Below are 144,179 nucleotides of genomic sequence, written 5' to 3'. Positions count from 1 at the left end.
CAACGGTCCCGATTAGAGATGCATTTATAAAAAATAAATATTCTGATTTACTTTAAATAAAAATGCTTTAAACGTTAAAGATTTATTTAGTTCCGTAAATGATATAGCGGTGATGCATAGACTGACAAATGGCAATTTGCAGAGCAATCACCACTTGCTAGTAATGGAAAGAAATAGAAAACGAACTACTTCAGCTTTTAAGCAAAGCAATGGATTTGACTGCAGGATATTTACAGAACTGCATGCACGTGCGTAAATGAGTACTCGAGTGTACATTTACAGGTATAACACAAAGTAATCTTGATGAATCCATGCATACACCCCTTACCGCAGATGCTACAGAAATGCGCCAACTACCTGTGATTGATAGGGAAATTACGCCTACGTTTGAAATTCTTTAAAAAGCTATTAGAGTACTAAGAATGTGTGTGCACATGGAAGTTTTGTGTTCGGGACAGGTAATTATAAGTGCATACGTATGGGCGCCTTCATATTCTTTACAGGGCATACCCTACAGTGAGTACCGCAACAAAAGTCGAAACTTTGCGATTCTAAACAAAGTACAGAAGTAGAGATTGCAAGTCATAAGGAACCTGTTCATCGCACTGTGACGAATACCCATCGTTAAGTGCTCATCTTTCAAAACATATTAGCCGTATCATCTTGACTTAATCCAAATATCGTTTAATTTGCCAATCAATGAGGCATAGAACCGTCATTTTCGGTTATTTCTTCTTTGATTGCTTCTTGAGCGCTTCATTCGTGTGGAATTTCGTACATTTAAAAAAATGATGCCACTATGAGACCTCCAACTCTTAATAGAGCAGGTTGACCTTAATCATCTAGCAGACAAACCCGGACATTTACAGAGAAAGTACTCAATAGTCTCCTGCTCTGAAAGGTGACCACAGCTTCTGCAATGGCGATTAAATGGTAAACCTGACTTTGTTCCGCGTGTGTGTCAATCACCCAATAACAGCTACGAATTTTGGAAATTGAATGGCTTAGTGTCCCCAGGGCTTTCTGAGTCCTCTATCTATTGTACTGGAGCCAAAGGGTTTTCAAACAGCCACATGCAGAAATGGAATTCCAGCTTTTTTGTACTCCCCTGAGAAATAAGTTGTACAATTCCTCTTTAACAGCAATCAGGGGGATAACTATGACCGGATATGAGGTCTCTGAGACCAATTCGGTCCCCCTCCAGGCAAGCTCAACCACACTTTTATATGTTTCTATGTTTCGGGACCCAGATCAGAGAAATGCACACCTAAGAGATTTGATCTCCTCCTTACAGGAGTTGACCAATTTGGATCAGCACGGTGGCGTCGTCAGACTCTTGATCGCAGATTGACTATCGGAAAAAAAGTTTATATCTCCCTCGCTCCCACGTTCCCTAAGCATTCTGTATGCCTGCAGGATCACACAGACTACTGCCTGAAACATCAAATTGGTATTCTTTTGCAAATCGGTGCAATCAACTATTTGAAGCAAAAATTGCCCAAGCTTAGGGAGTCAAAAATCAAAGCGGGTATTTTCATTAAAAAGCTAACTGAAGACTCAACTTTTCCATATATTCTTAAAGATGCTGTAAAACAAACATGAAACGCTTTTATTGACGTCACAAAATATTTCCCAAGTAGGAAGAATTTAATGAAAGAGTCAATACAGTCAAATCTCTAGAAAAATATTGATTCTGTAGGCCTCTTAACTTATTGAATTTTGGTAAAATAGAGTGCAAGTTTTCGTTTTCCTTGGGGGAGGGGAGTGCAGAATCAGATACCCAGAATCGAAGCCTGCAAATTGTAATCTGCTTAGACCATTAGGAGAAGAATCGTCCCAGCCGCTCTAAAGTGAATCACGAAGAGGGACTTTCCCCACTTGCATTGCATGGACTACCATAACGAAACCATCCTGAAAGAGCGCAAAACGAAGTACCTCTTGCAGACGATTTTTAGACCTTTGCAACGTTGGTCCGACGAGTATCGCAGGCGATGGAACGATGAGCTGTTTGAGATTTACGACGACATAGACATAGCGCAGCGAATGAAGATCAAGAGGCTACGTTGGCTGGGTCATGTCGTCCGATACAAGAAGAAAAGGAGGGTCTACTCTAAATTGGAAAAATCAGGTGAAATATGCAACTGGCGTCGGTCAGCACGAGAAAGAAACGACTGGAGCACCTTTGGTGGTCAATATACTAAATTTCGAGCACTCATTACATTGAAGAAAATGTATAACACCCTTAACAAAAAAAATGGTAGAAAATCACTCGTTGATCTTTGCTATTGCCTGGCTAGAAGCAAGCAAGACGATTTCTCCTATCATTTGATATTTAATCTCCTGACTGGGCAGTTAATCGCAGTTAATCCGGGGACAACCAATATGTAGTCACTCATAAGTCCACTGGTGTATTAGGGCTATCATAATGATAATTTTTTTAAATAAGTCAAACAGTTTCTTTTTTTTCTCGTAACCCTTACAGCTAAAATAACAGATATATGTATTTTTAATAATCCCCATTACAGAACGAAACACTCTGTCTCCTCATATAGCCGTGCTTCTAACTAAATTCTTCACACAAAACAACTTATTTAAATAAATAGCACTTATAGAAATCATAATTGAGGCCATCGAACTTTTTTTGGTGGGAAATTTGGTGGTGTAATAAGGAAAGAAGATGAAAAATATTTTGTGGATAAAAGCTGTCTGCTCGTAATCTTTAAATGCACTTACTGCGTCGGCTGTCCTCAACGAGGGATTACTGTACATAGCCTTGACATCCAAACAAGCCAATTTGACTACACTTTTGTAAATAGCTATTTGTCTCAATTCAGCTTTCGATAATGGAACATAAAATTAATGAACACCCATTTCTTTGAATTAAATTCCCCTACGAGCCGGAGGGTACCATTTATGTGCTATGCATCCATGTACGAGTGTGAACGAGTAGATACGTACGCAAGTTCATAACTATCAAATGCTGTACAAGGTAAGTTAAAAAATAGCCAAGGAAAAATTTAATGACGTCGTAAAACGTTTAAATTTATTTAAGAACTATTTAATGATACCGCACACTGCATATTAATCGTACGTCGTATGTAAATAGACACCATTGCGTATACGTAATAATTTGCATAATGTGCTGGAAAGCAGGCGTCCAGGTATAAGCAAAGCAAATAATAAAAATTTAAGGCACTCAATTTACTCTCAAATTTAAACGAAATTACCGCAAATGAATATTTTTCCAAAGACTTGTGTGAACTTAAGCACTTCTTCGGACAGGCAACCCTGCAAGGAAAGCTGAAACCAGTGAAAAAAATGGATCGCCAAGGATATGCACAACTGAGGTGAGAAGCCTTAATTTTAATTTTTTTTTCTTTTTGTTTTACAGAAATATATTTTAATTTTAATTACTAAACAATTGCAAAAATGTGTCTGACAAGTTTGTGGTCTATTGTTCATATGTACTTTGCAATGACTCATTGTTCCTTTCTGGTTATACTAAAAACAAAAGTCAGCTTGCTTATTACTACAAAGGCTAATGAGGCTACAGAGGACGCTTGCTAAGCCAAGCTGAATGCGATACTTTCTAGGAGCATAAGGAGATATTATTAAAGGCATGGTAAAGCAATTTTTAAAGGTGTGGCTAATATCAGAACGTTAACCGGCTCTTAGCAAATTTGACAGAATCAGCTGACGGGCTGACGTAACAGGGGATGTGCTTACAAAAATGGAATCTACAAGGAGCCTAAGGGAGCTACAATTAGTGGTCAATATTTTGAATAATTGAGTCTTCCAGATACGTAAAATGGGCGTGCAGAAAATGGAGAATTAGAGAGAAAGAAAGAAGGATAAAGAGAAATATAAAATTCAAATACGTAAAGTGGTCGTACAGAAGAGGAGAGGTAGCGAGAAAGAAAGAGAGATAAAGAGAAATAAAACAGAGCAGAGAGAAACAGGGAGAAAGTAATAGAGGGAGAGAGCGAGTGTGCGAAATTGGCACGCTGTAATATTTTATTTGTTTTTAGATGATGCGCCTATTCGTACCGCGAACATAAAGCAAAACTTAACGGACATGAAATTTTCTGAAATTATTTTCTTTTTTTAATAATCGAAGATTTTTCAGCGGCAGTGAGATAAAAGCGTATGTATATAGTGATTATGAGGGGGGAAACACAGCATTTTTTTTAACTTCTTAAAAATATTATATAACTTATGAATAAAAAAGAAAAAAATAACAAACGGAACTTTAAGAAATTACTCGTATAAATTGCCACCTTTTTAGTTTAGTTAAAAACTTTCCAACTTAGCTGAAAAGTTAATAAAAGTAACAAATTGGAGGCAATTCTCTAGCTTTGACCTATAAATATTTTTTAATAAGGTTGACACCTGATTTAAAAATAATTTTTTTTTTTCAATTTTGATATTATCTGTGTTGACAATAAGTGAAAGATGTTGAAATAAATTTATTAATTATTATTATTATTAAAATTTATAAATAGCAATATTTGCACAATTTTGCCACCATTCTTAAATTAATTAAAAATAATTAAAATACATATCAGAATATGGATAACAAGTGAAGAGTAATTTTACAGCTTTGAATCAGAAACACATTTGACTGGGCATCATCATCATCAAGTAGTGATTACAGCTCAGGGTGAGCTTTAGCTTCATCCACAGTTACCTTCCAACCTGCGCGATTCATAGCAATAGATCTCCAGCTCCTAACTTGTATCTTTTTTAGGTCAACTATGACTTGGTCAGGCCAGGTTAACCTTGGACGTCCTCGGGCTCGGGTTGTTAGATAATTCGTTGTTAAAACACATTTTTGGGGACGGCTGTCTTCCATGCGCACAGTGTGCTCTAACCAGCTAAGCCTTTGGGACTTAATGTGTTTCACGACATCTTCTCCCTGGCGTAAGTTTAGCAAGTCATCGTTGAAGCGTATTCGGTACGCTCCATCGTTTTAGAGTATGGAGCCAAACACCCTTCGGAGCACTTTTCGTTTGAAAACTCTTAAGCTCCTTTCGTCTTTGCTTGTAAATGCCTAGCACTCGCAGCCGTAGGACAGCACCGATACAATTTTTGACTGGTAAAGGCGGAATTTATATTCACGCGTTTGGCTGATGTTGCCACTTAATTGCAATATGATGTGTTTTTAATTATTGGCTAATTATAAGAGAAAAATAAAAATAAGATTTTAATCTAGATAGGCGTTTGCCCTTAGAAATTTCGGTAAAGTTGCCACCTATTTTAAATTATTTAAAAAATGGTGTGGTCAATTTTTATAGGTGTTGCCACTTAGTTAACAATATAATGTGTTTTTAATTATTGCTTAATTATAAGAGAAACAATAAAAATCAAAACTTAATATGGACAGGTGTTTACCACGAGAAATTTCATGCAAAGCTGCCACCTATTTCAAATTATTTAAAAATTATTGAAATTTGGGTATAAAATAAGAGGTGTTTAGAGAGCTTTCTTCCATAAAAAATGTTTGAATAGATTTGCCACCTAATTTTTAATATGAAATCTGTACTTTTTTGTTTTGTGGCGAGGAGGTAGGATTTTACATGCATTCGCCCTTACAGCGACCATCGTCTGCTGCGCCAAAAGGTGTGCCACTTTAAGAACACCCATACTTCCTCTCTGAATGTTACCCCTGCCCCAGAACTACGACAGCATTTCATCGAAGGCAGAGAATATCTAATTAGGCTTTCTGATAAAGACTGTCTCTTCTACTCTCCCTGCATCCAGGGTTGGAGTTTTTGAGTCAGCATCAAGCTAACGGCTCATCTTCTAGTTTAATAGGTAGATTAAGGTTAGCATGTCGGTTAAGCCTCTCTGTTCATATCAAGCTTTTGGTGCGTAGGGTTCGCTCTATGCACGTGCCAATAAGTTGCCAACTTTCTGCGCTTTCTACAATTTTCTCGATGATGATATCTGCTTTTACGGAATCTAGACTGATTTCGACAGCTTTGCGATCTAATTTCCATCTCTCACATTTTAAGAATGTTTGTTTAGATATTTGCTAAAAATACCCATGCCCAGATAACATCTGACTAATATCAGTATCACCTCTCCGAACTGGCTGTCACACCATGTATCTATGTTTTGTATAAGTCTCGTAGTCCGTCTGCCTTTCGTCTCTGACTCCCATCGCTCTTGCGATATTTGTAGTGTGTGTGCCCTAATTTGTTGTTTTGCGCTATTTGTATAGACACATGTGTGGCCCTCTACGGCGTTTGTCGTGCCCGTTTTTAAAGATCTACAGTTCTCTTCATTCTCTCGCTAGAAGATCTATAGGTGTCGTGCCACTAATGAAGAGTACTGCAGCTTCTGATACCGTGCGGTACGCTGAAGCTACACGGAGGGCACCAGTTCCTTGGGCTTTGGCAAGAATCTTGCGGTGAGACTCATCTTTAAGTATGTCCGCCCATATTATACAGCCGTATAGTAAAATAGATACCATCGAGTCCATCAGCAGCTTCCGCCTTCCTGCTTACAGTGGAACCTCCGATGGTGGCCGGAGTAGCAGAGTATTGGATTTCTGCACAATAAGTCAGCGTATTATCGAGTCTGATACCCAACACTGAAGATATTGTATTCTCTGTGTAAACCGGCATTGTTACTTCTAGAGGTATGCGCGCCCTCGTAAGTAGGATGAGTTCTGTTTTTTCGGCATCCAAGCTAAGGTTGTGCGAATCGAGTCATGTCTTGCTTTTTCTTTCACAATTAACATCTTTTGGCTCTACAGCTCTTTGTGAGCTTTGGCCTGCTGCACGTGGGACCTCCATACATCTCGAACGCTTGCGACTTTTTTCCAGTTCGTTATACTAAGTTTCTTGATGTCGTCCTCTAGTTCGTCGGTCCATCTTGTTCTCGGCCTTCCTCTTGCTCTAGTGTTGAACGTTCTGGCTTCTACGATTTTCTTCTGCGCCCTCGTATCGTTCATTCTTGTAATATGACTCAGCCATCTTAACCGCTGCGCTTTGATGAAATGTATAACATTTTCGCCCTTTATCAGTTGATCTAGCTCGTCGTTCCATTTTATCCGCCACTCGCCGTGATCTTTGATTGCTCCGAAAATTCTTCTGAGTACTTTTCGCTCGAAGGCTTGCGGTTTTGTTTTATCTGCTTCAATTAGCACAATTATCAATTATACAAAGTATTATATTTTAAGACTTCTGCCAAAATATTTCGGAAAAGTATTAAAACTTGCATGAGTTGGTCCAACTTGGAAATACCTCCACAAACATTTTTAGAAATAAAATTAGTTTTAAAAATATTTTTTCCCAAATAATTGCCTCAGATGATAAAGAAATTTTATGCTTAAAAGGTTTACATAAAAATTTTGAAAAATTGTATCCGCAAAGTCAAAGTAGTAAAATTTTGGACGCTATTTCCAACTTTTTTTGGTCCAAGAAAATGTTGAATGCTTTTAAAAATTTTCAGCAGAATCTTAACCGATTTAGTTCAACAGTGGAAATGGAATCTGTGGAGCTATTGTTTCTATAAAAAGCAGCAGCAATGAGAACTAGTTAAGGTTCCAAATGCACTAGTTCCATACCATTCCGGTACTAATCGATTTCCCTGCCGGTAAGCCTTTGTATTTGTCGGTCATCCATAAATGCAAATATCGGTCACTTGAAATTCCCACAACTTGAAAACGGTGAGCCCACTCATGCTTCGTAGTTGGTATTATAATATTATGGTTGTAAGTAAATTTTATTAGCCGCACGAGCAAGCGATTAAATTGCTAAGAAGGACCTACTTTGCCGTACTTACACCGAACATTCAGACGCACATGTCAAGGAAAATAGCAGAGAACAATAGTGAGTATAGTAGAAATTATTATAATGCATGTTCATATGCATTATTAATACCAATTTTTGCATACAAATTTTCTTATAAATATATTCGCAGACATGAACATGTACCTGAACACAAGCATACATACATACGTACTCATGTGTGAGAATGTACGTAGCTGGTGACCTCAAATACTTAACCGCACTTGTTTTATGTAAGTGGCTAAGTGGCACCAAGTGTAAACAAATATACAGTTATGGACATAAAAATGCGGGTGGGAAAGAATTTTTGAAGTGAAAACTTCTTTAGAATCGTTGGGAGTGATTTGAGAAAAAGTGAAACGGAAATAGCGACCCTCTTGGCTACGAAGCGTTATATTATATGTTGATATAAACGTAGCGACGAACTAAATAACTTTTATTTTTTCTTGTGATTCGAACCAAGGATTTTGGATCGGAAGCTCACATTGCTAGCCGCTCGGCTACCGCGCCATGCTGTCGGCGCTGGCCTAAAAGTTATTTAGCTACGAAGCGTTATATTATATGTTGATATAAACGTAGCGACGAACTAAATAACTTTTAGGCCAGCGCCGACAGCATGGCGCGGTAGCCGAGCGACTAGCAATGTGAGCTTCCGATCCAAAATCCTTGGTTCGAATCACAAGAAAAAAAATTTTTTTATACAGTTATTTTTTTTTTTTATGATATGTTTATGAGGAGCTTTTTTTCATGGCAGAAATACACTCGGTGTTTTGCCATTGCCTGCTGAGGGGTGAGCGCTATTAGAAAAATGTTTTTCTTAATTTTGGTGTTTTCACCGAGATTCGAACTGACGTTCTCTCTGTGAATTCTGAATAGTAGTCACGCACCAACCCATTCGGCTACGGCGTTTGTTTAATTTTACTGATGCAAAAATGAGGGAAAATATTTGAATAAAGTTTGCTTACTGTTTACACATTTTCCAAAGGTAACGGAGAACCAAAATCAATAAATAGCATCACGGAATTCATTCACGAAAATTTAATAAAGTATACACCAGAAGTATCGCGGATACGATAAAGTTCCAATGATTTTAAGAGGTGATTTCAACGTAAATTTTGCATTGGACACAGCGGTTCCTTCAATTGACTTTCTCAATACAACATTCAATTTAAAAATGTGTAACAATCGCACTGAATCGACAACACGATCAAAAACAACAATTGACGCGGTATTTCAAAGATATGTTGACAACATCGAAACCAAAGCATTTGTATCATATTTTAGCTATCATAAGCCACTCGTATCATTTGTTGAAATTGAAAACATTGAGGATGAATAATAATAAAATGAAGAAAATAAAATATGAACTTTATATCAATATTATAATGAACCTATAATTATCCCGCCCCTAATGCTGTTTTCGTCTCATTCTCTCTCAGTTTGTTTTACGGAAGGTTTCACTTCTATCGCGTCTAACCGTTAGACTGGTATTTTTTTTTTTTTGTTTTAGTAAATATGCCTTTTAAATCTTATTTTGTTGATGATTTGTGGAAAGGGGTTGCATAATTCCAGTGCTTGTTAAAGTTTCCCACTTCTTAAGAAATTTGCAGAAAGTGACAAGAGTTAAATTTTGGTCCTACCAGGAATAAGAGAAATTCCACCATTTAGCAAACTACGAGTGTCTATGGTTTGAAGAACTTTTTGGTGCAGTGCGAGAGGAAGAGCTATTAGAAGAGGGACAGCAGGTCAAGAAGTGTCAGAAAGCTACTTTGAGGGATTAACGATGTCTGGTTCACGTGACTTTTCAAAATAAACCGTAAGCCGCATAAATATCATAAGGAGAGAGTTCATAAAATAAGGAGAGAGTTCAAGCAATACGACGGTGTCGAAATTTGCGCGATAATGGGTTGTCAAAAACATTTATACATTGGCTTCGTTGCCCGGAATTTTTGTTTCCTTGTTCATGCCGCTCGAGAGCATAGGGTCACGACTATATGCTCTCATCGTAACGGTTATGGACTACTGATTTTGCGCCCTCCCATGTGATGTCTCATGTGATGTCGGCAACTGCTAGCTCATGCAATATCGACCTTTTTCAAGTATTCTTTGGCCGACCGCGACCTCTGCTTCTCTGTGGGTTCCACTTCAATGCCCAACCTAGGCTAGTCCAGCCGTGGAAGCTCATGGAATGCCTGCAATCCACATGCTTGTCTCTTCTCGCGTGGCGCCTAATAAAGTAACTCGAGGCTTCTTCTTGACTGGCACAATAACCGCTTATGTGATTTTGGTGGAGTTTAACAAAGCGCGCCAGTCGTTTCTTTCTCATGCTAACCGGCGCCAGTTGGAAACACCAAGTGAAGTCAAGTCCTTCTACCTCATCTTTCCAAAGTAGAGGAGGCTTCCTCTTTCTCTGCTACCATCAGCTGGTACCGCATCGAATACTTTCAGAGTCGGAGCGTTTGTATTCATTCGAACGACATGACTCACCCAACGAAGCCGCTGGATCTTTATTCGCTGCGTTATGTCTACGTCGTCGTAAAGCTCATATAGCTCATCGATCCATTGCCTGCGATATTCGCCGCTGCCAACGTCCAAAGGTCCAAAAATCTTGCGCAGAATTTTCTTCTCAAACACTCCCAGGGACACCTCATCGGATGTTGTCATCGCCCACTCTTCTGCGCCATACCTCACAAACTCGAGGTTTACCTATCCAATAAAACTAAACAAATAAAAAAATTAAAATGCAATAACCCAATTTTCTCGTTGTCCACACTTTTATGTCAGCAGCTGTATGTGTATACCCATGTAGCTTGAGCACTCTACGCTCGGATGAGTCGCCCCTACGAACTCAGTACGACCCCTTGTCATTGTATGATATTTGTATGTAAATGATGTGCCACTCGTAAGGAGATGCTTAGATGCTTATGAATTTGTACGTGTACGTACATAAATGTGAGTATACACTGGTGTGCTTGTACTTACCTACTTGTGCATATATAAATTGTCGATAACATCGCCATTTGACGGCCATGAACGCGGTGATTTGCTCGCTCACAAGTTAATTTAGTCACACTGAGTGTTCGCTTGGCTTTGAAATTTAATTGACTAACGAGAAATACTACGCTCGATATTCTTGCTTAATATACTTTTCTGGAAGGAATACTATAATAATATTGGGCACTGTAGAGCACATAAATTTGTACAAGTATATAATGACAGCTCCGGTGGATAGGTAAAGAAAGCAAGCGAAGAAAGATTAAGGAAGATTAAGTTTTGAAAAACTAATGCAACTTCGCGAAGCAGAGAAGTTATTGGAAAAGATTTTCTTAAGTAGATTCAAAGCGACAAGCCACTTTAGAGATACATAAGGAAAAGAATTTCCTGAAATAAATATTTGGAGTAAAACTAAAAATTGTTCTCTCTACTAAATTTTAACCGCAAATGTGTTTTTCTCAAAACTATGTTTTTTGAACTGGTGATTACTGTAACATCAAAACCGCTTGGTAGCTTTCAATGAAATGTATACTGCTTTTGAAAAACATAAGAAACTCATACCTATTCGAAGAACTTTTTTTCAAAAATTTCGGTTTTTTTAACAATTAATTGTCGGTTTTTTTCTCGAAAATCTGAAAAATATTTTCTGAGGCCACCATATTGTTAATTTTGAAAAAAAGCCTCGATCAGGCACACGATTTTCTATTAATAAAACTAATTTCGCTTATCCGATTGACTTTAATTGAATCTCCAAGGACTTCTGGAGAAACGGGCTCCAAACAAACAGCGATAACTTTTACAATTATTATTATTTTTTTTTTTTTTGAAATTTTGCTAAAGTCAAGTCGAAAAATTATAAATAAAATAAAAAACAATAAATTCCGACTTTTTCAAAATTCAACACTGGAATACCAAATCAAAACGAAATTTTGAGATATTGAGAGAAATTGGAAAGCCGATGAGCTAGCCAGAAAAGGTACTGCTCTACAACTGCTCAGTGATAAAAGTACCATTGGGATACCTATGACCATGAGTAAACTAATAATCAAAAACAACGTTATCCAAGAGGCCAATAGGTCATGGAGAGATGAAGATACATATGTAAAGGGTGGTTAAGATTCAAGGGCCGGTGTTAATTTTGAATAAAATACAATTTTTTTAAGAAATTATTACCATTTCTCCTTATTATGATAATATTGGTATAACTCAATTAGATATGGTACAAAATATTGGCCAAATAGCCGCCGCGGCCTCGACGGCACACCTCCATCGGATGGTCCAAATTTTCGATGACGCTGAGACATATGAGGTTCTATACCGTTAATGTGCCGAATTATCTCATCCTTTAGCTCTTGAGTTGTTGCTGGCTTATCGACGTACACCTTTTCTTTCAAATAACCCCAAAGAAAGAAGTCCAACGGTGTTAAATCACATGATCTTGGCAGCCAATTGACATCGCCGCGACGTAAGATAATTCAGCCATCAAATTTTTCGCGCAAAAGAGCCATTGTTTCGTTATCTGTGTGACATGTGGCACCGTCCTGTTGAAACCACATATCGTCCACATCCATATCTTCCAATTCGGGCCATAAAAAGTTCGTTATCATCTCACGATAGCGAACACTATTCACAGTAGCTGCCTGACCGGCCTCATTTTGGAAAAAATACGGCCCAATGATGATGCTGGCCCATAAACCGCACCAAACAATCACTCTTTGTGGGTGCATTGGTTTTTCGGCAATCACTCTTGGATTATCATTCGCCCAAATGCGGCAATTCCGCTTATTGACGAATCCACTGAGATGACCGAAAAAATCATGAAGTGCGCGATATGCATTTCGATTTGAACGCCCGGTTTCATAATAAGCCTGAATAACTTTAGCGCGTTGCTCGATTGTGCATCTTTCCATGGTTCAAATTGAGTTAGTCTGAAATTGGAAAATGTCAATTGAAATTCAGAAAAAAACTTGACGTTTAAGTGTGGTTCACAGTCAACATCGGTCCTTGAAATTTAACCACCCTTTATAACAGGTCATTCCTTGGGACCTGGAGTTTTCTCCCATGAATATTGCAGAAGTAGTAGAGATGAGAAAGAAGAAGAAACAGTTGAGCACTTTGCAATTAGCTATTATTATTAGCAATATTAGCTGAAATCAGAGCAGGTTGACTAGGTAAATAATTTTTAATTCTCTTACAGAGTTGTCTGGCCTGGGGATGGGATCAATGCTACATTTCATAAGAGCCACAAAATAGTGCCACGAAGGAAAGTAAATTAGGTTCCCGTGCAACACAGTGGTATTACGACGGACCTGTAAGATCTAAGTAAGTTGGTCACACAGACCGACTACCACCATAACCTAACCTAACCGAATACTACATAACTTTGAAAAACTCATTTTTTGGCTATACGAGGGTTGCTATTTATATCTATTCCTGGTATTGAGCTCTCCCAGGGTTGTTAAGCGCCATCTGATGTTTGTATTGGAAAGTTAGGCATATTTCATCATAAACGCACTCAGCACGATTTGAAGTGTGAGCCATATTCGTGTTGTTTACAGTGGCTAGGTTTTTTTTAATAATTTTTTTTAATTTGCACACAGTCGGAAACGTGGATTTATGTGATTTTTGTAGGAGCTTGAACAATGGTTTCATACAAAAAATTATTAAAATTAAAGAAGGAATAAATAAATTGTCAAAACATGTCAATAAGTTTCCGTGCCATAGTTATTGCACGGACTGTATATGAAGTTTAAGTGCATATCTTAAGGCTTAAAAGCATTTTTGGAGCATATTTTTAGAACCTAATGGCATATCTTAAGCACTTAAAATAAGTTTTTAAGAACATACTTTAGAGTGCCCTAGTAATTACAAATAAAAATTCGATAGAAAAATCCGCAAGCATCATCACTTTGTAATGGACTTCATAGATATGCAAAATATATATATCTATATGCAGATGTATGCTTGAATGTACATTAGTATTAAAAACAAATTCCTTAACAATAAAGCGAGAACGTAATCGGAAAACTTTTCGCAATTAAAATACTACGCCATGCTCCACTTTGCATGCTTAGAGAGGAGTTTGATACAAAACGAAAGTTGCTGCATAAATTGTCGGCAATAATACATACATGCATACATATATATATACATACATATGTATGTGCATACATATATACATGTATACATACATACACACACATACATACATACATACATATATACATTTATAAGTAGTATCTACGCCATCAGTTTATGGCACGGCCAATGAACCGAAATCGATTTTCAACCAAAGCTACAACACAAAGGCCGTACGCCGTCGACTGAAGAATACCTAATGTAGGTGCACACATACGAGGGTAGATAAATAAGTCTATGAATTTATGGATGAAAGAATGCTTTTACGGCTTAAAAACTTTTTATTTCGCAACACAGTTTCCTGTAATCTTCAGAGTCCAAATTTCACTTCTTCAACGTTTCTTGAGAGCCTCCAAATTAGGCGTTTTTTTAGAGAAAATTTCGTTGAAGCCAAATATTTTTTGTCAGAGCCATTGTTATAATTTATATTATTATATTATATATACTTGAATATCCAAGTAGGCAGGGTCGGAACGAGGGGTAAATCTTTATCGAAGCTGGTACTTCAGTCTACACTGACGGAATGGAATCGGGAGTCGGAGCAGGGGTTTTCTCTAAATCAGCTGATTCATCTATTTCCCTAAAACTGCCGAATACTGCTAGTGTTTTTCAGGCAGAAGTCTTTGCGATCCTGCAGGTATGCAGAATGCTTAGGGAACGTGGGAGCGATAGTCAAGCTGCGATGGTGACTCTGATGATGCCACGGGGCTGATCCAAATTGGTCAACTCTTGTAAGGAAACGATCAAATCTCTTAGGCCTGTAAGTAACATTTCTCTGATCTTGGTTCCAGGACATAGGAACATATGGGAAAAAGAAATCGCTGATCAGCTTTCCAGGAAGAGGACTGAATTAGTTTTAGAGACATCCTACTCGGTCATCGGCATCCCCCTGACTGTTTTTATAGGAGATTTCGACTACTTATTTCTCAGGAAAGCGCCGAAAAAATTGAGCTGTATTTCTTCTGTTTCGACAACCCTGCGGCTCCAGTTCAATAGACGGAGGACTCAAAAAGCGCTGGGGACTTCACACCATTCAATTCCCAAACTCGTATTTTTATTTACCGGTCATTGGACGATCGACTGACACGCGGGAAAGCTAGTTTTACTATTTAACGCCCATTGCAGAAACTGTGGGGACCTTTCAGAGCAGAAGACTGTTGAGCACTTTCTCTGTGAATATCCGGGTTTGCCAGCTAGACAATCTGAGAAAGTGCGCCACCTTAAATCCCATCAATCTTCTCCATTGCATCAACAGCTGTGGCTGGCTGTTGGAGATCTCGTAAAGATATCACAACGGCGCATTAGTGCTACTTGTGGAGTGCCAGAGTAGCACTTTAACCATTTCACCTAGCTACCTACCTTTACGTATATATAATTGGCGCTTACACCCGGTTTCTTTAGGTGTTTGGCCAAGTTTCTTTTCCTGTTTGTGGTGTGCGTCTTGATAGTTTCCACAAATGGAGGGATCTATGGTTTTAGACCTCATCCGAACAGCAGATGGATTTCAATGACGAGCTTTTTCATAAGAGTGTCATTAAACCAGTCCTGAATGTTGGCATAATACTATTCGCTATAGATTGCATTTCCCTATTCAAAGTAATCTGTGTTGATTGTGCCAAAAAGTCACTCGGAAAATTCCAATATTTTTATTGCTGTTTGGCCTTCGACGTATACCAGTGCATTCATATTGAGTCCACGGCTATAAAATGCCGCAAAAGCTCGTACGGATTTCAGTTAAACAGAGCCAACCAGTCTTTCGGTAGCGAGCAAATGTCGAATCCAACTTGCCGATAACTTTCTCTTAACCAAATGCTGAAATCACCTAAAAGCCAAATCACTGAGTCTTGCGATATGCCCGTCGTAGGTATTTCCACAATCGTACGCACTTCTAAATTCCGTTCAGTCAACATCACATCATTGATTTTTTCAATTGCTTCGGATGTAGTCTCGTCGTGGACGTAATGAACATTCAGCGTCTTCCGTGCTCTTGCGACCACAATGAAATTCAGTAAATCACTTCTTGACGATGAATTAAAGAAGTCTGCTTGGATTCAACGGATCACTACCAGCGTCCTCACAAGTGTTATAACGAGTCACTGCACTATTGGCACCCTAGCCAGTAGAATGGGTGTACCCCACAATGGCTTCTACAGAAGCTGAGGAGATGAACAAGAAATTATGTCGGTACAACAACAATTCTGTGAATGTCCAGCACTTCAAAGAAGCCGTGCCAAATATCTTGGCGAAAATGTCTCACTCGGGGGACTAGTTACCTTCGTAAAACAATCCAAGTGGTTTAAGCAACTCAGTTAGGGGAAGGAAAACAAATGCAGGTATCGCAATGGGCCTTAGGGCCACGGAGTGTCTTGTGTTAAACAAGCAACCTGACTAACCTAACCTAACCTAATTAATCGAAGCAGAGGGCGCTTAGCATTACTTAATCTTATCCCTGATTTCAGGTATCTCATCTTACGCAAAAAAGAAAGCTTTATGTGCAAGCGGAATTCAATTAACGCAGCTGGCTCAATACAACGCCGAAGCCTACCAACAGATAACAGTCAATCTCTGCCGTATTACCATAAAAAGTTAAAACGCGACACATTCCAACAGTCACAAACTTCGTGATCTACCCTCGTACATTTGCATATATTGCGCAATGTATTTTTGAAAGCATATTTGCACACAAATTTCTCCCAATTGGGGCTCTTTCATGGAATACCCGTTGCATGTGTCACGTCACAGTGGCTACCTAACAACAGCGAAAGTAAACTGACGTTTGGCATAAAATTAAAATTAAACTGTCAAAATGGCAGAAATGCCAAAGAAAATCAACCAGCCGCAGCAGACGGTTGTGTGCTCGCATGTGGCCCCCAGCGGCCCAGTCAGTAGTCACACAGGATATTGACGCAAGGTGCTGGGGCGCTGCTGTCATGTGCGAAATTTCAACAAGAAGCAAACACAGCTACACACATACGTATGTAGGTATGGTATTTATTGTAAGTACGTTCGAGTTGCCTGTGAGTGTCATGCCATTTATTTGTAGGTGCATATCTTTGTGTTTGTGGCTCATAGTATCCTTAAAGGGACCAATAAAATATGCTGCTTATACGCGACTTTAGGAAATCGCGTGCATAATACACAAATAAATTTGTATGCCACTTTTGTTTGTCCCACTTTGGCAAGCGGCAAAACACAGAGCAAATAGTTGTCGAAATGGTGGCGTGAAAATATGGCAGCTGACATCAACTGCAGCAGCGGAAAACAAAGAGCAAAAAAATTAAATACCAAGAAATACGAGTATTAATACGATAAAATAGTTGGAATGAGTTAAAATTAAAAATATTTGTCGATTTTAATTTAAGGCAACACGAAAGTGCCCTCATTGCAAATAAATGGATTTTTGCTGGTATTTTTCTATTATATCAATAAAAAGTCTAAATAAAAAAGTGACTTTTCATGAGCGGTTAAGTTAGGTTATACTGGCTGGCCGAAGCCATGCAGAAACTATTTTGGTCCATAGCGATACCAGATCAGCGTTCATTGCTTTTTTTTTTTTTTTTTTTTTTTGTTATTGCGAAAAAATGCATCCCTCAAGATGCGCGCGTACTGTTCGAGGAGCCGCTCAAGTTCCAGTTCAAGGATAGATTCTATGTAGCGTTTCAAAATTGAGAGCACCCAGGTGCTACCTGTTTAGTCTAGTTTTCGAGAGAGCCGGATAGTAGCATAGAAGATGCTCCAGGGTTTCTCTTGCACCGAGCTCATTACTTTTTCTTGCAAGCATCGTTAAGAGTTATGTAGATTTAGCCTGTAAGTATGCGCCTTAACTAGGCAGTGCACTGTTAGTACACCCACCAAAGTTCTACAGTTCCTTATATCGAGTTATCATGCTATGAGTACGACATTTGATGATCCCTTAATGTCATTCTGAACTTGCAACCTCCAGATCTTCAAATTCGAAAGGAAGCGATGAAGGCGGTATACAGGCTCAAGTTAAACCTAGTCTGGGGAAACGAAGAAAATACTGGCCACTGTCAGATATACCAGCAGTTGTCGGAGCGGTGCACACTGTTCTCAATGCCAGTGGGCAATCGGGTGCCTTCGTTAGCTTCGGTAGGAAGTATGATGTTTTGATCCCAAATAAATATCAATGGTTATCTCCAGAGAACCTTTTAACGGGATATCAGCACATTTTCTACACCGACGGATCCAAAACCAGTGATGGTAGCGGATCTGGATGGTACTTAGACGAAGACACTAAGTACTCCTATGCCACAGGACAGATGGTCAGGGTATTATTTACGGAAGTCTATGTCCGCCTGAACGTGGCATACTGGATAATTGAGAAAAAGTGGCGGGGTAGCAGTATTGGAATCTCTTGCTTACCCACGCTTAATCGGTGAATGTGAGACAAAACTGAAAAGTGTTGCACACAACAACACAACAACGTTAGTCTTATTTGGGTGCCTGGACATTGTGGGATTACAGCGAACGAGTTAGTTGATAAACTGGCTAATGAAGGCTCTGCAAGCATGCCACTGCATCAATTCAACTATGGATTGACGACTTCATGAGGTCTACCCATAGAAGACGTTGGTCTGGGTTGATCTCGTGCAGAGTAGCCAAGTGCTTTGTGAAAGAACCAAACAGGAAAATAGCGACCTTTCTCCTAAAACACAGCAAAAAGGGCTTAAGAGTACTGGAGGGTACAATCACAAATATGCCTATCCTGTCTTAAGGATGACGAAATTGCGTTTTCTCTGTAGCTGTCCGGCGTTTTTCAGAATCAGATTTAGGATATTGGGTTGCGATATACTGAGTATGCGATATACTGAGTTCAAGAGATTTGTGGAAGAGTGACCTCAAACTAATTTATCCGTCTTACCACACATATTTTATCTCTCCTATTTCTATTCTTTCTACTGAATTCTATACGGGTGTAGTACAATGATCTCCTCACCCCCCACAAATCTAATCTAATATAATCTAACCCTTCTATAGAACGATATAACCGATTCGGTTTACTTGTCATCATATGCGCCTTTACGTGATCCTGGCAACTTTACAATTGATTAAACTAAGCCAACTGCTTTAGCCTTCCTTAACATAATCTCTTTTTTATTTTTTGTTTGAATTGTGGGCAATGGTTTAAGTACCTGACTTATTTGGTCCCCTGCAAGTCAACGCGCCTTCTTTAGCTATTTTGCCCACTATCTCATTTCCCTCTATGCCTTTATGCCCCGGAACCCATTTTCGTGTATACGAACGAGCTTCTTAATTGCTGCCTTGTATTCATGGACATTTTTGGATGATAGCCAGATAGACCGCTTGGCGATTAGCTGTGCATATAAGCTCTGCTGCTTTCTTTACAGCAAAGACCTCTTCTTCAAATACAGTGCAATACGAGTAGTTAGGGAGTTTAAATGACTTGTTGATGCTTAGTTCCGAGCAAGATATATCAGCGCCAACCCCCTCTTCTATTTTTGATCCATCGGTAAGTACAATGATGGCGCTACTTCTCGGAACTAAGCCTTTGAGCCATCCATCGTCTTCCATAATGCTCTTTAGCGGTTTTCCAAAACTCGTAACTGGAACCATGCCGAATTGTCCGTGGCATTTTCAGAAATAAAGCTATGTGCGAAGGTTCCAGAGGTAAGCTGATCGGTTATTTGTAGCCTCACAGCCAAGTTTTCAACCTGAACTTCCGCATCGAGATGAATCGGTGTCAGATTGAGGATAGCCTCGAGAGCTGGTGTTACAGTTGCTTCATCATCCCGTAAGTATTGTCAATATGGTACAGTCGCGAAAAAACGATAGCAAGTCAACATTTTGTGCAATTTTATTATTCTATTCTATCATATTTTTATTTTCTTTTATTTTCTTTTATTTTTTTGTATAAAAGTAAGATTCACTGCTTAAAAAAAAATCCATATAAATCATATTCTACATTTTTAATTAGTATTTTTAGAAAACAATTTTTATATTCAGTTTTATAGCTTATTAAATTTTATTAAAATAAATTGTAGATTTGAAGCTGCTGGAAAATCTTGTTGATTTTTTATAAGTTTTTTCCTTGGCGGTATAGCGTATTTTCCCCACATAAAAAACTGTTCGACATTCGTTTTGAAAAGCAAAAACGTCATTTTAAATTATTAATATGTATTTTTACTTTTCTACCTGAAAACTTAAGTAGCCATTCTTACATCTGGTAAATAGCCATCCTTCCGTCCAGGTTGAAAAGTCGTGCGCGTCAAACTTGGGATCAAAAAGTGTAGAGAAGTCAACGGGGTAAGCATACACGCACGGTCAACGAAAGCGAGGGGTTTTTTCACATTTCGCTTTCATCGTATCCACATTTTCGTATTTTTATACAAATGCAACAAAATTAAAATGAATGACCATTGACCATTGTCCGCTTAAACGGCAAAGACACGCAGGCAAAGCCGCAAAGAAAAAGTCATCGTGTAACTGCACGAAGATTTTCGGAGAATTTTTTAAAAGGGTGAAAAGTCCTCGTGTAAATTGGCTCTAAGAAATTAATTAATAAATATATATATACATACAAGGTGGCGCAAAATTAATCACCCTATCGGAAGATGTATACTTTTGCAAATGACGCGTACGTCAATCATATTTGACACTTGTGAACTAGGCAGCTGAAGTATAGAAACAGGCAAGCAATAGAACGCGTAAAAGTCTAAATAAAGATTTCAATCATCTTTTTTTATTCAGTAAAAAAGTGATTCAAAAACAAAACTGGATGACTAATTTTGTGCCACCTCATATGATATATAATTGAGACCTACATCCTTCATTAGGTCTTCGACGCCTCATCCTCCTATATACATACATAAAATTTCAGCTGAGCCAAATGGTCCTGAAGTGACGGAAGCCTACCAGAAAAAAAATACTCTAGTTTTGATTGATTTGATTGAGATGCAGATATCTTATTATAACTCGAGTTTTAATTAACTTTTATTTTTAGAGATTTAAGTGGTTTAGTTTATTTTGACGGACTAAATTTAAAAAAATTGCTGATTTAATTCTTTATATCGATGCCCGTAAAAGTTTAATTTCTATTTTTTTATGTATGTAGTTTTTTGTTATTGTAACAAAAATAAAAAATTCATAGTATATTTATAATGATTTTTCTATTGAACTTAATGCGATGAAATGTTTTACTTATAATTTGATATTTTATTGTAATTTTAAAATATGGCATCTTCCATGCACCAAAGTGGAGCATTTTTTTGTCATTGCTTGTGTACATATAATCACACATAAAAGTTTATGTACGTATTCAAGCGTTTTATTATTTTATTATTAATGGCCTGAATATAATTGCAAGCAAAACTAATTACCGTCCCATTCAAACTTGCGCAAATATTTATGCATTGGAAATGAATTAGTGGTTCCATTATTATTTGTTTGCTTAAGCAAATCAGCAGTCAAACACACTCGCCAAATTTGCATATATAAGTATAAAGAGTGATCAAAATGGACGGCAAAATTTAAGGAGTCTAAATTTATAAATCAGTTAACTAGCAGGTAATTGCTGAAAAGGTCGTACGTTTGCAGTGAGTGAAAGCTTGTAGCAGATCTCCCACTAAAATATCAGCTCCACTTACTTATAAGCAGTGCTAATAGATGAGGTCATCGGCGCTACAAAACATTATGGAATAGTGCTGGCGAAGAATTCAAATTGTGCAATTTACCATTGTATTTCTACACCAACTATTAGCGATGCACCAGCACGAAGTATTAAATACAATGGGCTTTTTAGCTGGAGTGTTTTAGGAGCCATCGAAACTCTTGGTGCTTCTTGGCTCGACCTATTACTTTCGCTACTCACAATGGCTTTTACTGCCATTGTCATAGAAGGGTTGGATTCTAAAACATTTTTCCCAATAATACCACGAGTTTTGGCAATAATCATGTACTGAATTTAAAAAAAAATGCCTACTGTTAATAGTGATGGCCTTGTAGGAGCTTTTGAGGCAGCTCAGATGGAATTAAACCTATGCAATATGAAGTCCGAGTAACAGTCAAAACAGTTTTAAAAGGCATTGAGCTGTATATTTCTGCATATCACATATAATTTATTAACTACAATTACAATTTGCGAAAATCACAAATCAGCATTTTTTCCCCATTTAGCGAATCCCCCAAAAAAAAAAATCCCAACACAGTCAGCAAAAAAAATGGTCAAAAATCAACACGATTTCTGAGTCACTTGAAACTTGCACTTTATTATGCCAAAATCCAAAGGGCTATGAAACTGCATACGTGAAATTTTTCTAAAAATTCTTATTAAAAATTAAGAAATTTTGTTTAAAATTTGTTGAATTTTTACAATTTAAATTTTGGATGTATATGATTTTTGTAGGAGAGATATGAAAATGTTCATGCAAAAACTGTTCAAATTAAATTTAAAACAAAATAAAATATATACAGTAAAAATTATATTTAAAATAAATAAAAACAAATTAATACACTGTACTCTTTCTTAAGCAGGCATCTAAGAGACTGAAAAATTTGTCCGCTTAAGAAGATGTCCGCTTATGAGAAAAGTGTAAAAAAGGTAATAATATGTTATGGTAGGGTTAACGTATTATAGGAGAGTTATCCGTTTAAAAAGCTCGCGTTTTTTCCTGGAATGTTGGTACAACTGTCCTCTATAGTGTCCTTTTACCCCGATCTGCTCGCTCATCAATGTCTTCAACGGAATTAAAACGTCGACAAAGTCAAGAAAATGGGGCTGAAAAACCATCATTTAAGTTTGAAGGATGTAGCTTGTGACCTTAGCCTGTCTCACGAATCAATTCGCAAAATTTTACATGAGACATGTTTCTGCTCGACTCGTTCCTTGGGAGTTGAATTTCTTTCAAAACATTCATCGGAAAAAGGTGGCTGAAGACATGCTTGAGCAAGTGAACTCGGACCCAATGTTTATGCAGCGCATCATAACAGGTGATGAAAAATGGGTATATAAGTTTGACATGCAAACCAGTCGACAGACGGCTAAAAGGGGCTATCCACATGAGCCGAAACTCAAAAAACAAAAAACCACGTCAAAGTCGGTCAAAATGAAAGTCATGCTACCCGTTGTCTTTGATTATCATGGTGATGTGCACTCGAAATTCGTTCCAAATGGTTCTACGGTAAATAAAGGATATTATTTGGAAGTTATGGCCCGTTTGAGAGAGAATGTGCATAGGAAACGGCTCAATGTGTGGAAAGAAAACTCATGGATCTTGCACCATGATAACGCTCCGTCTCACACATAGGCTCATATTGCGAACACTTTTTTGACCAAAAACTCGACAAATATCATCGAACAACCACCGCATTCATTGGATTTAGCCCCCTGTGACTTTTTCCTTTTCCCAAAACTTGAATTGCCACTCCGCGGATGACGCTTTGAATCGATAGAGGCCATTAAGGATAATTCGCTAAAGGAGATGCAGAAGATCTCTTCAAACGCGTTTCATAGGTGCTTTGATGACTGAACTAAATAAATAAATTTTGATGTTTAAACAATTATATTGTGTTATATTGAACAATTCCCGGTACTTTTTCGACAGAATGTCATGAACAAATCGTGAGAGAAAGTGAATCCACAGGCAATACAAAATTGTTTCATTAAAGCTGGATTTGGGAAAACAGATATGCCCAATAACGATAGCGGTTAGACCGCAGAAGATGAGCTGCCGCTTTCAGCAGTTGCTCAGTTCTCCAACGTTATTACGCGAGTTCAGAGCGAAATTCAAGTTGACATGGAAGACTATCTTAATTTAGATAATGAAATATTCATTAAAAACGAAGATATGGAAAATATCAATACTGAAGAGTGAACTGTTTCCCAAGAATCGTAAGCCATCTTGGCTGACGTGATATACAACAGAAAATGAGATTGACGGCAAGTTAACTTACTATAAAAAGGCTTATTTATCTATAAGAAAACTAAAAGCTTTTTCACTAAACCACAACGACCTTAAGGGTGTTAAACTGCTTACTGATCTTCAAATACATCTTCAAGATATTGAAATTGAAGGAAAAACTCGCCAAGCTAAAATTTCTGTCTTTTTTAAATCAATTTGAATATCTTGGTTAATAAATTTTGCTTTATTAAATTTTGATGAAAATCCTTTCTTTGTCTGCTTAAACATTCATTTATTACACATTTTTATGAACTATTTTTATATTTTTCCCATAAGCGGACAAATTTATCAGTCCTTTAGGTGTCCGCTTGAGGGAGAGTACACTGTACAACAGAGCTCTTGACTGCAGTTAAGTTTTTGGAGGGAACTCGCGAAGCATTAATTTTTAATTTCCTCACTAATTTACTTTGACGCTGACACACATACACTTTTAAATTGCTCGTACATATAAAGTAGTGAACCAAAAATTTATTTCAGTAGTCAGATTATCAAATTTTTCAGTAGTTCAAGTTTTTCCTGCTGGGCTGCAGTACCTGTTTTTTGTTTGCGTCGAGATTTGTGTGGGGCGCTGAATCAAGTCAGAGACTGTAGTTATTTGGTACTGCCAACTGGCCTTCCCTTTCATGTGTACATACATTCATACGTACATACATAGATGATGTGTGTATTTAAATATTTTTATTTACATTTGCATAAAATTACAATTCCATACAAATAAATAAAATATTAATTTATTCTTAGTTTTGGCAAGACTTAGCAGTAAAATAAATACATTTTTGTTTGTTATAATAAAAATTCATCATTTATTTAATTAGCAAAGTTAACAACATTCTTTTATATTCATTTATTAAAAGTTAACAGCTCGCACTTTTTGCTCACATCTCGCATTAAATGGCAGTTTACAATTTGTTTTGATGATTCAATTTTACAAAATCCGCAACAGAAGTTTTCTTTACAACAGCTGGCACAAATTTAATCGCACTATTAGAAGATTTATATTTTGCAAATGTCGGCATACTTTTAAGCATATCTGACACTTTTGAACTGGACAGCTGCAGTATACAAACAGACAAGCAAAGGAATGTATTTGACCTCTCTAATAATAATGTTTAGCTGCATGAAAACCACCGACGACTGAAGAGAAGCCAGCTAAAAAGACAAAAAATCCTTTGGCTTGGCAAGCCATCATGAATCGTTTAACGCCAAAACAACGCTTCCTAATTGTGGAAATTTACTTTGAAAAAAAAAACTTTGCTAACGAAGTCTTGAAGAAGACGCCGAAATGTCGTCGTTCTCAACTTGTTGGCTTTTGTCCTTCAACTTACGTAAAGATCTTGGCTGTGAAATGTCGATCGTGCAAGAGTTGAAGCCAAATAGCCAAATGATTGGGCTCATTCAGATTTATTATTCAGATTTATTGAAAAAATTAGGAAAAAGCTGGACTGATCGAATGTAGCATGTAGCTCATAGCCGCGGCGAATATATACCGGAAATCATTCCAATAATATTTCTGTTTTATACTATATTATAATTTTTAATTATCAAGCTCTTAAAAAAACACCCGATATTAAGGACCAGTTTTATTCTGAAAAGCTCAATTTTTCCTACTTTCTGCCTTTTGTGACATCTAAGTGTGCATATATCGAAGCGTAGCCATGTAACAATACATCATTTGAACAATATTTTACAAAATCTTCAATGCAATATTGGTATTTAAGCGAGTTGCAGTGAATCTCCGAGGTACCTCGAAAAAAAATATTTTTTCGGTGCGCAACAAAACTCGGAACAAAATCATCTGAAACAAAAAATTAAAATTAGTTCGGTTAATGATATGCTTCTCGAAGTATGTCTGTATATTTTTGGTTTCCATTTTGAAAATTTTCTAGGCACTTGGAAGCTAAAAATCGCCTTTCCTTAGAAAGTGTCTGCTACTTTATTATTGTAAAGTTAATAATTATTAAGAGAACAATGGAAAAAGAGCTTCCATAAGAGTTATTTGGCTAAGAAGTACTGTACACGCCTTCCTTTTTGTGGTACCGTGTCGTAAATTCGCCTTGCTGGAGCGTCTTCTTTCATACGGGTGACATGGCCAAGCCAGCGTAGCCGATGTGATTTTACACACTTAACTATAACCATGTCCGTATATAGCTCATACAACTCGCTATTCCATCGTACGCGGTACTCCTCACTAACGCCGAGCGGGACAAAGATCTTACGCAGAATTTTTCTCTCAGAGGCTCCCAAAACATTTTCATCCGCTGCTGACATCGTCCATGCTTTTGCCCTATATATTAGGACGGGAATGATGAGCGTTTTGTGGAGTACCAGTTTAGTCCTTCGAGAGAGAGAGTCTACTCAATTGCCTACTGAGACCAAAGTATCACCTGTCGGTAAGAGTTATTCTCGGTTTGATCTCTAGACTGACGTCATTTGTCCAAAGTCCTTCACAACTTCGAATTGTTGGTTGTCAACACTGACATATTGTCCAAGACGCGAAGACTCCCTGTGTGTTGACAGTAGGTACTCTGTTTTACCCTCATTCGCGCAAGACCCACTAGCGTATGCTAGTAGCATGGTACTCTTATTAAAAATAATACCAGTGCGGTTCAGCTCGGCAGCGCTAAAGATTTTTTCCAGCAAGAGGTTGAAAAAGTCGCTTGGTATCGAACGGCTCGGATAGGTTACTTCCAATTCTGTCGGCGCTTGTGGTAGCGCGCAACGTTAACTTACACAGCCATATTAGTTTTGCGGGGATTATTATTATTAGAAGGCCATTACGCACTGTGACCAGAGCTGATCTTTTGTGAAAGGCCTATTTTGTAACCCTAGAGTTTTAGGCTTTTTAGAAATTTTAGCACAGTTTTGGGTTTGTTATTCCAAAGATTGCATGGAGATACTACGATACCACCAAGGTGGTGAAGTCTTTGTCTGCCCAACGCAGGACATTCACAAAGCACATGTTCTGAGCTTTCTATATTGTTTAGATGGTACCTCAGGCTACAGTGACCTGTAAGGTATCCGATTAAAAGACGCAGATCTACTCTGTTTAGTGAGAGAAGTTTGTCAGATATTCCTTTGTTTGGAATAGTTTGGCTTGACGCTGACCGGCACAGTTTAGCCAGTGTGCGGCAAGTTTTCTTTCCTCCCATTTCCTAAGGAATTCATTAATGTGGCCTTTTGTCAGTCCACAGAAAGGCTCAGGACCAGTAAGTTGCATATTTGCTCCTTGTTTTGCAAGGTCGTCAGCGATTTCATTTCCCTCATGTCCTTCATGTCCCGGAATCCAACATAGTGTTACTGTGTTGAGGTTTCCTAACGTGTTTAGGAGGTTTAGGCAATCATTTACCAATTTAGAGGTGATAGTTGTTGATAGAAGGGCTTTTAGAGCCGCTTGGCTATCTGAAAGTATGTAGATGTGAGTATCTCTCATTTTCCTTCTAAGGCATTCTCTCACACATATTTCAATGGCATGTATTTCTGCCTGGAATATTGTTGGGTAGGATCCCATCGGAATCGATTTTTTGAATTTGGGCCCATTGATTCCTGTCCCTGTTCTACCATTTTCCAATTTGGACCCATCAGTAAACCATAGCTGGGAGCCAGGTTTGAAAGTGATAGAGTTAGTTCTTCAGTCTGTTCGTTCATTGATTATAACTTGGAAGTTCCTGAAGAGTATTGGTTTGGGTGATAGTATATCATCCCTATGAAGAATGGGACTATGTAGGAAGTCTTCTAAGATCTTTAAATGTCCTTTCATATCCCCACTTTTAAGTTCAGATATACCTTTTAGTCTTAACGCACTCGAGCGAGCTTCCCTTTCAATTAGAATTGGAAGCGGTTGTATGTTCAGGAGCACACCCAATGCATCCGTGGGACATGTTTTCATAGCCCCTGTAATACCAACACATACCAGGCGATGCAGTTTGCTTAATTCGTTTGCCGCCTTTCTTTGCTTGACCTTGGGCCACCATGCTAAGGATGCATAAGTGACTATGGGTTTTACAACTGTGGTGAATGGCCAGAAGGTCATTCTAGGGCTTAGTCCCCATGTCTTACCAAAAAGCCTTGAACAGGCAAAGAATGCCCTTGTGGCTTTTGAAGTAACTCTCTCAATATGGGAATTCCACGTAAGCATTTTGTCAAGACTATCGCCAAGATAGTTCGCTTCTGTCGAGAGTTCAAGTGTTGTTCCATTAAGGGTCGGACATTTGAGATTTATGTTCCTTCTCCTAGTAAACGGTACAAGTGTTGTTTTGGATGGGTTGATGAAGAGCCCTTTTTCCGTGCACCATTTGTTTATTATTGTAAGGGCTTGCAAGCGATCCGAAATGGTTTCCTCATGCCAGCCTAATACATAAACTACTAGGTCATCAGCGTAGCTTGTGTGCGATGTAAAGCAGGCTTATCCCGCGGTAATTTGCACAGATTGCAGGATCATCTTTCTTATGTATTGGACACACCTCCAGCTTTGTATCGCTCGGCGAAAAGTCCGTCTGCTCCAACATCTTTGTTGTCTTTGAGTCGCCTAATGGATGCTCGCACTTCATCTAGGACGGGTGGGGCACCATGATTCCATCGTCAGCGACTGGGGTATCGGTATCTACTTCCCCCTCTTCGCTGCTACATCCACTATTAAGCAGCTGGGAGATGTGATTCCACCATAACCTAAGAGTGGCTTGGTAATCCGTCACCAGATGGTTGTTTACGTTTTTGTAAGAGCTGGCCCGGTCATAAAACCTTAAACATTTTGATAAAATTTTCGGGCCATGTTCCTGTCGCCTAGCATCTCAAGCTCTTCGAGCTCACGTCCTTCCACATTCCGTTTCTTGCACCTGAAAATACGCCTCTGTTCCCTTCTCAGCTCGTGATATTGCTTCATCATGGCACGAGTTACGGTCGATCGCAGTGTGGCTCTGTATGCTGCGTCTTCTACTACAGTGGCGTAGCGGCACTCGGTGCCGTACCAGGTGTTGCGCTACTGTTGGTGTAATCCAACCACTGCTTCAGTAGCGGTATGCATGCAGCGGGCGATTATTGTCTACTGCTCATTTATGTCGTTGGGTTGGTGAGTACTCTGATTGAGTTGGGTTGAGAGTTGAGCTGCGTTCAAACACTAATAAAAGTAATTTTCTTTATGAAAATTATTGCACACAAAATTTACTAATGAACGGTCTTTTGAACGTTCCAATCATGCCCCGACTTAGCTTGAAAGTAGATTATGAACAATCTTTTCATTTGTAACAAGGCTCCCATGGTTAACATAACAATTTCCGCTGAGCCAAAAAAAAACAGCAATTATTTGGAAATTTGGGCATTTTCATTGTGAATTTTAACTGTAACATAGTTAACAAATTCTAAATGGAAATCAGTTAAAATCTTTAAGAGCACTGAGTAATAGACATTTCGGAAAAAATACGAAAAATTAAAAAAATGTTCTTTCTTATTTCTAATTTGTGGGCCTAGACTCTCCAGACGCCTTTTTCAAACCGCTAACTATACAATCATTTGTAGAATTGAAAACCTGTAACTTTTGAAGAAGACGTGAATAGCGTGAACTACATCTTGTCAACCTGTCAAATTTAGTACATAAAGGGTGAGCAGATTGGAGACTTTTTCCAATAGGGTTTTCTTAAAAGATCACGCATGACTGCTGTCAAACTAAGTACATCATTTTTTTCAGTATTCATTGACATTTCATTATGGAAAGACTTACGCCCCAACGACACTCTGTGAAAAGTGTTCATGGCGCGCTCAGGCCAACTTTGTGTGTCCAGCGATAAGGCCCATTTTTGTCTTAATGGCTACGTCCATAAATAAAATTGCCATGTTTGAGCTGAAAAGCAACCCGAAGCCATTCAAGAACACCCATTACAGTCACTTAAACAAAACAACTGTTTGGTGTGGCCTTTGGGCTGGAGGAATCATCGGCCCATATTTCTTCAGTGCGAGGTTGGCGCCAATTTGAATGACGAACGCTATCGCGCCATGACGCTATCCGAATTTTTGATACCGGAAATTGAAGCCCGTGATTTCCACAACATTTGCTAACAACAAAATGACACTACTTGCCACACAGTCCGTTTCGGTGAGCAATTTATCTCTTTCGTTCTCGTCTCGGACCAGTGGATTGGCCACCCATATCGTGTCATATCACATCTTTGGACTTTTATTTGTGGGGGTATGTAAACTCTAAATGCTTTGTGGATAAGTCAGCTTCGATTGAGGCATTGGCAGCCAACATAACTAAAGTTATTCACGAGATTGGCGGCCGCCGTAGCCGAATGAGTTAGTGCGTGACTACCATTTGGAATTTAGAGAGAACGTAGGTCCGAATCTCGGTGAAAGACCAAAACGAAGAAAACGTTTTTTTCAAATAGCAATAGGCAATGGCAAACCTCCGAGTGTATTTCTGCCATGAAAAAGGTCCTCATAAAAGATATCTGCTGTTCGGATTCGGCTTGAAACTGTAGATCCCTCCATTTGTGGAACAACATCAACAAATAGGAGGAGGAGCTCGGCCAAACACCCAAAAAGGGTGTACGCGCCAATTGTATTGTTTTCACGAGATACCGACCGAAGTCCTCCTGTGAGTCATTCAAAATTGGTGTTAACAGATATCCGAATTACGGCACAATTGCGGCTAACATTTGTTCACCCTTTACATACTAGTTCCGAACTACCGACAAAGTGATACATCACAATGGGCACTTGCTAAAACATTTGAAAAGAGAAAACACCCTAATTCACCACAATTTCAAACTCTCTAGAGCCTCACAAGCTCTAAAAATTGTGGTGTTCCCTGTTGGGGAAACCCCGGCTCAACTAATAAATGAAACATCAGCAACATAAGAATAACATAACATAATTTAAAAACTTCAAACGCAACCATACATACATTAATTCTCTATGTTATTCACACTTCCTTGTGTGTTCGCGTAAACAAGTGTGTTTGTGTATATTCCCAGTTATAGCTGTAGCTTTTATGATTTTATCTTGCGCAAATTCGCATCTGTTTATTGTTGGGGTGCGATTTGGTTGGCAACTGTATCAATTTGAGTTTATCGAAATCCGCACAAGCGATACAGCAGTAACAATAATAATTCGAACATTTATCTCTGCCAAGGGAGAGGAGGTCACTTATAATTTACAACCTTCATAAGTCGGAATCCACAGCCACTGCAAGCCGTAATAAAAATCGATTTGGGTGAGACAATTAACTATTCACGGTGAAATTGTATGCCATCTTACTGGTGTATTACACTTCAGGAGCTTACAATGATAATTTATAGTGAAAAATATATGCTTACATATGTATGTCTATAAGTATGTAGATACATTGGAAACTAAATACTGAAAGCTTATCAAAAACAGCAATTTTAAATTTATTTCTTTTCATTAGCAGGTGGGTTTACCCTCACAGAAGGGAGAATGATGGTGAAGAAAGTGTGTAAAATTTGTGAGGCACCAATACGTAAAAATGTATGTATGTATTACACAAATGTGGGCTACAGTGGAAGTATTTCAATTTAATATTATTTTACTTTCACTGAATTCTTTAAAAAGCACAGCAGTGAGAAAATGGAGGTAACCAACCAACCGTCATGGTTATGTCAAATAACTGGAAGGTTAGTTAAGGTAGTGCTGGCTGATTTGTAAAACGATCTCACTTAGCCCTCTGAGTTACCAGTGCTATGTATTTGGAGTCAAAGATATTAATAAGCCATTTGAGGCAGATCTATATGTGTCTGCAGAGTCAGCCAAACTGCGCTCATGGCCCCCCCACCCCAACCACATCAGGGGTACTCGAGTCCTGTAAATCCAGGCTGAACTATGTCGGTAGACATAATAGCCTGATGCTAACATGGGTCCTGGGACACGTGGGTAGACCTTTAACTCCTTAACTAGGATGGGCTCTGAGGCCAACTTCTTTGGCCCAGAACCCGTTCTGCCACTCCCTTCTGCAGTCATCAAACCCAAGGTTAGCAAAGGAGTTACTTTAACTCACAACCGAGGTTGGCAGGCTGAGAGAGGCTGCAGATGGACTAATCTGATGTTATCTGTCATGTCCGACCGACTGTGGCAAATCCTTCAGTCATTAAGCAGAAGGCACTGCAGAAGCCTGGTTGGACTTATGACGGACCACTTTCTGTGAGTGAAGCTCATGGAAAATGTAGGTACTCTGCCCAGTTTGAGAAGAGGAGGATGAGACGGTGGACCACTTTCTCGGCGTCTGCTACGCCTTCGCTCGAATCAAGTTTGAGGTTTTTGGCACCGATGTGTTAAGAAGCGACCAACTTGGCTCCTTAGCAGAACAAGATCTACTCAAATTTGTTCGGAGATCGGGTAGATTAAGAGAAAATTAAAAGGGAATCCGAGTGCAATATAATGGACTTATTTGTGTCTGAGTGCTGTACTTGCTAATTGTCCCGACCAAAAACAAAAAAACAAAAACCATTTGTCTTTTAAGGGGTCAGTCTACTTTGGAGACTCGAAAAAAAGGCTATATTCGTGATTTTTTTTTTGAGAAAACTATAAATGATAGTAATATAAAATTTGTTTGATTTATTAAATAAAGTCTTAAAATTCAGAAATAAATTTTTTTTTATTCAATTTTATAGTATTTTTAGTAAAAAAATAGCAGTGAAGCGTAACGTCTCAAACATGGGTTGGTGAGGCAGCTCCATCAGAACTCAAGAACGGCTTGTCTGAAACAAAAAAATCAAAATGTTTCAGATTCAGTAAGATACTGGCTACAAAATGACCCTCGGATATTAGGTTTTAATGAAGACAAAAAAAATGGCTGATAAAAATGGAAAATTTTTGATAGAACGGTTTTTTTTTCGCATATTTAAAAAAAATATATAGTAAAAATTTAAAATTTCAAAACCCCCGAGCGTCAATTTGGTGCAAATTATGTCTAGAATAGGTGATCCAAATTTTATGAAAATCGGTTGAGTAGCTTTTGAGATACAGTGGAGCTAGATTTTGAAAACGTTGTTTTGAGAAAAACGCGTTTAAAGTTTTTAATGCACGCTATACGCGCAGGTAGACGAAATGATGTTCAGGTAAAAAAAAAATAGTTAGAGTGCTCGGATTTTCTTAAAATTTTTACACAATATTTCTGGATATATATACTTTCAAATTATGCAAAAAAAAAAAATTGAAAAATTTTAAAGTGACAAAGTAGACTAACCCCTTAAGAACGGAAAATATTTTGATCCTAGGCACATTTGCCTAGTCCTAAACAGAACAGGGCAGTGTCAAAGTGAGTGTTCCAAAGTACCCTTAGCATACGCTTCGTTGCTTGTGTTACACGATTCGGACTGATCCTATTTTCGTTGCGGGATGTGGGGTGAGGCAGGGTCCCGTCAGTACTCCAATCAATATTTTTCAGTATTTTCTAAGTTTGTATTTCTCATATTCCAATTCCTTAGCATAAATATGGCAGTTTTGTACAAGGTTGATTGTTCCCATATAGTCTGCGTTTTCAAAGCTATTTCCTTATTCAGCTCCATTTTCCGATGGTGAAAAGTGATAGGTATACGTCTAACGTGTTCAATATCGGCAAGCGAATGCCTGTCTAAGCGAGCTCAACGGCTCTCTCATTTCCTTCTATTCCTTTGTGTCCTGGTATCCGGTAAATAGTGACCTACCCATTTCCGCAGAGTTCAACCATTTTGGATGTACATTGTTGAACACATTCCGAGTTGGTCCAAGGAACCAAAATTGCTTTCATAGCCGCTTGGCTATCAGTGAAAATGGTTATCCGAGTACTAAGAGGAGTTAGTTCCAAAGCCAATTCAGCTTCTTCTGTCGTGGCTTGAAATATACAACAGTAAATAGGAAGGGCACATTGGCGGTGGCTAATACTGCAGGCGATGGAACGATGAGGTTTACGACGACATAGACATAGTGCAGCGAATAAAGATTCGGCGACTACATTGGCTGGCTCGTGTTGTTTGAATGGATACAAATGCTCCGGTTCTGAAGTATTCGATGCTGTAGGTGGTAGCAGAAGAAGAGGAAGGCCTCCACTGCGTTGGAAAGATCAAGTGGAGAAGGACTTGGCTTCACTTGGTGTATCCAACTGGCGCCGGTTAGCACGAGAGAGAAACGATTGGCGCGCTTTCTTAAACTCGACCAAAATCGCGTAAGCAGTTATCGCGTCAATTAAGAAGAAGAAGAATCGGAAGTCGCAAAAGAATTTAGAAGATAAAATTGCAGACAAAAGACAGCCGCTCCTACTCCTTCCGCTATTTTGGACCCACCTGTAAATAAATTATGTGAATGGTATGTGGATTCTTTCTGCCATGTATTTTGCTCTATAGGCGTCTTTAGTTCTAGGCTTGTTCCCTAATTTAACTTGTGGAATTACGTAGTCTGACCTTTCGTTTGAATCCACAACATTGCTGTGGCCAGAAAGTTTCTGTGAAAATTGTCCTGGCATCTTTAGTTTTACAGCAGACCTTTATCTGAGTTTCTTACTATCTAGATTTACTTCTAGTCGGATCGATTCCGTCCACTTGTAGATCTCTCTAAAGGTCCTTGTGAGTGTTTCACTCAGCGTTTGTGGACATCTACCTAAGACGATAACAGCCAAGTCGTCAGCACATGTCGTCTGAACAATCTTCAACGCAGATCGTTGGTATCAGGGCAAGCAACTACCCATCCTGTCTGAGATTAAACTTAGAAAGTGGAAATGGTTTAGGCATACTTTATGAAAGAACCCAACTAAGTCTACAGACAGGTGCTAGAATGGAACCCGCAAGTTAGCAGACGGCAAGGTCGGCCTAGGTGGATATAGAAGAGAACGCTTGAAAAGAGATAAGTGCTACCAAAAAGTCCGAAAGGAAATTAAAGTCATTGCGAAGGACCGTACGTAAGTAACTTTGTTCTCACTCATGGATCCGAGATGGAATCAGGAGTTGGAGCGGCGGTTCTCCCTAAACCAGCTAATATTTCAGTCATCTTTCAAGCAGAGGTCTTTGCGATCCTACCGGCGTGCAAAATGCTTAGGGATCGCTGTTCGGAGCGTGACATATATATATTTTCCGATAGTAAAGCTGCGATCTGTCATTGCAGCTCTCTTCTGGTCAACTCCTGATGAAATTAAATTGCCGATGAGCTTGCCAGGAATTGGGTCGACAGAACCGGTTTCCGTTGTCTCCATCTCAGACACTGGTGTCCCCTGGCCCGTTATTAAATAGAAACTGCACAATTTATTTCTTAAAAAGCGCAAGCCGGAGTTGTCGTGTGCCAACTCAAAAACACTTTGGCCTCAGTACGAAAGAAGCAGGACGTTTTAAGTGCTGGTGCCCCCACGTCGCTTAATTTCCAAACTCATAGCGTTGGTCACCGGTCTCTGAGTGATCGGAACTCATTCGGAGAAGCCTGGGCTTCCGTACAACCCCAATTGCAGAAGCTGTGGGGATCCTGGAGAGAAAGCGACTGTTGAACACTTCCTTGGCAAATGTCCGGGTCTGGCGGCAAGGCGCTTGAGGTTCCTTAGTGTGGCTTTTGGGGATAGTCGGAGGCAGTTCTCCAGCCCCGTTACAGCCTTTGTCCCCTCCACTACATCAAAAGCACTGGATGTCTGTAAATGGTTTGTCTACCTTTAAGTTTTGTAATTTTTTGCATTTTTTTTTAAACTCAAGTATTTAGTGTTGCAGATCTAAGGTAACATTAAATGAAAGAAATCACTGACTAAGCAACACTTACCGGCACAACTGTTGACTGTAAGGTTCATTTACAAGTACAAACAGACAGCGAACCGAATTTTTTCAATGAAAGCCACACAGTCTGTGCGCTCAAAATTTATTTATTTGCCATTTTTCCATCATTAACTATGCAGGGCTTTCACGGCACTAATGATAGGTTGCATACTTCTAGGCGTATGCTCGTGTAAAGGGTTTTGCCTTTGTATGAGTAAGTACAGTTATACTCCCCGCTGGGGTTTTTCATTAGTTCAGCATAAATAAATGGAATTCATTAGTTGAACAGGTTTTATATATCTTTTTTATTTATTCATTTCTTTTATTTTTATTTAAATGAAATACATTGAACTTTCTCGAAATACTCGGCGCTCACACTTTCCACTGTGGGGCGCAACCACAGGCCCATGGAGCAGAAGGTGCGCGTGACCCAAAAGAGCAGCCCTTGCTGAGCGCCTTGACTTGCGGTCCAGTAGTAGTTTGTATATGTGTGAGTGTGTGTGTGTGTGTGTTCGAGCGCCAAGCGTCACGCGTATTCGCAAACAGCAAAGCGGCTGTCGCTTTATATGATTTATAAGCACGCAAAAGCACAGTTCATTTTTATTACACTTCAAACAAGAGGTTTTTTGTATTTAATCAACACCAATTTCATTTTCTAAGTCGCATGAGAACTTTGCGCTTGTATGGCGGCGTCCCACATATTAACCACAGCGCGGGAGAGCACAAGGACTAGCACACAACGCAATATCAAATTACACGCTTCTTGCTCGCATGAAAAGCATACATTCGATAACTCTTTGCCTTGGCGAGAACGTTCGTGTATATCGTATGTATGTACACTTATACATATCTAAGTTTTCGCAAATCCTTTCGTTATAGTCTCGCCATCACGAACTCACCTACTAAACAAATTCAGACAGCATTGGGGAAATTCTGAAAAGAAATTAGAGCAAAGCAAAAGAAAAAAATACTATTTTGCTTTCAACTTTTTGTTGCATGCATATTGAAATTGTACAACTGTGGCAGACGGCGCGCCACTAAAACTTCGACAACAAACGCAAAAAAATTATTTAAATGCATTTATTTGTATGTTTATTCATCTGGCTGGTGTAAGCAGTAAAAACTGCTGAAAGGCAAGCAAATTTGACAAACTGACTAACGAATAAAAAATGTTTTCTTTGCTTGAAATTTGCTCTCCCTTCGAATGGCGAGCGAACTGCTAGCGAGTTTCAAATACTTGCTGAAATCCAACTTGGATTTTGTATTGATTTATTTTGTGCTTTTGGTTTTGCATGCGAATCTTTTCACGCTACATTTGCTTCAGTCAAAATATAAAAACTTTACCACTTTCACTTTTTTGGCGAAAAGTCTTGCATACACTCGCGTACGAAAAGCCTGGTACCCGAAAGAAGCAGGTACGACTGGTACCCATTACAGTTGATAGGGTGAATAGGCAAATGAGCATTTCATCACATTTTGTATTTAAAAAGATCATTGAATTTTTGCCTATTTGTGGCCACACTTTGTGAGTAGAGAAGGGCAACGCAAGTAAATATCAGCTTTCAAATACGAGTGCTGGTCTAAGGAATGCTATTTGTTACAATTCACAGTACAAATCTAGGGACTGAGCAGAAACAGTTTTCGACACTTTTAAATTTTCAACTTATTTTACAAAATAAAGGGTTGTCCAATAAAAGCTGTTATTTTCATATTCAAAGAAAAATGCTATTTTTTACTATAAATGATCGGTTGTTTCAGGCAAATGATCACAACGTCCACGCTTACAGGACAATATCCTTTTCATGAAAATTTCCATAACCGAATTGCAAAGTGGCTGCTCTATGTCCTCGATAGCCTCACGAATTCCATCTTTGAGGTCAGGAATCGACCATGGGCTGTTGGCGTAGACCTTACCTTTCACGTTGCCCCGAAGAAAAAAGTCACAAGCTGTTAAATCACAAGATCTCGGTGGACAATTGTGCTCACCTCTTCGAGAGATAACACAGTTCGGAAACTTTTCCCGTAAAAGATCAATGGTTTCGTTGGTTGTGTGGCACGTAGCGCCGTCTTGTTGAAAATAAACCTTGTCCAAATCAATACCATCCAATTCCGGCCACAAAAAATCGTTAATCATCTCTCGATAGCGCAATCCATTCGAAAATAACACCTGTTATTGGAAAACCCTTTACAACTGCCGTAAGTACTTTTCAATCGATTCTTTTTGAATCAATATTAAGTTTTTCTACGGCTTTGGAAAGAAGATAGTTTATATTATTACTAAGTAATAAAGTCTTAGAACTCAACTACACTCAATAAGGCGTGATCCGCTTCGAGACAAAGTCAAGTTAGTAAAAGCTCCTTTAAATGTTCTTGGTAGCCTCATATTTAGGAAACGATAAAGAAATTGTAATAGCCTTATACTGTTGCAGTGGTCAATTACATACAATGGGATAGTTCATAGACCATAATGAAACAAGTTGAACACACCAAGTGAAGCCACCTGATCTTTCCAACCCTCCGAGTATAATTCTGTCATGAACAAAGCTCTTCTTAAAAAACACTCTTCCGCTCGCAGGCGCCATAAAACTTCTCGCTTTGTGGAAAACATCAAGGGGTGTAAGTGCAATTTATATATATATATATGTATATGTTTAAAAGCCTAAATCTATCCAAAAGCCGAAAAACTTAAACTCCTATTTTTCATCTTTTTACCTAATATTTATTCGCTCCGTCAATGGTTCAAAATTCACCACCGAATTCCCGTAAATTTGGTACAAAATTCCCGCGGATCGATACTTTTATTATTATTATTATTGGGCCATAATGCATTGCGACCCCCGAAGCGATATATTTGGGTTTAGAGTCCCACCACCAAAGTGTACAAGTCTTCGTCTTAAGAATGCTGCTCATTCACAGCGAAAGTGCGCTGAAGTTTCATCGTTCAGTTCGTAAAAATGGGTGATGTTCATTTCTATTAATTCTAGTTTCCTGAATTAATTCTATTCCTATTAATTCTAGTTTCCTACAATGTCCCATGTAATATTCAGAAGGAGCTCGTAAGCCCTCTCTATCCAAGTTTAGGCACCTATTTGGTGATCTACTGGAAGCTAACACAAATTGTTTGTATGTATTCTCCATTCAGCGTTGTGTGAACTCCCTGTATTCCCAGTCTTTCATAAATTCTTTTCTGTAGGCCTAGATGAGCCTGCATGCCCTCGTATACAGCCCACGATGTTCTTTGATCGCAGGGTATAGAGTACAGTGAAGCACTCCCCAGTGCGCACATAAGACTACCTCACTATCTTACAAAATGCACATCTGCTTCGAATTGTGACTGTTCGAGGGCATTATCTGCCTCAGATTTGTATGACATGGATTTACGCTTGAAATGCTGGTGATTTACACTTGACGATGCCACGTCGAGAAAAATACCTCTGGGCGGTTTCAAGTTTCCCGAAGTTGAATTATTAATGTCACAGGAGCTGAGTCACAAAAGCGGTATGAGTCGGTTGATCCCACTTTAAGTATATGTAAATGTCTTCGAAAGAATTTAAGTTACCCATGAGGATACCTAAAAACTTTCTCAGTTTACTTATGTATCTATCCATTACGTGTTGTTTTTGTTTTTACAACACTTTCCTAAGCTTTTCTCTACGTTAAACTCTCCTACGGCGAAGACATACTCCGATGCTTTTTGTGTAGCTGCTTTGGAGGCACGAAATCCGATGAAGCTTATTCTACTAATCTCACGACCAGTTCAAATGGGTTTCATGTTAGCCGCAACTCTTAACAATAATTGGCTTGTTAACCACGTACTATCGCAACGGATTAGATGGATTGCCCACATCATAAGAATACCCAACGAAAGAATAAAAGGGTGTTTACTTTGCATCCGATTGGAGGAAGAAAGAGAGGTCGACCAAGAAGGAGATGGCTTGATGACGTTGAAGCAGACTTAAAAGCGATGATCGTTCGTAATTGGTGAAATGAGGCAAGAGAGAGACTGAATTGGAGGAGGATTGTTGATGAAGCTATGGTCCACCACAGACTGTGAAGCTAAGAGAGAGAGAACAACGTATTATCCAATAGAAGCCGACACAGAGAAACTGAACGTTATATACGGTATCTATTACGTAGGGTACCGAAAAAAGCTGCTCAAAAAAATAATCTGCCATTCGGAGGCGGCGTCAAACTGTAGGTGCCTTCATTTGTAAAACAACATCAAGACGCACACCTCAAATTGGAGGAGAAGCTCGGCCAAAATCCCAAAAAGGGTGTAAGTTCTATACTATGTATACAAAACAACATAACCAGGTTCCGCCATTGGGTGTTCGCGAATCAGCAATTTGAAACTTAGTGTCTAAATTTGTGTTGGGGGTGGTCAAAATTCCCATTTCTAGCACATTCTTAAGGGGGGGTAAGGGATAAAAATCGATTTTTTTTTTTTTGCATGTTATTGTAGTAAAACATTTCAAAAATACCGTGTTAAAATTTTAAGTCAATCCGAGCAAAACTTTTTAAGTTATAGAGCATAAAGCCGAGCCGCCTCAAACATCTGCCGAGACGCAGCAGTTGCGCGCGTAGTCCGTTACAAACTTTAAACGCGGTTTTCTCGAACCTTTTTTTTTAAAGTGCGTAGTCATTGGCATTTGAAAACTACTCAACCGATCCTTTTGAAATTTTGCACACATATTTTACATATAAAAAACCTCCTCCCAACGTTTTTTTCGCCATTTTTTTTATACTAAGGTTGTTTTACACCTACAAAATGGCGGCATTTTTTCGTCAAAAATCACTTTTTACTTCAAACGATTACCAAATGGCTGAAAATGAAAATAAATCGTCAAAATAAACGTTTGGGGGAAGTTTAACTCATACTTTAACTAAATTATTCGATTTTTTTGATTTCAGATGATTCTACGCTGAGATATGCTGACTACTGCAAAATGTATTTTTGAAAAGACGTCTACGTAAATGTGCTCTCATTCGCTCATTTTGCAATATTTTTACATGAAAATTTTATCAAATATTCTTGAAATGTTACTTTATAATATGCAACAACTTTTAATAAACTGACTTGAACCGTTTCGCTACAATAAATTCATGAAGAAAGTGTTTTTTTTAGCGTTTATATAAAAATAAATAACTGGCGCGTTGTTAAACTCGGCCAAAATCGCGTAAGCGATTATCGCGCCAATCAAGAAGATCTGGATATTAGCCACGTATTTATATTTCGCTCCTTTTTACCTTTAATTCGTTATTGTTCACTCGCTCTTAAATTTACCTTTTTTACGCCCTTTTATCTAGTAACATCTCTTTGGGACATCCACCTTATGCCAACACAACTTAAAGATCGAGAGAACTGGTTCCAAGCGCATACAAAAATTCTTTATGCGTTACACAGCATAATTTGAAAAATATTCACACCATATTTTGATGAATCATTGTTCTTGTTTCGTATACTAAAAACATGAGCATCAAAAGCAACGCCCTCGTGTACTTATTGCAGAGAGGATATCCTGTGAAATGAAGCAAATATGTTCTTTAATGAAATTCAGCAACGCAGCCACATTTGTAGTAATTACAGTTAGTTAGTAGCGTAAAAAGTTAAATTAGTTTTAATTAATAATGCTTGAAATGTAAACAAGAGAACAGATTTCAACTGAGGGTACCATTAATCATGTTCATTACATGCCATTTGTGCAAGTGAATGCACGAGTACGAGTTGTTTGGTTTTTCAAGTGCATAAAACTGGCAAAGAAAAGGCAGGGCTGTGGTGGAACAATACTAAAATCAACTGAGTTACTGTACACTTGCGCATCATCACATGGAGCATTGCACACCCACACACAACGGCCGCACCCGTACATACCAAATCGCACAATGCATTCTATACACACTGTAACAGCGGGGAAGAGGTTGTGGGCACCACCGTGCGAAGAACATAAAGCATATACGAGATACTGGCGGTTTTCATAAAATTTTGCTTTTACGACAACACGACGCGCAGGAAGAGAAGGCGTGTAAGGATACATAGTAGACATGGTGCTTGGAGACTTGGAGCCTGTGGAGTCTTGAACGGAGACAGTGACATCAACGTCAACAAACGGCCAGCGTATTATATTGTGCAATACATCATAGGGAATTTTCTCTTTACGAGGCGTTGACGGGTTCGCTTCGCTTGTTTATTATTTCGAAAACGATGGCGCGGGCGTTGATAATGCCGTTCGCCATTCATGGCTGTCAAATTGACGCGACTTCTTTGCCAAAAAGCATGTAACCGAGCAGGGGCATAGCTAAATTTGACTTCTACTGCTGCTGTTTCTTTTATTTATTTATTTTTTTTTTTTTTGTTGATATTTCATGGTAAAAAGGCAAAAGCGAAAGCAGAAAGAAAATACTGAAGAAAGTAAGATATTTTGATCAACAAAAGTGAAAGCCACACTTTTGCGCTTCTTCAAATTGATAGCCACAAACCACGTGAATAATTAAAAAAAAGTTTGGTCTTAGCTTCACAAAAAGGCCAAGAAGATTAAAATTTGCTCTCACAAAGTTTGTTTGAGCTTACCCTGCAAGAAAAACCTGACCACTGAAATAAATTAATGACTCACAAGCTCTTTTTTGTTTTCAACGAATCTCAGTGGCAGCGGCCGCCTTAGCCGAATGGTTGGTGTGTGACTACTATTCGAAATTCAGAGAGAACGTAGGTTCGAATCTGGGTGAAAACCCAAAATTAAGAAAAAATTGTTTCTTATAGCGGTCTCCCCTCGGCAGGTAATGGCAAACCTCCAAGTGTATTTCTGCCACGAAAAAACTCCTCATAAAAAAATATCTGCCACTCGGAGTTGGCTTGAACTGTAGGTCCCTTCATTTGTGGAACAACATTAACACGCACGCCACAAATAGGAGGAGGAGCTCTTCCAAACACCCAAAAACAGGGTGTACGCGCCAGTTATAACAGGTGGCGCTAAAGTAATCCTCCTATCAGAAAATGCTATAAATTTTGCGATTGGCCCCTAATGTCAGTTCTGTTTTGACATTTGTGTAGTAAACACATGCAAAATACACGTTAATAAACAATGTTACGCTACACTGCTCCAGAACGCGGAATATTGCTGATTATTTATTTGACCAATAATTGGTCGGTGACTTTGGCACAACGTGAATTTCGTCGCAGATTTCCTTGCCGTCCAACGCCTACTCGTGAAACACTGCGACGTTTAACCGCTCGCCTCGAAGAGACTGGCATAACACGAGATGCTGCCATTCGTGGCAGACCCCGGAGTAGCCATTCTGCAGAGAATATTGCTGCTGTAGCCGAGGATGTCATGGAAGCGCCGTCGACATCGACCAGACGACGTGCCACGCAAATGGGTATCAGTCGACGGTCTTTGCAGCGAATTTTGGTACAAAATTTGAAGATGTTTCCGTACAAAGTCCAGACGGTGCATCAGCTGTTAGCTGCTGACCGCCAATCGCGTCTAACACCACAAAGAGGAAGATGATTTTTCATCAAAAATAATCATGAGTGATGAGGCCCATTTCGATTTGCACTGGCCAGCAAGATCGCTTGATTTTACCGCTCCAGACTTCTTTTTGTGGGGCTTTTTGAAGTGGCGGGTTTATGTCAACAAGCCTCAGACTCTTGCAGCTCTTAAACACAATATCCGTCAAGAATGTGAGGACCTATCGCCGGAAGTTTTGGCCAAAGTGATGGAAAATGCCATAAAAAGGGCTCAAATGGCAATCAACTGCGGCAGCGGCCATTTACATGACATCATATTCTCGACTTGATGTAAAAAAAATTAAAAGACAAAATAAAAATAATCCATAAGAAGAATCAAAGTTTTTCATTTTTTTTTAATTACAGCCAAAAAACATCGCAAGGTTACTTTTGCGCCACCTTGTATATATATATATATATATAATCTTAGTGACTAGGTGCTGGCTAGTGAATAGGTGCTCCCGTATTACAAGGTAATCGAGATGGAATTGAATAAAAATAAAACCAGCTTTTTCTTCTTGATTAGGCGAGTTAAACAAAGCGCGGTAGTCGATTCTTTCTTGTGCTAACCGCTGCCAATTGGACACACCAAGTGAAGTCAAGTCATTCTCCACTTGAGTTTTCCAACGCAAAGGAAGCTTTCTCATCCTCTGCTACCACATCGAATACTTTCAGAGTCAGAACGTTTGTATCCATTCGGACGACATGACCCAGCCAGTCTGTGTCGTCGTAAAGCTTATACAGCTCGTTGTTCCATCGCCTGCGATACTAGCCGTCGCCGACGTGCAAAGGTCCAAAAGTGTTCCGCAGAATCTTTCTCTCAAACACTCCAAGGAACGTCTCATACTCGTAGAATGTTATCCTCTTCCAAGCTTCTGCACCATAAGATAGGACGGACGTGATGAGAGCCTTATACCTAGAGTGTTAGTTTTGTTCGTCGAGAGTGGACTTTACAACTCAATTGCCTACTTAGTCCAAAGTAGCACTTTTGTTGGATTTTAAGGCTGGCATTGTTATCGATCGGATCACGGAGATTAATTTCAGCGTTCGCTTCGCCAAACAGTGTGTGATGCGTGACTAGCATTCGGTAGTGCACAGATACAAAACTTCGGGCACGAAACACCAATTAATACGAACAGTTTTTTCTAATGGCGGTCACAATACCAAACCTCCGAGTGTATTTCTGTCATGAAAAAATTCTCGCAACTGTCACTGAGAGAAGCTTACAGACTTCCTGATACTGCAGAGTATTTCATAGAGCTTTTGATATTGCGGTAAAGCTGTCAAACTTGATGGAGCTCGCACCTTTGAAGCTCGCCTTCTTTTTAGGTAGTCAAACTGCAATTGAATTTGGCGTTTAGCGCAGTTGCGATTAACTCGAAATGTGTTCACGACAAAATAGCATCAATGTGCACAGGGTCTCAACACATAATGGTCATAACAGACTACATATTGTACGAGGAAGGAATCTGAGAGAAGACCTGTTATATGGAATCCAAGCACACAAGCTTTTCTGGGCTTCCCGCTTTCATAATTTGATCAGATGGCAAGAGCTGCTACCAACGACTGATGGGCTACCCACCAGCAGAGTATTCCGCAGAACACGGAATTTAAATAGGCACTCCAAGGGTAGAAGTAAGTCTACTCACGGTAGTACTAATAGCGTACTCAACTATCGTCCAAATAGCCACCAGATTTGAAGATCCACACAACGATTTCTGTTGGAATTGGAATTATAAAGAAAAATCATTTTTGGCGTGAAGTGTAAACGGCTCGCTCGCTCTTTGTAAAAGTGGTTTGATATTTCTTGAGGACTAGTCAATTTAGGTGCCGTATTGCTGAAGTGGTTGATTGGATTCCGAAAAACATCATAATTGCTAGAGAACAAAGAGGACATAGGGTATGTTCCTCGGTGGAACTCTATGAATTTATGATAATGATGATGATAGAGGAAAAAGCCAAGGAAAGTTTATCCTGATGATTACAATGGGCTTCTTTGGTCACCAAGTAAATTCTTTCCAAGAGCTCATCTAACCTAACTTAAGTGTCTGGCCAACAAAGCCGCTTTATCTTAATCAGCTATACCTACTTCGCCCGTGGTTTCGATGCCCTCTACACTTAAGTATCCATTGCTGTTCCAGGGTATCTTTCTCTCAATTTCTCCTTCAAATATTATCATTGCCGTCCAGAGATGACTTTACTTCTCAGTTACTAGCTTGGCAGTTGTTGGCAAAAATGCTATGCAAGTCTGGCGTTATTATGGATCGGATCAATACGTCAGGTGCGTTTCAATACGGCCTACCTTCAAGGTGTTGTACTTTCTCACGCATCCTATTGAAAGAAAATTAATTCCATTTCTTTATCTCTAATAACTTAAATATCTATGCCCAGGTTAGATTACGTTGAAATGGTTGTCCATAGAGAGGGCACACTTGGACGAAAATCAAAAAAACAAGCTTTGTGATACCATTTCAAAGCAGTAGATAGGAAGAAAGGAAGGTAGAAAGGGGAATGGGGGAGGTGGGACGGTTGTGTATTTATTGACGAGAACCGAAAGAGGACTGTGAGTTAGGGGTGATGTTTAGCCGCTTCGGGCTGCTGATGAAGTTTATCAGGTTTTTAATATCAAGGACTGCTGTATCAGCAGTTGTACCAGGGCAGCTAAGGACGAGGTACTGACATGATTGCACCTCATCTTTCATATATCTGACACAAAAGGGTCTCACAGCATGAATACCTCGCGGCCATTGTTCTGTAAGGCACCCACGAAATTTGAGAGCTGCAATTTTGTTCAGCTCAGAAGATCCCTTGCGCGTCTCCGATCCACTCTGCGCCTCAGAAGACTCCACTCTAATTGGAGAATACATTATGGTTAGCCTAGTTGGCATTAAACCACGCATAGACCTCTGTGAATACTGAAAGTAGGTATCATGTAGAATAGGGCGAGTCGATTTAAAAATCGCTCATTGCTCTGTGAAAATCGTATTCTAGGGATCAAAATACGAAACTTTGCCGAAGGAACCATACCTCTAAAACGAATTCTGATGTAGCCCAATTCGGGTCGAACGAAAAATCCCACTTTGACCCATTTAGAGTGTTCCAATCGAGTCCAAATGTATGACCGACCCCCACTAACTTTGGACGGCCGATCCACCCATGCTAGTGGCACACCCCCTGGAACTCCCCTAGGGTGTTCCCCATACAATCATTTCAAAATATCACCATTTTTGGCCTTTACATGAGAAAAGAAAATAAAAAGTTCGACCCAAATTGGGGGACATCAGAATTCGTTTTAGAGGTATGGTTCCTTCGGCAAAGTTTCTCATTTTGATCCCTAGAATATGATTTTCACAGAGCAATGGGCGATTTTTTTGCCTCCCCACAAATCGACCCGGCCTAATGTAGAATGTCTACGCTTTTGGTGAATCTAATCAGAGCTGGGAGATCCGCTTTTAAGACGTCCTCCAGACCCCAAACAGTGGGACTCCCAGGCATTATAAGGTAATATTGAACATCTTTTGGGAGTACCAAACTGCGCCAAGGCATTGATTAACCCAATAACTCCGGCGTTGGTTGGTCAACTTGAAAGACTTGTCCTACTCTGAGTGAGTGAGCTCACGCTGGATCTGGTAAAGTGAAATTATATTGTACAAGAGGAGGATTTGGCTAGGTCTTGTTGCTTAAATAAGGCTGACCGATAACGAGGAGCTTAGCACAACTCCTGATTCTGCATTCTAAAAAAATCTATATTCCTGGAAGGCTGTCGGAAGACAATTTTTCAGAGGCCGTATTCGATATCTAATGCACGAAAACATCTTTTGTCCTGTCTGCCTTGAGAAATAGGTATAAGAGGGCGGAGTACATTTTGTGCGTGCGCTACTTAAGCAATATAAGTCATGGGACGCTTGAGGAGAGGACGAGTGGCTAGGCGCTCTAAGAGCTGGCAATCTACACAGAATGACTCGCAAATTGGGTGATTTTGAAGTGGATTTAAGAAAAATGAAAGCAATAGAACGGGCGGGACAGAATGATAGAAAATTGGATGCGGGGTAAAACTGAAGCTTTCCTGTTATTCATAAGGAAAGAAGAGAAATGCAGAAACGGATATGGATCCAGTGAGTTGCCTTGTAAGATGTGCTTGTCTCACATATATATGTACATGAATATTTGTATGGCATATGCGGTGACACAGGCTGCGCAAGAAAATGAAAATAACCGAAAGCAAATAAATACGCAAATAAGTAAATGAAAATTCGTATGCAAAAAGCATTTCTTTTATGTAAGTGCGTACGCGTACCGCTAGATATTTGTTTTTATTGCTCCCAGAGGATTAACCCAACTGTGGCAGCTGACGGTCAATCAACTACAGTAGCTCAGTAGTTGTTTCAAATGAACTTTGTCTCCATTATCCGCTCGCGGCTGTGCGTCCTTCGAACGGTGCAGATATGAGCCATCTTAGCGATTCGAATGCAAATGCGATATAGCAAGAGTTTATAAATATGTGTAATATAAATATGTATATATTTACAGTGTGTGTCAGAGCAAATCGTACAGCTGTTCTCTTTCAAAGTTTGCAATGTTTTCAAAGTTACTTCTTCTAATTCATTTATTACAAAACCTAGCAGCAAGCGCTGCTCTGCCGTTAAAAGAAAGTACATACGAAAGAGTAGAGAGCAACACAATAATAAATAAGCAGATATAGAAATGTGCTTTCTTATTGTCGCTTATCCCGCTTAGAGGGCATTGACACACTTCTTTTGTTCTCAAAGTTTTAATAGTAATCCGAAATATTGTCCTAATGGTATCGGGACCATTTCCCTCAGTCCTGGCTGAGATTTTGGAAAGGTTGGCTGTACTGAGTCGCTTGGCTGCCTTAGGATCAACTCTGACAGAACGGAGCTGGTGCTATTTACCTGAAAATATAAACCTCCACACTTTAGACTTCCGAATTTAATAAAGTTAGTTAAGAAAGTTGGGTATCTTGGAGTGATACTTGACCCCAAACTTGAAGCCACACATTGAAAATCAGGTAAAGAAGGTCAGTATAGCTTTCTACATCTACAAATCTATGTTCGGCAAAAAATGGGGACTCAAGCTAAAGGTCGTGCTTTCGATTTACAACGTGGTGGTTCTGTCAATTTTAACGCGCTTAATGGGACTATAATATCACTAAACTGGGGAGTGTGCAAAGAACGGCATGTATTGGCATCCCCGGAGCATGTAGAACTTGCGCCAACGCTGCCCTGATTGTTGTTTCGCACTTTTTCGCATCGACTTTTACGTTACTTCCATTGCTGTTCAAAGTACAAACAGGTTTAAGGGGGTTGGTCCCTGAAGGCAACGTCTCAAGGAACATGAGTGTACCATTTAGGCAGTTAACACCGTATTTCTTTGAAGTTCAGGCAGATCCCTCCATCCGCAAAGAGGAGTTTCAGGGTTGTGCCAGAGCAATCTTTTCAAATACGCAGGATCGGAACGAGAAGAAATATTTGTATCGAAGCTGGTACCTCTGGCTTCACTGATGGCTCCAAGATGTAATCTGGAGTCGGAGCAGGGGAATTCTCTAAATCAGCCAATTTATCTATTTCCTTAAAATTGCCGAATGCTGCTAGTGTTTTCCAGGCAGAAGTCTTTGTGATCCTACAGGCATGCAAAATGCTTAAAGAACGTGGGAGTGAGAGAAATATTAACAACTTTTCCGATAGTCAAGCCACTATCAATGCTTTGACAACACCATAGATCCAAACTAGACAACACCTGTAAGAAAGAGATCAAATCTCCTAGGTTTGCAGGTAACATTTCTCTAAGCTGGGTTCCACTACATAGGAACATAGAGGGAAAAGGAATTGCTGATCAAGAAGAGGACTGAATGGATCTCAGAGATCTCCTCCTGGTCATCGGCATCCACCTGACTGTTGTTAAAGGGAAATTGCATAGCTTATTTCTCAGAAAAGCGCAGAAAAGATGGAGCTCTATTTCTTCGTGTGGTTTTTCGAAAACCCTGTAATCCCAGTACAAAAGGCGGAGGACTCAAAAAGCCCTGGAGACTCCACGCCATTCAATTTCCAAACTCGTAGCTCTGTTTACCTTCCATTGGACGATCGACACACACGCGGAAAAGTTAGGTTTATCATTCAACCCCCATCGCAGAAGGAGTGGGGGGACCTTTCATAGAGCACTTTGTCCGGATTTGGCAGGCAGACGACTAAGGTCACTGGGTGCTTCTTTCTTCGGCAGCTTTGGGCAGTGTGCCAACCAAAATTCCATCAATTTTCTCCATTACATCAACAGTTCTGGCTGGCTGTAGATATCTGCCTGGCCTCATAAGCTGTTCGAGGTATCAAAACGGCGCTTTAGCGCTACTTTTGGAGTGCCAGAGTGGTATTTGAAGCATTTCACCTACCTTCCTAGGAAATAATTAATACATTTGATTGAGTGTGATAACAAAAAACAGTACTCAAATCGATTGGGTCATTTGTATAATAATTTATTGCAGTTTACGACTTTTCAACACATTTTGACTTATAGATATGCTTTTTTTTGTATGTCTTAAAAATGTATAACGAAAAAAACCTTGCAGAAGGGATTAGCTTAAAAATGCAAAAATCCCAGTGCAAATCGGAGGACTCTGGCATAGTTATTAGCATACATACATACATACGTTGGGACTTTGTTTTATAGGAGAGCTGTAAGATGTGGCTGCTCCTTTTACGCATGTGCCGCTTTCATTGCAAAATAAGAGTTTATTGTTGTTTTTTTAATTAAAAAAAAAAAGTTTACAGAAATCCAATAAATTTGCGTAGAGAATTCAAAAATTGTAACCAGCTGTTTTAGAATTTTCTGTGCAATTTTATACCTATTCGAGAGTGCAGATTCGAAGCTCTTTATGGTCATAAAACGTCAACTTATAGAAAAGCTTTTTTTAAAATGCAAAATTTCAGAGAGCATTTCTCCTTCTTCATACAAAACTGTGTGACAGACAAAATTCTCAAAAATCTGAAAAAAAAAATTCTTAAATCCTAAAATTTCTCTAAAGAAAACAGATGTTTATGAATGGCATGAAAGCTTCAGAAGAGACAATGAATGCATCGAGGATGACGAACGTAGTAGCAGGCCGTAGACACCGAAAACTACTAATGAAAACAGCAATAAAGTGAAAGAAAAGTTGATCAAAAACCACAAATGAACCATCAGAGAGCTGGCAGAGGGCTTGAGCATTGCTTATAGATCTGTTTGGGACTTTGTAGTTAATGATTTGCTACTTGTTGCTGCAAAGTTGATCCCAAAGGACCTAAATTTCATGCGTTGACATCGCCAAAGATATAATTTTCGAAGCTGATTCTGAGCCAACGTTCATCACGCAACATTCATTTATCCTTCTCATTCCCTCATCCTGGAAGCGAGACGTGGGTTTATGTGTACCACACGCAATCCAGACATTAGGCAAGTGAGTGTAGAGCTCGGAATGAACCAATACCAAAAAATCCATGTCGTTTTCGGTCAAAAAAGAATGTGATGCTCACGGTGTTTGTGGATGACAACGATTTTGTACACCATGATTTTTTTTCAGAAGGTCATATAGTTAATAAGGACTATAACTTGAGTGTTATGAGATGTTTACATGAAGCAGTTCGCGAAAAAATAAAGAATTTGTGGAATAATAACTCGTGGATTTTGTGCCATGATAACGCACCGTCGCGCAATGCCATCATTAAAAATAAAATAAATAAATAATTGGCGCATACACTTTGGCCGAGCTTCTCCTCCTATTTGTGGGCTTCATTATCCGTGAATTTTTCACCAAGTACGAAACGAATACCATCCAACAGCCATCGAACTCAACTGCTATGATGCCAAGAAATTTTTTTTTGTTTGATCGAGTCAAAAACCCACTACAGGGAATGCGTTTTAACAGCTAAATGAAAGTAATGGAAAAATGGAAGAAAAGAGAGTTCCAGATATGTTTGAAGAGCTGGATCAAACGTTGGCATAAGTGCATTGCAGTTTGTGGAGAGGGAGTACTTTGAAATCGATAACACCACTTTTGAGGAATACACTTCTTGAATTTTGAGTTTTCTGAATATATTCCGGGAACTTATTGATCCAGGTGGTATAACCCAATTTTTATGATAAATTTGCAAAAAAGTAAGCTTTCTAAAGTGACCAAAAAACTAGTTGTACGACTTTCAGTGATACCCACTATACATAGATATGTGTAACGAATATACTTCAGCACCTATTCCCTTATGCTCGCCTATCAGTATTTGTATTTTATGCATCTTAATATTTTTTGGCACTAAAAGCTAACGAACACTTAACTGCGACTATCTCGTCGAAAGCCAAGCAATTTCATACTTAGTTATTTATGCAAAACATGGAGCGGACAAAGTGCATAAACTATTTTTCATTTATCATCTTTAGCCTCCCAACACAGAAATATTCATATGGACATGGCGTTGCGATATCCTTGAGCGAGTAGATATTTTTCATGGCAATGCAGTTCAACTCAACACATTTCAATGAACTCCATGGAACAAAAGAATTCTGTAGAATCATAAATAATTCAAAATGTAAAATATTGCTTTGGTTAAGCATCAATTGCTTTTTGTTTCTTTTACGTATAAATAAATACGCGTCTGCAATAACCATTCGATATACAGGATATTTCAATGAGTGCGCTCGAGCGTTGACAGCGTAAAGCGGTCACATTGTTAAAGCTATGGACAACAGTTTTGACATTTAAACACGAAATTCACGCAATTCAACAATGCATAGAAATTTTTTAAATTTATTACCAAATTCGAGCTCTGCTCGCCAAAGTTTTTGTGTGCTTCTTTAATTGTATGGACTTCGGAGTCTTCCTGCAGAGCCCACAATGAATTTTTTATTGACCTTAATTTTTTGGAATATGCGGAAGGAGATGCGATTATGAAGGTATAGATCCCACAAACATGTAACTTTGACGGAATGGCGCCGCTTGCTGCCTTATTGCTAGAGAGACATTGCATTTATTAGATGAACAGTGTCAAGGCTTCTCACCATGTCGCCACTCGGAACGCGTGGCTTAGGTATGTAGTAGAAGTGGCAATCGGTCGCTAAACCACTTAGACCGTTGCCGATCCATTGTGATATCACAATAACAGTTTATCTCCAAATCCTGAGGGGCATAAGTATCATTCAAGACCGATGAGCTAAAGTATCTAAACCCAGTGGCATGCCACGCAGGACAGTGACGGAGAAGATGTCTGACAGATTCTTCCTCCTCCTCATTCTTGCAGCTTCTGCAATAGTCGAAATGAGGTTCCATCTTTGAGCATGTCGAGTCCTAGAAAACCTGAGCTGTGAGCAGAGCAACTAACATCCAAACGTTTTTCCGTGACCGATTAAGTAGCGCCTTTGAGCGCCTGATGTTCCATATTGGCCAAATTCTCTTTGTAGCTTCACATGTCAGATAATCAAACCATCTCGTGTTGGCTGAAGTGATAAAGCTACTTATGCCACGCATTTTATACGTTGAGACGGGTATATCTACTATCTCCATACCAAGAGGGCGGTGAGTGGTAGTGCCCTCTCCCACTGATTTGTCTGCCTTACAATTTCCTTGTGTGTCACTTTGCTCTGACACCCATATCAAATGGTGCCGAAATTATTCTGTCATCTCATTAAGAGATGCCTGGCATTTGCGAATATATATAGATTTCTCTAAAGGTAGTCACATTATTGCTTAAACAAACAGTAACCTAATTAATGGCTGGAATTTCGGCCTGAAATGCGCCAACGCGTGATTTAACACCGGGCGACTATTTTCTGTGCGGCTACGTGGAATCTTTGGTGTATGCAGATAAGTAACAGATCAAAATAAATCGAGTTCATTATGCCAATGAATGCTAATTTAAGCGAAAATGGCATCCAAAAGTAATCCACTAACATGCGCCACCTACAGCAGAGTTCGGACGCGCATTTGCCTGTAATTATATTCTAAACATACGACAGCAAATGCATTTGAAAAAGGTGGCAATATCACTTATACTGCTTGTTTTATTCCTGTGTTTTATTTCAAAGTTTCAACGCCTTTTATGACATCTTTTCAGGATCGACGCAATTTTTCATTATAGAGTTTATTCGTAAAAGGAAGTAAAATCACTCATACGCCACGTGGCACAGCCGATGTTAGTATACGGGTAAAAACAAGATTATAAAAAAACCACAAAATTATTAAAGTACACAAGTTTTAACTATTTTTTTCTAACTTCAATCACTTTTTTTCATAAAAATACATCTTCTTCTATAAAAAAAAGACCTTATTAATCCAAATTTCCAACTGTCTACAAAATTAATAAACATTCGGCGAATTTTCAAACTTTTTAATCAGAATTAAAAAGCAAAAAATTGGGAACGGTGTTTTATAGCTCCTTGAATAACAGTTTAAAGTAGTTCAAAATTCTCGTTGATTTTTACCTGGTTTTCCGCGACAGAGTGGCGTATTTTCTCTATAAAAAGAATGGAGTTTTTTAATGAAATTTTTTAATAGAAAAAATGCGCAGCACCGTCAATGCAATAAATTGCCAAACATAAGGCAAATGAGCTGCTTCGAACTTGTATATTATTGTATTAGAATTAAATACGCTGTAAAACAGTACAAAGCGGCGCAAAATTAATCATCCAAATTATTTAGAACATTTGTGGAACTACATCAGAAATATTAAGAGAAGCTCAGCCAAACACCTGCCATAACTGAATGCGCCAATTATCTATTTGTTTTAATTTTGGTTTTAAATACATAAAAAAACGATTTTTTACTAAATAAAAAAAAAAAACGATTTTCAGCGATGAATAAAGATTTTGACCTTTACTTGTCTGTTTGCATACTGCAGCTGTAGAGTTCACAAGTGCAATAAATCTTGAACTCTTTGCAAGTATATAAATTTTTCGATAGGGGGTTTAATTTAGCGCCACCTGTATATCCAAACATTTTCGAAAATTTTGAATAAAATTGTGAAATTTTAATGGAATGGAATGCGCAACGTTTGAAACCTGGATTTATGTGGGTTTTGTTATAGAATAAAATATATTTTTATTAAAAACAAAATAATTAAAATTAATTTGAAAAAAATTATAATCAAAACCTATTAATACCTCATCATAGCATATATCATAGTATGAGAAGGCACGAGCTTTAATAATTTTATAAAATTAAATATTATTTTATCTCATAACAAACATAATTTTGCCTGTTTTTCCAAGTTATCAAACGAGGTGTCTTTAATTTTTTTGAAAATTCTGTTTAGAGTGGCGCTTCCAGCAGCTTAAATAGCTTCAATAGATTCATGACGTTATTCTTTGAATCCAAAGGCGTTAGATGACTCGAAAAGATGAGAGCGAAACTTTCAGAAATAGATCTCGCGATATTAAAAGTGAAATACAGACTGCAGTTAAAACTTGAGAGGATTTCATTATTCATTTAACTCCAAACATACACTTAGCTCTTGACGATCTATGAAAAAAATAGTTAAAATGAACATACACACCCCTTGATTGCTGGTTATAGGGACAAAGGCGAATAGTGTATGCAAATGGGCTCCCAGATATGAATAGACTCGAAAAGTGCTCAATAATACACCGCAATCCGGACCTTATGCCATACGACTTCTAACTGTATCTTAGAATAAAATCTGCTGAGGATTCGTAGTAGGTATTGCGAGTATACCGGATAGATAGGGCATGAAAGACCTTTAAATAGATAAGCAAACCTCCAATTATTCTATTCTATACAGAATATATAAATGCATGAGCATTGAAGGTAGTAATTCATGAAATCAAAATTAACTTTTTCACGTACAACGTTTGAGTTTTGCACTTCGACCTAATGGTCTTTTATGCCTTCAGCTCATCACAGTACCTCATCCGGACCCAGTTCTCTTATTAAATTTAATATAGAGCTGGATTGGACTGAGCGCATGTGCCTTTCTTCCGGCTGCAAATGGCCGAGATGTCTCAACCTTCTGCATTCAAGGCAAAGGTGCATTGGATTCTCCTGGTACCATATCCCGATCATGTGAATATGACTGCTCGCGAGTATTCTCAGTTTAGCTTTGGGGTGATTATAAGTTATTTAAATCTCTTTTGGTTGTATTCGTCCCAATAAGGATTTCGCCCATCGTAGCTACATAGCAAACCTCCCTTATCATTAACTCTTCACTCCTAAGCTTCTCCTGGCACCTATATTAGCCGGATGCGATTGCGCGTTCCTGTTTTTCTGTTTCTCGTTACACTCAAGGGCCAGTGAGGACTTAATCTCACAGGATGACAAGGCTTGAGATGAACAAAGATGGATGACAAAGCGCACACCTGTCGCTCAGAACGGCAATTTGCTCATTACGAAAGTTGCTATCTAAGTTAATCTCTGCACACAGACAGATGGCAACATCTCCGCTTAGAAGTTTCTTCGAAAGCTACCCACCGGCACAGAACACTTGGTTTTGGGGCCAGATATTCCAGCGCCTATCCTTCTGGTGTCTTCCAGCTATCTGTGTACCAGTGTAGAATTCGCTACTGGAGTTTCCCTTCAAATGCCGGTGTACTCCTGTTTACCTCCAATTCAAATCTAAACTTCTTTTCGAATTTGATGATTTTAGTGATAACATCTCTGGGTAGCTGAGGACGTAATTGCAGAAGCGTCAGTCTTTCTAAATGTGCAGAAATCATGAAAATCGATTGTGAAACAACAAAACAGTCAAATCTTCTTGGTAAAGATGCTGTAACTTCTCCAATTTTACTCTGATTGGCCTGAAACTTTGACATAAAACCTTTCAGTAAAATAGCCATAACTGGCTCAGCTGTGCTCTGACTTGCTTGAAATTTCGGGACGGAATTGTGGAAACGTCAGCCTCTCTAAATGTGCAAAAATCATGAAAATCGGTTAGTGGGAGTATTTTAAGAGATTCTTTAAAAGAAATGAAAGCGCATACATTTTTGAGCGAAGCCAAACGGAAACCGTTATTAGGTGTGCTCACTAAACCTTGTATAGTTTCAGAAATTCTGAAACAAAAATAAATAATTTCGTTAATTTTTGGCCAAGACAAGCTGCATATTTTGCGGTCGAACAGGGTCGAAACCGCAGCTCAAGTCGTATTGTGATTCCATAACTTGCCTTAGTCTACTGCCAATTGGAGCTATTTTGAGATTAGAAAATAAAAAGAAAAAAAAATTGAATTTTATCTAATTTTTCAACCTGCTTTTGATACTCAAAATGACTGCCCACGAATTTCCCTTCACCAATTCCTGTGTGCGCCAGTGCTCACAAGCATTTTTCATAGCAGTTAGCAGAAGGTATTTTTACTGGATAAATTGCAAATATTCCCATGCATATTTAAGCGAATTCATTTCACAAATATTTTGTGTATCAATCGAGGCAGAGAATTTACCTGTACTTTTTGTTTGGCAGTTTGTGTTGGAAAATGCAAAAAATATTTACCTTTTAGTTAGTCATAAATTCTGCCATCGAATTTCATACAATTACTATTGTTGTTGCTGGGTGCTAGAATCTATGCACATCTATGCAGTGGACAAAATTAATTGCTTTCTCATTTGTAGCTGAAGTGTTGTGTAATGGCTTGAACGACTAAAAAGTGTTTGCACATTTTATTCCAGACTATTTTACTAGTAATTTTTTAATGCCCCGAGTACGTCACCTTGCACAGTTTTTTTTGTTTGCTATTGTTGTTGGCAAACATTACACAATTTGAATGAAACGGCAATTTTTTTTTTTCGTGTACCGCTACTTTACGGAATTGTAATTTGATTTTCATATGCCTTTAATTTTATGTATGTAAATATTTTGATTTTAAGTATTTTTTTTATTTTTATTTTTTTTTTTTGTTTTTTCTTTTTTTGTAATTATGCTTGTAAACTAAACACTTAGCGCCTCAAACGTATTCAAATTACAAACACGAATTTCTCGTTCACGAACAAGCGACACCAGTAATTAAATTTTTACGTCAATATTTGCGAATAATTTGCTTTGTTTGGCTGTTGATTTTGTTTTTGTTTGTTTGGGGATTTTTTTAAAAGCTAATAAGCGGGCTTGAGTTTCGCCAGCTTTTTTTAACAAACGAATATTTTCATATTTTTATTATTATTTTTTTTTGCGGCATCACATTTTCTTGTTGTTGTGTTAGTATTTTATTTTATTGATTTTCAGTTGCTGTTTTTTTTTTCTTAGTTTTATTTTTTTTTATTATTTTTTTTTTTTATATTAACTACTTAATTTCGTATTCTTGCTTTTGCTTAGCAATTTGTCAAATCTACATTACAACAATCACAAGCAGCTGGTAGCGCCACAATGTGTTGCATGGGCGACGAAAGGTATAGGTGCGAGCGGAGGTGTAGCAGGAGTACATGCCTTGCGATACAGGTAAGTTTGGCAGCCCACGCTTGGTGTCGAGCTTGGAGCGTGAGCTAATGAGGGCACACAATTTATTGCTTTTTTTTATTTGTAGTTTGGGTCGCTGGAGTTGCTAGACTTGCTATTTTCTTTTTTAAAAGCGAACTAGGCACACACACATATACATATACACAAATACAAATAAAACACAAACATTGTTACTGTTTGCTATTGGTTTTGTATTTATTACATTCGTTACGGCGGAATGTTTCATTTGCTGATGTTGCCGTACAGTCTTGTTGCTTTTGGGTAGGATTAGTTGGTAGTCTCTTCTACTCGATTGTTATAAGTGGCTTTTACGCTGGTGGCTTTTCAAAATATCACCGTACGTTTTTCTGTTTTTCCTCTTCTTTCTCCTCTTCTTATTCTTCTACTGCTTCTGCTTCTTCTTATTCTGGTAACTCACTCGTCTTATATAAGACTTAGCGTTCCTTACTACATATCTTAGCGCGAGTACTTACACATACACTTACACAAACACACAGGCCAAGTGTGCCTACGCAGATGCGCGTATAAGCAGTTACATATGTAGGTATGTATGTGTGCGTGTGTGTGTGTGTGGGTATATATATACATATATGCAGGTATTCTAACTACCACGCGCAACACTCATCGGGTGGTGATGATTTCACTTTCTACTGCTTTCCACTAAATATTTTGTTTTGTAATTGCATAAACACACTAACACCAGTACGCGCGCTCACACATGGCATGCACATTTGCCCACATAAATATATAGATGCGCGTGCACTTTCCGAACGTAGCCTCGTAGTACTACATTTATGTATGTATGTCTGTATATATGTATAGTAATTCTATAGTATGGTGGCCACACTTGCTTCAATGCGCCAGCCAGCCATCCAACCAACCAACCACTCAGTCAGCCAGTGTGTCAGTGTTGTCCAAGAATGTCTGCGTAAGTATCTTTATTTTCTTTATGATTTTTTTTTTCTAAATTTTTTGTTTTTGGTTTTGTGTGAAACACTTGTGTTTTGATTAGAATCCTTTTCAATCACTAGTGGAACCGCACGTATTCGCATCGAAACGTTGTTAACACGAACAGAACCTCACGAAGACTAAAGCAACCGTTGTTCAATTGCCTTAATTCAGGCACCATTAGGTTCTCGAAGCTTTCGGAAGCCAGTCATTTTGGTGTGCTTTTTAACGAAAAATGCCGTAAAGAGCGTCAAAAGCTACCGAAACCTTTACTGAGTGGCAATAAATCAGGCCATAGAGCTTTTGATTGCGCGCCAAGTGAGCTTTTTCCAAAAGGTGTTACAGGTGTGCAACTGTGAGTCAGCATCAGCTGTGTCAAATCGGCGTATCGCGAATGTCGCCCTTCGCAACATTTTTACGGTAAACAAATGGAAAGCAGCTTAAGATGCAAATATGAAAAAAAAAACATAAAACAACAAAAAAATTATAAGACCAACTAAATTTTTTTTTCCTTGTTTACTGCTCTCGGGAGCATAGCGCCTCGACAAGACCTGTCTTGCATTGGTTTCAGTTATCTGTTTGATTGCTGACAGGGTAGGTGATTAGCCTGTCGCCATCTGTGTTTCACATTTTTCTGGCAGAAGGATCACACAGATGGTTGAGGACTTCGCTAAAGTGTTGTGTCTGCGCTATTACCACGGCTATCCGCTTCCTCTTGCTGGCGCCAGTGATGCAATGTGTAACTGCTTGTTTTTGTTTGTTTTAGCAGCCACAATGCAAGTAATGCGCTGACTGCGGGATGTGGAGTGGACATGGAAGCAGCAGGTGTGGGTGCATGTGCATGTGGAAAACGGTGGAAGTGGGTGGACATGGTGTAAAGTGGGCATGGCAGCAGCAGAAGTGGGTGGAAGTGGGCGCGTGTACATGTGTAATATGGTGGAAGCGGGTAGAAGTGGGTAGACATGGAAGCAGCAAAAGTTGGTGGGAGTGGGTGAATGTGCATGTGCAGGAGTACGGATGGAAAGGATAAGTTTTTGGTTTTGAGAAATGAGTTTTTTTAAGCAGAGAAAGTAGGAAAATTTGGAAAAGTTCGAGGACCGTGCTTCGGATGGGATTCGAACTCACAATAAAAAAAATTAGAAACGATATTTAAATTTTTTAGGCTTTTTATTTAACTTCTTTTACATAATGAAAAGCAACAAAAAATGTTTTTTATTTTAATAATTTTAAGAACGGCGCTGAAGTTGACCCTCCCGAAAAATTGGACCTGGACGGTGTTTCCCATTTTGGCTCTTCTATTGATCTGAGACACAAAAACCAAAAAAATTATTAATCAGTATGACAGAATAAATAAAAATTAGCAAAATGGCGCGGTTTTCAATTTGACACTCTAAAAATCGGTTTTTTTAGTTTTTTAATCAAAAACATACGAAGTTATTGAAATAATAATATGATTCCAGTACGGGCGATAGCCATTGATGTAAAATATAATTTAAAAATTGTTTTTTTTTTACAAAACCAGGCCGAAAAAAGTAGTCTTGAGATAATTGAGCTTAAAGTTTTGACCATTTAAATGCGACCATTGAAGCCGCCGCGCGACGAATCTGACTCCTTCTAAAATGGCTGTAGAATCGAAAATACTGGCAATATCCTATCAAAAATATGACAGTATATTCTTAAAAGCCTTTTGAACTATCAAAAAAAATCGTTTTTTTTTTGACAATTCTAGACCACCGGGACCCCTTAAGCAATTATTAAGAAAAGTAAAACCTATAGAACGAAAAAAGTATGAGACCAATGTTTTTATACTTAAAATAAATTCTTGGGGTTAGTTTATACTTTGGAGCTTAGTAACTTGTGTTTGATCCTCCTTTGAACTTGTAGAACTCGTCGAGGCATCGATTTGATTAAGTTTTTAATAATATTTTCTCCAATATTTGACTATCCGATAACAGTGGCACTTCTTAAGCTTTTAGTGTCTTCCATTTTTAAAAACCAATTGAGAAGGTCAATTGGACAGATTGGATTAAGGTCAAGGCAGCAGGTTTGCCATTCTAGAGTTGGTATTTTTTCACTGCCAACTTGCTCCGCTTGCTTCGGAAGCATAAACGGCTGCGTTGTTATGGTGGAAAATCCACTGCCGCACACCCGAAACTATCATCAGGAGAAAGTAATAAATCCTTCATCTGGAAGTTTTATTTACTTGACACTATCAATTTTTATGGATATGAAACGTATTGGCGATTTGCCTTTGACGCTAAGGGTTGCGCAAACCATGACAGAACCACCTCTGAAAATACGGTGCTTTCTTTCCTCCTTTTTCTTCCGTTTTTTCTTCCGTCAATCTGGCCTGTTTGTGTCGTGTGCTTATCTCAGGTTTAGGTACTCGTTTGACATTTTCTAAACTAAAATCCGCTTGCAGTCGAATTTCCGCCAAATTTTTTTGGAAAAAGAATAGTTTTTTATGAATAAATTTAATTTTTGCAAAAAAAAAATTACATCAGATAAGAGAAGAGTTTAAGCATTCCATCAACAGAATCGAAAGTGATATAGGCGAAATTGGTGAAATTTGGAATGTGAATGAATTAATTTTTTCAGAAATGAAAAGCGATGATATCCTAAACCCGGTCAAGATTTCCTGAAACCAAACTTCCGAAAAAGTAACAAATATTAACAAAAACATAATTATTTTGATTCTGTGGATGAAATTTTTAAAATTTGTGTGCAAACTTTTTAAGCTTAAACTCATCTATTGTCTGAAGTAATTTTTTGAAAAAATATTTTTCTAGTAGCTTTATTTTTTTTTTTTTGTTTATGCTGTGATAGACATCTACCTATTTATAACGGGTGATCAATCATGAGGTGCTTTTTTCAATAGTTAAAAAAAAAACAAAAATGTAAATTATGTTCAAAACCTTTATTTATCATTTGAAAGGACATTCTTTGACATTTACTTTTTGAATATGACTTCATTCAAATGTTGGCCGCAACTACGCTTAAGGTGGTCCATTCTGAAAGTCCAATTTTCAATCACTCGTTCGAGCATTTCGACTGGTATGTCGTGAATAACACTATAACCGCTATATTCTCAATGCTTCTTGCTGGACGTGGTCTATTCGGTCGAGAATTATCCACCAATGAATATTCGGATTCAAATTTGTTGATGGTAGTTATGTCGAATAGTGTTTAAGGCAGGCCGATTATGTTGACCATAATGCGGTCTAAGCGCACGAAAAACATTTGTCACAGAACGCTGATTTTCATAATACAGTTGAACAATTTGTAGACGTTGTTGCGGTGTGAGTCTTTCCATGATGAAATGCCAAACGCTGTTCAACAAATCCACGATGACAGTTTGCCACAACTCGCGCGCGATCTGTAAAAAAAAACGCAAATGAAAAAAACTCCTCTTAATTGATCACCCGTTAGAATGCAAAAATCAAATAAAGGAATGGTGTAGCCACTAAAACAATGCCTTCTCCTCTTCTGGGGAGACTCCCTTCCCGGAACTACTTTGCATTACTTCGGGAAAGCCCAGAACGGTGTCCATTAAATGGACCAATACTATTCACCCACGTATGGGTCTACCATATTTGTAGCCAGCTTCATGCTATAGGCCCGTCTTCTAATGTATCTGTGCCGTCATACCATGTATGGCATGCTCCCAGGTTCTTCTCACATGGGCGTATGGATGTTATACGCTATCGAGGTGTCTTTTGCGTCTGCAGCAAAGAAGATGTTGTGGCAATATTATACCGTCTTATGCCGTCGTGAGCAAATGACTCGAGCGTCTGTGATTTGGCGTCAGTCCGTATACAGTCCACCTCCTATCGAGCGCTGATTTGTTTTTCTCAGCGTTTTGCGCTGCCACTCCGCGCGTTGCAGGTGCAGCCTTATCCTCTTTGCAAATCTTTTAACTGCGTTCCAACAGTCATTTGATGCTTTCATGTTATTGATTAAGTTGTCTGGGCTCAGTTGTTCGCCAAAGACAAACTCAATCGTTCGGCATTCTTCGTTGAAACGATAACAGAAGAAGAACACGTGCTCCGCGCTTTCTATTGCATTGTTGCAGCTTGGACAGAAAGGAGTGTCCTCCATGTAAAAACGATGCAGGTACTCCAAGAAACATCCGTGACCGCTCAATATTTGGGTTAAATATTATAGTAATCTACGTCTCCGTGTCTTCTGGTCACCCATTGGTTAATTTTGTGGATAAGTCTATAGGTCCAACGTCCGTTAACAGATTAGTCCCATCTACTTTGCCACTTTCCTAACGAATGCAGACGTTCTGCAGCTTTCACTTCAATTGTCGGCTTTAATCCTTGTCTGTCATAAAGTTGTCCCATTTCCTGCACAAGTATATCTATTGGGAGCTTTCCAGTGATAACGCAAATCGCGTCGTCTGATACAGTCCCGTACGCGCCTGCGACTCTTAGTGCATTTCGTCGGTGCACTTGAGCTACGGGTCTAACATTCGAGGGATTAGCTTCTGCCCATATAGGAGCAGCATATAAGATGACTAAATCCATCCTCCTCGCCAGGAGGTGCCTTCTGGGGCCTTGCGGTCCGTCTATGTTTGGAAGAATTCTTGTAAGGGCACCGTTGACTGCCGCTGCTAAGTGTTGCTTAAAGCAGAGCCGTGCATCAATCATTAGGCGTAATGATACTTTATTGCCTCTTGCGACAATATTTCATGGCCACCTATCCGATATTTCATGAACTCTTTTTTCCTTCGCGCAGTTACGAGGATCGCTTCTGTTTCCTGTACTGCCAACGTCAGCCCCGCTGCAGGGAGCCATAGTTCGACTCTAGCTGCTGCATCATTATACTTCTCCTGCAGCTTCTTGTCCGTGACCATGAGAGCGATGTCATCGGCATATCCTACCAGTCTTACTTTATCCGGAAAATTTAAGCTGTATACTCCGTCGTACATGGCATTCCACAGTGAATAAAGGTAATTAAATATGCGCTATGTGGAGGTAACCATACCGCCGACCGCCGGGAATGTAAGACAAATCTAAACAGTGTTGCAAAACACAACAAAGTTTATCTTATTTGGGTGCCTGGACCTTGCGGTATTACGGTGAACGAGTTGGCTGACAAACTGGCTATTGAAGGCTCAGAGAGCATACCAATAGGCCCTGAAACCTTTCAAGGTGTCAATTCTGCATCGATTCAACTATGGATTGACGACTTCATGACTCCACCCATATAAGAAGTTGGTCTGCATTGGACTCGTGCAGAGTAGCCAAGTGCTTTGTAAAATAACCATATAGGAAACTAGCGAGCTTTCTCTTTCTTTTACACCTTTCTGGGAAGGACCTGAGAGCACTGGAGCTTGTAATCACAGAGCACAATGCCTGTGGTCAGCATATGGCTACCATGACAGTCATTGGTAACCCAATAAGTCTATCCTGTCTGGAGAATAGGGATACTATATAGCATTTTCTCTGCAGCTGTCGGCGTTTTCTAGAATCAGACTTACACTGTTGGGCTGCGATGTACTGAGTATGGATACGAACAATATACGCTTCCTCTTCCGGATCTCCTAAGTTTCAAAACTTTAATGATTTTATACATATTGAACTTCCAAATTTTTAAGCCCAAAAAAGGAATAAGGTAGTTTTTAACAATTCATTTTTATTTCACTATACATTCCTATAAGGAAACTTCAGATTAACATTTAATAATAGTCCGTTTCTAAAACTTGGCCTCAATAGCACTCACATCGCGGTTGGCGTATGGGTCAATAAAACCGTTACGATGTTGTGGGTCACCTATATGATCTGAGATGCCGTAGCCGTTGGTATATTGTGAACCAGCATTATAGCCGTTACTATATTGTGGAGCACTGCCGCCGTAAACACTAACAGCACCCAAAGTAAACGAGAAACGAAATAGTTGGTTTACTTAAATCCTTCCAAATTATTATACTAATAGGTGCGCAACTAAGTTGCCGCTGTTTGTCAATAGATGCCTCCAGCAATGTGTGCTAGTCGATTCTAACATAACCTAAACGTCATAAACCAAGCTTAGACATATGGAAACAAACTGCTTCGACACATTAGTGATTTTGTTTTGGTTTTGTAAACATGTTTGATTTTGTGCCGAATAATCGTAATTTGCGGGAAGTGTTGATTTTCCTCTTTCATTCGAAAAAAAGGCGGCTGAAGTGCATCGAGAGCTACAAAAAGCTTGTGGAGATGCTGCTTTAAGTGAAACAACGTGCCGAGATTGGTTCCGTCGCTTCAAAGACGGTGATTTTAATGTTGACGACCGTCCGCGTGAAGGAAGGCCCTAAACCTTCGAAGACGCATTGGAATTGGATCAATGAGGTCGCAAGAAGAGCTTGCTTCAGTATTAGCATTTACCCGCCAATGCATTTCTAAGCGATTATATGCTTTGGAAATGATTCAGAAACAGGGGACTTGGGTTCCTTATGAGTTAAAACCAAGGGATGTTGAACGTCGTTTTTTCGCCTGTGTACAACTGCTCCAGCAGCAAAAAAGGAAGGGTTTTCTTCATCGCATCGTAACGGGTGATGAAAAATGGATTCATTACAGCAATCCGAAGAAGAGAAAGTCATGAGGACTGCCCGGTCATGCTTCTACGTCGTCGCCTCGGTCGAATATTCACGCTGCGAAGGTTATGCTATGTATTTGGTGGGACCAAGTTGGTGTTTTTTATTATGAACTGTTAAAACCAAAGCGGACCTTTGCACGGTCACTAAGATGGCTTCCGTAAAGTGCACATTACCACCGCAGCACCCACCGCCATAAACGCAGGTTAATCATGAGCTTAACCAATCCCGTCTCTGCAAGAGGATTGTCCTAGTAGCATTGCACCTATCGAAGGGTTTCGATACAGCCAGCCATACCACACTACTATATAAAATTCACCAGTCGACCCTCCCGCCGGGACTGAAGAGATGATCCGCAAACTATCTGTGTGAGCGACACTCGGCAGTCATATTTCGAGATCAAAAATCAAAACAGAGGAGAATAAAGCAAGGAGTGCCGCTGGGTAGTGTCCTTTCACCCTTGCTTTTCAAGTTCTATATCTTGAAGCTTCTCCAATCACCAGAGGGAGTTTCAGTGGTATTTTATACGGACGATTGCTCGTTAGTGGCGTCCGGAAATAACATAAATGGCTTGTGTTCAAAAGTGAACGATTATCTTTCCAGCCTTTCTCCCAAGAGGAATATCCAGCCTTCCCCCACAAAATCCACGGCGACCTTATTTACCACCTGGACGAAGAAGGTCAAACGGCAGCTAAAGGAAATTCGCTACAGTCCTTTTTGTTTTTTTTTCTATTCTCGACGCATCCAACCGCAATCGCCACTAAGGTTCAAAACCACAATAAGGTCCTCAAATAAAGTAATTTTGTTGGCGACATTTAATACAATAAACCGGTCAGTTTTGAACCCCCCCCCCCCCCCTGTTCGCCTGGTACTAGTCTAAGCTTCTAACCTGTCATAATACTGCCATGAGGACAGCTACGTAGAACTACCTGTCAACAACGAGGATACTATGCTCCCGGTTAAAGAGCATTACCAGATGCTCAGCTAGCAGTTCGCGAGCCACCGCCCAGGCGAGTCAGGAGACATCTCTTCAATTACAATGACGAGATTTAGGACAAAACATAACTACAACTATTTGATCAGACAGTTTATAGACAAGCGTTAAACGGCATTCCAACCACCTTTCTAAATTCTCGATTCCCGAATGCCGTCATCGGAGTCAAACCAGCACACAGTGCAGGTGAAGAGATTTGATTCAGCTACCTCGTGGGACTTGCATTACTTTGTCACAATTACGCTCAGGATATTGTAGAAGGTTAAGCTCTATCTAACCAGAATCGACCCCGGCATACTCAATATACCTATGTCCGGTATGTGAAGGTACTTGCTCGATACTAACCATCTATTTCTTCTTCTTCATGATTGGCGCGACTACTGCTTACTCGATATTGGCCGAGTTTAACAAAGCGCGCCGGTCGTTGAAGCCAAGTACTTCTCTAACTGATCTTTCCAACGCAGAGGAGGCCTTCCTCTTCGTCTGCTATGTTCTTCGGCGGTAGTACGTGAAGAACGAAAAATGTTGCTCAGTTGCTCGCGCAGTACACTCTAAGAGCAGGAGTGAAAGTCGAGTGGCGAATCTTCTGGCTGTCTGTAGCGATTGCTGCTTCTCGATTTCAAACATTCTTTGCGTAGATAGAGTAGATGTTAGGTCCTCGAATCATACGTACGTGTTAAACATTGGAAAAGATGTCCTCCCTCTAACGCTACATGATCGCTCTGGTTTGGCTTTTTTCGATCAGGAGATAGCCAGGTAGCTTGGTGTACTTTTTTGTGCTGGATTCTGGTACAGCTAAACCCGCTTAAAACAGAACTTATGCTTTTTACCACCAGATACAAGGTACCAACTTTTACCCCACCACATATCAACGGACAAACTCTTTCACTATCACCCAGTGAAAAGTACTTTGGGGTAATTCTGGACTACAAGCTTAGCTGAAAGTTAAACGTCGAAGATCGGGTAAGGAAAGCAGGAATTGCTTGAAATGCCTGCAAACGTATGCTTGGAAGAAGATGGGGTCTTCAACCTAAGCATACATTATGGCTGTATAAGGCAGTTATACGACCCATTCTATCGTATGGTTCGGTAGTTTGGTGGAAAGCTCTAGGGAGAGAGTACAATACCAAATTACTCGGCAGAATACAAAGATCAGCCTGTGCAATAACGGTCGGTGCAATCAGATCATGTCCTAGAGAGGCTCTCAATGCTCTGACACACGTTATTCCAATAGACCTACATATAAAGAAGACGGCAACCATGAGTACATTTAGCTTAAATAAAGCGGGTCGCTGGAAAGAAAAACCGTATGGTCACGCTAGTCTATTATTGCGACAAGCTCAGTTAATCACGGTGAGCACTGACTACATCGTCCCGATGGTAACGTTCAATAGGAATTTTGCCACACTCTTCCCATCTGAGGAAGAATGGAATAAGGGATTCTCTCTAAACAACTTCGATACCACAGTCTATACAGATGGCAGTAAAATGGATTGTGGTGTTGGAGCTGGTATATATTCTCATAGACTTGGAATTGAAAAGTCTGTGCGTCTCCCTAATACCAGCAGCGTCTTCCAAGCGGAAGTACTGGCAATTGGGGAAGCCTGTAGGTTACTAATCGCAGATTTCTCTTTTAAGGGCAATATCGCTATTCTTTCGGATAGCCAAGCCGCAATCCAGGCGCTGGACGCGACTATAACAACCTCTAAAGTGGTGGAGCAAAGTAGGAATAGTCTCACCAACTTGAGTGAAAACCATACAGTGTAACCTTAATTTGGGTCCCGGGACACCGGAACATAGAAGCTAACGAAAAAGCTGATGAACTGGCAAGAGGGGGATCTGCCATGAATAGCGTTCTTGCAGTACCAGTATTCACACCATTAGGTGCGGTCAAGAATGCAATTTCCCTAAAATACCTTCGAATCGCAGATTGTAGATGGAAAGACCAGACGAAATGCAAAATTAGCAGGTCGTTATGGCCCTCCTACAAACTCAAGCAATCGTCGACATTGATAAACATGAAAGGACGGGACGCCTATAGACTAACGGCAGTCCTAACTGGCTTCTGGTCTATCGGAGAACAAGCCGCCAAAATGGGCATCCCTCACAACACATACTGTCGTAGTTGTAAACAACCGGAGAAAAAGGAATCGATTTTCCATTTCCTTAGTGAATGCTTTGCCGTATGGAAGGACAGAATGTTAACCCCCTGGGCAAACCGCTGTCTGGCTTAGACATCAACAACCTAATAAGGTTCCTAAACCGCACAGACTGGATATAGTCTTGCTGTAAATAACTGTCAAACAATTAACGAGGATGTGGCAACAGAATGGTGCGGAAGCGCTAGTTGGATTCTGGATGAATCACCACTCTAACCAACCAACCAACCATCTGGTACAGCAGACTACTATGTTCCGAGCGCCGGCGAAGTCGATCAGCTACTTCTGTCCGTTACCGGATGTTTCATTGTGCAGGCTGAATTTCCCGACGGTGGGAGCGAAAATTCCCTCCTTGCCCACCCTGGCATTGAACTCGCCGAACACGGCGGGTCCCAAACCCAGCATACATCCAGATATCCTGGGTTTCTGCGCCTTCTCACATTAGCTCGCTCTCGAACAGATGTTCGGAAGCTATCCAGAGGATACTTGGGTGAAGCCCGGATTTTGTGAGCTGCTTGGACCATATGCAGAAGAATCGTCCTATCCACTCCCTCGTGAATCGCGATCAGAGAGTTTCCGCACTTGGAAAGACTTCTACATTTGGATCCATTGTCCACCTATGTATTTACATCCGGGAAAAAATTAACGAGTAGCGTGGCAAACAGCGCCATAATTTTAGAAATGCTGCACGAGTTGCGGAACCAAGGATTTGTGTACTCGTTGATAGAGGTGAGAACGAAAATGCGCAACTTCAAAAACCTTCTCGACATAATAATCCCTACTAATATTATAAATGTGAATGTAAGTTTGTTTGTTACGCTTTCACGCCAAAACTACTTAACCGATTATTACGAAACTTTGTGCACATGTTTTTGGAGGTGATAGAAGTAACATAGGATACTTCTTATTAAAAAAAATTATTTTTTTAATACATACGGATACAGATATCTATAACGAAACGCTAATTATAATAGAAAATAAGGTTTTTACAATGGTTGGAAAAAAATTAAATGATTTTGGAAAGCAAAGCCCTCGACGAAACAATACAGATAACTTTAATAATGAAATTGCTCGAGAGATAGATTATGATTATGATTTTATAGCACTGCAACATCAAGTAACAGAATTAGTCCCTCAATTAATTCCAGAGCAAAATTATGTTTTCAACCAAGTTTTACGTAAAATAGACTCCGGCAATGGTGGACTCTTCTTTCTCGACGCACCAGGAGGAACCGGAAAGACGTTCTTGCTTAACCTATTATTAATGTCCGTCAGAAAAGACAAACAAATAGCAGTTGCTGTAGCTTCTTAGGGTATTACCGCGACGCTATTAAACGGCGCCCGTACAGCACATTCTGTTTTAAAATTACTATTAAATCTGGCACAGGAAGATTCACCCATCTGTAATTTCAGTAAAAATAGTTCGCGAGGTAGGATGCTGCGAGAATGTAAGCTTTTAGTGTGGGATGAAAGTACAATGTCTCACAAGAAGGCTATAGAAGCTTTAAACCGAACTCTCCAGGACTTGCGAGATAGTTGATATATAAAATGGGAGGAATGGTAGTTTTATTGGCTGGTGATTTCCGACAAACCCTCCCAGTCATTCAGAGAGGGACACCAGCAGATGAAATTCAAGCATGTATTAAATCATCATGCTTTTGGTCGAAAGTTGAAAAACTCAGCCTGAAAACAAATATGAGAGTTCATCTTCATAATGGCGTGGACTCGGGACTTTATGCAGAAATGTTGTTGAAAATTGGTGATGGTTGTTTAGACGTTGACAAAGAAGGTTATATATCACTATCAAGAGAATCTTGCAATTTAGTTTGTGGAATGTTTTTTCGGAATTGCAACAAAATTTGAGTTGTGATCAGTGGTTGTGCGCAAGAGCAATATTAACGCCAAAAAATGAGGTAGTTTCTAGGATCATCACTGACATTTTAAAAGAGGTGCAAGGAGAAATGAAGGAATATTTGTCAATGGATACAATTATGGATGCGGAACTAAGTACTTCATATCCTATGGAATTTTTAAACTCACTTGAACCGTGTGCACCGTCACATAAAATTCAATTAAAATTGAATGTACCAGTGATGCTTATGCGAAATCTGAATGCTCCTCTGCTATGTAATGGAACAAGGCTTCGGATAACAAAATTGGGGCAAAATATACTTGGTGCTACTATTTTAACAGGTATGGGTAAGGGAAAAAGTGTCATCATACCTCGCATTCCAATTATTCCCACTGACCTTCCATTCCAATTCAAAAGGGTTCAGTTTCCCATCAAGCGTAGCTTTGCTGTTACCATAAATAAAGCACAAGGGCAGACATTGCAGGTAGCGGGAGTGAATTTAGAAAAGCCATGCTTCTCTCACGGTCAACTATATGTAGCATGTTCGCGAGTGTCTAATGCCCGGAATTTACACATATTTGCAAAAGACGGAAAAACTTATAATATAATCTACAAAAATATCCTAGATTAATACTCTCCATTATATCTTTTTGAATTATAAGAATTTAAAATTATTTATTTTTGTTACAGTGAAATATATTTTAACATTTGTTGTTGTAATTAAATAAAGCATATTTTAAGTTTTTGAAACTCATTGTATGTAGTAATTTTTAAATACTAAATCACATTGATTCAGCCCTATTGCAATGTAATGATCTTTGATATTTATTTAAGGGCTATAACGCGAGCGAAGCCGCGGGTAACAGCTAGTTTTAATATAAAATTCTTTTTCTGGTTATTATTCAACGTTTGTTTACTATGGTTCTTTGTTTTAGTTTGCTTTAACAGCTAATTTCGATCAATATTCTATTAAAATGAGAGAAGGCAACGATTTTTCGTAATTCGTATTGTAAATATCGCACTGATGAAACTTCCTTTAAAAATAATTATCCGGTGAGCCGAATATTTTTTTATTAATTGTACAAACTATAAAATACGTAATACTTAGTTTTAACCTACTTTACTTACCGAATTAGGAGTCGTGAGAACATAGCCTGATTCTCATTCCGTAATTGGAGTTGCCATATTCTAATTTTCCCATTGCTACTAAGAAAAATACCGTGCACTAAGTGTCGTCCGTTGAAGGTAAACATTACCGCATTTACAGATACGCATTTTGGATATTTTCTACTTTGGACAGATAATGCAAATTAATGATCATCGTGTACGTTTCTATTATTTCCTCATCATTTCTCCAACGGACGTCATTGCCGATGTACCGAATCCGAATTTTAATATAACGCCGTGCAAATTACTTGCCAGCCTTGCTATTTGCTTTTGCTTCATAACCTCACATTCGTAGTCAGATGTTTGTGCGTGTGTATATTGACAATTCATCACAGCTGACAGCGATTGCGGCAACTAATTCTTTCATTAAAATTAAGGGGGATAATTTAAAATTTTATTTGATATTATTTTAACTGCAGCTTGTAAGGGGAAGAATAATGTCTAAACATGATCCATATGGCGCGCCGGCTAAGCCAGATAGCAATTGTCGCACATGCACAGATTTTAAATATTGGTCAAAACAACAACGTCAAATATTTCACAAAGCGGTAAGTGATTGCACTTTCCAGAAGGTTGGCTGCACAAGCAGATGAATGTCACACAACCAGCGTTTCATAACTATGTGATTATGGATTATAAGACTTGTTTCTCATAGGATACGCCCAAGGAAGCGAAGCCAGAAAGTCGTGCAGCTGTACCCGAAGGGTGTCCATTGGATAAAGTGGCGCTAGGACGCGCCACTTGGGGTTTATTACATACAATGGCAGCCTTTTATGAAGATAATCCCACGGATAATCAAAAGAAAGATATGAAAACATTTATTGATGTGCTCTCCCGTGTTTACCCATGCGAGTATTGTTCCAAGGACTTTCGCAAGGAGTAAGCTGTTGAGTAAATGTAATTATTATCGAATAATACATGAATTTTTTTGCTTTACACAGCCTCAAGGAGCACCCAGCGCAAGTGAACTCCCAATATGAATTTTCACAATGGCTGTGTAAATTTCACAATCGGGTCAATGTCAAATTAGGCAAATCACAGTTCGATTGTTCGAAGGTGAATGAACGGTGGAGGGATGGTTGGCTAGATGGTTCCTGCGATTGAAGTATTTATATTGCCATATAATTTCCAACAGGTGAATGGCCTGTACAAGAAATATACATATATAAACTCTTATAAAGACGCGTAAGACCATTATGGCTATTGTTATATTGTTTCATAATCGCACTTATGTATGTATGTAGACTGTAATTATACTATCTAAGTAATAGAAACATTATTAAATTAAAATGTAAAGATTTAAGCTCCCTAACCTAAACAGAAAAATTGCCTACTTTTTACAATAGTCTATTAATTTATTTAATAAACGCTTATTTACTTAAAGTAAATATGCTAAAAAGAATATTTTCATAAAAAACCATGTCTTTCGGAGGTCGCATCCATTTGTAGAACCACATCAAGACGCACGCCACAAATTCGAGTGGCTGCTCAGCCAACAATCAACATTGGATGTACGCGCCATTTATCGGTATATGTGCACATACCTGTATATAAATATCCTAAATACCACTTTAGAAGTCCACTTGTAAATTTATCTGATATTATACATAAAGCGTGTTATCTTTGCTGGATTAATTTTGATAAAAGTGATAGCAAAAGCATATTGCAAGAATACTTAACCCTCCGCTGGGCACCCGGGGTCTGGCTAGACTGGCTTTTTCAACTTTGGGCGTGAATTTAACACTTTTCTATTATAGCTAACGACTTGAGTTCGCAGATATCTTTATAAAAATAAAATATTCTATCGCTTTATGATTACAACCTTTTAAAAAGGAACGCCGAGCAGGACGAAAAAAGACCAAACACGGGTGCTCAACCGAAGGTTTTAAAAACGTGTCCAACGGAGGGTTGAGTATTGTTTTCGACAGTTGTTGTTGTAGCAGCATAAACATTCCCCATACTTACATACGGGGAATGCTGCTGGAGTGACAGTCCTTGACCGGATATAGATCCGGGTCGTTTCGGTAACGTAGAACCGACTGTCGTGGAAACGATTGTTTGTTTAGTTGTTTTCGACAGTTATCCAGTCTTGTGTCAATTATTTCACAAGTTTTTTAACTAACGACAGTGTAATTTCTGTCCACAAATTTTCACATCAAAGAATTTTTACGCAGAATGCGCACACCTACCCATTTGTACCTATTAAGGAAAATTATGTGCCGATTAGGATTTTTTTATATGCTACGTTTGGTTCGGGTTTTGGGATGGACTATAAATCCCAGTACTTCATTTGAAAATCCTTGCTTTTGTGCGCAAAAAAATAGCCATTTTCCTATTAATTTATTTTTGTATTTCTCTGTAGAGGTTACGTGGTACAGAATATGAAAACTGGAGGAATGAAAATCGGGTCCATCTTCCTTCCATCCACAACTCTTTTTAAAATCTTCGTTTGGGCACCCGGATCTTGCCTTTCTTCGTCGTGTTAGAGGATCTTTTTTAAAAGGTTGTATGCATAAATCGATAGAAAATTAAATTTTGGGTTGTTGCTGTGGTTGTTGTTGTAGCAGCAGCATAAACATTCCCCATACTTACATACGGGAAATAGTGCTGGAGTGACAGTCCTTGGCCAGATATAAATCCGGGTGGGATACGGGATACGGTACACTAGACAGGGCTAGTTTACTGGGGCGGCAGCCCTTGGTCGGGAAAAACCAGAGTCATTCCGGTAACGTCGAACCGACTGCCGTGGTAATTTTTGATACTGACCTGAAGGCTTAAGGGGTTAGGGGTAGTCAGAATTTTCTAAAAATTGGATTTGGTTTTTTTGCATTTTCTTAAAGTATATTAACTTACAAATATTGTGTGAAAATTTTAAGTGAATCCGACAAATACTTTTCGTTTTATTCAACAATTAACAAAGGGCGCTCCGGAGCAGATAGCAAAACTTTAAATACGTTTTTCTCAAAACTATGTTTTTTGAATTGGTATTCACTATAACTTAAAAACCGCTTGGTAGATTTCAATAAAATTTATACTGCTTTTGAAAATCATAAAAATTTTTTTTTTTCAAAATTTCAATTTTTTGTTTACAATTAATTGTGGTTTTTTTTCTCGAATATCTGAAAAACATTTCCTGAGGTCGCCATATTGTTAAAAAAAAGCTTCGAACAGGCACAAGTCCGATTGATTTTAGATGAATTTCCACGGCCTTGTGATGATCACCGCAAGGGACTTCTGGAGAAACAAGATAACTTTTACAATAATTTTTTTTTTTAAGTCGAAACATGATGTGTTAATGCTATGTTTTCATTTTTGTAAAATAAAGCAAGTGACTAGCAAAAAAAAATTATTGAAAATCAGCAATTTATAGGGCCTCTGACTACCCCCAACCCCTTAAGTCGTTAGCTATAATAGAAAATAAATTAAATTCACGTTCAAAATGCGAAAATCTGGCCAGACCCGGGTGCCCAACGGAGGGTTAACAGAACCAGCACTACAAACAAGTTTATAAGAAATATTTTTGCTGTTAATAAATTTCCGCCCAATTTTAAACCTAAATTCGTCTTCCAGTAATCCGTGCGTGCATTACGCCTAAGTGGACTTTTCCAGGTCTCACCAAATATTATTTTATGCAGCATGCGCAGAGATACGATTTTTTCTTAATTAAATTTTTTTTAAATTAAAATATTTTTTTTTTTTGATAAAATTTTTTTTTTATTTAATTTTTTTCTAATTAGATTTTCTTTTTTTATTAAATTTTTTTAAATTAAAAAAAAAAATTTTTATTAAAAAAAAATTGATTAAAAAAAACATTTAATTAAAAAAAAAATTAAATTAAAAAAAATTAACAAAAATGAATCAAAACAAAAAAATTTAATTAAAAACAAAAATTTAATTAAAAAAATTAAAAACAAAAATTTAATTAATAAAAAAAAATTTAATTAAAACAAAATTAACTAAACAAAAAAAATTTTATTAAAAAAAATATAATAAAAAAAGATTAATAAAAAAAAAAATTAATCAAAAAAAAAATTTTAATTAAAAACAAAAATTTAATTAAAAAAATTTAATTAAAAAAAGAAAATTTAACGAAAAAAATTAAATAAAAAAAAAGTTTTAAAAAAAAAAATTAATAAAAAAAATGAAATAAAAAAAAAATTTAATAAAAAACAAAAATTTAAGTAAAAAAAAATTTAATTAAAAAAAAATTTAATTAAAAAAAAATTTAATTAAAAAAAATGTTTAAATAAAAAAAATAATTTAATTAAAAAAAAAATTAATTAAAGAAAATTTAATAAAAAAAAATTAATTAAAAAAAGATAATTTATATTTAATTATTAATTTATATTTAATTATCTTTTTTTAATTAATTTTTTTTTATTAAATTTTCTTTAATTAATTTTTTTTTTAATTAAATTATTTTTTTTATTTAAACATTTTTTTTAATTAAATTTTTTTTTAATTAAATTTTTTTTTACTTAAATTTTTGTTTTTTATTAAATTTTTTTTTTATTTCATTTTTTTTATTAATTTTTTTTTTAAAAACTTTTTTTTTATTTAATTTTTTTCTTTAAATTTTCTTTTTTTAATTAAACTTTTTTAATTAAATTTTTGTTTTTAATTAAAATTTTTTTTTGATTAATTTTTTTTTTATTAATCTTTTTTTATTATATTTTTTTTAATAAAATTTTTTTTGTTTAGTTAATTTTGTTTTAATTAAATTTTTTTTTATTAATTAAATTTTTGTTTTTAATTTTTTTAATTAAATTTTTGTTTTTAATTAAATTTTTTTGTTTTGATTCATTTTTGTTAATTTTTTTTTAATTTAATTTTTTTTTAATTAAATGTTTTTTTTAATCAATTTTTTTTTAATAAAAAATTTTTTTTTTAATTAAATTTTTTTTTTTTTTAATTAAATTTTTTTTTTTTCAATTAAATTTTTTTTTATTTTAAAATAAAACAGCTCAATAGTTTCATGTTATCTATTTATTTAGCATTACATAACACATCTAGTTTCAATCAAATAGCCAATATTTGCTTACATATAGAAACTTTCTACGTAAATAATACATAATTACATAGACGTGGGTATGTTTTTGGTTTTTGTTGGTAGTTTTGCCAGAGTATCTTCTTAGCGCAAAGCTATCGATTTCGTTAATCCCACACAAATGCCAATTTAGATTCTGCCAGGGAAGGTGCCAGCTTCACGTTGGTCATTCCATCTTTCCACCCAGGCATTGGGGCACATCGTTGCGAACACCTTTTTGAAATAGTTGCATGGTTCGTACTTTTCGCCACGCACCTTCTGGCAACGATGGTAGTCAATGTACGATTGGTAGCAGTAGCGGGTCACGTTTTGGTTGGGAAAACGTGGATCGAAGGGTGCGGTTTCCATTTTGTACGTCATGGTGGTTTCTTTGCCTTTTTTGGACATGGAAATTTATTTATTATTAATTACTGCAAATAATAAATCGCACAAGAAAAAGGCAAAACGAAGGAGCGAGCGAGCGATCGACCAAGCAATATTGATGGTTGCATGACAACAGGATACAAGGACGCATACAAGAAAAATGTGTACGTTAGTTATATGGATGAATGGTTACAATCGTTTACTATCAAAGTAGAGCATATTAATATTTTTTAACCATAAATAGATTTTAATTTACTTTGCTGTGATCCCCACAAAAGTGCGTATAACTTTCGAAAGGATGTTACAAAATCAAAACTAATCAAGTGAGCAGGGTATTGCATAATATAAAGATATGTCCAATGAATTTTTGCTAGTAAAAATCGTAATAAAAAAATGCATAATTCAACTGCTTGAAACAGAATTTTCGCGCTTAACCAATTCAGTTCAGCCTTCGACTTTAAGCGTAAAATGTTTAATCTCAAAATGGCACCGTTTCGCATTTATGTAAACTGAGTTGAATCGCTCTATCAATAATTTATTCGAGGTTCGATAAAAAAATGTACGACGTACTGAAATCATGTTTATTAAAGCGATTTATATTAAATAGGTGAAAAAGTGGTTTTCATGTGGCGCTGCTTTAGGTGTATGTGGGTGGGTGTGGGTGTGCATGAAGCGTTTTGAGAATTGTATAATTTTGTCAATTAACAATAATTGATATAATATAAACTCATTCAAATTTAAATTCTGCCAGGAAAAACACCAGCTTCCCGTTGTTCATCCCACTTTTGTACCCAGGCATTGGGACACATTGTTTTGAAAACTTTATTAAAATATTGGCATGATTCATGGCCTTCACCACGACTCTTCTGACAGCGATGGTATTCCACATAGGAAAACCAGCAATGCCGCGTTACATTCGAATTTGGAAAACGTGGATCCATTGCAACGGTTTCCATCTTATATTCGGGTTCGCTTTTTTTCGGCTCTTTTTTCGACATGAGACAATTATTTTTTCTTTCTGCTCTTCAATCAATCAATTCAGTGTTATGCAATAATCATTACGCAGTTGTGGAAATTATGAAAATAATGAATGTTAGTTGAGGGCGAAAAATATGAAATTAGTCAAACAATGCAATGTAAGGAGGTATAAACATAGTAAAATATGACGTAATTGTCAGTAAGGCGTAAAAATAAATGAAACGAATAATGCAATAACATAAAAATTAATAAATTATATAAATGTGTGTATTTTTTGAAAGCTATAAATAAATGCTTTTCAATACTCGCACGTAAAAACTTCGTGCTTGAATACCACCAGCAAAATGTGTGGGTAATTCTCTCAATTTTTCAAGTGCTATCCTATCCATTTAACTTTGTTAAAAAATAATCACTTACAACTACAATTAACGCTAATTCATAGAGCAAAATGTAAATTATTCAAAGGATGTTTTTAGAAGTGGAATTGAATTATAATCCAATTTAGATAAATTTTCTTAACATTAGTAAATCATATATTTATATGCACAGATTTCTAGATTAATTTGGGAAAACTCGAAGTATTCGCTCATTCATCGATGAGCTCTATTCAAGTTCAATTCTTCGCATATTTAGGCTCACTTAACAAGTGGCCTAGTGCCGCCGTCGGAATCACATGCATGATTCTTGTACTTGTTGACTTCTGCTAAGTACAGTGACCAAAAATCTTTGGGGTCGTCACTTTGTTCCGCTTGTGCTTTGGGCTTGGCCACGACGCCAGTCTTGAGAATTTTTCCACCACGTCGTCGCCCGACTAAAGGTGGTGGTGGCGCAGACTTGCCGGTCGATGTGGCCGCAATATAGGCGGCGGCATTTGAGGTAGATGCAAGTACAGGAGCCGTCACTACTGGTGCCAACGCTGCCGTAACTGTTGCTGCCGGCGCATGGTGTTGTTGCTGCTGCGCTTGCATTTTCTTAAAAATTTCCAAGAATGAACCGTCATTCGCAAATACTGGATGTGAAGCCTCTGGCTTTTTTGGTGGATACACTTTGCCTTCTTTAGCAAGTGCCTGACGTAATTTCTCTTCCATTTCACGATGTATACGCTCTTTGTCAATAGGTTCATCGGTATCGAGATTATAATAAGCGCCAATCGGTTCACGTTTCGGCAACGGTAGATGTTGTAAATCTGTATTTTCTAATGTTGCTGTCGAACGGTTATAGTCTATGGACTTTTTGAGTTCATTAATATTTTGGCGACGTTCACCATCGCGCATTTGCCGTGATTGCCTATCTGAGCTGCGTGAACGCGAATCTCTTCTGCTGCTACGATGTGAACGCGTAGGAGTGCGGCTTCGGCTACGTGAATCTCTATGTCGTCGATTGGAGCTGGGTCTATTGCGACGACTTGAGCTTCTACTACGACTGCGTGAACGTTTGTCGGCATGGCGCCTACGATATTCCGGCGATCGACTGCGTGAACGACTATCATCACTTTTACGGCGGTAGCGACGATGACGCGAACGACTACGTGAATGACTTCGCCGTCTACGATCTTCTCTGCGCGAATCTTGATCATATCCAATATCGCGTTTCTGTCGCTGATTCATAGAAGACATTGTAGACTCTGCGTTTTGTCGCTGGCTGTTGTGATGTTAGTATCTGTAAATCAAACTGTAGCCCTTTTAATAAATCGCATTATAATTGCACCTTGACTGCTTTTATACTCATAACAGTCCCTATTCGCTATTTCATATTTTAAAATTTTTAATAAATTTTCTTTTTCAAAATCAAAGTTAAGCGAAGTGCTTGTCTTTAACTTAATCAATTTTTTAAGAAAATTTAGAAACAAGTAAATATTAATTTTTAGCGATAATAATTATGAAATTTAATGGATGTCAATGCAAAAAAGGACATTACATGTTCGCTCTTACTGTATTATTCCACTTTGGTGTAGGACCAAGCGTTCACTACCGTGTTTGGTTGGCAATGCTTCGTCCCAAAGTTTCTTTTTCCGGCTTTGTTATGCAGTACAAATGATGATGTATGTAGTTTTGCTGGTATTTCTCCGATCTGCTGTTATGTTTGTGTCCTATTCATGGAAACGTATTTAAAAATTCCTGCGTAAAAAATGAACTTGAAGGCATGAATACTTCGTGTTTTCCCAAACTGTGCATTTCATTTCATTATCTCTTCAAATATATACTTAAATATTTGATTTATGTTCTTATACCATTTAACATAAATATACAAACGAGTTGTCCACTCAATCAAAACTTATTAAGTCAAAAATAATGTTATGTAATTTTACTTAAACCCCCAAATTACAACTTCACGAGTAATCGTCACCGCCTATACAACTCTGCAGAATTATCCATCAATTCCATTCCTTACCCACTTTTTAGCAACACGCAACAAAACATAAAATATGAAGCACCTTTTTTCTGAATTTTCCATACCTTTAGGTCTCCGAAAGAGCTGAGAAAATTAATTCTTTTAAGTGTAGCTTCGAATTATCACGGTCCAATGTGGCTGGTTGAGATTTTTCGTCTAAAATCAATATGGCGATTGACGGAACGATTCATAATCGGCAAGCGCTGAATTGCTGACTATGGCAGGGTTGCTGTGAATGAAGTTGAGTTGAGGGAATTAATTTCATTGAACGTCTAATTCAATTTTTGTATTAACAACAATGTTGACAGATAGCTCTTGTAGACAACATGCTACGATCAAAAATATATATTTTTCACACTGATTACTTTATTGTGTTTTACACATAAAACAGTCAGAAGTTAGTTGCAATTATATTTACGAAAACTGTTAGCATAAGCTACAATAAATTAAAGAACTATAAATAGTGATATCCGGACTATTTATAATTACATATGAAATATATTTCATGGTTCAACTCTTTAAAGTTACTGCTATAACCTTACCCTACAACTCGACCTTCTACAGAATATGATTAATTGATAGTAAACAGAAATGGCAACTGGAGATGATGAATATCCACTGCCTTTTCGTACTTCTTATCATCACTGACAAGTTTTCGAATTCGAACGCATTGATATAATTGGCTTCATTACCATTCCATACACATTAAATATTGCCATCGCATTCAATCAAATTTGGCTGTTGTTATAAAATGATGTTAAGTTAATTAACGTCTCGGCACTCATTTTTTGATTATTTTCAATGGTCAATTACAATGAAATTGTCAATCGCGTCAACAAATTGAAAGCAATTGGCAATTCATGCTATGAAATATAATATTTATTTCAAATAAGAACTGAGAACTGATGGTGGCGCCTTCTAAAATCAGTTAATTTATTTTTTGGAATTTTGACAAGCCTGACATCAGGTCCCTTGCCAAAACAAACAAAAAAAGGACAAACTACACGTTTGTGAAAATTCAGTGAATGGCTTGGTAATATTGTGATTTGCGAGATTTAAACTAAACCACCTAATCAAACCGAAAATTCACAAAAACTAATTCCCCTTCCTTTTGTTCGTTTATTGATGGGCTCTGAGGACCCAACGAATTTGGAAGGCGTAACCATAATTCTAACATGTTGATCCTTGGTTGTGTAGCAAGAATGATAGAATAAAACATTTATTTAGAATTATACACACACTCACCCTTCCTTGCCACGGTGTGTTCCGCGTGTTAGCAATACATGACTTAAAATATTTCATAGCATGAAATACCAACTTCGTTCAATTTGCTGCCCCGATTGGCAATTTTATTGAAATTGACCATTGAATGTTGTCAAAAATTGAGTGCCAAGACGTTGAGTAATTCCCGAATAGCTTTTTTCCTGAAAAACTTCGCGTCGAATACTATCGACAGTCGGCGGTCGATTCTACATTACCCGAACGACCCCGATCTATATTCCACTAAGGACTTTCACCCCTGCGGCATTTCTCAAACTTTTGTGGGGGATATTTACAACAAGAACAGCAACAACAACAATTCGTATAATAATAAAAAATTTAATTTAGATTTTGCCAATGCCTTAAAATCAGTTCAAAATGGATATGGGTTCTATGAAATTCATTATTATTAGCCATATTTGATCTTCTTAAGAAAGCCTTTTTGCGTTGTAATACGTTTCCACCAAAGCCAAACGCCGCTTCCTCAACACCGAGCCAAATTGAGAGCTAATGATGGCTTTACGGCGACAGGGGTCTCAGCGGATAAAATGTCATCCCCAAAAAATTTAAAAATGCTGAGCTTGCTTCGCGAAAGAGGGAGCCGTACGAACAGGATGAATATAGATACAGAAAAAAAAACAACACGGTAAATACCACCTCGCGGGTCTCTCGCAAGTGGAGGTCTTCCTCTTTGAGGAGCATGCCCGCGAGGATGATGAACCCTCTACCAGCCGAGGAGCTTATCATGAACCGATCCCTCATATTTTGAGCTCGACCGTAAAACCCTAGAGCCAGCTCGCCTACTTGTGGAGCAAGCCATACCTCAAGTTGTAGCTTTAGGAAATTCTGCGGAGAAATCACCTCAACTCCAGTTGCAGCAAGGCTCTACAAACCTAAAGAGAGAGTTGATAAAACAGAGCATGCTACTGGCTACCCATTTTCCGGAAGACGTAACTCAAATCTCAGAGCCTTATACTGAGTTCTCAAAGGCTATCACTTGGCCAAACATTTGTTTACACAGCAATCCATAAGATGATATACCTCATATGGCTCATTTAACTCCTACAAGACACATACAAATCACAAATCTTAAAATCAAAATGTTAGCAAGTCATTCACTGAATATTTACAAACAAGTAATTGCTCTGCCTTTTATTTGTCTATCTGCAGCGGTTTTTGGACGGCGCCACCATTAGAATTCTGTACACCGTGAAATTTATCAAATTCTGTTAGCGAAAAATCCATTATGCATGAACCAATTATACTAGATCAAGAATTCTGAAAAAAACTCTGCTTTAGTGGTTTTAATATTATTTTACTAAATGTTTCACAAAGGAGTTATTATTTGATCACACTTTGTACAAACAAATATCAAAAGAACTTTGCGTATAAAATTATAAGGATGTGAAATTGCTCTCAGTCAAATGAGTTAACGTTCTTTGCAGCATTAGGCCAAACACACGATGTAGAGAATATTATATCATTGGGCAAACTCAAAAATTACGCGTTATTGCTGTTATTTGGAATCTCTGGAATTTCAAATTTATCAGTGGTTGTATGTTGTTGTTACTTGAACACTATAAACAACAAGAAAGTAAAAGGTAAACAAAGTTTGACAATTCAAAGAACACGTTGAATTATAAAAAAATAGAATCAGCTGCTTTGTTAATATGCTTCGTCGGAAATAATTTGATGAGAGTCATCTGGCAGCACTATGAGGAAATAATGACAAAAAGAAATTGCGTTGACGGATAAAAGCGCCTGTACATCGTTTGGCATTGCAGTTGGATCAAGTGAATGTGATGTTAGAGCAAAATTAGTGTTGCGCAAATTAATATAATTAAAATGCTCAAATAAGACCTTTTAACTCATTGGAGACAGCGGCCCGGTATTCGCATATCCTATTAAAAGCACACGGTTTAAAAAATACGGACGATAAAAATTTAAAATTTGCTAGTGATTTCACGAGACGGAAGTGAGTCCGTGCCACATTCTTCATACCTACATATTTAGTAGTGCGAATGTTGCTTTTGTTTGTAGTGAAAAAATAAGGCGGAAATTCTAGATAAGTGAAAAAATTAATAAGATTATTTTTTCGCTTTTTAGTTGACTAGAATAAGGAGGCAAAACGATTAAAAAAAGTAAATTTTCTGGTCGGATCCAACTGACTGAGGATATAGGCGAAGGAGTGTGAGTAGTGCACTTCACGTACATAGTTACTTGTAGAAAAGAAAACAAGCGTTTTTTGTCGACTTTTGGCAGAAAATCGCAACATGGCACCAGCGCTAAGTAAAATCACGCAAAATCAGAGCGCCATAGTGGGAGTGGCGGGCGTTTCGGCCGCTCTTTGGATAATTGCTTATGGCAAAATATCCAGTAAACGTAGGTAAGTACGAATTGAAGCATGCATACACATTTAATTATTCATTAATTACATGCGCATATGTATGTATGTATGTTGCTAAGAAACATACAACCATGAATAGCCAACGAGAATATTTTATCTAATAATTTAAATGCTGCAAAAAAAGAAAATACCGCACTTCCTTTGTTATTGCATCCGCTGTTACTGTTACCTTGAAAAATGAGGCAAATGTTTCTTTGGAGATTTTGCGTGTTTATAAAAGTTAAAGATCCGGTTTTCAATATAAGATAATGTGATTTCCGGTTTTTAAATGCATTTGTATGTAGTGCCTAATTTGGAAGCAAGTAAATGCCAAAAATGTGATGGGGCTGCCGTATTAAGCACCGCGTAGTGGGTGCAGGGTCTGTTAGTAGATCATTATTAGGTGTATATGTTTATAAAAACTAGCATAAATATACATAGATACCTAAATTTGAAAATATAGTTTGCTCATCTATGTTTTATGCGTGCAGTTTTACCATATAACTGCATACATATGTACATACATATTCACATATGTAGCTATTCCTTGGTTTTATGCAAGTCATGCACTGGCAATAAAATCTACTTTTTCTATACAATTTATTTGTTTACTCGTTTAATTCCTTCTGCAAAATGATTACCTACATATAGTATACACATAAGTATGTAGAGTTGATTTGGCTTTATTTACAGCTTCGAATTCATCTTTCACAATTACGACAACAAACCAACGGTAATTGCTAGTTGGTGCTCGTGTATTTTTGTTTGTACGTTTTTCAAAAGTGTAAAAGCAAGTTTGTCATTTATACATACAAACATCTATGTATGTAATAGTGTTTTTTATTAGCAATGGATTTTTTTACGTATTCCCTTTTGATAGCGCGATCAGCTGAGCACGCTGCATAAATAGTATTGCAACTGGCTGATCGTTGTCCAGAGATTTGTACCACCAAGTAAATATGTACATATGTATGTATGTATATTAAAGTGCAGTGCATGTTTACAAACAACTATCAGTGTGTTACTTCAATTTAATAGCTCGCTTTTCTTGTCTTCGGCTTGATTTCGTTATTTAGGCCATTCGATATTTTTCATTTTCGTTTTTGTTTCTGCATTAAGCAATATGCAATTATCAGCGCTTCTGGGTGAATTCAAAGTTGAAAATAAAATTAATCCCAAACGTAACCAAAAAGTTATTTGATCTACATGGGTAGTTCTAGCGAATGTTCCATATTAACTAATATTATTTTTTAAGCTAAGGTATTCACTGGTGTCTGTAATGCAGGCATTATTCCAATTTTTGGGCTGAATCAAAGGTTTAGGCAGTATTGAATTAAAATACTAATTATAAAAGCGTAACATATTTAACCCGGCATTCGTCGCTACTGGGTAAAAAATACCACAGAGGTAATAAAACCACTTCTAACTTTTTTTCTACAAAATATCATGACCTGCCGCTTCAAGTACCTTTCAGCATAGAAACAAAAGACGCGCTCCCTACGGGTAGCCACTCGTTTTCCCGAATCCTATTTCACGAAATCCTTTTTCCCGACAACTCGTGTCCCGACAACCTGTATCCCGACAGATATTTTTCCCGAATCTAATTCACCGACAACTTTTTTCCCAAATCCAATTTCCCGACAAATGTTTTTTTTTCTTTCTTTAGACATTTTTATATCATATCATTCTTCAGTTTTGCTTATAAACTTGTAATTTGACATTTCGAATCAAACTATTTCTTCAAAACTTTTGTTTTAATTCTAAAATATAGAGTCGTTAGGTAAAATTGTCGGTAACAAATTAATCACTGACGGTTACGTATATTTAAAATCTAGAGAAAGAAGAAAAGCTATACTTCTCAGATAAGGCTGCACAAGATGGCACCACAAGATAAATAACGCAAGTGAAAGATGGCACAATCGTCTACTGTTGGGAAAGCATCATCCAGACTTATATTCAGGTTTAAAAGAATTCGAAAAAGAACAGGCGGATGTTGAAAGTATGATAGCTGAACATAGTTTGGGGCGTTCTGTAAAAGCGGCACCCCAAAAAAATGGATAAGTCCAAAATCGCTTGCGGTCCATTGTTTTAAAATACGAAGAATACAAAAATTCTGGCACTGTTTCCTCATATCTAACGTCATTGGCACACAATATTGCTTTTTGATGCACTCCATTTTGATACTACGATTTACATATATTGCATTTTGGACATTTGGACTTGTATTTTCCGGAAAAAAGTTGTCGGGAAATTAGATTCCGGAAAAAAATCTGTCGGGATACAGGTTGTCGGGACACGAGTTGTCGGGGATTCGGGAAAAGAGACGGGAATCCTCCCCACGTAATATAAATATTTAATTAATTATACACCTTTATATTTTATAGTAATTTGTACCCGTTTCCGACCGTTTGTGTTTATATTTGCCTAGCAACAAACCCCTGGTTAAAGAATACTTGCACTTTAAGCTAGAAACAGTTGTCACTCGATAAACCGCTTCAAAGTGAATGCCATTATATTGTTTATAAATGGGACAAAGCCAGAACTTTCATTTTAGTAAATAATTTAAAACATTCTTTTCACGTCAAATCAGCGTTCAGTCTGTAACAGTCTTCAAGCTGTTTTTTTTTGTAAGCCTTCATGAGCACGAACAGTATTCTGAATGCGCATTTTTTAATTTTTTAATTCGACACATATAGGTACATACATATATGTATAAATACGTGTGCATGTTGCATGAATGTACATATGCTAGTAGGTATATAATTAAATTTTTATAATATAAGTTTTTCATGGAAATAGATGCGACTTTTACATATACCTACATACAAATGTATGTACATAAATTTAAATTTATACTAAATTAACCAACTGTCGGATACCAAACTGTTTTCCTTTCACGTTTGCGTCAAAGTTCAATTCAATTTCTGTGCTCATGAAAATGGTGGACTTTTTGATGTTTTGTTATAACAGCCACATAAAAAGATTTAAAGTAGACACATTTTGTACATGGGCTCTACTTTTAATATTAGCTCTAAATTTTCAATCAATATTAACCTATTATTGGTAGTTGACCTATATAACCTATTTATTGGTAGTTGATTAAGGGGTTATACTCGTATACCTTGTGAGCCCGAAAAAATGGACAATTGTCATTATTTCTTTTAAATATGTTTTAGAACTTTTATTCAAATGAGGCATATATCATACTGAAGGGTAACTCTCGAAGAATACATTTTGGTGTTTTTATATTAAAAAATGTTATTATTTATTGTTGATATCGCCCCTCCCCTGAAACGCCGTTTTTTAGAAGAGGCTTGCGGTGATCACGGTAGCGCATGAGTAGCTCAACGGAAATCAAAAAAATTAAATTATTATTGTAGAATAATGTTTTTTAGTGAATTTGAACGGTTTATTTACCCAAAAAAAATTTTCTCGATATGAAAACCGCTTTACACCAAAAAAAAAAACGATTTCTGAGAGGTTGAAAAATTAAAAAAAAAAATTAGTTCCATGGAGCTATGCAAATATTTATAAAAAGTGAACCGTTCAGATTCACGAGGTTGTAACTTCGAATAATTAAAAAAAAAGTTTATGCAAATCGCTCAAATAGTTTTTGATAAATAATGATCACCGCGACGGTAATTTTCAAAAAACACGACTTCGAGATAATCGCGTCTAAAGTTTGCGTGCATTTCATTTATGGATAATTTGCGCGCTTCCACGGTCTGGAACTTTCGTTCTAGTGCTCCGATCTTTATGATTTTTTGAATTTATATTTTTAAGATGATGTACTTTTAGAAGGGAGCGTGTCATTATTCTGTATTACACAATTCTGGGTGACAAAATTCTGTAAATTGCAAAAAAATTCTGCTTTTTAAAATTCTGCTTTTTTAAAATTCTGCTTTTTAAAATTCTGCTTTCTAAAATTCTGCTTTTTCAAAATTCTGCATGTTTAATGCGAAAAATTCTGCTTTATTCAAGTTTTGTGATTTTCGTCATACAAGAAGAGAGTCAAAGTTCTCACCTCCAGGTAATATTTGATTGCAAACATATGTACATACCCATGTATAACTGTTATCAACTATAATTAATGTAGGTATGTACATATGTACGAGGGGATTCTGCTGTTTCCGTGGCGCCGCAATCTTATGACGGATTCTTATAGAACTCGACAAAAGAAAACGAAATGAAGGAGTAAAATTTTTTGATACCTCACTTAGTTTTCGAGATATTGAATAAAACAAAAGGCTGGAAGGCCTCAATGGTTTTAACACGGAAAGGAGTTCCACACAAAAATACTGTGGATTGCGTAGCCGGAGTTGGACTGATGAGGATTATTTTTTTGAAGCGCGGCCGAAGGCCGCCCACGCAAAAAGAAGTTCTACGCAAAAATACTGTGGATTCTATCGAAACTGAAGAAAAAATTATTATTATTTTTTATTCAATATCTCGAATAATAATAAAAAAAATAATAATAATAAATTAAATAATTACATTACCTCTTTAACATTGTTAACATTATATTTTAATACAGAATTTTGTAATACAGAATTTTGAAAGCAGAATTTTAGAAAGCAGAATTTTAAAAAAGCAGAATTTTAAAAAAGCAGAATTTTAAAAAAGCAGAATTTTAAAAAAGCAGAATTTTAAAAAGCAGAATTTTGTTTTTAGAATTTTGTACATACAGAATTTCGACACCAACCCCCTTTAGAATATGCCATAAAAAAATTTTCGATTTTTTAGTCCAATCCAAGGTATAATTTCAACTTAATTTACAAAAATATTTTAACTTCATTCCGTTTTTCCACTATTTAAATGGGGAATGCCTTAGTATGACAACATTATGTTTTTATATAAGTTAACTATTTTTTCATCTCCTAGAATTAATATTTTTTTTGCAAACTCATCACTTTGCATCATAACAAGGCACATTGAAAGATAATTGCAGCAGGAAAACAAAAACTTCAAAAGCAATGTATTTTGTTTTTGCTTTTGGTCCCTAGTATGACAAAATCTGTACACAAAGAGTGGCAATTTAGAGTAATTTAAACAAAATTTGACTATTTAGACACCGAATAAATAGGACAAAGTAATCAAATCAGTTACCTGTTCAATGTGCCTTACTTCATAACTGCGATGCATCGACTCAGTTGATATTCATATAAGGTTTTGTCCTCCCACTCTATCTGAACCGATGTGATTAGATTTGGGAGATTTCCGACTTTGAAATTTTCTCTTCAAATACCCAGAGCTTAGGGCTTTATGACTACATGAAGTTTGTTTGTTGTTGTGGTAACATCATAAACCTCTCCCATAAAGATTTGGGCAATACTGCTGGAGAGTCAGTCCTTGGTTAATAAATCCTCGTTGTTGTTGTTGCTGTAGCAGTTGTCTGCAATGTAGTCACCTGTCGTCTTCACCTAACTCATCTAACTGTAGACCCAGGAAACGCGTTGTTTCGACATGTTGGGTTCACCAGACAACCTGCCCGGTTGTTAGGTGAGTGGGTTTAAAAGGGCATGTTAAGTGGTTAGTAAACGTGTGTCGTACCTTCGCATGCTGAATATATATTGACTATGTCGGGATCGATTCTGCATTGGTTGGAGTTTAACCTGCTTCAATATCCAGAACGCATTTGGACCAAATGTTCGCGAGTCTCGCGAGATAGCTGAAGTTCTTCGTTTGCAAAAAGTGGTGATTGGACGTCATTCGGTGATCAGGAGTTTAGGAATGTGGTGTGAGAGTCTTCCGATGAATGTCTTGTTTTTTAATTGTCCGGTTCAGTAGTTGTAATTCTTTTTTGTCCGGGATCTCGACTGTGTAAAGTTAAAGAGATGTCTCTTGACGTGTCTGGGAGGTAGCTCAGGCTCAAGCAAATGTCTGCAAGGGTCGTTCCGGTTACGTATGTACAACCGACTATCGTGGAGACATTCACATAAAGGCTTGCAATGGTAATACATTTTCTTCCATTCATTGTCTTGTTGATAAATTCAGTTTGTTATTTTGAAATTAACACATCTCTCGCGCAAACGATTTTTAAGAGTTAGAATAGATAGCGGGCGTTGTTTCCGTAAAAGCTAAGGACGATTTCATTTTCAGCTTTTAAGCAAATTTTAATTTTATTTATTTATTTAATATATGGAAAATAACAATAAATTATTATTTTACTTATACGATAAAAGGAGGACTAGCTGTCATGGCTTATGCCTCACTGCTGTAATAATCACGGCAAATATAATATATGATATTAAAGGCGGTGCTCGTAAATCAGCTGATTTTTCTTTCGCCGTGTCCATATGGCTGTCAGCTGAGAATGAGACAAGGCGAATTCATTATTTGTGTTCTATTTTCTAAATACTTTGCTTTGACAATCAAACGTACAGAACATTGTTGTTGGTCTAGTGCCACCACCTTTAATGAATGCGCCTTGGTTATTACCAAGCATTATTATGTAATGCTGTAATTTTTTGACTAGAAAAGCTAAGTTATTAGACAGTTGTAGACAGCAGACTTTTGATTTAAATCAATTATCTCAGCCATTTGTACAATGTTTTCCTGGGAAGGAGTCTTTAGTATTTCCGATGGGAGATGGTGGTCGAAATTTGTTTTCCTGAGATTCATAAAATGCGTGCAGTCGTCTAAAAGGTGCTTGACTGTTAATGTGGACAGGATGCAGTACGGTCAGGGAGCTGACCTCTCATCATTTAAGGTGTCGAATGTGTACCGATTGTGTGCCCAATGCGCAGTCGGATGAAGGTACCGATGTCCACGGTACGGCATATGCCTGGATAGTTGGGTTCAGTACTTTAAGCGATTGTGATTAATTCACAAAAATTAATAATTATTTCAAACACTTTGAGATTTAAATCAATACTTACTTACTGCAACCGGTTTCTTATAATTATTTGTACAATTTGAGTTGAACTAACAGAAGTGAGGACCCGCAAGTCATTGCTAATGAGCGGAACAGAGCTGTATTATTGCATATTTAACACATTCAGTGTTGCGTTTAGTTTATATGTATGTTCATATACATACAGTGTGTCAAGAATGAGTTTGACACTGAAAATAAATTCCATTTTTCGATTTCAATAGGAATAAATAGCATTCTTTATTTATCTTTGATTTCATTCATATTCATATTTATTCACAGCATTCAAAGGGAATTAACAGTGTCGAAATATTATATTATTTGTTTTTCTTGCTTTAGTTGTTCTTTTTGCAAAGAATTTTAAGTTTTTTTTATTAATAAACTGTTTTCACAAACTTTAATTCAGACTTTTTATTAAGGGGTTAGTGGTAGTCAGAAGCCCGAAAAAATGATGATTTTCAATAATTTTTTTTTTTTGCTATTCAATTGCTTTATTTTACAAAAATAAAAACATATATATATATATATAATTGGCGCGTACACTCTCCGAGCTCCTCCTCCTACTCGTGCGTTTTAATGCTGTTAGACAAATGAAGCTACCTACAGTTTCAAGCCGATTCCGAACGGCAGATATTTTTTATGAGGCGCTTTTCTTATGGCAGAAATACAGTCGGAGGTTTACCATTGTCTGCCAAGTGGCGACCGCTATTAGAAAAATGTTTTTCTTCATTTTGGTGTTTCACCGAGATTCGAACCTACGTTCTGTCTGTGAATTCCGAATGGTAGTCACGCACCAACCTATTCGGCTACGGCGGCCGAACACAGCATTAATAAATCATGTTTCGACTTGACTTTAGCGAAATTTAAAAAAAAAAAAAAAATTAATAATTGTAAACATTATAGCGCACAGTGGTTCGCGTAGTATGGGGATACATGACAAAAATCCTAGCAACCCAAATATCGCCAAGATTATAGTGAAAATGGCTTTTTATGATTAAAAATGTTTATTAGAATGAAAAAAAATATGATTTACATGACTAACACATACAGGTTTATAGAAATAGCATAGACAAAATACTATAATATAATGAAAAAAATTGTTACAATTAGATTTATTTATTTTTGAATATCAACATTATACAACATGAAATAGCTGTGCATAACGGTGATAAACATTTTGAAATGAAATAAAAAAATATATATTATAACAATCTCTAAAAATACAGCACCTTTATAACAGATAACGTAACCTGTATTCGAACATTTTAAAAATACATTCTTACACTAAAAGAAACAAAACATAAATGAACATCTAACTTAAACAAATCAAATCCAAGACCTCTTGTGGCAACGATGCCTTTTTCTTTTTTGGTAGTTTACGTAAGCCAGTAATTAACGGATCGGAACTGAGAAGTAACCGATTTAGTAAATCTGTGTTCGAAGCGATTCGCGATATTTTTCTTGTATGATTTAGCCTAAAATTTTTTATGTCTTTATTTTTAGCTTCCGCCGCCTCCTCAGATAAATCTCCTATAGGTAAAAGTGCATAATCAATAACGGATGCACCGTGAATAAGGATTTTATGCACAGTTGCCGAAAGATTGTACCAAGGAAAGGCGGCTACAATCTGTCTCGCGGTCTCTACAGAAAAGCTGTGGAATTTAGATGTATTTATTTTATGTCCCGATGCTAACGTTATTAGAATAATCCTACACCTATCAATGATTGTTTTGTCTATTCCAATTATATCTGCTGAAATTTCAGAATTAGAGAAAAATCTACGCGCCGTATTACCATCATTTGACGTCCCACTACCCCCACTGCGCGGCTGGTCGACTATTAACCCTAATTTTTCGCGGAATTGCATTTGAATATACTTTTTACGCTCAGAGAAAGACTTTTTTTCCTCCTCTGTTCGCATGTGCCATTTTTTAACCCCTAACCTATATGAAACGTGCAAGAAAAACTCGAAAAACCTAATCCACGCATGTAACGTGGATAGTCCGAACTGAAATCTACTCTCATCAATTACTGGCTTCTTTAAACACGCATCGATATTGTTCATCTGCTTAGGCGTAGCCCCGCACAGGAAACAGCTAACTGACGCGGTGTCAGTTAACGCATTGCACACCTTACCATCAACCATAGTTAGCTGAAGTTCGTGTTTTATTGAAATTGATTTGCCTGCGACAATTATATTAGTAGGTTGTAAATTATTTATTTGGTTTTTAACATAAGTCTCTTCTTCTTTAGATATAGTTGACGTTTCTTTTTTAAATTGAAATCTAATTGGCCGACAATACCTAGTTGAGGATGGACGGGGATTTTTCCACACAATGTCTTCCGTAACCATGTCAACTAATTTCAAAGGCACATAAGAAGTAACAAGCAAACTAGCATCGATAGTATCTGAATCGACAAAAATTTGCTTGTATTCTGAATGTCCCGTGCTACCATCAAATCCCCATTTTCCTATAAGACGCAAATTATTAATATTCCCTAAGTCTGTTGGGTCCCTACTTTCCGAATATTCGATTATGCGCGACGCGGTGTGATCTAAAAGACTTTGTATTTTCACTTCAGCTAAATTATCGGTAACAATAACGTCTGCTGGATAACATTTTTTTTTTGCCGAAAGAAGGTCTTGGTACGTTGGAAGTACTTTCGCAGATAACTTTATGTTTATAAACTCTTTTATTAATAAATATTGATGTTTAGTTAGTTTTGCTTCGGTAAACAATGACAAACATTCATTTATATTTATAGATGGAACAATAAAATTTTTAGAATTTTCTCTAAGGGACTCGCTTAGTGACTCATCTATTTCTCTCAATTCTGCTATCCGCCGCTTTTTTGTTCTATCAGAACTCTCAGAAAATGATTTCCTCGGTCTGCCGCGTACTCCACTCCCGGACGGCATATTTGTTTCACTTAACGACGGTAATGATGATTCAAACTCTTCATCGATATTCAAATACTCTGCATATTTAATAATAAGTCGTGTTTTTGAATTGCCACATTTACGCCACATATGCAGCAAGCTTTTACATACACATTTAATGCGATGTTCGACTTCACTAAGATTTAGTTGTTGTTTATCGTGTAATTCATTGCCGATTATATGTTGCTGCACTTTACGCACTCTTTCAGTTTCAAGTGACTCACTTGTTGATAGCCACGTATTAAATATCACCATTCTTGATATTTTGCATGTCGTTACATCAACTGGAACAAATAATATAAATTTTAAAACAGAAATTACACAGGACTACGCCGTAGTCGCCGGTGCTCCGCCATGACGTGAACATGCTACACCAGCTCCTAAATGCACAGTCGTGGTTAAACGTAGATCGCTCATATGACATTTAAAACTTGAATATGTATTCTTTCAACTTAATATAGTCTGTATGATTGCATCGGATTGCATCATTACTAAAAGTTTACGAAAAATTTAAGTTTACTTGTATTTCTAGGAAAATAACGGTACTTTGTTTTTAAGCTCATTGACAAAGGGCGGTAAAGTTCAAAGGGATTTTAATTGTGCAAAATATGTAAACTTACCTTGATTCTCAGAATCCATCTTCAAAAAAAGTTATCACCGAACCAGTTCCGAGAAATTCACTATGCAACATTAGGGTTGCAGTCACTTTTGTTTGCGCGAAATTAAAGTACTCGGGATTTGTGCACTTCAAGGATTAACAAAGTAATGAATTTAAAGTTCATAGGTTGTTTTAGTTATATATTTGTCATATTTAGGGATCTGTTTGTAACATACAAGCTTTAATTTAGGAATCCAAAAACCTTCATTTTCATATTATTGACATATGGTAGAAACCACAGTGTAGCGGTTTGTATGAAGCCCGTTTCGCCAGGAGTCCCTTGCGGTGACCATCAAAAGTCCTTGGAGATTCATCTAAAATCAATCGCACAAGAGAAATTAGTTTCATTAATATTAGATAATCTTGTGCCTGATCGGGGCTTTTTTTTTCAAAATTAACAATATGGCGATCTGAGGAAATATTTTTCAGATTTTCGAGAAAAAACCCACAATTAATTGTTTAAAGGAAATCGAAATTTTTGAAAAAAAAAATCCTTCGATCAGGCACCTGTTTTTTATGTTTTTCAAAAGCAGTATAAATTTTATTGAAACCTACCAAGCGGTTTTTAAGTTACAGTGAATACCAGTTCAAAAAACATAGTTTTGAGAAAAACGTATTTAAAGTTTTGCTATCGGTTGCTTGCAGCTGCTGCTAGCTACTTGCTCTCGAACGCTCCGGAGGGCTGGGGCGCCCTTTGTTAATTGTTGAATAACTCGAAGAGTATTTCTCGGATTCACTTCAAGTTTTCACATAATATCTTTAAGATATTATACTTTAAGGGGGAAGTCTACTGTGAATTTTTCAAAAAATCGATTTTTTTTTATTAGCTTAAAAAATACTTTGAACCCTCTTAAATAAGGTACAATATGTGTTACAGCTGGCTAAATTTTTCTTCGTTGAAATTTCGACCTTTTCCAGAAGCGCTCCAAAGCGCGTACCTGCTTATACTGAAACTTTAAACGCATTTTTCTCGAAACTAAGTTTTTGTATACGGTGTACACGATATCTCGAGTTCTGATAAATGAATCAGCTTAAAAATTTAATTATTTATTCTCTGTAATAGTGTCTCTCGTCTGACATAGGATTTTTTTGATATCGTTATTTGTTAAATTGTTATAAACAATAGTAACATCAATTTTAGGCAAAAAAAAAGAAAAAAATTTCAAGAATTTTTTTTTCAACGCCAAAATTTTTTATCGACATAATCCTACGTCAGACGAGAGTCAATACTATGTATATGATGACAATATTTTGTTTTTTTGTTTTAGATCACCGAAACGTAAGATTTCATGTACACCGTTTAGGCACCTAAGAAAAGCGGACCTGCGCTTGCAGAAGTGCCACAGCGGCCATTTTGAATATTTTGACTTAAATTTTTTTTTTCAAAAACTTAAATATATAATAAAGATAAGAGTTTAAATAGATTTTATGTACGAGCAATATTTTGTTAGAAATAAAATCCGGAAAATAAGCCTGTTTTTTCCCTTGTCACAGTAGACATCCCCCTTAAGAAAATGCAAAAAAAAAAACAATTTTTTGAAAATTCCGACTAGCCCTAACCTAAGAACATAAAGTGAATACTTAATTTTCTGATTCATTTAATATTTGGTATGATAACCGTTAGCTTCAAAAACATTTTGCAGGCGCTTTTTCATGGAATGTACCAAATTGTTTGCGTCGCATACGTTCGGTATTTTCCGCCATTGCTCCATTATTGCATTTTTTAATGCTGCTGCATTCTTTGGATGTCTTTTAGTAACAATTTTCTTCAAAAAGGCCCACAATTTTTCAGTCACATTTATGTCGATACTCTAGGCTGGTATTTTTATAATTTTGCCCAAATTGTAGAGAATCCACATCTGCACATTATGCTCCTTATGATGTGAATCATTATCTTGGTAAAATTTAAAATTTGTTTTATTCTCAGTGCGAAACCTAAATTTTTCAGCACTGCCGACTAAGTTTTTTCCAATATATTTAAATATTGTTTGGCGTCCATTGTGCCGTCAATTAACACCAAGTCTCATACTCCTTTACTTGAAATGCACCCGCAAACCATAAGGGAAATTTGTCCAAATTTAACCGTGGGAATTAAATTTCGATTTTGTAAAGCTGTCAAGGGCTTGCGCCATACTCTAGTCGGTCCATCGTGGTAATACAGCCTTATCTTTGTCTCGTTGCAAAATATAGCATCGTCCCAATAATCTTCTGATTCAGAAATGTGGTTCAAAGCAAAAGACGGGCGTTTTTCTACTTTTTGTGCAGACAGCAATGATTTCTTGCGTGCTGATCTCGATGAATATTTTTGGTGGAGTATGACTTCGCATACTGCTTCATGAGAGACAACAATACCACACTCCTCGTTAAGCTCCTCTGCAAGTTTTCTCAAAAAAATTCTCGGTTTTTGATCCAATTTTCAGATCATCAAGCGTTCTGCACGTTCAGTAAATTTTCGTTTTAAGCACACTTGCATGCTTTTTCTGAAATCTACCCTCTTTTTTCGCTCGATTTATAACATTATAAACTATCTGACGTGTTACCGAAAACATTTCAGCCAACTCCTGAACACTTTTACCCAAGTGGTAATTATTGGTGCGCAACTAAGTTCCCGCTGTTTGTCATTACATGCCGCCAGCAGTGTGTGCTAGTAGATTCTAACATAACCTAAACGTCATAAACCAAGCTTAGACATATGGTGAACAAACTGCTTCGACACATTAGTGATTTTGTTTTGGTATCATATACTTTTGGTTTTGTGAAAATGTCTGATTTTGTGCCGAGTAATCGTCATTTGCGAGATGTGTTGATTTTCCTCTTTCATTCGAAAAAAATGGCGGCTGAAGCGCATCGAGAGCTACAAACAGTTTATGGGGATGCTGCTTTAAGTGAAACAACGTGCCAAGATTCGTTCCGTCGCTTCAAAGACGGTGATTTTAATGTTGACGACCGTCCGCGTGAAGGAAGGCCCTAAACCTTCGAAGACGTATTGGAATTGGATCAATGAGGTCGCAAGAAGAGCTTGCTTCAATATTAGGAGTTACCCGCCAATCCATTTCCAAGCGATTGCATACTTTGGGAATAATTCAGAAACAGGGGACTTGGGTTCCTTATGAGTTAAAACCAAGGGATGTTAAACGTCGTTTTTTCGCCTGGGAACAACAGCTCCAGCGGCAAAAAAGGAAGGATTTTCTTCATAGCATCGTGAAAAATGGTTTCACTACAGCAATCCAAAGAAAAGAAAGTCATGGGGACTGCCCGGCCGCAATACGCGAAGAGGCATGAAAAAGTGATTCTACAGCATGACAACGCTCGGTCTCACGTTGCCAAACCCGTTAAAACCTACCTGGAAACATTGGAATGGGAACAGTTTTACCGCGACGGTATACGAGATCTACCAGAAAGATGGGGAAAAGTAGTAGCCAGCGATGAGCAATGATTCACTTGTAACCATTTTTTCAGAATAAAGTTGTATTTTCATAAAAAAAAACAGCGAGAACTTAGTTGCGCATCTAATATAATAAATAATTTCGTAATATCAAAGGATAATCTTTTGCCAAGCACTGTAAAAACACAGCATTTAAATTAAATCTGAAGTCTGAAGTATGTCATTCTTGAGATACTGTATGTACATATACATATGTACATATATGCAGACTGATATGAAAATGTTGAAAGAAATTTTATTTGTGTCGGTTAGTCACCCCATATCACCACTCGATGACTTGGTCAATTTAGTTTCTCCTAAGCTCACTTTGCTTCATTTTCAGCAAAACATGTGTGAGTTCTTTTGCTGCTATAAAATCAACCCTTGACGACTGTGATCTATTCTGCTGATACATAACTATATTTGTATGTATATGTATATATATACGCATATATGTACACAAATGATATGAAAGAACATTCGATTCTATCCGTCCACATTAAGCGAATAGTAAACATTTTCTTATCTACCCAACTTTAGTAATTGCAAGTATGCTTTGCTTAATTAATTTATGGGGAAATATATAAATTTATGTGTATAGTTGGTTGAAATGGGTTAAGTAAAATGGAAAAATTATAATGAAAGATAAAAAATTATTCGATATTGGTACAGAATCTTTCAACTTGAGGATTATTTTATAAATTCAACATTATTTATAAAATGGGAGTTCTTATTTGTTTATTAGCATATGTCATTGGGCTCTAAAATTGGGTTTAATTGGAGTATTTAGGTGGTCTACTTTTCCAAGGTACTGTAAGTGGCTAATTGGTTGATCAAACAGCAAAGTTTGACGTCTTAGAAACCAACCAATTCATCGCATTGTTAGCAAGATAAGTGTGATTATGCAGGAAAAAGTGCTGCACGATATTATTTGTAGCAACAAATAAGTTAATAAAGCCAAAATATTGGCCATTTCATTGATTTTTATTGCGTGTTTTATTTGTAGTCTCTTCCCCATAAAACTGCTATGTGCAAATACTTAATATTTGAAATTTTCGTGTTTTTTATCTGTCATGAAATGTGAGGCATGCCAACGATAAGTAGAAATCCAACGATAAAAACATAAACCCATAGGTGCGGACAAGAATAATGTTTTATGAAAATTATGAAAAAATGTCTATTTAATATATACATACATACATACTTATATGGTATATTTATCTACTCACAAATTCTATGCTATACATGTAAGCCCATTGTACATAACTATGTACGTGTGTTCGTATTGACATGATAATGGGGCAATAACTTTATCGACTTTAATCATTACGTAGATGAGAAAGCTTTCATTATTGTTAACTCTAATATTTTCGTAGCTCATGGCAAACTATGGCTATATCCACTGCATATATGCGACCGTCATGAGTGAGTCAATTTGTCGAGGCCAAGACACAGTTGATCCTGAGTTCAGAAAATGTTTTTGTTTTATGTTTTTTTGATAGCCGTCAACCCTAGGCAGGCAATGGCCAACCTCTGTGCAAATTTCCACTTTGAAAAAGCACTTCATAAAAACCATCTGCCGTCCAGAGGCGTAGGGTATGCTATTTGTAGAACAACAGCAGCAACATATGCATCAAATTTCGAGCATTTGTTGTATGGAAAAAAATGCATAACACATTAAAAAAAAAAATTATAAGATACTACTTTACACCGGCACAATATTAGACCAAAATTGAATGGGCTACAAAGCTGCAAGCCCAGAATTTATCTAAAAATTCTGACTAAAAAGTTGGAAATTTCGATGGAATTTTGTTGAATTTTTTAAAATTGGGTACAAAGTGTGATACTTTGAGTTACATACTTATATCCCTACAAGAGTGCTGAGCACTTCCGACAAAAATTCCAACACATTTTCAAGTACTTTATTAGTCTCTAATACATGCGCATTATTAAAATGGAGTATACAACATTTTTTAATGGGGAAATCAAATATAGTAGATTCTGTTTTTATGCGGTTTTGAAATAGTGCGGTTTTTAAAAAATTAAAAATGCATGTCGACCTATCGGGAATTGTACATATAAACAATATTCTAAACCAGCTAAGCAAAAACTCGTCACAGATTACATAAAAAATGCTAACCCCACAAGTATGGAACCACCTGCATCACCATCCAGATCAGACGTGTACATTTCCTCAAGTGACGGAAGTGATTTTACGCCAAATCCTAAACGAATGCGCAACATGCGGGTATTGTCTGATTCTATTTCTGACGATGTAAATTTATTTTTCGATTCTCTCGTTTCTTAAATAAAGATATAATCTTCAAAAATACAATTTTTTGTTTATGCGATTTTATTTAATTATTTCAGATTCATGCGGTCTATGGAACGTATCTATAGTTATAATATGGGACTAGTACCCTTTTTTATGCGATTTTATTACATTATTTCAGATTAATGCGGTTCTTAGCACTTTTGAAACGTATCTATAGTTTTACTATAGAGCTGGTAGTTTTTTTATGCTGTTTTTTTTTGTGCTGCTTCTTGCGGAACGTATTGTATATACCGCATAAAAACAGAATCTACTGTATTTCACCCCTTGTCGGTGTGAATTCTATCTCTCTTTTACCAATAGCAATTTCATATAAGTGAAAAATGTATCTACTGTACTTTAAACGGCAAGGCAACTCATTTGTATGCTTATAATTTGGCTGCTCTGGAAAAAGTATTAGTGTGAAATTTTGCCATAGCCGAATGAGTAGATGCTTGGCTAACATTTGACAATTCGTGAGTTCGAATCTCCGTGGATGAAACACCGAATTGGTATGTAAAATTTTTCTAATGAAAACCAAAAATATATAAATTTTATATATTTCTAAATAAAACATTTTATGATAACGAAAATGAGGAGTTTTTGTCATCAGTCTGATTACTTTTTACGAAAATGAGAAGTTTGTGCTGATTACTTTTTGATAACGAAAATGAGTAGTTTGACCCATCAGTGCTGATTACTTTTTGATAACAAAAATGAGAAGTATGATTATTAGTGCTGAGAACTTTGTGATGACGACAATGAGGAGTTGTCAGCAGTTATTACTTTGTAAGAATTAAATGATTAGTTGCCTTGTCGTTAGAGCATAGTAGATATATTTTTTAGTTATAAGAAATTTGTAAAAGAGAGATAGAATATCGCACCGACAAGGGGAAACTATCAGAACTTGCCCATGGCTAGAACGAAAATGTATAGTTTATGAGGATAATCATGCTGATAATATGAGTGCTTAAATGGTGGTCAGCTGTCTTGTAGGGTATGGTTTTTGTTATAGAATAGACTACATATTACAAAAAAAAAATGAAATGGCTTGGCAAAATATCGCTGTGCTCTGTGCTATAAAGATATTTTAGAGCATTTTGGAATTTTTAATATTTGCACAAAGTACCAAAAACGTGACAGGTCTTCCAGAAATGTTCCTATTTTGCGTTGAGAGCAAAGATGAAGTATTTGCACACCTAATAACATAGGGAGAGGCAAAAATCAGAAATTCTGGCATAAAAATATGGTGTCCGCATTAAAGTGCAGTGATGGTGTGAGCGCCTATGGCAGCAAGTGAAGTTGGCGGAAGGTTTGGCAATGGTAGTAATATGAATAAATCAAAACACTTCAATATTTTAAAAGAAAATTTAGGCACCAGTGTAGAAAAGCTGTAACTGAATCACTCCTTTCAAGAGGACTACGCCCCCAAGCAAGCAGCTAAAATAGTTCAGGTATGACTGCGCTACATACATATATAGTAAATATATACCTAAACAGCAGATGGAACTGCAACCAAAATAGGCGAAGAATGAACGGAGCCAGAGAAAACAGGTTGAAAAAAAAAACGATTTTTCTACAATATTATGCAGTGCCATTCAATTAATCAACTCACACCGAAAATTGTAGGCAGACAAAGATTTTGAGAAATGTAAAAAATCTTTTGATTCCTATCGATTGATATAAATTTGGTGCCAAGGTCTCCAAACGAAAACAGTATTCTCGAATATCGAACAGGCATGAGATGGGCGCCGAAGCCGAATGGGTAGGAGCGTGACTACCATTCGGAATTCAGAAAGAACGTAGGTTCGAATCTCGGGGAAACACCAAAATGAATAAAAACACTTTTCTAATAGCGGGCGCCCCTCGGCAGGCAATGGCACACCTCTGTATTTCTGCCATGAAAAACCTCCTCATAAAAAATATCTGCCGTTTTGGAGTCGGCTTGAAACTGTAGGTCCTTCCATTTGTGGAACAACATCAAGACGCACGCCACAAATAGGAGAAGGAGCTCGGCCAAACACCTAAAAAGGGTGTACGCACCAATTATATATATATATATATATATATGTATATACATATGTTGGTGTGGGACGGACATTTGGCTTTAACGTATACGGTTATACGGTTGAGTCAAAAGCAAGCCTTGAAAAAATGAGAAATACTTGTAGCATAGTTAATTTTGGGTCGTGTTCCGTTTTTTTTTTTTTGAAGCAGAGCCTTTTCTCAAACAAATTTGATTCTAAGTTTGCATTGATTAAATTTCAATTTTAAAATTCCATTGATTAATCTATAATTTTTGAATGGGAAGAGAATTGACTCTGGGCCTGCGGATATCTGTTGGTCGAAAAAGAAAATAGAATCGTTTTTCAATGCAGCTGATGCGAAGGAAGAAATACAAAATTGAAAAATTTTAAATACAAATGTTTTTAGAAATATGTTAAAAAAAACATGAAAATGGAAAAAAATTATTGGGATTCATTGAAAATTTATAGTCTTCTATGTTGTTGTTATTGATTTTGTGGTTGGTGATGAAATTGTTGTAATTGTTGTTGTTGTAGCAGCATAAACATTTCCCATACATATTCGGGGAATGCTGCTGTAGTGACAGTCCTTGGCCGGATATATATATCCGCGTCGTTCCGGTGACATAGGATCGACTGTCGTGGGAACGGTTGTTGTTGTTGTAGTTGTTGTTTAGTGTCGTTGTTGTTATTGTTGTAGCAGTTTACAAATCCGATCACTTAACACCCCTCCCTCTCACTCCCTCTCCCTTTGGACCCAATCTGTCGAAAAGCACGTTTCGTGGGCCTACCGTTTGATGATGACGATCGGTGACTTACCTCCACTGGCAGGGCCTAGTAAACTGCTACAACATCCTTCTATGTTAGCGTTTGGTTTTGAAAAAAAAATCACAAAGCGACTATGACTTTCTTATACTTGATAAATGTTTAAGACACAATTAAAACATAAAATCAAAATATTTCACGAAAATCACCTCATCGCGAAAAACGGAATACGACCCAAAATTAAGTTTAAGTGGCTCCGCGTTTTTATGTGCCCCTATAGTTTTCTTATCGCTTTCAAAAATAACGCAATATTAGTTGAAATTTCTTTTTAAAGTACTTAAATGAAGTGAGCAAATGTTTAGTACATATTTCAGAGTGCATAATTCTACTACAATTCATGGATTGCTATAAACTCCATGTACTTCAAATCGTTTTAAAAGCAATAATGTTCTCATCAAGCGGTCAAAAGTCGAGTATGCGCTGTATAAAGATAACGCTTTTAGACTAAAGTCGCAATATTAAAAAAATTACTTTTTTCTTGGAAATCATACCGACAAATCGTAGTAATTAAACAAACAAAATGATTACGATTAAGGGATAGGTGTAAGTCAGAATCATTACAATAATGTGGACATAAAATTACCAACGATAGTTGCTAAGCGCGTTTAGCGGGGATGCTGAAATCGGTGGTGTGGGAAGAATGGCTGCTGTAATCTGCACAATTTTTTTCCAGATATACATATAACACAAAGAATTTGAACGTACTTTTTATAGAAGAAAATGCGTGATAATGTCAGCAACAAAATTTTCAAAAATCAAGGGTATTTTCTAGCCTTTTGCAACGTTGCATTAAAATTGAATGGGCTATAAAACTGCATACCAAAAATTATTCCAAAAAAATTATTCTTAAACAAATTTAAATTTTAGTGAAAATTTGCAGTATTTCCATAAGTTTGAAATTTTTAAATTTAATAATCCTGGAGATAATACGGCTCCCGGGTCATAAGAGACTGCAGCTGCAAAAATCTTTACTGGTAATGCATAATCAGAAGAGATTAAACGTATCATAAATCTCCCTAAGAATAAACGGAAACTACTCACTGGTCATTGCAGACTGCACAAACTCGAGATATGGTCTTACGGTTCTCGTCAATTCTGCGACTTATCTTCAGAAAGTGCGACATTACATCTCGGCATTATACAACGGGAAGGGAGGCACATACACACAGTCCAAGCCAGTTTGAGGTATAAGGTATTTTGAAGAGTAGGTCAAAGCGCAAACCTCCATTCCTTCCATTCCATTCCAACTCTTTTGGTTGGACATTGACAGGAGAATGCGACTAGCGAAAGATATTCTATGGAGTATCCATCTTTCGCGTGTAAAAATGTGATGCCACAAAAACTAGAATTTGTCAGGAATGCAAGCGTTTGACAAAGTTGATACTCCAACAGCCAAAAGCCGTCACTGTATTAAAGTAAATCGTGTATTCTATACTTTTAGTATTACTTCTGTGCGGAGAAAGTACAGTTTGCTATGTATATTTTGCAAGTCACCAAGTCCAACTGTGGACCTCAGCAAATACAAATATAATACATACAACTTCTAAACAATGAAATTTCTAATCTAAACAACAGATAGTAAAAGTATTTAGAGTAATTAGTTTGAGTTTAGTATTTCTTTTGTTTGCTTTCGTATATTATCGCTGATTAGGGAGGCGTTCTGTAAGGCCAAGGGTCTTGTGAACATAAGCACCAATGAAGTGCTAACTATCAATAACTTTGGCTATATAAGAGCACATACTACATGCATGTACAGTGAGAAAAATAAATATTGGCACACAAGTTGTTCTGTTATACAAAACGTTTGCAAACGAAATATATTTATTTATTTTTATTTTAATATGCCTTTAAGAATTTACTTTTGTTACTTTTAAAACGTTTTTGCTTTTTTAATTTTATTTGAAATATTACGAAGCTTTACCTATTCTAATGAGGGAAAATAAGGTTGAAAGTTGTAAGAAATTAAAAACATTGAATAAAACTAATTATGGTTGAATACGTTAAATTAACGATAAATATTTTCAAGCAGCTGTGAATACTTTTCCAAATGGCCGATTGAGCAGGTAAATTCGAAGATCTCGCCCTTGTTAGAGGTTTTTGTCTAGGATATGGGGTAGGAGATGCCACTTTAAACCAGCTGCAATTGACCCGCCCCAATGCTTTTGACTTTTTGAACCTATATTTTAAGAAAAAACTAAATTTCAACAACGTCACTACTTCTTTCACTTACGTGCGCTTCGCCTCTCAAAATTGTGGGCAAAACCACTAAATTTTGTAAAATATTGAGCGAGAGATGATGTTCTATCACAAAGATATCTTTGAACAAAATATATATAAAGATACTTACATGACATTTATAAGCGTATAAATGTCTCATTTTTCAAATATAGATTCCTCGATAGCTCGTTTAATTTAATCTTTCTCGTAGTGTTTGATGCCTTTCCAGCAATACAATTTCTCAACTCCCTGCAAATAGGCGTTTGTTTCAACAATGAAATATTTCTTCAGCCATTTGAACCCACCGATGCATAAAAACAATTTCGACATTATAAAATTTTTTCTCAAAAAACTCAAGTTAAATAATAAAAAAAAATTGGTTTTAAAAGGTTAACAAAAAAAACCAAAAAAAAAAAAGCTGGACCCGTCTGCTAATTCAAGCAGTTATTTTGTGGATACTTTAAGAATAAATATAATAGAATTCCAAGTGACAAAAAAATTGAAGTGAAAGAAAAAAAAATTGGGATCGAAAGGGTTAACAGTTGGAAATAATTAATGTCGGAAAAAACAACAAACTAAAAAAATAGTCTGCTAATTCAAGGAGTTGTTATGTGGACACTTCAATGGGAGTCGAAATGATTAATATTTGAAAAACAAAATTTGCTAGACCCGTCAGCAAATTCAAGAAGTTATTTTCCATTTAAAATAAAAATTTCTGATAACAATTTTTATGGAAATTCTAACGCTCTAATTGCCCTTTAAACTTTCTTAAAGGTCTCTGAAGGCGGAAATTGTATTTGAAATTAACTTTTACCTTAAAATGTAATGTATGATATTTCAAGTAAAATGAAATAATTGTGTTGTTGACTAAAAGCCAATCCGTTTAAAGGAAAAATTGTGATGGGGTGACGCAAAAACCTTTCGAAATTTGGTTAACACGGGCAGTTGGAATGAAATATACTGGTGACGAATCGTGGGTTTATGGTTATGACGTGGAAATCAAGTTCAATCCACCGCACGAACCGAGACCGAGAAAAGCGCGCCAAGTTCGGTCAAATGTAAAAGTTTTGCTTACTGTTTTCTTCAATGGCAGAGGCGTTGTGCATTATGAGTTCTTGACACAGGGTAATTTGTGCAAAGCAATCCGCCAGAAACGCCCGAATTTGAGGAAGAACAAAAATTGGCTCTTGCATCACGATAACGCCCCTGCTCACACATCGTTGCTTCTGCGCGACTTTTTAGCCAAAAACAACACACTAATGATGCCACAGCCACCGTATTCCCCAGATCTGCCCCCCTGTGACTTTTTCTTGTTCCCGAAACTGAAGAGGCCCATGAAAGGACGACACTACGCTACGATTGACGAGATGAAGACGGCATCGAAGGAGGAGCTGAACAAGATAAAAAAAATTTGAAAAATGATTTTTTGAAGTGCTTCGAAGATTGGAAAAAACGTTGGCACAAGTGGATAATATCTCATGGGGATTACTTTGAAGGGGACAAAATATTGCATAGGAGAATCTTATTATCATAGGAGAATATTAATGAATAAATAAATAATTTTTGAAAAAACACAAAATTCGCGATACTTTTGGAACACACCTCGTATACCTTTTTTTACTGAAGTCTGTTTTTTTGACGAGGATATTAAGATGCAGGTTTTTTCTAATTTATCTATTAAAAAGTTATAGATTTTTATTTATTGATGTCTTCAATACATTTTTTACTTGTATAGCCTCTCTTGGGTTTACTTAATTTTCCACATACATATATATTTATTACATTTAATGAAAATAAAGTTAGAAGTATTTTTCTTAAAACACCCAATTTGGCAAGATTTTCGCATACTTGGATTCTATAAAATAGACAATGAATTGAAGTTATTTTGTTTTAAACCTTGTTTGTTTGAAACTTGTTTGCTCAGGTATTTACTGCAAAACAGCGGTTATTTGCTTCGTGTTGTTTTTTTCTTATTCATTATTATTTCATTTTCAATATTTCTAGATGTTTTATACCTGAAACCGGCAAATTGACGGATTTTCGTAATCAAAGAAATAATTAAATACACCCAGAACTAACAAAATAAAGGTTATCCAGAGAAAATGTGTAGAAATATATGTATATTCACTGCATTATACTGTATAAATAAAATCCAATATATAATTATTTAAATTAATGTTTGAATTTTAAAATTTTTGTAAGCATTAAATGGAAAATCCGTAAAATCTAGTGTTAAATTAAATAGTATTAACAAAACTCTCATAAAATGGGGGCTGTGCGAATATGAATTTAGCAAACTGTAAATTACGGTTATGCCATTTCTCATGTATGCCGTGTGAGTGCAAAATGCGAGCAATCTAAAAAAGACGAACACATCGCTGCAAAAATTACCACCTAAGTCGTAGCGTTGATTGTGTTGGCTGTTGTCTGTTGGGTGCTGTGGCTGTATTAGTGCCGCCTCATTCACTCCATTGCCGAACGTCGATCAAAGTTCATAAATGAATTATTCAGAAGAGGAAGAAGAAAAAGGGGAAGGTGAATATGCCAAAATAGCAACAAACTCGTCAGCATTAAAAAACCGTGTGGGCAAGTGGTTAGATAAAAAGTGCCCAAAATTAAGAAAATTAACACCCAAGCAAGAATTCCAAATTGAGACGAGAACTCAGGCGGTTGCATTAAGTCATAGATACATAAGTGAATGTTGTAAAAGTCAGCATAGAACCCAAACCAGGCGCAGCAAATTTCACTCCAGATTATGCATGCGACCGGTTCAATGGTGTAAGATTGTGCCTCTCGAATGTCTGGCGTTTAGCGCAGACGTGGCGGGTCACTAATTGATATTATAAATATTTAATTCCAATAAAAACATAACAATTTAGAATGAACTTGTTTTATTTGCATACGGATACCAAACGTCGCTAATCAGACATTTCTTTGTATATAATTGGTATTGCTAAAATAGATGATTATGAAATTCAAGTTTGTTTGGGACCTTTAATTTTTTGGCGCAATACCCAATAAATAAAAGAGAAATATATTTTCTTATAAATTATTTTATTTTATAACGCCGTAAATGATTTTATTTCACATGAATAAATCATTCGACTAAAATAATGGAATGAAATTTCTTATCATCACTGTGAGGTTCAAGTTCAAAGGTCTGCGCTTAATAATGAACCTGTTAATTGGACCATACAAATTGCGTTGATAATGAAAATTTGAAATAAATGATGCTGAAGTCAACTATTCGTGTCATAATTCTAATGAATTGTGTCATTAGAGTGCGAGTATATTAATGACTATGACACATTTCCCATATATTTTTGGAGTATGCTATTGAGAGTGTGCAGGCTTTGGCCGGGTATAAATGCGTGTCGTTTTGTTAAGATGGATATTAACGCCAGTTTTGGGAGCACAAAGCTTATAAGTGCCCTCGGTGCCACTATTAATTCCTACCCTTACGATTTCTTCTCACTTACACCCCATCGCACCCCAATAACATTTTAATGGCCAAGTTTTTTTCATAAACGGAAGTAGTCTCTATAAAAGTATTACATTTATTCTGATTGCCTGCTAGCAAGCAAAACTCTTACCTCACTGATGGTGCGTCCGATATTAATCGGCAAATGCATGACTTCTCTAATTGCCGTATGTGAGTATTTCGCTTTCATTGCCAGGAAACCATATGATTGTCGTTGTAGCAGCATAAACATCTCCAACGGGGAATGCTGCTGAAGTGACAGTTCTTGGCCAGATATAAATCCGGGTCATACCGGTTACGTAGAACAGATATACGATAGTCGAGCTAGTTGGCAGGGCATCCTTGAAAAGATTCTGCTAGAGATAATGAGGGGCTCCCTCGGTTATTTGTGGTGAGCGAATGCAAGCGGAGAATACTGAAATGCAAGTTTTCAAAGATCTTTGGATTTCAGGTGAATCGGTGCTGGTCTAGGAAGATTCTAAGGCTGCCAAACCTACTACTCTCATTAATGGAGGGAGTCTTAACCGGAGTTCTACCCATCGCTTATATGGAAGCTGCCTCATGCCCGAAATATAATTGCAGCAGATGCAGCGGTTAACGGGTTCAGCTGATCCACTTCCGTCGGAAAAATCAGTCGGTTAAGGGGGCAGCCTGGTTTATAAGGTCAAAAAAATCATTTTTTTTTTTTTCGTTTTAAGCGATTCCTAATATATTTCAGAATATTCACACAAAGTTACAGAGCCTAATTCTGAATATTTCCGTAGATACAAAGCCAAAGGTAGGCGACCGTTAGGTAGTTACGCTGTGACCGGACAGCTATAGAACAAACTTTATCTTCTTTTCTCGACTTTACATTTTTATGATTTCTTTGAATTGGCGTACATGAATGAAAAAAAAAACGAATGAAGCTTTTGAAATGAATCATAGCTTGTTCCCTTCAGTATTAAATTCTCTTCTATTTGAATTAACAAAATAGATAAAAAAAATTTCAAGATTTTTATACCAAGTTGATTTTTTTTTTATAGAAAGGCATTTTTTTCTTTAACCCTCCAAAAAGCTGAAATTTTGGAATTTCTCTCAGTTTTCTTAGTTCATCTAGAATAAAAAATCATGATAATTAGAAACCCATTTGAATTTTTTGCTTTAGATAATAATTACGAGCTGTATCTTGTACGCCAGTTGGAAACTCCAGCGTTGCGGCGCTCTACTAGTTTCTATGTTAAACATTTTTTTCAACTTATTTTAACCAGTACAAAAATTTTTTATACTTTTTAAAAGTTCATTAAAAGATAGAAAAAACTTTGCAGTGCTAAATTAATTTTTTCCTTAAAAAAAAAAACAAAATCGCAAAGAGATGCAATTTTTAGACCTCATAAACCAGGCTCCCCCCTTAAACACAATTGTGACGGGGAACCGTTCCCGGCTGACATTTTGTGGTTATCATAAAATTAATTGTGTAGTGCAATCTTTTCATTTGCTATATTTTTGAAGCAATTTGTTGAAGTTCCTTGTTGCAAAACAACAACTTCTTTCTAAATTATCAATAAGTTTATGGATTATCTTTTGCAAATCGAATATTATTTGCTTGTTATTTGCCTATTGTTGCTTGTGAACAAACAAATTGTCATCAAGTAATCAGAAAAGTAACCCTGAGTCTTCAACCATTCGGAGAAAATATAAATGAATCGAAATATTCCGCCGTCATTGCTATGCAATTTTATACTTAGGTTAGGTTACGTTGAAGCGGTTGTTCTGTGGGACACACTCAGGCTCATAGCGCATTGTGATGCCGAGTGGAGAGCTTTCCCTATTTCTACTAAAACAAGTGTGTGTGCTTTTCAAAAATTTTAGAATACCTCCTATATCTGCAGAACTGAGATCTTCCAATTCGTTAAAAAATAGAATAAAAAATCTCCGTCTGGATAGAGCAGGACAATGGCACAGAAGATGCAAGATTGTCTCTTCCTCATCAAGACAACTTCTGCGTGTGTGCCTACCTATTAGACAATGCCCCTATATTACTGAAATCAGTGTGCTATGACTGTGCTTATTTGGGCTTAGCAAAGATTCTGTGCGTTTAGCATTGAGAGTCGGCCACAGTTGACGGGCGATTTTGCAGGTGACTTCATTACGCCATCTCTCGTTTGCTTTCCTTATGATTTCTTCAAGGATAAGTAGCTTACATGTTTGTAAGGGCATGCCTATGTCATTGTCTATGTACTCATCGGTCAACTTGGTGCCGAGTCTAGCTAGTTCGTCGGCTCTGCAGCTACTCTTAATGTCGCGATGACCAGGAACCCATATTATCCTTAAGCGAAATGACTCAGCCATCTCGTTAAGAGATGTTCGGAATTTTAGGGCTACCTGGGAGGTTGTCGACTGTTTTGTGAGGGATTTTATCGCCGCCTGGCTGTCAGTGGAAATGTAGATGCCATTTCCAGATATCGCATCACACTGTACCAGTATCGCGGCTTTCATTATTGCCATCAGTTCAGCCTGTAGTCGGGGAGCCGAAAACTGAAGGAGATCCCCAGATGCTCGGAGTATACATCTCTGCCCACCCTGCCCTCGAGCTTTGAGCCATCTGTGTATACAAATTTTATGCTTAAATCTCAACCGTCAACCCATTACCCCTTACCCGTTGTCCGCTGCAGTTCTGTTCAAGCAGTCGGGTGGAGTTATCTTAGAGTTTACTCCTGAGCTGTCCTGCTTTCGCGAGGCTAAGATTCAGACATCTGTCTCTCACGTTTTAACTACCCCGCAGGAGACCTCCGACTTTGATTTAAGATGCTTGTGGAATTTTATTAATTATATTATTAGCATACACCGTTTCTCAACTCGCAATTCTTAATTGCCATTGCTTGAATATCTACTTTGCTCTTCCTTTTAACCTTCCCTCTTTTCGCTTAATGATGCCGCAAAATATGACAATTTTTTCAAAGTGATTAACTAGCCACTGGCTTGCTAGTTGATTTACGGTGCGTGCTGACAAGATTGCTGTTGTAGTTACTGTTACAACTCAATCCAAGAACATTGAATAGCTATCGATCGCAACAATTAAATTAGCCGAATATCTCGCATTTTTTATATATATATTTGATATGTTTGACTAAATAAGAGGTATAGGATAACCCTCTCCTGTAGCTTTTCTCAATTTGAATCTCAGAGCAACTCGAACTGGGCAGAAAATATTTTTTTCTGCTTAGACGCATTTTCATTTTCAAGGCTATTAAAGAATTGCTATAATACATAAAGAATTGGAAAGGTCGCACGTTATTTTTGAGAAGCCGAAGTTGGTGATCACATTGACAACTCATGGGGTCTTCCAGTGGAGGCATCATTGCTAATTTTTCCTGCTAAATTACAGTGTCTCACAGCTTATTTGATGCAGATAATACTTTTTTAGAAAAAAGAAAATGACTCGATGTTTATTAAATTTAATAAAAAAAATGTATACGACTTGTAATGAGATATGTATGTACTGTTTACCACTGCAGAAAGAACAATAACAAAAACAAAGCTTGCTGAAAAAATATAGAAACATATAGTTTTCTCATCAAAATATGCTCACAGCTTAAATAATGCAGTGTATTTCATATTTTCTCTGAGAATGCAATAACGGTGAAATGTATTTTTTTCTGTTGAACTTAACGTCCTAAGTCATTTTCAAAAAAATTTTATAAAGAAAAGTTGAAAAAATTTAAATTTTTTAAAATGGGAAAACGGACCTCACTTGAAAAAAGGGTAGACGTTTTTGGTCATTATAAAGAGGGCAGAATTCAACGAAAAATTGCAGAAATTGTTGCTATTAGTTCCTCAACTGTCCAGCATATTATAGAAAGGTTTCACCACGAAAACAGGATAGAAGATAAGGGCAGATCTGCGCCAAATAAATATTTAATGGTGCAGATAAGAGGTGGATTGTTCGCAAAGTTAAAGAAAAACCCGATTTAAGCTCTCCGAAACTAACGAACAAAGTCGCAAAATACTTAGGCAAGATCTGTAACCCTGAAACGGTTCTGTGCGAAGAAAATTTTCATAGAAGGACTGCCCGAAATAAGCCGTTGATTAATGCTCGTAATAGAAAAGAAATAATAGAGTTTTGCAGACAGCATTTGAACAAAGACATTTAGTTCTGGAAGACCGTTGTTTTTGCGGATGAAAGCAAATTTAACCTTTTCAGGTCTGATGGGAAGTCCTGCATTTCGAGAAAACCAAACACCGCGCTTCAACCATGTAATTTGCGTCTACAGTTAAACATGGCGGGGGCAGTGTGATGGTATGGGGTTGCATGTCCTATTCAAGCGTCGGAAATTGAACATTTATCGAAGGAAACATGAATAAAGAGAGATATCTGGGTCTGCTAAAAGATAATTTAGTACAAAGTGCGGATAAAATGGGCATTAGGGATTCGTTAGGTTCCACCAAGACAACGATGCTAAGCATACGTCTGGTATTGTAAAAACTTGGCTTATCTGGAACTGCCCACATGTAGTACAGACACCTGCACAGAGTCCAGATCTCAACATTATTGAGAATTTGTGGTCTCGGCTGGAAAATAAAATAAGAAACCACAATATTTCATATGCTTCTGATCTGAAACAGGCACTACAGGAAGAATGGAATGAAATTAGTTCCGATTATACAGCAAAACTAGTATAATCTATGTATTCCCGATTAAAAGCTGTTCTGAATCAAAAGGGATACCCATTAAGTATTAGCCGTAATCATGAAATCGAAATATTAAATACAGGGTGGACCATGTAAAATTTGCTTTTTGAATCGGCTATAAAAAAAAACTAATCAATATTTTTTGAAACTTTTTTTTTTATTTTGAAGATTGAACAGTGTCATTTATGAATGAAAAATAATATCGTTCAAATGACTGCCACGATGGGCTTTACAGTAGGCCATTCGATCCAACCCAATTTTTAAGCACATTTTCGATTGTTTGGGCTCCAATTTCATGAATGGCAACTTCGATTTCGTGTTTTTAAGCAACAATCGTCTCTGGATGGTTCACATAGCATTTGTCCTTAACGGCTCTCCACAAAAAATAAATCACAGCTCCGAGGCGGCCAATTGATATCGGAATTTCGGCTGATTATTCGGTTTTCAAAAACGGTAGCCAAAAGTTCGAGTGTAACTTTGGCAGTGTGACAAGTTGCACCGTCCTGTTGAAACCAAATGTTGTCCATGTCATCCTCTTCAATTTTTGGAAACAACTCGTTGAGCATGTCACGGTGACGCTCACCATTTACTGTAACCACGGCTCCACGTTCATTTTCGAAAAAAAAATGGCCCGATGATGCCGCCAGACCAAAAACCGCACCAAACAGTGACTCGTTGTGGATGCATTTGCTTCTCTACAGTAACGTGTGGATTTTCTGAGTCCCAAATCCGACAATTTTGCTTATTGACGTAGCCATCGATGTGAAAATGAGCTTCATCAGAAAAGAAGAAGAAGACTCACCACTTTGGAAAAGAGGTTTTCAATATTTCCCAATTTTGTTGAAGCTTATAGTGTCCCATTTCGTAAATGTCAAACCTTTAAGTAAATTATGAACTCATTTGACATGTCATTTGTGTTACCATTCTCAAAAAAACCCACCCCACCTTGTATTAACATAAACACAGTTTTTTTAATACTTTTAATTTAGTGCATCATTTAAGCTGTGACCTCAAAACTGTAACTGAACTATTTTAATTTCTTATGAGGAAGCATTTTTGTTATTAAATAAAACATGTTATTTAACAATAAAAAAATATATACGATTTTTTTCTGTAATGGAAATACCATAAAATATATTTGATATTTTAATAATTTTTTTTGGCTGCATCAAATAAGCTGTGAGTCACTGTATGTCAAGCCATTTATGAAGTTGAGCCAGAAGCCGTCAACAAGGTCTTAGCAAATTCATATGAAATTGTATTTGCGATTGCATGCACGTTCTAATAAACCCAAAGTTCATGTGATTCTATTGAAAAGTTACATAGTAGTGCATACACCGGAAATTTAGTAAATGTTTCCCTACTTTTTTGCACTACCATTCATTCATTATTCCCTTAATTTTCTTCATATAAAATATGCGTAGTACTAACAACAAAAAACTATGACTATTAATTATAAATTTATTTACTACACATCCGATTTTTTTTTTAATTAAAAGTGCACATTCCATGAATGCGGTGATTGTTGTGATACTTTTTTTTCGTATGGAATGTTGTTAGACTTGTATAAAAAGTCGATTATATAATAAAAATGTGGACTAAAATGCGGATGCTAATTGAAAGCGCTTCGATGAATGTTTTATTACTAACGGAAGCTGGTGCACATTGCTACTCCCGGGGAAAAACAATATGTTTTTGTTATCTTCTTCTATATAGTATATAAAAATTAAGCCGAAAAAAGTGTGCGTTTGTCCGGGGTAATCTCAGCAACGCGTGTAAGCAAAAAAACAATGAAAGTTTCACACATTGTTGGTGTTGCTTTGGCAAAGGTTTCTGTGAAGTTTGGCTGAAATCCGATAACGCGTGTGTGTGCGGTGCGTCGGTTAAGTGAGTGTGTTTTTTCTATTTGCCGCACGTATTTTTTGTACCGCACATAGCATTCATTAGAATTGAATACATTTTGGTCGTGTGTGTCTGGGCCGATTATTACGAAAATTGGTATATATATATATTTTCCCACGGTGAAGGTTAGTATAATATGCTTATTGATTCCACTCGCCACCAGGTGGCGGTGCCGAAGGCCAAAACGAGGACCGGGGTAACCCTAGGATGTGTTTTTACATTGTGGGTATCAAATCAAAGCTACTGATGAGTGCTTTAATACAGAGTATTTTTTAGATCCCTGAGTGACCAGGGTCTCGAGATATAGCCGAAAAGGTGGACCAAGGTACCCTTGGATGTGTTTGTACAATATGGGTATCAGATGGAAGCTGTTGATGAAAGCTTTCAAGTGAAGTACTGCCCGTTTCCGGGATAAAGAAAAGAGATGGAGCTGGAGATGGAGATGGAAGAGGAAAAGGAATAGCTACAGGAAGAGGAAGAGGAAGACCACTTATCATTAAAAATAAAAAAAATGTTACATATACGCTTATTATATAAACGTTAATCTGAAGTCAGTTATAGTGAAAAATTCATTGTATCATTGCCGGCGTGATTGGTGATCGTTTCCTTAATTTTTTGCAGAAAGGTTATGCTAATATGAGATATTACCTATATCATTCATATATTTACGTACTACCTGCGTAGTAAAGTAATAAAGTAAATCACATCAAACTATTTAAAACTTCTTTCATTACTATTCATGCGCGAGAATTTTTATAAAATACACACAGTATTTTTCGGCTTAATTTAATTAATTAATCTAGATTTTTTTAAAGACGACCAGCGGAACGGGCGGGTTTTCGCTAATACATTACATAATTTAATCTGAAGGTAGTTTATTTCTTACCGGCCTATACAGTACCACACATTCGTACAAACGCACTCTTAATTTAGCTTTGCTACTCCTCTCTCTCTCTCTCCCTCTCTTTAGTCAATGCTTTGCTCACAACAACTTGTTTGTCAATAACCAATATTGTTTGTCAAACGAAATTTAGATTGCGTGTAGAATCTAAGTTTCATTGTTGTTGTTGTACTTAAATTGTTACATTTTAGATATAATACTAAAAATAAGAATATATTCGTATAAACGCATCAACTTCATTTTTAATATAGACATATTTACAGAACTTTCAATAATTAATTGGTCCTCCTTTTTTATTAATAACTTCAAAAGTACGCTTATGGCATTGATTTCACTAAATTTTGAGCTTTAACGCTTATGGCATTGATTCAAATATGAGCTTTAGTACAGTCTTATATTGGTGTCCTTGCTCTTTTTGTCCATACATTTTGTTTGCCATTCACCCCCAGAGGCTCTCCACCAAATTCAAATCGGGTTTGCATGCAGCCCACCCACACCATATGGTAATGCTACCACCACCAACAATTTTGGCATAAGAACGTTGTTATTACGTACCAGTAAAAACTGTACGACTCTGGGTCATGTAGGTTGATGTTTTTTTTTTTTCATTGGAGAACACAACATTGTCCCACTCAGTTTCCCACTGCTTGTGTTTTTGAGCGAAGTCCAAACGCGCTTGTCTGCGCTGTGTTTTCAACACAGGCTTGCACACCGGTTTTTCTCATTTTAGGTAATCTGCCTTGCGTCTGTTTTTTTATTGCATTCGTATGCGCACTACTGCCTTTGATCTTCCGATTCTTCGCCCAATCTCTCGATTTGAGTAGCGCTCATTTGGTGCAGGTGGATTTGGAGCTTTTCTTTGGGATATAATCGCACTGCAGAGTATTGCAAAGTCTCTTCTCTATGACTTAATGTTGACTTCAGGTTTAATTATTAATGAGTTCGACATGTGAAAAATTAATATTATTTTTTCCTTGTTCACTCCTCTCGAGAGCATAGGGCCTCGACCAGACTCTTCCATCGTACACGGTTCGTTCCTCGAACGCGGTGGGTTCCTCGTTCGTTAATCTCCACAGTGTGTCGTTACTGATAGTGTTTGGCCAGAATATTCTGCAGATGATGCGGACGCATTTGTTGACGAAGGATTTTAGCCTCTGTGTGATGGTGTTAGATGCCAGCCATGTTTCGCTTCCGTACTATAATACGGACTTCACGCATGAGCCGAATATTCGTAGTTTAGTCATCTGCTCCACCATCTGCCGTGATAATGGAACCGAGGGAGCAGAAGCTTTCCACGAATTCCACCAGGCATCCGTCAACCAACCAAAAAAAAAAATTATGCCTCTTAAAAATTGAGTTGTTCTTGAGCATTAAAAAAAAGTGTGAAGAAATGGAACTCCATCTGTTCTACAATTTTATGAGATATAAGTTGTGTAATTCTCCTTTAACATAATACAGTGAGATTCCGATGACCGGGTGGGAGACCTCTCAGACCAATTCAGTCGCCCCTTCCAGGCGGGATCAACAGCAATTTCATTTCCCTCTATGTTTCTATGCCCAGGAACCGAGCTCAGAGAAATATTACTGGGCAGTATTCAATAATTTGAAGAAAATAGATAAATTGGTTGATTTAGAGAAAACTCCTACTTTGACTTATGATTCCATCTTGGTGTCGTCAGTGAAGGCAGAGGTACCAGCCTCAGTACAGATTTTCGCCTCGTGCTAATGCTGGTTACTTGAAAAGATTGCCCTGGTACGATCCTTAAACTCCAGTTTGTGGAGATCTGTACGAAGTTTAGAGAAATACTTTGTTAACTACCTCAAGATTCAGGCATGTCCCTTGAAAGATTGCCTATAGAGGACAACCTTCTTTAACCTGATTACACTTTGAGCAGCGATGGAAATAACGTAAAAGTCGGTGTGAAGAAAGTGCAAAAAGACATTGAGGGCAACACTATGACAAGCTCTACATGCTCCGGTGATGCCCATATAAGCACTCCTTTGCACCTTCCCCAGATTATTGAGCCCTTCCGAATAGCTTCCCACCAAACAAGGTGTCCGTATGTTAAAATCGTAAGAACAACTACTTCGTACATCCATACATCCATCCTGTGGCGTGAGTGCCCATTTTTTGTCGAACATACTTGTATTCAGATTGGCAGGAGTAGGTAACTGATGTAACTTCTTGACTAAAAACTTTTTTTTTAACTATAAGAAAACTTGATTTTTGGTGGTATTTGCCAATCGGTCCAGCTCACGTCAATCTTAATATTTTGCCAAAATGTTTTGGCAGAAGTGGTAAAATAGAATTAATTGTATAACCTTTTTTGGTCAGCCACTTTATTGTAGATATGTATAAGTATAATCTCAACGCTTGTAAATAGCAAACATCAAGTTGCTAAAATAACTGTTCCTCTCTTCATTTCAGAAAACCGGGCTATGAGGACAAAATTCAATATACGATTGCGGAAAAGAAAGAAAAAAAGGGCACTAAAGCACACGTCAATGCAGTATTCTTCAAGCAATTACGACAGTTATTACGTAAGTTTAAATTTTTTCACTTTTTACACATGTCCTGCGCCCTTATACCAGTGTATGGATTAGGGTATCAGCATTTTCCAACAACGAAATAGATATGACGCTAGTCAGCACGAGAAAGAAACGACTGGTGCGCCCAAATCGCTTAATTGGTTATCGCCCCAACCAAGAAGGACAAAATTTGCCAGAAACAAAGTTCTTGTCGGGAGAAATTTGTATACCTTAAACTCATCTGTGATCGGCTTTCTATAACTGCGGAATTAGATTAATCAGAATATTTAATTTCTAGATTTAGCTAATGCTTTTAAAACCATTGTGATTGTAATTCATTACTTTTCCAATTTTTAAATTAAAAAAAAAATTATAATATAAATTTCTAGATTTAATGGCAAACCATTAACCATTAACGAAACAATAAAAAATTATCAAAAATCAACCCGAACAAACTTGCACAATGGGCTTACGAAACTTTAATGGCCTACAAAACTGCATATCTAAAATTATTCGAAAAATTCTGACTTAAAAAGTCTGAAATTTTGATGACAATTTTGTTTAATTTCTTTTTTTTATTTTTGAAATGCTTGGAACTTTGAGTTATAGGGGTTTTATTGTAGTGTGTCAATATGCTGCGATTGCAACTGTATGTATTTCGAGAATACCAAAAATTTAAATTATATGTAAGGCCTGACAGACTGATCAAAACAACGGTAAACGCTTCGGAAAGAGGTGAATGCTCTGTGTTTTCAGTCACCAGCGCGTTTTAATCTGAAGTGAACTTCTAAAACTTGTGGCAAGTCAATGCTACCAACAACAATTAATAAAATCGAAATGTGTTTACTTCATAAACGTTTAAAAAATGTATAATTAATTGGCGCGTACACTTCGGTTAGGTGTTTGGCCGAGCTCTTCCTCCTATTTGTGATGATGTTATTCCACAAATGGAGAGACCTGCAGTTTAAACCCGGCTCCGAAGGGCAAATGATTTTTTATGAAGAGCTTTTTCATGGCAGAAATACACTCAGAGGTTTGCCCTTGCCTTTCGAGGAGCGACCGCTATCAGAAAAATCGTTTTCTTAATTTTGGTGTTTCACTCAGATTCGAACCTACGTTCTCTCTGTGAGTTCCGAATGGTAGTCACGCACCAATCCCTTCGGCTACCGCTGCGGCGCTTGAAGTATTGAAAAATGCACCAGTTTTATTTAATTAAATATATTTTGTCTTATAAAATTCAAGAACAATATTTTATAGAAATATTAAAATTCACTGGAGATATTTCACTCTGAAAAATTCTATACAAAACCTTTCAACATTGAATTAATCTCAAAATTATTACATTTTTGTTACACTTTTTCAGTTTACTTACCTATTACCAGGTATATACTTATGAAGTGAGACTTTCAGCTATTAGTCCATAGATGTCGCTAGGAGTATTTTTAAATCTTCCCAAATGTCTAGTTTTTTTCGTCTGGCATCTGTCAACAATATTCAGTTCATTGTTTGTTACGTTTCATACAACAATGCATTTTTTTTCCTCTTAAAAATGTCGAATTTCGTGCCTTCAAACTACGATTTGCCGACATCGTGAAACCACTTGAGAAATGTTGCTCTCCCGGTTCAAAAGGAAGTCTTTTTTGCATCGAATCGTAACGGGTGATGAAAAATGGGTGTACTTCTCCAATCGCAAGCGTAAACGATCGTATGGTCCGCCCGACCACAAGCCAAAAACACCGGCCAAAAAAATCGCTTCGACCGCAAGGCAATGCTGTGTGTTTTCTGGGATCAGCGTGGTATGATTTGGTACGAGCTATTAAAACTAGGTGAAACAGTTGACGGTGCACGCTACCAACGACAATTGGCCGATTTGAACAGCGCTATACACCGAAAACGCCCAGAATACGCCGATCGGCGTCACAAAGTAATTTTTCTCGATGGCAATGCACCGCCACATCGAACAAGAGCGACCCGAGAATTGGTGGAGACGTACGATTGGGAACCGCTGGTGCATGTGGCTTACTCACCAGACCTGGCGCCTTCCGATTATCATTTGATTGCATCGATGGGCCATGCACTTTCCGAGCAGCGCTTCAATTCTCACGAAGAAGCCAAAAAATGGCTCGATGATTGGTTTGCGGCCAAAGACGGTTAATTTTTTTGGCGCGGCATCCACAAATTGCCTGAGAGATGGGGAAAATGTGTCACTAGCGATGATTATTATTTTGAAGATTAAATTTGTAACCATTTTTTGTTAATAAACGTTTGAAATTGAAAAAAAAAGTCTCAGTTCATAGGTATATACCTGGTATATGCGAGCCTGCAAGTAAACCAATTAAAAAAAATGTACGACAATTTTCAAAATACTTGGATCACTTGACATGAAATCGCTCATAGTGAAAAAAATTCTTCTATTATTGGTTTAGCTCAAAAAGCCAAACATTTTTTAGCGAAACAATCGCAAATTGCTTAAGTGGAAAAATTGTAATTTTGTGCTGCCAAATCTTGGCAACTAACAAATATTCTTTATTAAATAATTCCGGTTTCACAGGTATAAACCTTTTAGTAAATGGTCTTGCCTTGCGCATACCTTCGGCTTTAAGTGCTCATTTCTTTCCTGTTACATTCATAGCAGTTCGAAAAGGTTCTTCTTTGACGGATGTAGCTCTAAAAATGAATATTTCGCACCAGCTTGTCAAATATTGCGTCAAATCGGCATCGTAAAATAACACGATACTTCAGTGAACGCCTACTTTGCGCTTATGTATGTAGATGTCAATTGTGATTAATTAAAACACCGCTAATACTCATCTTGTGACTTGCAAATACTATGCGTACGTACGAGTATATTCGACGTTGCTATCATCGTTCCAATCGCTTGCAGTCATCGTTTTTACGTAGATAGATTACCACTTTCAGTGCTTATATGCATGGCTGTATGTATTTTTGCTTTGTTTTGCGAAGTCAAGCGTGCTTCGACTGTCTGTTCATCGGCCTGTTGCGGTATACAACCAATACTACACATACATACACATCTGCATGTATGTTGTCCTAAAATGTGTAGCTCATAATTAAGTATTGAGCAAGAGTATTTAGCACATTCTCTCAGTCAATTATGCCAAATGGAAAACGAAGAGAGCAAACCAAATTAGACTTCGAACAAATCCCAATTTTAATGCCGAAAAAATCTTGTAAAAAGCTGAAGAAAAAATAATCGAGATACAACATCTTTGTCTGATGTTATCTTATGTTATGATGTTATGCCCTAATCAGGTATCCCGGCAAAGCTTATACGGTTAAGTAAAAGCACGTCGAGTGAAAGCACTTCTTAGCATGGAACGTATTCTAAGGGACTGCCACATCTCGAGTTGCTGCGGTAATTTGAATACAACTCTAGACTGCAACAACGAACTTACGATAAAACGCCGCCTTCAAAAAACACCACCTGCTGTATGAAATATGAACTCGCTTGCTAGGCTAGAAATAGCAAATGGCAATAAGCGAGCCTCCAAAATATAATATATATTTATAAATTAACTTATAAAGTATAAATTTAATAATATTAATAATTTAAAATACAAATAGATTCAAAGAGTCATAAGGAATGACGTTAGAAGGCTAATGTTACGATTGGATATTTCATTCTCAATAGTAATTCATACGTAACATTTTATTTTGAGGCGTCAATTTTGGTGTTTTCGTTCGTCCCTACCATGATTCAATTATACAAGGTTAAGTAAAGTTTGACAACTGATTTCGGATGCTACTTAATCCATTGATGCAATTTGGAAGCAAGGGAAAAAGGGCAAAATGTAATATAGTAAAAAATTGAAAAAGGCCATAGAATAATTTTATGTTATTTTTTAAGTGGTACTTAATTATTTATATTTTTAACTTAACTATTCCCATGGATTTGCGTCACATATATATAAGGTTGTCAAAAAAGTCTTGCGGTATTTTTATTGAATTTTCAATTGTTCATAAAATTGGTTATAATAATGCGATTTAAGTCAAATATGCGCCGTTTTGTTCGATGACGAGTTCCCAACGAGATGCCAACTTCATAATGCCCCTCTTATAGAAGCTCGCTTCCCTATTGTCAAAAAACTCGGAGAGCCAATTTTCACAGGACTCTCTTGAGGACAACTTCCGACTACCAAGCTTGTTCGCCATGGACAGAAATAGGTGGTAATCACTTGGTGCGAGATCCAGACTATACGGTGGAAGCAAAAAAACCGCCCATCCGAGCTCCCGGAGCTTCTGGCGCGTCACCAAAGATGTGTGTGGCCTGGCGTTGTCCTGTTGGAAGGCAATTCGGCCTCTGTTGATCAAAGATGGCCTCTTCTGCATGAGTGCTGCATTCAAGCGGTCCAGTTGTTGGCAGTACAGGTCCGAATTGAGCGTTTGGCCATAGGGGAGCAGCTCATAGTGGATGATTCCCTGCCAATCCCACCAAACACACAGAAGAACCTTCCTGGCCGTCAATCCAGGCTTGGCCACCGTCTGGGCAGCTTCACCGCTTTTCGACCACGACCGTTTGCGCTTCACGTTGTCGTAAGTGACCCACTTTTCATCGCCCGTCACCATCCGCTTCAAAAACGGGTCGATTTTGTTGCGATTCAGAAGCGATTCGCATGCATCCATACGGGCAAAAATGTTTTTTTGCGTCAAGTCGTGTGGCACCCATACATCGAGCTTCTTTTTGAATCCAAGCTTCTTCAATTCAGCGATTTTATCGCAATTTTCGACGACAGGCCTTCCGGACCGTGGCGCATCTTCGATCACCTCTGCACCAGAACGAAAACGTTGAAACCATCGTTGTGCGGTGGAAATGGAAACTGTATCGGGTCCATAAACTGCACAAATTTTATTGGCAGCATGAGATGCATTTTTGCCTTTAACGTAGTAGTACTGTAAAATATGCCGTATTTTCTCTTTATTTTGCTCCATGTTTGCGACGCTATAACTCACGAACGACTAAAAGCAAACAACAATTAATCAAACACGTGTTAGCACGTGAAAAGAGCTTTCTAAAAAGCTCTAGCGTGAACCGATGCGACGAATACAACTAGAACTACGCGCTTGCAAAGACAAGCTTGCGGAAATACCGCAAGACTTTTTGGCCAACCTTTATGTATTTTGACCATGCATCGGATTGGAACCTACACTGAAGTAATAAATAAAACAGCTTGAGAATAGTGGAAACTCTTAACGAGGAAAACCCACTTTTATTTCGTCACGCCCGCTAATCATACATTTAATTTTTTAACGAGATTACCTGCAAAGTTACAAGTATAAAATCTGTGTTAAAAAAAGATAAATTTATATATACGCAGAAACACAAGTATACGCCCAAAGCATTGCATACTTTACTTACAATTATCTTATCGAATGCTCATTGTTCTCTTCTTTTGTTTATTGCACCGGTTAAGATGCTTTATTCGAAAGTGCATCCGGCATTTAAAAAAAAATCGTTTACCATCATCGCGTAAACTCACGTTTTCACTTAATGTGAACAATTTTTGTAAAAATGATATCCCACCGTAAAGCTCCCTGCCGTTGAACTGGTTAAACGCTGATTCCAACATTTTAATTTTGTCAAAGAACTCGGTACTTGGTTTAACTAATCCGCCCTTAGATAAAGTGTCAACCCAAGTAAATGTAGGCTCATTGCATGAACAATCGGTCAACTTTAATTTGCGTATTATGTAACCGGCAATATATTCAAGGGCATCTTCGTGTAAGCTATCAAAGTCAGCGTCCTCATTTAATGAAACTATCTCATCTTCTGTTAGCAAACTTTGTAAAGTTTCTAAAGAAGTATCATTGAGACGGAGCCAGTTAGTTTCGTCAGCCTCAACATTGCCACGATCAACTGATATTGAAGTATTTCGTGCTGTTAATAGAAAGCGTTAAGTTATTCAGAAATGAGTAATATATGCATTCATTCACCTAGTAAATATCTTCGTAATCTATATTTAAATTCCATAGGACTAGGATTGTCATACAACCCGCCTTTGGCACGCATCGCCCCGAAAAAATGCTCCAGTACATCCTGATTTAATCGATAAGTCGGAATGTACTGAAAGCAGTACTTTTCCTGAACATAACGATATAAGTCCCTGAGGGACTTGTTGCTTAGTTGTATGCCTCTTTGAAAAGGCAACATTGAAATTCGACCATAAGCGCGTGTTTCATCGTTCAAGGCGTCCATCTTACTTCTAAAAATTTCAATTTTATTAATTTACTTAAAATGTTATTTCACGAAAAATCTTAAGCTATTAAAAATAAAGCACTTCAAGAAATCTTTTGTTCGTTTATTTTCTTATTCTTTGGCATTTTTTTTCTTATAATTTACTTAAATGATTACTAAATATATTAAGCCGATAAAGCAATTTTTTTTTTGAAATGTCAAACTGATAAAAACTTTGTAGACCAGAAATATTAATAGCAACCCTCGTATGTTTCTGTGGTCAAAAGATGCTAAGTGTCAGTTTTATTTTTTGTCACAGAAATCATGCTTACGTGGATAAATGCCTGTTATTTAAAACTGGGTTCTTTTTTTTTGATGAAACGCAAAGGATTGGTGGCAGCAACGGGCTCTAATCACACCTGTGTACATAAATTTTAAGCAGTTATTAACAAAAAATCAGATAGATAATCTGCAACGAAAGACGTACCTAAATGTGGCTATGTGGCAGCTATTTATCAAAAGTCCCAAAACTTGCAATGTAATTTTCACAATGATTTTCACAGAACTTTCAATAGAATTGAAAGATGCGAAAGTCTAAGCAAAATGGAATAGGCAAAACAGTATTGCCTGCTAACTTTTTCAGCAAAAGTTTTAATTTCTACGCTTTTGAGTACTTTTTCTTTAGAATTTGCTCTGAAATAAAAAGTAGCTTTTCCAAGAGGACAACACGGATTTATTAAGTAGCTTCAAGATGGCTAACACAGGGTGAAAATTAGGCTACTTACATCACCTTTAATTATTGCTTCATGGCCCCTACAAAGCCTCATTAACTTTTCCATCCTGCATTGATTTGTGATTTGATCAGCCCAAGATTCTGTGTATAAATTAACAAATGGACTTGGGCCAAATCAAAACCTTCGAAAATTTTATTAAGAGTTGGATTACACCGGGTGCATAATTCGATAAAATGAACAACTTGGGCTAGGCACCCATCGGGTAAACCCAATTCGGATACGCCATTCTCACGACAGTCGGTTCTACGTTACCGGAACGACCTGTTATCGGAAAGGACTGTCACTCCATCTGCATTCCTCGTACATGTATGGAGAGTGTTCATGCTGCTACAACAACAAAAACAATTTAGGTACGCTGAATTCAGTATTATTAGTTTAGGTCTTTAAGCAAGTCTTGAAATTGAAATTTTTTAGTGTTTAAAGTATTTAAATATTATATTTTCTTTCATCCAAAATCGATTGGTGAAAATCTTAGTTGAAAAACAAACCGGTTTTTAAATATTACAAAAGATCATAAATTATAAAGTACGAATGACTTTGCCCTTTGTTGGCATTTGTGTTGGAAAGATTTGTGAGTTTTTTCATTCGCAAACATTACGGTGTTTTTAGTGCATATTTAAAGGCACACGTGCGAAGCCAGAAAATTCAATAAACCTGTTTATTCATGCCCTTCTTTACACTGCATATAACAACTGCCGATACGGTCCGGTTCACTTGATTAGAGGCAATAAAGTGTATGGAAGAAAATGGTTGTTAAAGCAACCGCATTTGATCTAGTAACACAAAGGTTTCTGATAATTCAAGTCAAGACTGTACTTTGCTCGAAAATAAACATTCATCAAAATGTTATTCCATCTAACGGTATATCGTGCTTGATTTATTAATTTACTAGGCGAGAGGCGCTCAGTTTGCCAACTTTAATTGCGCATTAAAGCTGTGAAAAGAGCTCGTTTTTTTAAGCATTTGGTCGAAAACTTCTTAATTCTAATAAAATGGAAAATCGGAAAGATTTTATCGATCGAGAAAAGAACAAATCGATATATGGACAACAGAAGGACTTTCGGATCGTCAAATCGCCAAAAAGTTCTATTGAAGTCTAAAGTTATGGATCATTACGTGAAGCAATGTGCCTCCTATAGTAAGAACTATAAAGGCAAAACTGCGATGGCTTTAACACCAAAAACAACCGCCAGATTCTTAGGATTGCATCAAGTTTCGTGCTTCCAACAGTAAAAATTAAAGAAAAGTGAAGAAAGCCAGCAATTGTACTGTTCCAAGTACTATTCTAAAAGCGCCACTGAATATACTATTCTGTCCGAAATACTATTCTGAAGCATAAAAAATTACAAAAAAAAAAAACACTTTTGAATAAATTTCGCAAAGAACGCCGCATCGATTTTGCAAGGGGCCATATGGATTGGAGTTCTGTTACAAATAACGATCCCGGTGAATGGGAAAAAAGTAGTATTTAGTGACGAAAAGAAGTTTAATCTGAATGGGCCGGATGGATACAGTACTATTTCCATGACTTAAGAATGGAAGTCGACATCACAGCCGTGAAGATGTTGCTATGATGGTTTGGAGAGCAGTATCGTACTATGGCGCGTTCGAACTGAAAATTGTAGACTACAAAATGACGGGGAAACAGCTATAAAGCTCTGTTGCCGCCACCCCAAGATTCGTGAAACATTTGGACATGTAAATTAGATATTTTTGACATCAGCTAAAAAAGGATATTTACGCTTCAAACGAATGTCAACTGCGGTCAAGACCTAACATATACACCTTCAAATCAAAAATAGTCAAAATATCTAGTATCAGCCACTGGGACACCACTTTTACGAGGGCGGAAACTTATTCCCGTAACATAAAATTTAAGTCACAAACACAAGGAAATCAAGGATGCGACTTGATATTGATTTTAATAAAAGTAGAGTTCATTCTACATACAACAATAATCATATAAATCCCAGTTTAAAACTTTCTGCTAGTTAAAAAAATATATTTAAAATTTGCATGCTTATGCTTGAATTATTAGAAACCCTTGTGTTACAAGATCAAATATTTGCCCATATTTTTCTCCAACCAAGTGAACCGGACTGTATGCCTGAGTAGGTACACCAGCACAGAGAATGTACAAGTTCACATAGGTACATATGCATGAATGTATAAATATAAACTTTGCATCATAAATATGCATTATAGCGAACTCAAAAATAGCAATAACAAGACAATTGAACTAAAAAAAATATAATTTTATTAGCATTTCCGGACGGATATTTCCGTACATATGCATACACTCACGCACTTACGACACGAAAGCCCTCATAGAAAATAGACTGGAATAACCCGAACATTTTGCACTGACAGAGAGCCAATTGAAAATAGAGAAACGTTACCATCCATTCGATCACACTCTTTCAACATCTTCTGCGTCTGCGTTTACGCTTCGGGCAACAGATGCTCTCAGAATCATCCGAAAGGCAATCGCGCATGTTTTTACAGCGCAAACGTGACGAAGCACATCTACAACCGTTAATATATTCTCGGAACCTTTCGAGATTCAGCGACACTTTACGTTGCATGCGATGATATTTTCTGCGTATCAAGTGAAAGTGATCGGTCGCCTGACCAACAAAAGCCAATATCATCAAACTGATCGCTGTAGTTGTCACGCCCAATATGAGAGTCTCATAATTGGCATACGTTTTCGCAGACATACCCATAACGAGCAGTATGGATTTGATTAAACGCCAAAATAGCTTCTCCAGTGTACACCAGACGATAAGGGTGCCAAATTCCGTTAACAAAATGGTGAGGATGGTCTCGACCATCGCCTGACAGAAGTATGGCAAATGCATATATCGTACAGGATAGAGGCATAGATCGGAGATGAGATCCAGTAGTGCAATGAGGAAAATCCAACTGGCTAGTGAAGGTGCCGGCGAGCAGAGATCCTTTTCCTGTTCGAAGAAGAAGGATGTGCGCAGCACAATTTGCAACAGCCCCGCAACGACAATGGCTGTTGTAACTGTCATTTGTACTATTCTCTGTAGATGATATGAACTTGATTGGAATCAATCGATTAGTGGTAGTTATTTAAACCTACCTTGATTTGAATTTCTTTACTAAAATTAAATCCACAAATTTGTATATTAAAATTTTTTTTAAATTTTTAAAACAAAACAGAGAATTTTAAAACAAATAAAATTGACAAACTAATAACATTATTTTGAAAAACTTTTCAAAGTTGATGTCAAATCCATAGTGAAATGTAGTATCTGTTTAAATACTTGTTGGTTGTTGGTAGTGTTGTATCCAAGGCTAATCTATTAAAGGTGGTGTTGGTAAACCAGCTGATTTGTTTTTTTTTTTCGCCGTGTCCGTGTGGCTGTCAGCTCAGAATGAAACAAGGCGAAATCATTATTTGTCTTTGTCATAATTTGCTTTAACTATCAAACGCACAGAACATTGTTGTTGGTTAGTGCCACCACGTTTAATGAATGCGCCTTAGCAAGGTGTACCGCCCTTGCTGTTCAACTTCTACATCTCGAAGCTCCCCCAACCACCAGAGGGAGTCTCCCTGGTCTAATACGCTGACGACTGCACGATAATGGCGTCGGGCGATGACATCGATGGTCTGTGCTCCAAACCGAACAGTTACCTCACCGACCTTTCTCGCTTTTTCACTGCGAGAAATCTCCAAATTTCCCCCGCTAAATCCACGGTAACCCTCTCTACCACCTGTACAAAGGAGGTCAAACTGCCCCTCAGAGTAAAAATCGATGACACATCAATTCCGAAGGTAAACAATCCCAGAATTTTTGGTGTGACCTTTGACAGTTTGCTCTCCTTCTCAACGCATACAACCGCAATTGCCACTAAGATCCAAAATCGCAACAAGGTCCTCAAATCGCTGGCCGGCAGCACTTGGGGCAAAGACAAAGAACTGTTGCTATCGACATTTAAGGCAATTGGTCGGGCGGTTCTAAACTATGATGCGCCTGTCTGGTCGCCTGGAACAAGTGACTCGCAGTGGATAAAGATACAGACATGCCAAATTACTGCCATTCGGACAGCGACCAGGTGCCCCCTGATGTCCCCTGGGTGTTGAAACCTTCACAACGAGGCACAGATGCTCCCTGTAATGGAGCACAATAAACTGCTCAGCAAGCAGCTCCTGATGGGATGCTACCGCAGGTTTCATCCTTGCAGACACCTGCTTGAGCCAGAGCCGCCTCCTAAGCGAGTCAGGAGACACCTTTTAAACAATACCGACGAGATCCAAGACAAAACTGACAGAAATCTACTGGACCAGACAGTATTTAGACAGTCAATAAACGGCATTCACCGGGAGACCGTCACCACCTTCTTAAGCTCCGCCCCTGTGAATGCCGTAATCGGAGACCAACCACCACCTATTGCAGATGAAGAGGTCCAGCTTCCCCGTGAGACACGTGTAACACTGGTACAACTACGTTTCTGGATACTGTAGCAGGTTGAACTCCTACTTATCCAGAATTGACCCCAACATAACAAACATATGTCCGGCATGTCAAGATACTCCGCACGACACTAACGACCTCTTCACATGCCCCCTTAAACCTACTCATCTAACACCCCTCTCCCTCTGGAGCCAACCTGTCGAAACAGCTTGTTTCCTGGGCCTACCTTTAGATGAGCCAGACGAAGATGACCGGTGATATACCCTACACTGACTGGGCTTCTATTACTGTTAAAAAAACAACAATAAATGCTCCTTGGCTGTATCTTTTTGTTTGTTGTTACTGCAGGCGATCTAGGCACTGGACTCATTATATTGGCATTACAGTCTGGGGTGGATCATTGTCTCCTCTACAATACGTCTTCATTCTTCTCGACAGCCCCCGCCGATTATTTCTTTGAAGTCCTGAGAAATTTGCCAAATTTCTCACTGAAGGGACCAGATCTCACTTCTTAAAAAGATCCAAGTGGTTTAAGCAACTAAGTTAGGGGATGGAAATCAAATGCAGGTATTACAATGGGTCTTAGGGCCACCGAATGTCTTGTCTTAGACAAGCACCCTGGCTAACCTATCCTAGTCGACAATTGACTGGGGAATCGATGAAGCCAAGTTGTTCTGAAATCCAAAAAGGGATAATGGGATGGCGCAAAATTAATCATCCTATTGGAAGACTTATAATTTCCACAAATAGCGTCGTATCAATCATATTTGACATTTAGGAAGTAAATAATTTTAGTATGCAAACAGACAGTATAAAGTTCAAAATACACTTTTCCATCATCTCTAAATTATTTGAGCTCATGTAACTGTATGCTGTAACACGCTCCCGCTCTGAAAGTATTCGATGCGGTACCAGCTGGTGGTAACAAAGGAAGAGGGAAGGCCTTCTCTACGTTGGAAAGGTCAGAGGGAGAAGAACTTGATGTGTGCAGCAACTGGCGCCGGTTAGCACGAGAAAGAAATTCGCTTAAGCGGTTATCGCGTCAATTAAGAAGAAGAAGAATAACTAATGGTCAGCCCAGAATAAATAAAGCAACTGGCGCATATGTCGCACAGCTGCACCAAATCTGGAACTTATCACAAATATCTGTCCAAACAAAAAATAGACGTCAAATCAAACGTCATCTCGGTATGGTTCTCATGGATGCGAGACCTAGCTTGCAACCGACCATCTAACCGTAAAAATTCAAGGCTTTGCAAACAGATGTCTCCGGGGTATTCTCAAGGTGTGGTGGCCAAACGTCATCAGCAATGATGATTCATATAAAAAGTGCAACTTAGAACCCAAGGCCAACTCTCTCAAATTACACAAATGAAGATAAATAGGCCATATACTACGATAATACCTTCTGCTCAAATATGAACGAGACATCAATAAAACGGTCCGCGGATAACATATGGCAAAAATAAATTTTTTGTTTTTTGGTAGGACTGTTATAAGCTTACATGGCAAATTTCAGCGTGATATGTCACATAGTTTGTTTTCTGTGCTACTGTAAACAAGTCAAGCTCGAGTGTGTTCTTCGAATTTTCTTTTATGACTTCAATTGTCTCAAAATGTTTTCCACGGAGCGGCAACTTGAGCTTGGGAAACAGGAAAAAGTCACATGGAGCCATATCAGGCGAATACGGTGCTTGCAGAACGATATTAACATTATTTTTGTTCAAATAATCGCGAACAAGACGTGATGTGTGAGCTGGTGCATTATCGTGATGCAAGAACCATGACTTGTTTTCCCACAATTCCTTCCTTTTAAGACCAATGTTCTCGCGCAAACGCTTTAAAACGTCTAAATAATATTCAGCATTAACCGATTTTGCGATTTGTGCGATTTTCAAGCACAATTTTCTTTACTTTTCCGATATTTTCGTCGTTTACTAATGTTGCTGGACGACGTTCATGAGGCAAGTTTTCAACCGATGTAGAGTTCCCATAGGTTGTCTGCAACATTTTTAAGGCGTCTGAAGCCGAAATTTTGTTGGAATAACAAAATTTCAAACAAATTCTTTGTTCAACTTGAATTTCCATCGTTAAATTCGTCTCGTTCATATTTGAGCAGAAGTTATGCTACGGAGGTTCGCCAACAAGCTCTTGATTAGAACCCGCAAGGAAACCGCAAGAGGGGCTATCTTCCATTCCCATGGCAGCCGGTTCTACGTCACCGGAATGACTCGGGTTTTTTCCCGACCAAGGGCTGCCGCCCCAGTAAACTAGCCCTGTCTAGTATACCGTACCCCCAGGGGCCCGGTTAAGACTGGAGGACATGGAGGAAATCGTTACAAGAAGAAATCGATGAATGTGGGAAATCGTACGAATCGAAAAGAATAAAAATTGTCCGCCAAAAACATGATCGTTTGGAAATGCTTTTTTGAGGCCTTATGTTCCAATGGGAGATGAAGATGAACTCATGTTCGCAATATAAAACTTTACTTTTTATGAAAGTCCATTAAAAATTTAATTTGATGAGCAAATGAAAAACTCAGTATGCAGCATTGCTGTATAAAATCTATAATTGTGCATATGAAATTTTTTCTGTATAATTTTTATTGTAGCACAGTGTTATTACATCAGTATATTCCATGCTAATGATTTACTAAAATCAAGACAACTCTTTTTTTGTTCCTCTACTTTTAGCAATTCTCGTACCTCGCTTTTGGAGTGTGGAAAGTGGTTTGCTATTTTTGGTAGCCGCCTCGCTAATCGGTCGTTCTGTCAGTGATATTTGGATGATACAGAATGCCACCGTCGTGGAGAGCACAATCATTCACATGAACAAAGATAAATTCAAATCGGCACTGCTAAAATATCTGGCCGCACTGCCAATGGTGAGTAGTACTGGGCCAGAGTGAAAACGAATAACTCAACCTGCAGAATTACCCAAGCTAACTAATAAAATGAAATATTCTATTTTACTTTCAACAGATATCCGTTGTCACAAATATCCTAAAATGGAGCTTGGGCGAATTAAAATTGAGATTCCGAACAAATCTAACTCATCATTTGTACAATCAGTACTTGTGGTAATTAGCAAAACGAATAAATAATATTCTAATACCCACTTTTTCAGCGCAAGTTTGCTGCTAGCTGCCTTCCAGCTAAGCCAAGTGGAAACATGCAATTTTGCAGTGCTAAATTTGGTTTAGAAACTCGCCGCAGCTAAACTTGCAAGGAGAAAAACTGAGTATGAAGCAAGGCAATTTTAATAACATTTCTTTCTTTTCACAGCGGTTATACATATTATAAAATGTCCAATTTAGATAATAGAATAGCGAACGCCGATCAGTTACTTACCACTGACATCGATAAATTCTGTGAAAGCGCCACAGATCTGTATTCGAATATTAGCAAACCCGTGCTGGACATATTCATCTATGTCTACCGTTTGACAGTCAATCTGGGTGGCAAGGTAAAATACTAATTGATGCCAAGAGCGCACACATACATACATATATCATACAGCCGTTGCAAAATACTTAAGTACGACTCCCAGTTCTCTTCATTTGAGACTTTTTTCAATAGAATCACCTAAATGTTTTGCTTATTAGATTTTATTTTATAAATTTAAAATGTTTTCAATCGGTATCAGTCTTTTTTTTTCTAAGAAAAACATAATAACGAAACAAAATAATAGCAAAATCATAAAAAATGCAGGCGAAAGAAAAAAGTATTAAAAGTACAGGGTCCGGCATTCGAAGTGTAACCAATTAAAAAGGCCACAAATTTAGTTTGGATAATTACTTTTATTCAATTCAAAGTAAAAAATGTGTGAAAATATTACAAAATTAAGAATCAATTTACTTTTGCTCGATATGACCACCTTTTACTTTGACTAAGGCCGCAAGCTACCCGAATGTGACTTGCAGGTATTTTGGCCCACTCGCGGACAATGACTTTTTTCAGCATCTCGAGAGTGGTGCATCTATTAGTTCGGACTTTGCTCTTCAAAATAGCCCAAAGATAATAATTCATCGGATTCGCGTCTGCTGAATTTGAGAGCCACTGTGTGGACGTCATGAAATTCGCAACGTTGTTTTTTAGCCATTCTTGGTTCACTCGAGCTTTTTGAGATGGTGCCGAGTCCTGTTGAAACGTTCATGGTCTACCACCGAAATGTTTGCCTGTCCACGGCTTCGCAGCAACCTTCAGATACTTTCCCGGTAATATTTCGCATTTACCAGGCTCAATGAAAACGATTGGAGAGCGCCCATCTGCGGTTACAGCGGCCCAAACCATTAACTGTGGCGGGTGCTGCCTCCTGGTGGTCAATCGATGACTCAAATTCTCGTATGAACGGTCGGTCTAATAAACCCTATCGTTTTGGGAGTTTACGAATTATTAAAATTATTATTAAATTAGATTATGCGAAAGATTTTTGGACCTTTGCACGTTGGCAACGGCGAATATCGCAGACGATGGAACGATGAGCTGTATGAGCTTTACGACGACATAGACATAGCGCAGCGAATAAAGATCCAGCGGCTACGTTGGCTGAGTCATGTCGTCCGCTTGGATATAAACGCTCCAGCTCTGAAAGTATTCGATGCGGTACCAACTGGTGGTAGCAGAGGAAAAGGAAGACCTCTTTTGCGTTGGAAATATCAGGTGGAAAAGGACCTGGTGTGTCCAACTGGTGACGGTTAGCACGAGAAATAAACGACTGCTTTGTTAAACTCGGCCAAAATCGCGTGAGCAGTTATCGCGCCAATCAAGAAGACGAGTGTCAAAGATATTCTATTATATTGTAAGTCGGCACTCGAAGATGCCCAATTCAAAACAGGCATCAAATTATCTTTGAAAAACATTTTGCCACACGAGAAGTGTTCTTCGGAGAATTGTCTTGTTGAAATTTCTAAAACACCCATAAATTCTCTTCCGCAAATGTCAATGTCAAAGTGTAATGCGACCTTAACATTTTGAAGTATCTGAACGTACTTGACCGCACCCGTATCACCCATCAATACGAATAATTGATCTGACATCGTTCCACGAAAAGCAGCTCCACACCATTATTGGGCCTCCTCCGTGCTCTAAGATTGGTGAGACGAACTTGGGGTCGAATGCTGCTCGAAGAGAATGGTAACTCGTAAAACGCTCCGGCTAACAACCTCTGGAAAGCAAAACGGGAGATAGTCAAGGGGGAAAGGAGAGAAGTGAGAAAGAAAGAGTATAGAATGGAAACAGAGACAGAGATAGCTAGTCCTGTGAGAATTTCCCTGATTTTTTGGCAAATCTAAAAATATCCTCGAGTTTGAGAGAACAAATTTTCCTCCCATAGCGTGATGATACGTATTACTATCGTTTAAGTACCAGTTGGCTCCGGAACCTTTTTCATTCTTGAACCCATCGGTAAGGAAAATATCTGTCAAAAAGGGACTATGGGCATAAGATCGTCTTATTTTTTACAGAAAACGATTCACAAAATTTTGGACTTCGTTCCTAAGGTGATTTCTCGCACAAATGTCAGTGCCCCTACTAAAACGCAAAAAATCAATGCGAACACTTCAAGAGAAATAAAGGGTTTTCGAATAACAGGTGTTAGGTGTTAAAAAGGAGAGATGATTAACAATTTTTTATGGCCGGAATTGAATGGTATCGATCTGGACGAAGTTGATTTTCAACAAGATGGCGCAACGAAACCATTGATCTTTTACCGGAGAAGTTTCTCTCGAAGAGGTGATTACAATTGGCCCCCGCGATCTTGTGATTTAACACCTTGCGACTTTTTTCTTTGGGGCCAAGTGAAAGAGAAGCTCTACGACAACAGCCCAGGGTCGATTCAAGACCTCAAAGATGGAATTCGTGAGGCTCTGGAGGACATAGGGCAGCCACTTTGCAATTCGGTTACGGAAAATTTCATGAAAAAGATATTGTCCTGTAAGCGTGGTCGTGGTGGTCATTTGCCTGATGTTATTTTCCACTATTAACGGCATACCTTCCTCTTTATAATGAATCAAACATCCGATCATTTATATTAAAAAATAGCATTTTTCTTTGAATATCAAAATACACCTCTTATTGGAAGCCCCTTTAGTTAAATGAACGCATTTCAATCAATGTGACCACAGCAAATATATTCCAACTCAAAAAGTACCGTTACTGCACAGTACTCGATAAAACATGCATCGTTTTTAAGGGTAGTCTAGAGCTCGAAAATTGAGGGTATTTTCAGAAATTTTCTTTCACATAAAAAAAATTAAATTTTTTTCAATTTTAATAATTTTCAAAATGGCGCTGAAGTTGACGCTCCCAAAAAATTGGACCTGGACGGTGTTGTCCATTTTGGCTCTTCTATTTATCTGAAACACAAAAACCAAAAAATTATTAATCAGTATGACTGTGCCTATATCCCGTAGTAGAATAAAAAATAAAAAAAATTTGACACTCTAGAAAAAGGGTTTTTTTTTTTACTTTTTTAATAAAAAAAAACGAAATAAAAATATGATTCTAGTACGGGCGATAGCCATTGATGTTGTGTAGAAGCTGTAGAAGCTATAATATTGGGAGTCTCCGTATGGAAATTTCACGGTATATTCTTAAAAGCCATTGGAAATATAAAAAAAAAATCTTTTTCTTGAAACTTCTAGACCTCCGGGGGTTCCCTTAAGTATTTTTCAACGGCTGTATATTTATTATATTTTTATTCCACACCTTTTCTTCTCACACTTACAGACACCTTCAATACTTATGTTGTATTTGCTTTTCGCTGGCATCGTTCTAACACGACTTCGACGTCCAACTGGACGCCTCACTGTTGAAGAGCAGAAATTGGAAGGTGAATTCCGTTATGTCAATAGTCGCCTCATAACCAATTCCGAAGAGGTCGCCTTCTATCAGGGCAATACACGCGAGAAGCTTACGCTGCTGGCCAGCTATTCGAAATTGCGTGCACATCTGCGTAAATTCCTGGAATTCCGCGTTAGCATGGGCATTGTCGATAATATTGTGGGAAAATGTGAGTATTAAAATCAGTATACCGTTTTAAGATTTACTTTGTTACTTTCACCTCTTTTGAGTTTATTGATTATTGTGGGTTTTTATTATGTTTAGATTTTGCCTCAATTGTTGGATTCTATGCGGTATCCATTCCATTCTTCTCGGAAAATCATCCCTTGCTCTCGGGCGAACAAAATGGTCAACGTTTGCAGGTGTGTACTTTAGCACTGATTCAATCTGAATCGCGGTGGTGGTGCGATAGACTCGTCTATCATCTTAACTTTGAGATTACTGCGTACTTCACGCAATCTGATTTTGAAATCGTGTACTACTTCACTTCACAATCTGCTCTTTTTCACAGGCCTACTACACTTATGGCCGGATGTTGGTGAAGTTGGCCGAGGCCATAGGTCGCTTGGTATTGGCTGGACGTGAAATGTCTCGTTTGGCTGGTAAGATTTAGAGTAGTGTAGCTTCTTAACATTTTTGTATGATACTCAAAGTGCGCTCTTCTGCACTCTTCATTTTCACTTCAAGGCTTCACGGCGCGCATGACCGAATTAATCAAAGTGCTGAGTGATCTGAACAAAGGACGTTACGAACGGACAATGGTGAATAATATACTGAATGGCGATAATGGCTTTGGTCCAAATAAGGGCATTATGACGTTCGTTGATAATATCATTAGATTCGAAAAAGTGCCGCTTGTTACACCCAACGGCGATGTGCTGGTCAAGGAGCTGACCTTCGAAGTGAAGTGAGTGCGCCTCCAAATAGTGCAATTTGAAAAACTATTCATAAATGTTTATTTATTCTTACAGATCGGGCATGAACGTCTTGGTTTGTGGTCCAAACGGCTGTGGCAAGTCTAGTTTATTCCGCATACTCGGTGAGCTGTGGCCCACGTGGGGTGGTAAGTTGACCAAGCCGCCACGTGGTAAACTCTTCTATATTCCCCAACGCCCATACATGACATTGGGCTCATTGCGCGATCAGGTATGTGCTACACTCACAATTTGCGAAGGGTATGCAAATAATATACATCTTTTTTTTTGTTTTTGTTCCATAGATAATCTACCCACATACGCGCGATGAAATGTTGCGCAGCGGTAAGAGCGACGAAGACCTTATGAAATATTTGGATATTGTGCAGCTGACCTATTTGGAGCAGCGTGAAAATGGTTTGAATGCCGTTGAGGATTGGATAGATGTTTTGTCGGGTGGTGAAAAGCAACGCATTGCCATGGCGCGTCTCTTCTATCACAGTCCACAGTTCGCCATTCTAGATGAATGCACCAGTGCGGTGTCAGTCGATGTCGAGGGTAAAATGTATAGTTATTGTCGCGAAGCAGGCATTACGTTATTCACGGTGTCCCATCGCAAATCACTGTGGACGCATCACGACTACTATTTGCAGTTCGATGGGCGTGGTAGCTATGAATTCGGACCAATCGATCAAGCCAAAGAGCAATTTGGCTCGTAAAAATATAAAATAAGTGAAAGGATAAACCACATTTATTTGTAGATAAAGTAATAACAACAACAACAACAGTTAATGATGACAACGGGAGTATAGCCGGTGTGTTGTCACCTACGTACGCCTGACTGTGCATAGAAATATTTAATATTGCCGAGACGATTCCATTTGTACGATAATGTATTGTATTTTATTTGATGACTGTATGCACATGCAATGCATACATTTATATGTATATATATAGTATATATATGTATATGTGCATACGCACTTGGTTGGAATCCAGCAAAAATGTTGTTATACAATTTTAAATACATATTAGTCTTAGGTGTGTAGGTGCGAAAACAATTCTTTAGTGTATTAAATGGTGATCTTCTATAGCATAAACTAAAATTTTCCTCCAAAAGCTTTGTAATATTGTAGTATCTGCTTTTGTTGCTTGAATAATTTGCAGTTATCTAAGTTATGTGTGTATGTATTTGTAAATTGGTGCTGGGGGCAATTAATTCGAAGCGGATGGAGCTAGTGAACTGCAGCATATCTGATTTGTTTTGTTTAGTTTATTATTTAAATTAGCTAATTACGCACTAAGCTTATTCCAAATATATAATTTACATAAAGGGTATTCATAGAAAAGCGTGCACAACCCTCGCATATCTGCTCGGCGTGTGGATCAGCTGTGTTCATTCCTGTATGATAAGTTTGCGACTTCAGGTGTGTAATAAATGAAAATTATGCTTCTATATTTGTTATTTGTCAATGTGAATATACTGCCTTTCATACCAACGAAACAAATTATTTAGATTTCTCTTAAACATTTTTTTCTACGCTTGGTTGTCGTTGTCTCCATCTCACTGTAGTCCAAAAATCTTCGTTTCCGTAAGTGCTTTTTTAAATTTTAAACAAAAAAATTTGAAATACGTCTGAGTTAGCCAGAACTGGCGCGTAGGGTAGCGCGAACTTTTCGTCTGGAGAAGATGCAGCTGATACTTTGTGATTTTCAAATCAGCGATAAATATCCCAGGTTTTATTTACGGATACCCATATAAAATTATTGTTGTAATTTGCTTTTGAAAAATGCTATGAAATTCTGAAACTTAAATTATGCAATGAAATAGAAAAAAGTCAGGCTTAGCAACTAATTATCTTGTATACATGAAAACATACTTGTATATTGTAAAAAAAAATATATATAAATTGTATAAACAAATAAAATAATAAATGCAAAAAATGTATTAAAAATAATATTATAACCTTCGGTATGAAATTAACTGGAAACGAAATGCCCCACGTGTAAGTTATTGTGAAAATTGTTTGCGGTGTTGTTACAAGCTGAAGTACCGGGGTGACAGAGCCAAATGGGACTACAACTTTTTAACGTTCACTCCAGACAGTCGGTTCTACGTTACCGGAACGACCCGGATTTACATTATATCCGACCAAGAACTGTCCGTCCGTCAGCATGGGGAATGTTTTGCTGCTACAATAACAATAATAACAACTTTTTTCCAGTTTCTTTCATAGTCAACTTTGAGGTCGACCAGGTGATTCGATGCAGATGCTAGCGCCTTTAATAAATTGAACAAGTCGGGGCTTTCGACAAAATTTAGACTTCGATCTAACGGTAGATCTCCTGTATTCCTTTTACTGTAGCTGAAATCGATACTGCAGAATTCCCATAGTTATTAGGTTTTTCAATAAGTTTTGACATCTGAGGTGGTTTAAGAGGTTAGAATTTTCAAAATATCTTATTTTCTTGACCCTTAACGGCCGAGAACTTTTTTGTATTACTCGCCCATAAGACGACGGAAAATTAGATGAAATTCTGAAACGTTTATAAGGATGTAATTTTATAAGATCAACAAACCAGGGATGTACAAAGTTGCCATATTTGTTAAAAAACTACAGCATGATAAATAAATGAAATGAAAACTGAATTCTTTTCATGTCCCCGGATTGGGGCCTTTCATTTTCTATCGCATAAGTACTATGTCCCGATTACGGGGCCTTTTGGCCGTTAAGGGTTAAGGTACAACACCAGTGACTAACATTACTCAAAAAACGATTAGTCTAAAATTGTAACACGAGCTTCTTAAACATATTTTTAGTAATAAATCGAAGATTTTTTCTCACCGATAAATATATCTTTTTTCATAAAAAATTTAAAGCCGAAATTTTGTTCAAAAATCGATTTTTTTCTTGAGAAACCGACATTTTGTCAAAAAAAATTATTTTGATTATTCCATCGATTAATTACGAGATAACATTCCTTTAACGAAATCTGTTTGGTTTTTTAATTTCAGAGGATCCAGTTCAGAGATATAGTGGTGACCGCAAAACGTCTTTTTTGTTAGGAGCTCCCGGAGATCAGCTGTAGCTTCTTTCCAAATAAATATTTTTACTAATACTTAGTCTTAAAATACAGTTACAAATTTTTAGATCAATAAATTTAAAAGTTTTCGCAGAAAAAATTCTGGAAAATTCACTGTTTTTCTGCCTTCTAACTGTATATAACGCCTTAATAAGTTTCGCATTGGGCAGGGTAAGCAATATTTTGACTGAAGTATTAAGGTTCAGAAAGCTGTGTGCAAAATGGGTGCCGCATTCGCTAACAATGGAATAGAACCACATCCGAATGCGACTTTCGCAGAAACATTTAGAGCGTTTTCGAAAAGATAAAGTGGATTTTGTGCGTCGATTCATCACTATGGATGAAACTTGGGTCCATCACCATGATCCTAAATCAAAACAAGAGACTAAAAGCGCTGTAAACCTGGTTTTTTTTGCAAAAGAAAAAAGTTATTTTTCATCAGGACAAGACACTGTGTCACAAGAGCATTTTGACAATGGCTAAAATCCCGTAATTAAAGTTCGAGTTATTGGAGCATCCACCGTATTCACCAGACTTCCATCCGTTTCCATACCTAAAAAAAATTCATGCGCGGAAAGCGTCATCATGATGAGTTCATTCAGCCGAAAGCTCCATTGAAATTGTTCGTAAATTTATTAAAAATGAACCGAAATCATAGTTGACATTCATGGAATCGGAGTTGAATATCTCCAAAACATCGATTTATTGCATTTTAACTGATCATTTGGGCTTACGAAAGGTCTGTGCACGTTTCATTCCGCACAAATTAAGTGAGGACTAAAAATTACTCAGAATTCAACATTCGAAAGACCTCATTAAAGAGGCAAGAAAAGACGAGAACTTCCTTCCATTTTAACTGGTGATGAAACGTGGTGTTTCCAGCATGAACCTAAAACTAAGGGTCAAAGTGCCAAATGGAAGGCTCCAGACGAACCACCACTCAAGAAATCGCGTTTGAAGAAGTCAAAAATCAAGTTGATGTTCATTTGTTTTTAAGATTCCAAGGGAATTGTCCACAAAGAGTTCGTGCCAATGGGCCAAACCGTTCATGCAATTTTCTATCTTGTCGTTTTGAAGCGTTTGTCGCATTGCATTCGTCGAATTTGCCCTGCATACCACGAAGGAGGATGCGTGATAATGAACCATCTCATGGATCTACTGTTGTGACTGATATTTTGACTAGAAATCGCATTTTAACCATCAATCAATCACCGTATTCGCTTGATATGGCTCCCTGTGACTTCTACCTATTCGGAAAATTGCATTTGGCCATAAAAGGAAAACGTTTTGAGTCCGTCAGAGAGCGACATTCCGGTCAGAGACCTGAAACACTCTTTCGAAAAGGTTTTATATGTGTATAAACAGTGTATCCAGGGCAGAGGGGACTATTTTGAATAAATAAACTCGAACTTATCAAAGCAAAGCTCCTTTTGATTTTATTTTAGCTCAGTCTTGCTTATTTTGAATTTGATTTGACCCGGTGTATCCGGCCAAAGACGTTCACCCCAACAGCATTCTCCGTATATGAACGGGTGAACGATATGAAGTGTTACCAACTTCACACTGCTTGTATCTGTAAAACAGCTCATGACGTCAACGTCAAAGTTGTTCTAATGACCGTTCAATATATTGTTTATAAGCCATCAAAAGCATTAGCGTCTCAGTTTGTTTTTTTTTTGTGTGATGGAATTCAAACGTAATAAAGTGATTGCGTTATATTTGGCTGGAAGATCACAACCAGCCATTGTTCGTGAGCTCAGTCACCTCAAAGTGAATAAAATGTTTGTGTATCGCACTATAAAACGTTACAATGATACTGGTAGCATTGCAAAACGCTATGGAGGTGGACCAAGGGAAACCGCAACAACGCCAGAAATGGTTCGGAAAGTGAAGGCTCGACTTGAACGAAATCTACGTCGAAGTGGAAGAAAAATGGCCAAAGAACTGAAAATATCGCAAGACAGCATTCGACGCATATTGAAAAATGAGCACAAGGTCAAGGCTTACAAGTTCCAAAAAGCACACCATCTTTCACCCCAGCAAAAAAAAGTTCGGTGCGAAAGAGCAAAGGAGTTGTTGCGCTTGCACGAGCGTCGCGAATTTACTAACAATGTGTTTTCTGATGAAAAAAATTTCCCAATTGAGCAGTTCATAAACACTCAAAACGATCATGTTTACTTGGCCGAACGCTCATACGAGAATTTGAGCCTACGTACGGCCACTCGAAGCAATTTCCCATCGCAAGTAATGGTTTGGGCCGCAGTGACCGCTGATGGACGCTTTCCAATCGTTTTTATCGAGCCTGGTGTCAAAGTGAATGCGACTTATTATCGGGAAAATGTTTTAGAAGCTGCTTTAGAGCCGTGGACACGCAAACATTTCGGTCGTAGACCATGGACGTACCAACAGGACTCGGCACCGTCTCATAAAGCTCGTGTGAACCAAGAATGGTTAAAAAATCATGTGCCACACTTCATTTCGCCCACACAATGGCTTTCGAATTCACCGCCAGACGCAAATCCGATGGACTATTCCATCTGGTCCATTTTGGAGAGCAAGGTGAGGACTAAAAAATATGCGAGTATGGATGCGCTGAAAAAAGCAATTATACGAGAATGGGCCAAAATACCTCAAGATCACATTCATTTTTGGACCGCTTGAAGGCTATAGTCAAGGCAAAAGGTGATCATATCGAGCTAAAGTAAATATATGTATGTTAAAATTGTAATCATTTTTGAACAATTTTGTCTTTGAAATCAATAAAAACTTATTTCACACCTCAATGTATGTATGTTGCTACAACAACAACAGGAAAACAGGCTAGGTAGGGAAATCACTTTACACGATACGAGGATATCCCTTTTCGTGGTCACCGGCTTCTTGTATTCCATTAAATTAAAGAAAACAACTTTATTTGCACATGCAATTTCATTTATTTGTTGATTAGTTATGTATAATCTGCGAAATATATGTAACTATAATATTTTTTTGTTTTTTTTTTTTGTTTTTGTTTTTTAATATCTGTAATGCATATTAGCCAGGTGTGACATTCGGAAATGAGTCGCCTTTATTATATTTACGATTATACAACTAAGAGGTAATTTACATATTTTAACGATTTCTCATACATGCGCATGTATTTGCTTGTATGTGTGGGTATATATGGCGCACATTCGTATCAGTTTGCTTCGGAATATATGTATGTATGTACGTATGTATGTGTGTTTGCGTAATTATTAAATTAATTTACTTTAAATTTTTCTAATGTGTTTATACAGTTTTTCCCCTCGGAGCACTTAAAGCAGAAAAATTATACGGAAAATGACATACATACAAGTAAATTTAGTAAGAACTTTATAAACCTTATCCATTTGTACGAGTATGTGTGTATGTATGCCTGCAAGTGTTCTCATGTAGACAGTAGTAGTTGCCTGGTTAATTGTGATTTTCTTTATTCACATTTTTTCGCGCTTAGTGCATCTTTATTGGAATTCAATTTTAAGACATGATTTTT

General features: G+C 37.5%; 5 protein-coding genes across 12 annotated transcripts; 2 read left to right on the top strand and 3 right to left on the bottom strand.

Moving 5' to 3' along the window:
* The first annotated feature begins 71,512 nt into the window (after window positions 1–71,512).
* On the top strand, window positions 71,513–72,614 carry LOC129237924 (FAD-linked sulfhydryl oxidase ALR). The gene is made up of 3 exons (XM_054872913.1): window positions 71,513–71,760; window positions 71,868–72,091; window positions 72,154–72,614. The coding sequence occupies exons 1-3, from the start codon at window positions 71,650–71,652 to the stop codon at window positions 72,314–72,316; spliced, it is 498 nt and encodes a 165-aa protein (XP_054728888.1). The 5' UTR covers window positions 71,513–71,649; the 3' UTR covers window positions 72,317–72,614.
* A 3,566-nt stretch (window positions 72,615–76,180) lies between these two features.
* LOC129237455 (cytochrome c oxidase subunit 6B2-like) lies at window positions 76,181–80,163 on the bottom strand. 6 transcript variants are annotated; one of them, XM_054872226.1, is made up of 3 exons: window positions 80,057–80,142; window positions 79,518–79,717; window positions 77,647–79,271 (listed from the first exon to the last, which is right to left on the bottom strand). In XM_054872226.1, exon 3 carries the CDS (start codon window positions 79,214–79,216, stop codon window positions 78,236–78,238), a length of 981 nt encoding a protein of 326 aa, XP_054728201.1. In that variant the 5' UTR covers window positions 79,217–79,271; window positions 79,518–79,717; window positions 80,057–80,142; the 3' UTR covers window positions 77,647–78,235. The 6 variants fall into 6 exon arrangements, with proteins under 6 accessions (XP_054728204.1, XP_054728203.1, XP_054728201.1 ...); XM_054872227.1 differs by having other exon boundaries at window positions 77,647–79,259; XM_054872224.1 differs by having other exon boundaries at window positions 79,532–79,717.
* Window positions 77,185–80,143, bottom strand: LOC129237457 (uncharacterized). The gene is made up of 2 exons (XM_054872230.1): window positions 80,057–80,143; window positions 77,185–77,640 (listed from the first exon to the last, which is right to left on the bottom strand). The coding sequence occupies exon 2, from the start codon at window positions 77,618–77,620 to the stop codon at window positions 77,360–77,362; it is 261 nt and encodes an 86-aa protein (XP_054728205.1). The 5' UTR covers window positions 77,621–77,640; window positions 80,057–80,143; the 3' UTR covers window positions 77,185–77,359.
* Window positions 80,164–83,007: 2,844 nt separating the features above from the next.
* On the top strand, window positions 83,008–139,539 carry LOC129237235 (ATP-binding cassette sub-family D member 3). 3 transcript variants are annotated; one of them, XM_054871820.1, is made up of 12 exons: window positions 83,008–83,441; window positions 83,514–83,637; window positions 118,292–118,404; window positions 132,519–132,709; window positions 132,807–132,904; window positions 133,110–133,290; window positions 136,554–136,836; window positions 136,932–137,029; window positions 137,179–137,269; window positions 137,355–137,574; window positions 137,639–137,813; window positions 137,887–139,539. In XM_054871820.1, the coding sequence occupies exons 2-12, from the start codon at window positions 83,525–83,527 to the stop codon at window positions 138,298–138,300; spliced, it is 1,977 nt and encodes a 658-aa protein (XP_054727795.1). In that variant the 5' UTR covers window positions 83,008–83,441; window positions 83,514–83,524; the 3' UTR covers window positions 138,301–139,539. The 3 variants fall into 3 exon arrangements, with proteins under 3 accessions (XP_054727795.1, XP_054727794.1, XP_054727793.1); XM_054871819.1 differs by having other exon boundaries at window positions 83,009–83,226; window positions 83,358–83,637; XM_054871818.1 differs by having other exon boundaries at window positions 83,009–83,637.
* On the bottom strand, window positions 127,614–128,598 carry LOC129237236 (uncharacterized). Its single transcript, XM_054871821.1, has 2 exons — window positions 128,489–128,598; window positions 127,614–128,429 (listed from the first exon to the last, which is right to left on the bottom strand). Exon 2 carries the CDS (start codon window positions 128,415–128,417, stop codon window positions 127,800–127,802), a length of 618 nt encoding a protein of 205 aa, XP_054727796.1. The 5' UTR covers window positions 128,418–128,429; window positions 128,489–128,598; the 3' UTR covers window positions 127,614–127,799.
* Window positions 139,540–144,179: the final 4,640 nt, after the last annotated feature.

Source organism: Anastrepha obliqua, chromosome 2 (genome assembly GCF_027943255.1).
Source record: "Anastrepha obliqua isolate idAnaObli1 chromosome 2, idAnaObli1_1.0, whole genome shotgun sequence".
Classification (NCBI taxonomy): domain Eukaryota; kingdom Metazoa; phylum Arthropoda; class Insecta; order Diptera; family Tephritidae; genus Anastrepha; species Anastrepha obliqua.
This window is presented reverse-complemented; position numbering and strand designations above follow the sequence as displayed.

Excerpts from the sequence above, each read along its gene's own strand:
- LOC129237924 (XM_054872913.1), top strand. The coding sequence starts at position 71,650 with ATGTCTAAACATGATCCATATGGCGCGCCGGCTAAGCCAGATAGCAAT. Across the intron at positions 71,761-71,867 it reads GTCAAATATTTCACAAAGCG|GATACGCCCAAGGAAGCGAA; the intron begins GTAAGTGATTGC and ends TGTTTCTCATAG. Across the intron at positions 72,092-72,153 it reads TCCAAGGACTTTCGCAAGGA|CCTCAAGGAGCACCCAGCGC; the intron begins GTAAGCTGTTGA and ends TGCTTTACACAG.
- LOC129237457 (XM_054872230.1), bottom strand. The coding sequence starts at position 77,620 with ATGTCGAAAAAAGAGCCGAAAAAAAGCGAACCCGAATATAAGATGGAA.
- LOC129237455 (XM_054872226.1), bottom strand. The coding sequence starts at position 79,216 with ATGTCTTCTATGAATCAGCGACAGAAACGCGATATTGGATATGATCAA.
- LOC129237235 (XM_054871820.1), top strand. The coding sequence starts at position 83,525 with ATGGCACCAGCGCTAAGTAAAATCACGCAAAATCAGAGCGCCATAGTG. Across the intron at positions 132,710-132,806 it reads ATCTGGCCGCACTGCCAATG|ATATCCGTTGTCACAAATAT; the intron begins GTGAGTAGTACT and ends TACTTTCAACAG. Across the intron at positions 132,905-133,109 it reads TTGTACAATCAGTACTTGTG|CGGTTATACATATTATAAAA; the intron begins GTAATTAGCAAA and ends TTCTTTTCACAG.
- LOC129237236 (XM_054871821.1), bottom strand. The coding sequence starts at position 128,417 with ATGACAGTTACAACAGCCATTGTCGTTGCGGGGCTGTTGCAAATTGTG.